Raw genomic sequence first — 132,424 nt, 5'->3', positions numbered from 1 at the left:
ACTTTCTTTGTTGCAATATTACTCACAGTCATGTCTAGGTGCTTGCTGTGGTACCTTAAGCCAGACTAAGGTGTGGTACCTAAAATGAGTCGGTTCAACAATAAAGACTCATGTACTGGTTAAAATTTTAATTGTGTTCTATCGTAGTAATGCAGCGTTCCATTCTTAGGGACGTGAGATTTGAAAGCTGTGTTTTCTGAGCTCTGTGCATCCATCTATCATGATCATTTTACGCGCATCTCCATCACCATCATTCGTTTCCACCACTCGTACATTTTTAATTAAAAAATGAATTTCATGAGATAAAGTTAATTGACAAGTAAAGTAAAATCTAAAAATATAGTATTTACTTTGAATAACATGATAATAATCTATAGAATTACTTAATGGAGTACCATACCCAACAAAAATTGAGGGTAACACAGAATTTACCTTCAAAAAATTATATAGTACTTACGGTCATGGTCATTGATAATGCACTATAGCTAATAAAAAGAACTCATTTGCATCAGTAAAAAAAATTATAAATTTATAATTTTATTCGTCCTTCGTGATAATACAATAAATCTCATTCATTTAAATTATGTATTCATATTTGTGTTGCAAAGAAAGACATTTGTATTTTCCGATGTAGAAAAAAAAAAAAAAAAGACATTTGTATGTCGAAGGCACCCAAATGTTGGGTTGGACCCGTGGCTCTATCCTAGTCGACTTTCAAAATCTTTTTGGAATGTCAATTACCATAATTTCGGAGGAGAATGAGGTTTGGATTTTGGCTAGTAATTCTCTATTTTTTCCTCTAAATTAACTGGAGACTTAGCTCGACTATACTCTAGTTCTTCTAGTCATGCACTCTTGTTGAGCTTGTCAAACAGGAGATTTGTTCGCATGCTGGTTGTGGATTGGGATTTGCGATATATTGTGAGATTTATTTTCAAAATATGTAGTTGGAAATATGTTTGTATTAATTGTTATAGTCATTTATGTTGGAGACTATATCAATGCATTGATATTGGTTTAGTGGGTGTGCCACAAGCCCTTTACATCCATGTGCAAGGTTCGAAACCTGCTGGCTCCGTTTTTCTTATTAATTTATTCGAACTCGCGACTTTCAACTCGCGTGGGCCATCAGATGTGATTGCCAGTTGAGCCATGGAATGGTCATGTCTCTTGTGGAACATTAATAATATATAACCGATTAAGACAGTTATTTTCCAAGAGACACATCCCTTCATCAAGGGATGTTACATCTCTATATAAAGAGATACTTGGGAAGGAAATTTAGACATAATACATATGTGAAATTGGCATCTTCCTTACCAATTTCTCTCCCATTTTCATTATTCTAAATCATCCTTCACTTCACTAATGCATGAGTGAAGTGTAGGAATCATATTTCTGTAAACTATTGTCAAAGATACGCTTGGTGTGTTAGTGCAAACCACATCAAGGAATTCAAAGTATCCTGAAGGGAATTCGCCGGTTTTCTCACTTGCATCCAATACACAGTAATTGGTGGGGGCGAATTGAACCTAAAGGTTAGTGCCTATGCACGCTTTGAATCTTCAAGTGCTTCCGTCGTCAACATCTTCATCAATCCAAGAGTTGCAGCATCTTCCCCAACACAGATTATTTCCCAACATATATGTATGGATTTCTTCAAATCGTGTATTCTTTTATTCATTCTTCGATGTGCATTTTTAGCATTGTCTGTTAGTGGTGCTTCAGTTGGTTCCTTCGGTGAAGGTACACCCTCACAGTGTTCCCATGGACAATTTGCTTTGACTGGCGACTCCTCATTGATTGCCATCTTCAAGTTTGAACCATGTTGATTTCCACAGGAGACGCCAAATGTTCTTCCCAAATTGATACTTGAGAGTTCTCTCGTTGTACTCAGTGTGTGGCGCTTAGCCTGAAAAGGCTTTGCTAACACAATGGAGCTATTTGGACACATCGCAATGTACCTAAAGAAGTCAGTCTAACACACAAGTCAGTGAGAGAGCTATGAGGGAACTCAGAGTATAGGAAGAACTCAAATATTTCTAAGAATGAATCGTGTATTAGGTAAATGAGCGACCACACTTGAATATATAGGCTCGAGATCTATCGTCATTATATCCGCAAGTTCATAGGATGCCTTTATAAAGAGCCTTCCAAACACAGAGTTTGCTAACTCACTTGTCGCACTATCAGTCGTTGCGTGAGCGCTCGGTCTCTAACTAAGACGTACAATGTGCTCATTTATTAAGCACTCATCATTCGCCTTATGGTACTTACTTAGTCACATGTCTTTTAAGTTGATTGAGATTCTATTAGGTTTTTTAACTTTGTGAGCCAGACGGAGCATTTTTTTTTAACATTTTACGCTTTGTGGGGTAAGAAACATAGGTCGATGTTGGTCGCAAATGGTGAGATTCAACATCATCAAGCGTCTACACTTGTTGGACTCAGCAAGGGTATATTAACTCTATTGGTGTCATTTTGTTTATATAGAGTTATTGTGATAATTTATTAATTATAATACAATTATGACAACATATATATACAATGTTTAAACATTTTTTTAGTTCTCATTTCTCATAACATCATATTATATATTATATACTCTCTCTGTTCTTTATTAACTGTGAACTTTGAAGAAATATTTTTGTTCTTATATATCTGTCCACTTAGAGTTTTAAGAGGGCATTAATTGATGTTTTTCAAAGAAATGCCCTTACAAAAACAATAAATGAAGAAAGATAAAATACATTATAAAAAGTGATATAGCATGATTAATTGATTTTCTTAATTTGTGTAAATCTTCTCTTCTTGGACAAATAAATAAGAACCAAGTAACTATTCATTACTTTTTCACCTTCATTCTCAATCTGAATGTCTACACACCTGGTGCATGGTCTAGCAACTTAACATTTTCCTTATAATAAAGAACGGAGAGGGTCCCACTTTTGCTTGCAGGTGCTTCAGGGTAACATTGATCCAGGTATTGTGAATCAAACCTTGCTTGTTTTAATTCCAAAAATTAAAATACCTGAGCATGCTAGCCAATTTAGGCCCATTAGCCTTTGTAATGTTATCTTTAAGATTATCACAAAGTGCATTGCAAATAGGTTGAAGATTATTTTGCCTGATTTAATTTGTGAGTCGCAAAGTGCTTTTGTCCCTGGTAGGCTTATCACGGATAATGCGTTAATTGCCTTTGAATGCTTTCACTTTATGAAAAAGAGAATTCAGAGCCGGAATGGCATTATGGCACTCAAACTGGATATGTCTAAAGCATACGACCGGGTTGAGTGGCCTTTTCTTCAGTCTGTTATGACTTCTATGGGCTTCCCACTTTGTTGGGTGAACCTAATTATGCGATGTGTATCCTCTGTGAGTTTCTCTATTGTGCTTAACGGGAATAGACAGGTACCTTTTGCTCCTCATCGAGGGTTGCGACAAGGTGACCCTCTATCGCCCTACCTTTTTATTTTGTGTGGGGAAGTATTTTCTGCTATGATTAATAAAGCTGTTTTAAATTCCTCTTTGCATGGGGTTAAAATTTCTAGATCAGCTCCTGTGATCTCACATTTATTATTTGCAGACGACAGTGTTATTTTTGCTAGAGCAGATGTGCAAGAGGCGGAGTGTATTCGTAATATTCTCTCTTCCTATGAGAGGGCTTCAGGCCAAGCTATTAATCTTGATAAATCAATGCTTTCAGTTAGCCGCAACGTGCCACAATTTTTTTTCCATGAGCTAAGACAGCTGTTAGGAGTAAAGGCAGTGGAAAGCTTTGATAAGTATTTGGGGCTACCGACTATCATTGGAAAGTCGAAGTCCCAGATATTTCATTTTGTTAAGGAAAGAGTTTGGAAGAAGCTCAAAGGGTGGAAAGAGAGGTCTTTGTCGAGAGCGGGTCGTGAGGTACTTGTGAAAGCGGTGGTTCAAGCTATTCCGGCGTATGTGATGTCCTGCTTTGTTCTGCCAGATGGGCTTTGTGATCAGATTGAGGGAATGATTAGTAAATTCTATTGGGGGGGAGATGTTTCTAAAAGGAGTCTCCATTGGGTTTCTTGGGACAAATTATGTCGCGCAAAAGATGAGGGTGGACTTGGCTTTCGGGATTTTAAATCTTTTAACTTGGCTCTTGTAGCAAAGAACTGGTGGAGGATCTATAATTTTCCAACTTCCTTGTTTAGCCGTGTTTTCAAGGCAGTATATTTTCCTAGTGGAGAGCTGAGAGGGGCTAAGAGAGGATATCGGCCCAGCTATGCTTGGTCTAGTATCTTGAAATCAAGTAGGATCTTTGAGAGGGGTGGAAGATGGAGACTTGGGAATGGACAGTCGGTGAATATTTTGCATGATGCATGGCTCCCAAACGGTGCACCTTTGGTCTATCGTCAGGATCTTTTTGCGGAATTACACTTAAAAATGGTGTCAGATTTGTTAGTGAATGGTCGATGGAATGTGAGTTTGATAGAGATGGTTTTTAACCCAGCCTCTGCAGCGGTTATTCTAGCGGTCCCTTTGCCTATTCAGAGCTGTGTTGATCGGCTTTTCTGGCCAGGTTCTCCTGATGGGTGGTATACCTCTAAAACTGGCTATGAGTTTCTCAGGTTGGAGAATAGATCATTGTTGGCATCGTCGTCTACAGCTGCTGTGGTGCCAGGTCCGTTTTGGACGCAGGTTTGGAAGGCTCACTCACTACCTCGTTGCAAAGAGGTGATGTGGAGAGCTTGTGCGGGTTATCTTCCTGTGAGGACAGCACTTCGTCGTCGGGGTCTGGACGTGGATCCGTCGTGTCCATGGTGTGGATTAGAGGAAGAAACTGAGGTACATGTTCTTCTCTCTTGTCTTGTGATTCAGCGTATCTGGTTTGCTATCATGGGGCTTGGGGTCACGGAGGATGCTCCACTCCATGTGGTGGTGGCCCGAATGTGGGATGGGGTGTGTGAGACGGTGGTGGACAAATTCATTACGGTGGTGTACGTGATTTGGGAGGCCCGGAATGCGTTGTTGTTTCAGAACCGTGAGTTATCCCTTGACCATGTCCTTGCTCGGGTTGCGTCTCTTGAGGCTTTGCCTCGGCCAGTAGCCTTGCAGCGCTCCCCTAGGGCGGAAGCGGCGGCATGGTCGCGCCCAGCAGTGGGGTGGATTAAGGTAAATGTTGATGCTTCTGTGCGGCGTGCTATGGCGGGATTTGGGATGGTGGCGAGGGATGAGGAAGGTGCTCTCCTGGCAGCTGCAACTTTAGCTCCGGTGATGATGCAATCAGCAGGACTAGCAGAGGCACTTTGCTTGCGGTGGGCGATGAGGCTTGCTCTTGATCTTGGCTTCTTCTCAGTTTGCTTCGAGATGGATTCCTTGCAGCTTTATCAGTGGTGGCGTCGTCGAACTAGAGGCTCTTCTTACCTTGATTTGATTATTTCTGATTGTCGTACTTTAGCTTTATCTTTTGCAAACATTGATGTTTTGTTTGTTCGTCGTTCCGGCAACCGAGCCGCTGACTTTTTAGCCCGGGGGCATCCTCTTTTTTGGTTTGGATAGAGGAGGGACTTCCTGGCCTTAATGCTTTTGTAACCTCTGATGCTATGGCCTCCATGCCTGTCTGATTTATGAGATCTATGTTTCTTTCAAAAAAAAAAAAAAAAAGAACAGAGAGGGTCATCACTATGTATATAGATGTTGGTTTTGAGTACCTTTTTTTGTCGTGACATGAGAACATCCACATCAGAAACGGGAAATACGGTGGTATGTGGCAGAGTTGATTAGATTAGATTAATGAAAGAATAGCTGGCACAATTAAAACTTAACTGGACCATGTCATATGCACACATACAAACACTCACAAAGATAGAGAGAAGGTGTTTAATTTGTTGTTTGTGCTTCAATTTTCTATGAATACCACCACATCACATGCACCACTTGCTGCAGCAAATTCCATCTTTATTACTAGCTTTAAGGTTTAGGCCCACCTGCTCAAAGCTCGACGCGTGGCTCTTCCCCCGCTTCTTTCGGGTCTCTATTCCTCTTCATCCTTGACTCCTTGGACTCTAGCGTTCTGCCTTTCACCTCATTTGCCAATCCTCTTTATCACTCGTACGTGTGGTTTTAACTTTCAAAGCCTTTGTTTTGATTCTACCGTCACTATAAATATGTGAAGCATATAGTAAAATAAATTGAAATTAAAATGCTATAGTTATATATATGTTATGTTATCTAATTAGTTAAGTTGATGAAAGTTGAAGTTGCACTTCATTTAATTTTCTACTAAGATAGTAATATATCACGAGCCAGAGCTAGAGCTAATAGACATTGTGGATGTGTATATATATCGGGAAGAGCGCTGCATGTTACTGTTGGAAAGGCGATGGTAAGAGAAGGTATGTGAACGGTTGGAAGTGTGGGTCGTTGCTCCGTGGGAAGGGGCACAGCACCCACATGCACCACACTTTCGGACAACCGGCGGCTTAATTAAGGGAACCAATCTCGATATATTTTACTTGAAATTCGAGATTAACAAGCTAGCTAGCTACACATCCATCAAGCATTGGGTGCAATGCCACTAACAACAAACAATGTTGTGCCTTACCAAAAGAAAGATAATGTAGATAATTTGGGTTGTTTAATTGTTAAGGATTTTATGATTGAGTACTCATGAACTATGTTTTTATATAATTATTGAGAAATTAAGTATGGGTTAGAGTCTACATTGGTTAAATAGAGGTGGGGTAAAGACTTTATTGAAAATGTGATTTGCATACTCAATGTTTTAAAGTTTTGAATAAATATGGAACGTGAAGTTCTCTTATGTGTGTATGTTCATGTATAACTATATCTTTCACTATGTGCTTTTATAAAGTGAGAATATTAACTAGGAACGGATGTGAGATTAGGTTAGGGAAAGTGCGTGGTTAGGTTGAAGGAAAGATGAAAAGGGGATATAAAATCGATGAAGCTAGGAAGGAAAAAAGAGTAGAGAGAATACAGGGTGTAAGGGTTGGTGGAGGGCACGGTTGACCGCATAATCCAGAGTGTTGGGGGAAGAGAGAGACGCGTGGTTGTCGCTGGCAGGCAGATATGAAAAGCGGCACATTACGGCACGAGCGCCGGAGAGTTTGCTGAAACTCAAACTGAAAGATATTAGATTCATATATTATATATTAATTCAAAGCAACAGAAGATGCCAGTTAACAGATGAGGTGAGATAGAGCTAGTTGATGCAAGCTAGATATATAGTTTCTCACAAATCACAATTCACTCACAACTACTAACAAACAACTAATCCCTCCCGTGCGTAAATAAAACCCATGCATCCGAAGATGCTCTTTGTCGGCCTCTAGCTCTTCTTTGAGTTCTGATACATCGATCCAATTTACCATTCTTTAACCAAATTCATGGTGGACCCCCCTTTCTTTCTCTCTATGTGTGTGTGTGTGTGTGAGTGTGTGTGTGAGTGTGTGACTGTGTGTCAGATTCTTACTTAGACGCATGCCCTCTTCAAATCGATCTAAGTAACTCTTATCCATAAACCTTATTTTCGATCTCAGCTGCCTAGGGACGGTGACAAACATGACAACCATCATGTGAACCTAGCTATTCCTTCCATCAACTGCATAATCTACTTCACTACTTCACTTAATCTTTATCAATAAAGAATCTCTCCATGTTTTATCCTTTGGCAATACCCACTAATTCTTGTCAGTACATATAATTAATTACCATGAAAGACATAATAACTAGCTCCTTTCTTGCTAATATGCAATTATATATATTTTACTCTAATTGGTTACTGGCCCTTTTGAAGTGTCATTCTTCTTAGTGACGTAATTAATAATTTTAGTTTTATTGTACAACTCTTAACTGCTCCTAACTTTTCTTGGCACCTTCACTTAAAATGATGGTTTCATGATTCATGAATTGAAGTAGCTAGTGATGAAGGAGGCGGAGTATAAAATTACTTTTTCCATTGATAATTTTCTTTAAAATATGGGGAAATACATATTGTCATCTTCTTTCTCCCTAGATATATTTCAAATTACTTAATCTTTTATGTAAGTCGTCTTTAAGCATTTCTCTTCAATTGTCTCAATTCTTAGAGTGAAAATACTATTACTTGACATAAAAGGCTTAACAGTCAAATAGAATGTTGATATTTTAGGCACAGTCCACAAATCTTTTTTTAGGTAAAATAAATTATATTAATGAATTATAAGGGGTACTTCAACCCTTAGATAGAGTATAAAAAAAGAAAGAAGAAGAAAATGAGAGAGCAAATGAAAAATAGGATACAGATAACACATATGATGAGAAACAAAGCCCTGGACCCAAGCAACATGGTGAGGAAAACGCCCCGCAGGGAAAACATAACCATTATATTTCGCTGATGTTCTAAAACCGCAGGGTAGCCAGAAGCAACGGCGGCGTTAATCAGCCAAGGAAGAAGCTCAATTATGATCAAAGTTCCAGAGGGTAGGAGGATCGGTTCAGTCCCACTTGCACAGCCAAGAACCCGAGTTTGTTAGTCCACAACTAACAATCTTTCATAAGAATTAACTTCACACCCCAACTCAACAAGTTGTCTCAAAGTAGTTCTTCCAATTAGTTTCTTTCATTTATTTTCATTTGTTGACACTTTAAATTATTACTTTATTTAAGAAAAATCAGATATGTCCCACTAAACTAATTGTATAATTTGTGTGTTTGTTATCCCTTTCCAGCTCTCTAGTTGCACCTTCATAACTAATATATAAAATCCCTTAACTACCAATTACTTGTATTGACTCCAATTTAAAATGACGATCTAAGGAGGCAATTAGATAGAGTATAAAAAAAACAGATGGAGAGACAAATGAGGATGTCATGTGGGGCACATCCATGTGAATATGATAATCGTTGGATTATTAATGATAAGAACAACGAACTACAATCATCCCACCTATCTCTATCCTACATGTAAGGGGCGCCAGACAAGCGTTCCCCACAGGGAACCTTTGACTATCTTTTTGTCCACTTTAGTACTTGTACTAATTTAAGATTGACCTTATAACCTACATTTCTCTGTCTCATCACTTGTCTCAAGGGATCCGATACTACTGTATTATTTTTCTTTTTCTTTTTTGCCAAAATATCACATAAATAATTGTGAGACTAATTCTTCGCTCCATATTTAACACACAACAAATAGTAATTAGAGGCTGACTAAAGTATATTTTTCATTAATAAAAGTTGAAAATTGAATCACCATCATTTATTTAAGTGATGACAAAAATATTACATTTCTACACCCTTATATCCGCGTGTTTAATATTATGATTGGACTTATTTTACTATTGACTTAAAAAATGTTACAATGATACATGATTTATAAGAAAAATGTGAATATCATTTAGCGTACACAAGAAAATCCTTGTGTAAGGTTGCACCACCCAAGATTTACCTGTTACAGTAGGTTACTTTTTAGGTAAATTTTTTTTTAATTTTTTAAGATTAATTATCTAAATCTGATTAATAAACTAATCCCTAAATTAAACCCTTCACTCATCTTCATCATCCACGTTCACCCATCTTCATAACCCAGCAAAATGCACCCACCATCTAACAAAAACTAAACCCATTTTTCAAAATACACCAACCAATCATTAATTACCCTTGAACTTAATGCTTCGTCTTTTTTTTCAAAATACTTACAAATCTCTTTAATCAGATCAACTTCTTTTACTCAAATTGAAATTTTGACATTTTTTTCTGGGTTCATGAACCTCTCTTTCTCTCACGGTTAGTGCTCCGACGACCTTCCACCGCTCAGACGTCGTGAAGGCAAATGCTTATCCTGCGTTGGCGACAGAATAGCGCGTACTCCTCCTCCGCCGTCAGCGGACTCCGATGACGACGGTGACGATGTGACATCGGTGGAGGCCATTCATAAGTTCGCGGTGGTGGCTCCAGATCCAGCAACAGGGCCACCAGTTCCATATCCCCAACTTCGTGTTCAACCAAAGGCAGCATCAGATCCAAAACCTCTTCTTCCTCTCCTTCCAGATCCGGTGAAGTCGCGCTTCTCCATCGCGAACTCATTGTCTTCCATGGCGAGAAAGATGACTTCGGTTGGGGGCGAGTTTGGTGGAGGGATGGTTTAAATCTGATTCAAGTGGCGATGGGTATGGAATTGAGGTCAGAGTTATTTAAGTGGTGCTTCTTGATCTCTCTGATTTGGAGGTTGTGTAGGAGTTAGGCTTCAAATTGTCCCCAACTAATTTTCTATTTTGTTTGCATCAACAGATTTCAAGTCTAAGATGCTCATTATTGTGAAACAATGAATAACTCTTTTCCTCTTTGTTTACTTTGATTTATTAAGATTATTGATATTGGGATGGTGATTTGAAGTTGTTTGATGAAATTTCTTTCCTTCTTACTAGTTTCAAAATGTTTTCTGAGATGAGGATGATGTGGGATTGATGGTGCTAGATTCTGGGTGAATGGGTCCGTTGGGTTTTAGGAAAGGATGACAAGTGTGGGTTTTTGGGTTGTTCTATTTTGTTGGATTGTTCATTGTTGTTCTGGATTTCTGGGTTGGTTTGGATTCTTGTTCTGATTCAGTTTAGGTTGGATGAACTGGGAAAATGAAGAAGATGGAGGGACGGGAGTGAAGAAGATGATAGTGGGTTAAACCAGGTTTAGATAGTTAATTAAAAAACATTTACCTTATAGTAACCTATTATTACAGGTAAATCTAGGGTGGTGCAACCTTACACACAAAGATTTTTTTGTGTACGCTAAATGAACCCAAAAATGTGACCATAAATAATGAAGAAATGATTAAAAAAAAAAACTTTTTAACTGAAATCAAATAATGACTAATAAAGTAAATTCTTATAATTACTGAACGTATAAGCCAAACAGTCAAATGCACATTAGGAAATGTACAAAATCTTTATGTTAATTTTTTATACATATATCATTTATAATTTTTTAATGTATGAGAGTTGGGCTGACATTTTTTTTGGACGGGCTTTCCTCCAAAGTACATGGGCTGGGCGAAAAATTATGTAAAAGAGAAGTAAGGATTCGGTTGGTCTCGGTTTTGTGGACCTCCAACCAAGCCTGACTATAGTGACTACCATAGACCGATCTTTTTCACTCGCCAGACCCGAGAACCGACCCAGTCTACCCGAGAGGAGGTTTTTGGTAGTGGGCCGGACGGACTGAAAAGAGTTTGGAAGCCCTAAATACAAGTTCCTATTATTTTGTCCTGTCCCTGTAAAAAAATCCTAAACACGCTCATGCTTTTGCTTGATATTATCATTTTTCGCCTTTGCTTGAAATTTGTATAATTGCTTTTATGAGCTCTGCTAGGGTTTAGCCCTTCTCTTATCCTGTAATCTAGGGTTTAGCCCTATTTCCTCTCCGTGCTTGTGGAGCTTAGTTCCCTAAACCTGGGTTTAGCCCTAAATCCTCTCCGTGTTTGTGGAGCTTAGTCCTCTCCTGGTGTTCTTCTTATCTCCCTGAGATTTCTGGGTCTCTTCTAAGGTGTTTGTCCTGTTTCCCTTGTGCTTTCTCAGGGCAAGGTGTTCTGTGATAGTGTTCCCTGAATATGGAAGTTGATGATGCTGATCCGGTGTATGAGTTTGAAGGGGCTACTCTGGATCTAGATGTAGATCAGTCAGAAGGTTTGCGAGTAGCTGAAAGGACTCTAGTGGGGAAAGTGCTGGCAAAGAAACCACTAAACAAGAGTGCTGTGAAGGAGATCCTACCCAAAGCTTGGGGATTGGATAATGAAGTGAAAGCTACAGATCTGGGACTAAACCTGTTCTTGTTTAACTTCAAAGACAGAGCTTCTGCTAAGAAGGTCTTTAAAGGAGGGCCCTGGAACGTTATGGGTCACTTGGTGATTTTACAGAACTGGATACCTGAGGCTTCTATCTTCGAGCTGGATTTCAACTCTTTCACTTGTTGGATTCAGCTCCATGGACTTCCACTTGGTTGCCTAACCACAGCAAATGCAGCGAAGATTGCAGGGAACATAGGTGAAGTTCTTGAAGTGGAAAACCCTTTTGTAGAAGGTCATCTGTTGCGTACCTTCTTCCGGGTTAGAGTTTCCCTAAGCATCAAGAAGCCCCTCACCACAGGGTTCTGGGTCCCAAGAAAAGTTTTACCAAAAACATGGATCTTTGTGAAATATGAGAAGGTCCATGATTTCTGTTTTAACTGTGGTCTCATAGGCCATGACCAGAAAGGGTGCTCTAGAACAAAAGCGATGGCTATCCTAGACCCCTCGAGACCAAGGTACGGGCCAATGCTTGGTGTCTCCCAACCTAAGTCACTTACTACTATATTCTCATAAGGAAGCCACAAGAAAACTCACGAGGGACAGAGAGAGGATGAAGAAGACATGACAATTCATAAGAGCTTTACAGGTCAGGCAGGGGTGAACAGGGTTCTCCACACCGTTAGGCCCAACTCTGTTATGAAGGAGAAAGAGAGTATGGGAACGTTAGTGACTGGCCCTCACCATACCTCTTTGGGGAACAGAGAAGAAGGGTGCTCTTCCCAGTTGAGAGAGAAGGCTGGTCCTTTGAATCCTCCTATCCCATCAGATGTTGTCCACTGTAACTCACAACTGTACAAGCAAGGGGTGAACCAAGCTCCAGGTTGGGCTATGAGGTCTCAGTCTTCCTCTAAGACTAGCCATTCAGTGAACAGTCTAGCCTCTCTGGAGGTTGTAGCTAACAAGGAGAGACAAATTCCTCAGTCACGTGTAGACAAGAATTATCTCAACTCCAAGTGGTCCCAGTTCTCGCCTACTAATTTCATGTGAGAGTTTGTCAATGTCAGTCCGAGTCTCGCAAAAGTTGACTTAAAAACTTTATCTTGCCAACCTGGGTTAGGCCCTGAGAATCTGGAAGAACTGGGTCTGATTCGTGAGGAGATTGGCCTTAAAGAACCAGTGATTATCACGGATTTCCCTAGCCCTATTAAAGATGGTTCTAGCTCCTACTCTGCAAATATCTCACAGAAACAAGTCTCTAAGTGCAAACTTGCTCTAGGAACTAAAATTGATCTAGTTGTAAGAAGGAAGAAGGAAAAAGCCCCAACTTTGTTCCTTACATCAGATGTGGCCCTCCCCAACACATCCCCCATCCTCATGTGTGGGAACCTAGAGGCCCTACTCCTAAAACACCCCTTTCCCAGCCTTATTTTGTGGAGTTCCCGGGGGAAGGGGAAGGAGATGAAGGTGATCCAGCGAGCTCCCAGGCAGCTTCTATCCTGTTTGATAATGCGGATTCTGTGCTAGAGAAGCTTTCTCTCAAAAGGACAAGAGAAACCCCAAGTAAGGAGAGGGGACAAGCTCCCTTGGGACAAAGGGCTGAGATGAAATGGCCTAGATTAGAGATTGGAAAAACTAAGTCCATTGCTAATGATGAGAGTTCCACAAAGCTACTAAAGGTTGAGGAGGCGGGCCAAAACCTGTCCCCAATAGTCCAATGATTATGATCAGTTGGAACTGCCGTGGGGTAGCTTTCCCCGCGACAGTCTGTGAACTGAAGCATCTTTGTAAATTCCACACCCCTTCTTTAATTTTTCTGATGGAGACTAAAGCTCAAACCCCGAGACTAGAAGCTCTTAAACAAACTCTTTGCTTTGATCACATGTTTGTTATCAATTCTGTGGGCCTTTCGGGGGGCCTTGCCCTGTTATGGAAAAAGAATATAGAAGTTGAGATTCCCTCCCACTGCCATAATTGGATTCACACCTCTGTTCATTCTAAGGAGGAAGGACATTCTTGGTTTAATACATTTTTCTATGGAAATCCTGATTTCTCTTTGAGAAGGCACTAATGGAATGAAATCAAAAGCTTGCAATCTGGGCATAGCAGACCTTGGTCTTGTGTGGGGGATTTTAATGAAATCCTTCACCCGTATGAGAAACACGGCCTCAGACCCCCTCATCCTAATAGAATGAATCTGTTCAGAGAATTTCTTAGTGAAACAGCCTTGATGGACATTGAGTTCAGTGGGTGTCAATTTACTTGGTTTGGAGGTACTAGAGAAAATGTATCTATAAAAGAGAAGATTGATAGAGCTTTAGCCAACTGGGAATGGAGGAGGCTTCACCCTCATGCAGAATTCCTTGCTGTCCCCCCTATCAGTTCTGACCACTGCCCTATTATTATCTCCACCCACCCCAAAGGCAGCTCCCCTGTTCCGTTTAAGTACGAGGCTTTTTGGGGGGACCATATTGAGTGCAAAAAAGTTGTTGAATCTGGCTGGTCTGAGTCTGATCAGGAGTCCTCTGTGTGGGAGAATCTTCAATCCAACATCAACAAGAGCAGTAGAGATTTGAAGAGATGGAGCCAAGTCACTTTCAAGAAAGCAGACAAGGAGATTAGATTACTGAAGAAAAGAATGGAAGTCATCACTAACTATCCTTGGCAGGCCCAGGACCCTAATGAACTGCATAACATTCAGGAACAGATCAAAACTCTTTGGAAACAGGAAGAGAAATTTTGGAGCAAGAGATCCCGTGTGAAATGGCTTAGGTGGGGTGATAAAAATTCAAAATTTTTTCACGCTACTACTGTGCAGAGGAGAGGGAGAAACAAGATTCTAAAGATTATGGATGAGCAAGGTAGATGGGCTGAAGGAACAAACAACATTCTCCAAGCTGTGGAGGGTTTCTACAGTGACTTATTCTCTTCGTCTGGTAACAGGAATATCATTGCTAGGTCGGAGGCCTTACCTGCCCGTGTTTTAGACGAATGCAATGAAGAGATACATGAGCTAGTTACTGAAGAAGTTATCAAGAGGACTATTGACTCCCTTGGAGACCTTAAAGCCCCGGGGCCGGATGGTTTAAATGGTTTGTTTTTTAAACAACACTGGAATACCATTAAAGCTGATGTATGCAAAGCTGTCCAATTGTTTTTCCAGGAAGGTTTTATCCCAGATTTCATGAATGAGACTCTTGTTGCGCTTGTCCCTAAGGTGGATAAACCAGAGAAGATTAGTCAGTTGAGGCCCATTAGCTGCTGCAATTTCCTCTACAAAGTTATTACAAAAATTATGGTGTCTAAACTCAAGCCTTATATGAATGGCCTAGTCTCTTCAGCTCAGAGTGCGTTTATTAGTGGAAGACAGATTCAGGATAATATCATAGTGGCTCATGAAGTCTTTCATTCCCTCAAGTCTGCTAAGCACTCAAAGAAGGAATTAATGGCTATTAAATTAGATATGAACAAAGCCTATGATAGGCTTGAGTGGGATTACATTAAAATCTGCCTAGAGAACTACGGTTTTAATGGTACTTGGGTGGATAGAATCCTAACCTGTGTTAAAGGAGCTACTTATTCTTTTAAGATTAATGGAGAAGTGAGCTCCAAGATCACCCCAGGGAGAGGCTTAAGGCAAGGAGACCCACTGCCTCCTTACCTTTTTGTTCTTATTGCTGAATCATTATCTTGTCTTCTCAACAAAGCTCACTCAGAGGGTCTCCTTAAAGGCCTTCGACTTTCTCCCCACTGTCCTCCTCTCACTCATTTGCTGTTTGCGGATGATGCCTTATTGTTTGCTGAAGCTACTAAGGAAGAGGCTTATCAGCTAGTGGTTATTCTGAATGCTTTTACCACTGCTTCGGGCCAGCGTATTAGTATTGAGAAGTCCGGCATCATTTTTAGCAAAGGCACGTCCCCTGGCACGAAGTCATAAGTTTCAGGTATCCTTCATATGGCAGCATGGGACTCCCCAGGGAAATATCTTGGCCTTCCCGCTGAGTGGGGGAGGTCAAAAAATAATACTCTCAATTGGCTGAAGATGAGGGTGTTGGACAAGATTGAAGGGTGGAAAGAGAAGCTTTTGAATCAAGCGGGCAAAGAGGTGTTGATCAAATCTGTCCTTCAAGCAATTCCATCTTATGCTATGGCAATTATTAGATTCCCAAAGAATTTATGTCATTCTATCTCAGCTAGCATAGCAAGGTTCTGGTGGAGAAGGCAAGGGAAGGAGAGAGGTATTCATTGGAAAAGCTGGAAAGTCATCTCTAAAGCTAAAGGCAGAGGTGGGTTGGGTTTCAAGGACTTCACCTCCATGAACACGGCACTTTTAGCTAAACAGGCTTGGAGAGCTATTCATAACCCTTCTGCTCTTTGGGTTCAGGTTCTACAAGGCCTTTATTTCCATGATACCGATTTTCTACAAGCAAAAAAGAAGAGAGGTTGTTCGTGGGGCTGGCTAAGTTTATTACAGGGTCGTGACCTCCTTACTTCTCAAGGAAAGTGGCTGGTGGGAGATGGCAAAAAGATTAAAGTCTGGAAGGACGTTTGGCTAGGTGATTCTGTTATCATTGCACCTGTTGGAGCTGATTCAGAACAGACCTTGGATTCTCTTATGATTTCGGGCCAAGTCCAATGGGATGCAAGGAAGCTAGCTATAACACTAGATAGACGGAGGGCAAATTTAGCACTACAGATTCCGCTGAGAGTTATGGAAGAAGAAGACATGATTTGTTGGCCTCATTCTAAGGATGGTGCCTACTCAGTTAAGACAGGCTATCAAAGAGTTCACTTAACAGAATTGAATGTAGATCATGACCAAGAGGAGAACCAGGATAAGAAGGAGCTATGGAAACTAATATGGAATTTAAAGATACCAGAGAAGGTCAAAGTTTTTCTTTGGAAGTGCTGCAATGAGGCTATCCCAGTTAGGAAAGCTCTCTACAACAGGAGGATAGTGAATTCCCCTATGTGTCCCTCCTGCAATCTTAGACATGAGTCCATTTCGCATGCCCTGTTATACTGTCCCTGGACTAGCCCCATTTGGTTTGGGTCCCAGCTCCAAATTCTTCCCTGAGAAGAAGATAACCAAGATTTTGATACCTGGTTCTTGGAACTTGCCAACAGGCTAAGGCCACAGAAAGAGTTCTTCCATGTGGGTCTTAGGATAATTGCTCTCACAGTTTGGGGTATTTGGAAGGAGAGAAACGACTGTTTTTTTCAGAATCGGTCCCCTAATCCTACATCTACTACTTTGAAGATCCATCTCCTGATTAATGAAGAGCTTCCTTCTCAGCCACTAAATGACAATTTTCACCAAGGGGAAAAAGATACTAACCTGCATATTTGGAAGCCTCCTCCGCCTGGTATTCTCAAGTTGAATGTAGATGCAGCTTTTGATCAAGTCTCTGGCAGAGGTGCGGTGGCAATGGTGATGCGAGATACTAGTGGTAAAAGACTGCTGACCCACTCTAGGAGGATCACTGCTAATTCTCCTCAGGTAGCTGAAGCTATTGCAGCAAGAGAAGCTCTGATCATAGCAATGAACTTTGATCTGGATAACTTTATTGTGGAATCTGACTGTCAAGGATTAGTGAAGTATATCAAAGAGAACCGTTCTGTGTGGTGTATAGCCCCTATCCTCCAAGATATCCAGAGAATTAAGAAGAATTTCAGGAGTTGCTCCTTCATGTGGACTACAAGAGAAGGAAATAGCCAAGCTCATGAGCTTGCCAAAGCTGCTCATTCTGGTTATGCAGAAGTTTGGCTGAGAAGATCTGAATAGAGAGCCTTGTTTATTGATGGCTAGAGTGTGTAGTGGTTGGGAACCAGCTTTTTGTTCTTGCTTGCTTTTATGACTTTTTTGGTTCCTAAGCAATTCCTGTATTCTAGTTTATTTTCCTTAGTGGCTATCTCTTGTCGTTTCTATCTGGGAGGCTCCTTGGCAAATACTGGTTTGTAGTATTTAATTGCCAGGATGCGAGTTCCCTTGGTTGGGCCCTGTGCCTTGTTTGTATTTGGACTTGGACCGTTCCTCTTTTTGAATCCAAGTTCCATTGACCAAAAAAAAAAAATTATCATTTTTAAACAAAAGACCTAATATTTTTAACAAAATTATAAAGAACATAATAGTTGGAAAGCGAATATTAAAGTGAATGTTACTAGCATTTTTCTATACAACTTTTTTTTTAGCTATTTACACACTCCAACCTTTTCAATTGATTGAGCTGTATGAATAGTAAAATAAGTGTGTAAAAAGCAGTCTTACAATAATGATTTTTGAAAGATTTTTTTGTCATCTGATATTCAGCATATATGAAATCAAACACTATTAAATTATGGGTTTTTCTTTTTGGATCATAGTTTATGGGCTTTTGTTTATAGGTTGTGTTCAAACCCATTTAGTCTACAGGTCGCTTATCTCTTTTGGGCTTCAAAAATGATTTCAACATTGACCAGAAAACAAAGAACCTACATATGTCAGTAAATATTTAATACGTCGTCCATAAAGTCGTTTATCTCTTTTGGTTTTGGGTTCTAAAATGATCTGTTTTGACTTTTGATGTCTTTATTTAAAAAAAAAAATTGTAGTGATAAAATAAGTTTAAACAAAACGCAATTTTTTTTTCTAAATGACCATGGAAATTCTTGGGTTAAATAACCCATGGTACTATGTGGACTAATTAAATTTAAGATAAGTGGAATAAAATTTTCATATTTTATTTATTAACTTATTTATAAATAATTCTATTAGTTCATTGAAGTAAGGGTTGGTAAACCTCGTAGGTCATTTAGCCAACATTTTTTTATTGAGTCTTATTTTTATTGTTTTTAATAAATTATATTGGCTACCACCGAAAAAATATCTCCTACATATACATATGTTACATAGCGATTATAATAAAATATTTTCAACAATTATGTAATCATACAATCTGAGTAGTTTGATAAATATCGATAGTCCACTCAACAATTATGAAATATAAGAATCAGCATATCTTAATCAAAGGGTTTAAATTACTTGAATGTGTGAAAACGTGATGTCCCTAAAAGAAGCTATGAGTAACCGAATCCAAGGAGGACCTAATTGACAGTATACCCAAAAGCTTTTGGCAGAAGAGAGATGATTGTTGTGTGGTACTGTGGTGAATCTAAATGAGGAAAGCCTTGAGATTGAATCATTGTAGCATCTTCATGATTGAAGCTATATAATTGTGGGAATCGCCATTGCTTTGCATATACCATCTCCTTTTTTCTTCTACTTTTTGAAATTGTGATGAATATGCAGCGATACAGGTTTACAAGACCTCTCCATCTTTTAATTAAAGCTAGCTTCATCACTTAAAATATCTCTTGCTGCCTCTTTATCATCTTTACAAAACAAAGAGGTACACCTCAATTTCCACTTGAACAATTTTATATCAATTAAAAGTACTCGCAGACAACAGCTCTTCTCTTTTTTCTCTCTCAATAATTTGAACTTTCTACACTAGCGTTTTCAGGTTTGGGGTGTTATTTGTCCCTTTTGTCAATGTCTTAATCATTACTATGCTAATTTCAAATCTTTTTTTTCTCTCGTCTTGTTATTCAATTGTCATTTGTGATTTTCGACCACATTCTCACGCAATAGCGTTTTTCCATACATTTGTTCTAATTGTTCTAACTTCTAATTATATAAACTAATTAACTAAATTAGTAATTGGTTGAACCCATTTGACCTTATCTCGATCCATGCATGCAGCTATTCATAGTGCAGGGTCTCAAAGTCGATGAAGTTTCATTACGATAAATCATTTATTAGTGGTGATTGGAGGAGTAAATGATATGAAGATAATTAGTAGTGATGGTCTGATAGAAAGGGACAGGTTTAAATGATTATCTTTGGCAATTAAGCTTTTGTTCTGCGTCTGGACCAACCTTTCATCCCACTAAACTACTTTAGAGAATCTTGTGAATATATCTGTAATTGAAAAAGATACTTGGGAATAAAGATATATTCCACCCTCAAGAATCTGAGTAATTATATCTTCACACCTAAAAAATGAGGTGTGGAGAGGTGGAGAAAGAGAGAGATAAGAAGAAAATGTGAGAGAAAGTAAAGATGTGATAGATCATTTGATTGATAGAAAAAAGAGAAATAGATAGAAATAAAGGTGGAAAAGAAGTGGAGAGGTGTGTATATATCATGTTAAGAAGAAAAGAAGACACAACTTGATTCAGACAGTACGATAGAGCGAGAAAGCACGAATAAACCACACAGAAACTTTGTTCACGCAGTTCGGCCAATTGAGCCTACCTCTGCGGCTATAGAGTAGTTATAGCTCCCTTTTATTGATTCTCAATAATCAATTGTGTTTACAATAGCAATTTCTCTCAACTGTCTAATTGTCTTACACATCTGCAATAACAGTTTCTCTCAACTGCCCAATTGCTGTATACCCACACACACCGCTGAATTGCGGCGCACTTGCACACCGCCCAATTGCGGCGCACTCCTCACACACCTGGCGCACACTAGCACACTTTTAGAGTTAGGGACCTTATCTATTTATAGGACACTACTAACTCTAGTATTACAAGATAAGATAATCTTAACCGATAAGATATAATCTTATCTAAACCCATAAGATAAGATGGAGTCTTATCTAAAACCATATGATAAGATAGAATCCCTCTACACCCATATCACAATCACCTTAAATCAAATTCAAATAACTGATAAGATAATTAGCCAATCTTAACAATCTCCACCTTGGCGAATTCTCGAACCCTCGTGAAGATCAACTGCTCAGCTCCTGAATCTTGATTTCCGGGATTGTGTTCCCCATTAAATCAAATCCTACTAAACTGAATATTGGCCTCAAAATAAAATCTGCGGCCCCAAGATTTTACTAATGAGCCAATTCTCAACATATCATAACTCGATTTTTTTTTGTATCAGTTTAAGCTGAGTTTAACCACTAGAGTCGTCATAAAAAAAAGTGAGTTATGCTAACCTAATTTAATTTTTGTGAGCTTTTAAAATTATGACTCGACTTAGCTCGCTTCAAACATGCGAATTAGATGAGCTGGCTTATTAACTCTCGTTAATTTGAAAAGTATATGACAAAAATTCATTCTTTGAAAATTGTGAAAGTTGCAAAAATAAAAAAAATATGAGGAAAAAAATTAAACATAGTAGAACGTGTAAAAAATGTTTGGCCAATAAAATATAACTAATATATTAAAAGTATCATTTTATTTTTTACTAAAAAATTTAAGTAAAAAAAATGAGCTGACACACAAGCTCTATAGCTCGGCTAATTTTGGTTCTAATTTGTTTAGCTCACGAGTTTGGTAGGTCGGGTCCAAAAAAACTCACAAAAATATGAATGTCTAGCTAGTAGTATTTGTGAAATGAATTAATGGTCAAATTAGTATTTAAGTTTGTAAGCGCATTCAATTTTAGTCTATATGAAGAAAAATGATATTTAGTGGCAGTCAAAAATTACCAATAATTGTAAAAATGACTTACTAAACGTAGTTTTTTCTCATAAGAACTAAGATCAGACTCAGTTACAAACTAGAAGACTAATTTAACCATTAACTCTTATAAAGCAAACCGCATTAAAGTGAATTGAGTCAAATAGACTCGTAAATCGGAGGCCATTTTTCACACACATAAATTAATAGTTGTTTTAGTTTGAGAAAACTTTTTCTATTTCATCTTCTATTTCTAATTTTTGAAAATAATTTTCATTTTCAAATTTTTAAAATCTAGAAAACATGTTTTGCATTTCATTTCGTGTTATCTAGCATAGCTCTTTTAGAAAACATTTTAAAAAAATAAATAATTAAACGTGCATTTTCAGTTTTTTTTATTAGTGAAAATAGGAAATGAGTCGCACTCCATGGGCCATGGCTTCATTATTTCCTAATTAAATCTCAAATCTTCGCTTGATTCCTTAAACTTAATTTTGAATTTATTCCCTCCATTTTTTATATGTAGTGTTACTACATTCCTGGCTAAAGTTTAGCTATCCTATCTAGTAGCAAAGAAATAGTATGAACTTTCATTTATTCCTGTCCATATAATATTTTGAAAATCGGAATTTACACCAGTAAAGTAATACGCATGAGCTCGCATATATAACTTTCAGCCTAACTGGGCATCAACGGACAGAATCAATGTGCACTGGTTTCAAACTGGTTTTGATTCTAATTCAGTGATATATATCAAGCTAAGATTGCATATGCATGTCACGATGTCTTAATTTGCATCAAAATCATGAATTGGACTTAATTTTGATCATAAACTCTCCAAAATAACATGAGATCACTGAGCCTTTTCTTTTTTTGGTACATCGAAAAAGATAAATTGCACCTTCAGGGATTGATTCCTGAACTTCCCCGCCCCAAATCATATGTCGCCTTTTCTTATAAAGCTAAATATTTTTTGAATATAATTCTTTTAATTACCCAATTTAAAACTTCATATGCAATGATGGGAATACTTGCTATAAAGAAAAAGTTTGATGCACCGACGGTGTAAAGTTTTTTTACACCGTCAACCAATCAGATTTCAAGGATGTGAGAAAATCTCTCTTTTCATTTAATTTCTTTAATTGACATGTCACATTCTTGAAATCTGATTGGTTGACGGTGTAAAAAAACTTTACATCGTCGGCGCATCAAAATTAAACTCTATTGTAAATAGATAATTAGAATTGTGAATATGACATTTTCTAAAGTATATATAGTAGACCTATTTTCACTGAATTGTGGAATTATATATGCTTAGTGGACATTTTATAAAGTGTATATATAGTAGACGTATTTTAATTGTTTGCAGTATCTAAGGAAAGTTCTCTTATCTTCAAATATCCAGTGGCATCCAAGTATCTAACTCATGACGGTGAAAGAATTTTCACTTTCTGTAAGAATTTGTCCCTCTGGGTTTGGGAAAAAATAAAATTTATCCTTTATTGCTTTCTTTTAGACTTAAGATTTGTTCATCTAGAAATCGAGAGAAAAGTATATATGCCAGAGTTGTGGCCGTACGTGCACGTCGATGAATGAGGCAGAGAGTGTAGTGTGCCAGTGTGAATCCACAGATACATGCAAATGACACTATTACGTTCAAGTTAGTTCAAGATTTGAAAGAATATTTTAAAGTCTTAAAATATCAATGTGTAAAAAAATTAACTTTGCTCTAGGTGTGTTTGGCTTTGTTGCAAAAAAATGTCCAACCACATCAAAAAGCATGATGCTGCTCTCTGAGACGATAAACGTGAAAGGGGCTTTGAGGTTGAATTAGCTTAAATAAACTTAAGTTAAAAGTGAACAAACACTCATTTCGCGTGCTTCCCCTCTTATAATGGCGTACCATCCGCAACCATTTAATAAGTGTCAAGTAATTTACTCTTTAGTCTCCATCGTGTCAATTTTGTTCATAATTTTATGGCTTTCATTAGTCGTTAAAGTAACAATACTTAGCGGAAATTTGGAAAGTTGGCTAGCCTTCGGAAAGGAAACGCTCCTTTCCTAACTGGGATCACGCAGAATGATCGGTCTCCTTACAAAAACAAAGTACAAAAATAGAGAAAATGCTAATTTCTTTTTAGGACCTTAAAAAACGTTAATAAGCTTACCTCATTTTGTTGTAGACAAAAAAAATTAAAATGATTTAAATTGCATTAACCATTTTTTTATGAAAGGCAAACAATTCATATAAGGAAACACAAGGGGTGCTAAACCCGAATACAAATTAGAAAAGCAGAACAAGCAACCAAGCTACTTAGCTAACTCAGCTAAGAGCAACAGTTGCAGAAAACAGGGGAAAAAAAAAAGAAGCAAAATATACATGACAGCTACATGGTTAAAGAAGGAAAAAAATTGCACTAACCATTTAAATGCATTTTAGTCAGTGTCTCCAACAAAACCCGTTTAATATAAAAATAAAATAAAATAGGCTTTTGGTTCCTCTAAGGGTTCTTTGGTTTACACTTAGAAAATAGTTATAGATAATAACTATTTAAAAATATTTTTCATATTTTTAAGTACTTGATTTTATTGTGTTTGTACACTAGTTATTCTTCTATAGCAAAATCTTGTACTCAACGCGTGGTTCTCTTGCAATAACCGAAGTGCGTTCTATAGTCTCTCACTAGTCTATGCCATGCCTCATCACGCACTATAAATGTTAAACCAACAACCGCTTCTTCTATTGGCAGCCAAAAAGCCTGGTTCTCTTCCTCCTTTCAATTAAAAAAACTACTACAATTCCCTCACGAAACTCCTGCATCCAACCTCAGCCACGAAGGGAAAGCAAACAAGAATACTTAAGTGAAGTGAATTCAATCCCACCAATCAATGTGACCAACCAAGACATTACCAGTTCAGCAAAAAAAAAATGCCACCAACATCTAAACTAGAAGAGAACCTTAGCTCAAACCAGAAAATTAGCCAACAACCATCTTCACCTTCTCTGCCTCTGCAAACTCAAACATGTCCTGCAAATTTACTGAACATGGTGATATTAGAGCTGAGAGTTCAACGAGGACTAGCCCTTCCAATGGTGGCCATGAACCTGGCTTGGTTTGCCAAGACCGCCATCACAACAGCCTTTTTGGGTCGATTGGGGGAGCTCAGCTTAGCCGGCGGTGCGCTCGGCTTCACTTTTGCTAATGTCACCGGCTTCTCTGTCTTAAATGGTCTCTGCGGCGCCATGGAACCCATCTGCGGACAGGCTCATGGTGCTAAAAACACCACCCTCCTTCACAAGACCCTTCTCATGACAATCATGTTGTTGCTATTGCTAACACTTCCCATTACTTTCCTGTGGCTCAATGTTGATAAAATCTTGATTCATTTTGGCCAGCAAGAAGAAATTGCAACTGTGGCAAAAACCTTTGTTTTCTCTCTCATACCTGACTTGTTTGTCACCTCACTCTTCTGTCCCTTAAAAGCATACCTCAGCTCTCAAAGCATAACTCTTCCCACCATGTTCAGTTCAGCTGTGGCACTAGTTTTCCACATACCTGTTAACATTCTGCTCTCCAAAACCATGGGTCTGAGGGGAATTTCCATGGCAGTGTGGATAACTGATCTTATTGTCATGGTTTTGCTGGCCATTTATGTTGTGATTCTTGAGCATAGAAAGGGTAGCATGTGGAAGGAAGGAGGGTGGTGGGAACAGAGCATTGCAGATTGGACTAGGCTGCTCAAGCTTTCTGGACCATGCTGCCTCAACACATGCCTGGAGTGGTGGTGCTATGAGATTCTTGTCCTGCTCACTGGCCACTTGGCAAACGCAAAGCAAGCAGTGGGGGTTTTGGCCATTGTGCTCAACTTCGATTATTTGCTTTTCTCAGTGATGCTGTCGCTAGCCACTTGTGTTTCCACCCGGGTCTCAAATGAGCTGGGCGCGAACCAAGCTGGACGCGCTTACCGATCAGCGTGTGTGTCTCTTGCATTGGGGCTTATCTTAGGTTGCATTGGCAGCTTGGTGATGGTGGCTGCCAGGGGAATTTGGGGGCCTCTGTTTAGCCATGACAGAGGGATTATCAATGGAGTGAAGAAGACAATGTTGTTGATGGCTCTGGTGGAAGTGTTCAATTTTCCATTGGCAGTCTGTGGAGGCATAGTTCGTGGGACCGCTCGGCCTTGGTTGGGAATGTATGCTAATCTAGGTGGATTTTACTTCCTGGCACTGCCTCTGGGCGTGGTTTTTGCCTTCAAACTCAATCTCGGGCTTTTTGGACTCTTCATTGGACTCATTACTGGTATTGTCACCTGTTTGTCTCTATTAGTGATATTCATTGCGAGAATAAACTGGGAGGAAGAAGCTTCCAAGGCACAAGCACTAGCCAGCAACGAGCATGTGAAGGAAGTTCCCAAATATGAACTAGAACAACAAATGGAGGCCCGTGAACATGAAGTATAAAAAGTGTGGTGAAAATGTATTTTTACCTACCCAAATTCATGCATATTGATAAACAGTAAGAACTTAAGACCAGGACGAGTACAACACGGCACAACTATGTACAACAATTCAAGACGTGAGGTCATACTCACAATGAACGTGCCCGTGCTCAGGGAAAATTCCTAAATATCACTAAAAAGCAACCTAGTGGTTCTCTGTCATTTTAGATCACTAGCTTGATGCTTTTGTTAGTTTGCTTGTTTCTTTTCTTTTTCTTTTTTGGTTAGGGGGCAGTGGGCAGGGGGCATTGCACATTTTGGAAATCAGATGTGTGTAGTTGAAACAACAGGCTGAACAGGACAGCCTGTTGATCTATCAATTGTACAAACAATTGCTCGAATAAATAATATGCACTCAAAGCAAAACTCTTGCTCATACATTTACAGCAAACATCAATCATCCTTAAATCCAGGTTTAGAAATTGAGGTCTCTAGCTCTTTAGCTTTTTCATCATTAAAGCCAAGGGTGGACAGTATCTTGTGACCAGGTGAATCCACTTCAGACCAAATGCCAAGAATGATGTGCACTGTAGTAATTTCCCCACCATCAACTGCAAGTCACATGGATTTACAGAAAGGATTAATCTTTTTAGCCTTGAACAAATAACATTTTGTAATAATATCAATTGCAGAAGAAAAGGTAATCATGCACCACTACATTCTCCGAATTAGTGAATGAGAAAATACTAGGAACTTAAAGGAAAGGGAAGTTATAGGATGGACCAATTTTGAAGTAGTCCACCGATGATCCACTAATAATAGTCGTTGATTCAGGATCGTCAAATAAAAAATTATTATATCAATGGTTGTTAATAGTGCGTTACAGGTGAACTGCTTCAATATTGGTCCACTCTCTAACTTCACATTAGGAAAATGTATAGATCAGCAATGGCTACCCCAAAGTGTCATTTCTAGTCATATTGAGAACAATTCTGCCCCACAAAAGAAAAATAAATCACTAGACAACTAATAATTATACGAACTATTATCACAAAAGACCATTCCAAGTAACAAAAACCATCTAATAGATGGTACAAGAAAAACTTCAGGACCAAAAGACAAGTCATTAATACTCATGAAATAAGCAAAGAAGATTATGGGCAGTAAAAAGTCGGTGACCAGGGTTTCAGATAAAATAGCACCTCTCATCCACAACTTTGACCACATGTATTTATTTTGGCAGGACTACATCTAGACAATAAAATTTCCCAACAAGATGTGCTATAATATAATTTTTCATATATAATTCAGCTTAAAATAATCTCTTCTTGGTCTGAAAGTCCTAGGGACAACACACACTCCACTTCAATCTGCATCAACTAAATCACTCTAAGAGTCTAGTCAGTGGAACCGATCAACTACGCCAATATTTATATGTTTTGGCCACATCTGTTTCTGCTTCGAATATGAAGTTTGGATCTAACAATCTGTACACTATTAAAAAATTATGGGACGTATCGTCCAAATAATTGGTCCGGTACTATATGTAGTTTTTCCCTCTAGCAGCAACATGTTGTAGGGTGGTGATTTCACTTATGCAGTCAAATCAAAAGTGTTCTAAGAAGAAATATTCAAATTAAGAAATGAATCCAGATCCTTCATCGCAGTTGTTCATTTTTTTTTTTGAGAATTAGTCAGTTTTCATTGACACTCTAGCGATGTAGCAAAAAAAAAAAACATAAAATGACTGATTCAGCAATTCTGGAATCCTATATATTTACTCACATTGTGTTTGGTAGAGGGTGAATTGAAGAGAGAGAGAGAGTTAGGGGAAAGATAGTTAGTCACCCTTGTTTGGTATGCATAAGAGAGATAGGTGGTGGGTTCCTTTTTGGGGTCTCGCCTAAGATGGAGAGAAATGAGTGAGTATAAAATTAAACCAACTTTCCCATTTTATCCCTCTATCATTATCATACTTATTTATAAATATTCATATATTTATGGTAATAATGTCATTTCACATAAAAGCAATCTTCTCAATTCTCACTTTCTATTCAACAAAATGAAAGGAGAGAGTGTTATATCATTCATCTCTTCTTTTTCTCCTCTTCTATCATACCATATAACCTATAAAATCTACTCTCTTTATCTCAACTCATCACTCTTCTCTTTTTCTCTCTTCTCTCCTAAACCAAACAACTTGTCAAGGAATAGATGTATCAGGTCTGGTACGGTACATCCCGAAAGCATGAAAAGCAACAACAGTAACTCATTTTTCAAGGAGGCTATTTCCTTTGAGTTTGATCATCCCGAGGGCGAATTATAAGAAAAGAACTAAAAAAAGATTGAACATATGGGAGGATTAGAAGAAATTTGGTTTTCATTTTCCCCATATTGAGCATATTTTTGCAAACTTTACTATCTTCAATACAAACTCGGGTTCCATGCATATTAACAATGGCTGGTGGCTTAGTTTAAGATAAAAACTACATCGTATCATTCAATATAAAAAAAGGTCAAATTTTGTGTATGTTAACGGCTTAACGCTACTTAAAAGAGCTGGAGAGAACAAGAGCAGAGTCGTAGAAAAAAATATCGAAGAGAATTTAGACCATTAGCATAAAGCCCTATAGATTATGCAAGAAGCTCTTTACCCTTCTGTAATTGGTGATAAAGAAAAGTAAAAGATAAGAGAAAAAGATAACAAACCAGATTGTAATTTTGTATCAACAGCCCAATCAAGGGCCTTCTGAGCTTCATCAGTGAGTCGAGGATGCTCAGGGCTGAAGAAAAACATATCAGCTTTTCCAAGTAACTTCACGGTTTCATCTCGCACCTTAAAAAGTGTAACTCCATTGGCACGCAAGAATTTAGCAGCTACATTAGTACCTAGAGCCAAAACATAGATTAGGCACACTGCTAAAACTTAGATATCCAAAAGTTTCAGTGCAAAGACATGGGATAACAACACATCACACATGGGACTTGTATCATTAAAACCATCCCAAACATAATAAAGGCATAACTTGAACCTCAAAGTAATTTTACTCTTAAATTGCAGCTTTTAGTATTAAGTTTTCCATCTTCCCCCAATGAGAAACAAATTTTTTGTTGCCTCGAATCATTGGTTAGGAGAAGGAATCAATTCCAAACGTGTGTTCTGGTCAAACTTAAGAAGTTCATGAGGAAAATATAAGTTCATGAGATTAAATGACTGAATTTAAGAATCAACATTAATGAAAATGGTAAAAGTACATTCATGGTCATTAGCTAAATACATCTAAAATCCACTATATCAATTATCAGGGAATGTTCCTATTGTGTTGAGCTAAGTTCCTATGCAAAGAACATTAAGATGAGAGAATTTTAAGGAGATTGCAATGAAGCAAATGAGTTACCCTCGATAAGAACCCCCATGAGAAGGGCTTCAGTGCCGGTAGTTGGATACTTGAGTTTCCTAGCCTCCAACTCCCCCATTGCAAACGATTTTATAGCCTTAGAAGACCATCTTCCTTTCACGAAACACTACAATCAGCAACGAAGCAATGACAACTGAAAACGAAAAGGGAAAGTAGATTTGCGCGATACTCACTTGGGAATTTCCGCACCTGGAGAATCAGCACGCGATGGATTCCTGCAGAGACAAAATCACATGAATTCCGAAACCCTAAAATCAACGTCCAATTTGGAAACAGAAGAAGAAGCTTACGCTGTGGGGAGACTGAAGGAGACGGTGGCAGCGAAGGGGCGGCGGTTGCAAACGGAAAGCTGAGGTTTCACGGTGAGAATTTTGGTTCCAAGCCATGAATTGTTAGGGCATTTTACCAACACAATCTTGGCCAAATGAGGTGAAGGCTCCGAGCGTCGTATGAGACTCAAGGAGGAAGCGCAATGGGATTGCGCAGAAGCCATTTTCAGTTTTTCACGGGACTTGGGATTGGGAGTTGGATAGTGTTTTAACCGGGAGAACAACGACGACGTATTGGAGTGGGCTTTTTGGGGTCATTTAGGAAATGGGCTTATTATATATAGCCTTTAAAATTTCTGGTGCTAGTTAGGTTGCAAAGTTTGATGATAAGCCTTCTCTCGTTTTCTTGACGAATAGGAAGGCAGGTTATTTGAACCGAAAAAATTAAAAAGAAGAAAGGAAGCATACTATATGCTTCTCTTTTTTTACAAGACGATAATAAAACGAAAAATAAAAGCACAAAACACACGACAACTATGCTGGAAAAACAAGTCTTTATAGCATCAGCCAAGAGAAGAGGAGTGAGATTAGTCGGAGGGCAAGCCAAGAATTAACTGCCTACCAAACAAGTCCCTAATATTAGCAATAAGAACTGCATACACGTGAAGATCTATAAAAGGTCCCAATCAAAGACACTCAAAGGGGATCCAAGTAGCAAACAAAAGCCCTGATCCCAAGCCACGCGTTGGCTATGAAAGATGGTCCAAAGCTCCATGTGAATAATGTAATCTCCACAACCAACTCTCATGAAACTAATTATACATTCCTCAAGACTGTTGCGAAGACAACCACCGAAGCCATCCTGCCGCGGGGAATCACCCTCACTCCCATCATAGTTTATACCAACCTCCGATGATGGAATTCAATAAATGAGCCTCTCTTTGAGCATCGCTGCTGCAGCTAGTCATGTTGACTCGCAACTCTACATCTAAGCGCAAATCGTCGTCATGACAGAATCGTCTAACAAAAGTCTCTGCTCAAGCTATTAATACTAGTAATGGTAGTAGGGGACTAGGAGGAGTGCTATCAATATCCCAAGACATTCTTTTTTTTATCACTCTTAAATTTATGTGAGTTCATTGAGAGTGAGTTACATATTTTTAGTATACTCATGGATTTCAACAAATAAATGATGTGCATTGTGAAAAGATGTTAATGTTTGGTTTCAATTTTAACATTGTAGATCTAACTTTCTAAAAACAACTATTTAATTTAATGATTCCACTAGATGTGGATTCATCTGAATTTTGCAAACACAAACTTAAAATAAGTGTTAATAATATTTTTCCAATAGTAGTTGCTTCAACAAACATCTTTATCCAAGGATGAGAGATTGCTCATTGATGAGTGAGGAGTGGCGTAAGTGATAAAACTCACAGCGAATGAGCACATTGTTTTATAGGCACGAAATCAAAACTGGCTTAATTCAGGGAAATGTATAGGGGAAAATAAAGCAAGCAAAGATTTGGAAGGAATTAAATATTGTGATTGGAGGGGTTGGATTAATTGTAAATTAATTTCGTGGGAACATGTCGATGCACGTTGGAGCAAGACATGCATGGAGTGTCCCAAGGAAAGACATGCGGCGCCGTTGTATCCCACAGCTCTCCCCCACCCACGTCTTACTCGACATGATTCCCGCCTCAAATGGTGGTGACTGACTGGTGAGTGGTGACCACTGGTTTTCGAATTTGGCGCCATTCCCTCACAACGGTCAAAAGTACCCGAAGACTGGATTTACATAAAATCAAAACAGCATCTGCTGAGTTGTCAACCACGTGGCACTACCAAAATCCCACCTCGTACATTGCCCCCTTCAAATGTGTAAAAGACATTGGTTTGAGTGGCCCACGCAACTTTTTAGGATCACAATATCGATGTGGACAGACAATATCACTTTGGCGGGAACTCCGTTTGTTCCCGCTATATCTTCAAACTCTCTTCATTCTTTAACTAACCACCGTTTAGTATCGTTAACTCTAGCAGGCCGTACAATCAATATTCAATGCTTCTGGTGGAGTGGTGATGACAGTGTTTTTTTTTTCTTTCCTTTTTTTATACAATCATGTTGGACAGATGGAGTTGGAGGCAATAACAACAATAGCAACCAGGGAACGTGTTTTCTGACAGGCCTGCATGTGGCATATGACCAACAAGGCCCATCTGGCAATGGGTCCCTTCTTAGCCTTTTCGGTATTATTAATTTATCACATTATCACAACATGCATAAGCATAACTATTGACTTTAGAAAAATATGGAAAAAATTTAGAACAGTTCATCCATTGTAGGACTAAGACACGTGTAGGAAAGATCATCGTTTTTCTTTTTTGATAGGAGAAAGTTTCATCTCTTCAAACAGAAAAATGCTCATATTTTATTTTAGATATTGAAAATATGGCCTGAAGAAAAATAATGTACATTGTCAATTTACAAATATTATATTATTATACATCAAGATGCTACTATATTTAATTAAAGCAACACATAATCCAATTACAAGATATTTTTCTTTTCATGTGATAGTTGGTACTGCATCAGAACTAGTATATAATTTAATCTGAAGGCGTGCATCCAAGCTTTGTTATGAACTTATGACTCATGCGCGCATATTGTATTTGTAAGAGTAAAATACACTCACCCCCTCAAGGTTTGTAAGAATGACACTCCACCCCATTGTTTTTTAAAATCTACACTCCACCTCATTTTTTATAAAGGCAAAATTTAGTGACGAAAACAAATTCGTCACTAATAAAAAATAATTACTAATTAGTTAAAATTTAAATAAATTAAATGCATATACACTATCATACATCAATTTATGAAAATAATTTTACTGAATTAAATTTAAAAAAAACCATCCACTCTGTCTGTTAAGTCCACGTCTCATCTATCTCCAAATTATATTTCTCACCACAAACGGTCACCATCAAACCTTTGCTCTCTTTAACCCCAGAACGTGAATCGCACATTCCAAAGCTACTTGTTCAACTACTTGTTGTGAACTTCACCCCTTTAAGTTGTGAGCGAACGCTTTGTTGGTTTAAGATGTTGTTGAATTTTGTTAAAAACGGTGCTCCAGCGCATCGTTGGGTTCTAATAACCTCTGATCCACTTCATATTTCTTAATTTTGTTTCTCTATTTTCTTCACCCATTTGTGTTGCTTTTTTGGTCTACAATCAAATTTTAAAAATTGGAGGTATAAATAGATTATTTTGATTAAAATTGAATTATTACCAAATATGAAAACACAAGCATATTTCACTATGTTCGAGATATGATTTGTCAACCAGTCATGTGTGCTATTGCAGAATTTGCATTGTGAATTTACGGAGGAAGAACACGATTGAGAGAATGAGGAGGACTGTGATGTTTTCATTTTTATATTTATTGGATTATATTGAAAATATTTTTTGAAATTATTGATTAAAAATTTAAATAATAACTAATTATTAATGAAGAATATTTTTCGCCACTAAATTTGCCTCTATATAAAATGGGGCGGGGTGTAGATTTTAGATAAGAATGGGGTGGAGTGTTATTCTAACAAAACTTGAGGGGAGTGTACTTTACTCTATTTGTAATATTTGTAATGAATCATAAATAATACCCTTTTCTTAATGGACCGTCAATACTCTATATAAAGCCACAAAGAATTAAAAATAAAATTCCTGAAATGATTAAAATTTGAAAATACAATGATTGTTCAATTACTCTCCTGCTAAGTGCTGAGATCATGCCCTTTCTGAAGTTAAGGGCGCGCGATAGATTTTATTTGCCAAAGGCGTAGTACTAGAAGGTAGAAATGTTTTTGGATGAATTTCTCTACTCAAAAAAATTGTTATTTTTTTGAATATTTTACGGCTTATACAATACATTGATAACATTGATAGTGGTCGGGACAATAATTAAATTGATGTCACCGTTAATGATTATGAAATACTTGAATTAACACAAAAACAAAATTCTAACATGAGCATTTCTTTGCCGTCGCTATTCCAGTGAGGAAGACGACATCGTTTCTTTCTTCTTTGCATTTCAGACATGCATTTCAGTAGTGTTTTTCTTCATTCATTATTTTCTACTTCTCTGCAATTAATACCACACTAGTATAATAACAAAATATCCTATTCATTAAATTTGAAAATTGACTTCTCAATTAATTATATAATTAATTGTTCTACCTTATAGAACGAGTGCTTCTTATTTTATTGCAATTATATTGTCTTACCCTACAAAATTAGCATGCTTACAATTTAATTTATGGATAAACGCGAGAATATTCTCTTTACTTCAACTCATCGGACGTAAGTAGTTGGAATGTCATGTTGTGTCGTGTGTTTTGGCTTATCTATATGTAATGTATACTATTGTATTTCATTAAAGTCCTAACAATAAGACATGCTTGTTCTTTTTTCGAGTGAATTAATTTAGATAGCTGGATTCTAGCAGAAGGATTAAGACAAGGAGCGTCAAGGATGGAAATAGAAAGGGGTTATTCATTATGGTGATAACTGATAAGCAAGAAAAAAAAAACAAAGATGAGTATCAATGAAAGAAACAAGGAGAAGTACAAGAAAAACGGCTAAAACGGTGAGTGAGTGAGTGAGAGACATAGGAAAAGCCGATACGAGCGGCGTTGTCCATAATTTGGGTCGGCAACAAATCTCACCTTAATTACGAAGTTTACTCAATGAGAACCACTACCAGGGGTGAGATGGCCCCACCAACCTGCCACCTGGGTGGACACGTCTGTTCACTCATCTCATATGCTCCCAGCTGTTAAGTACATAGCAAGCAAAGCAACAGCTGCAGATCTCACGTGTCGTCTGAGGTGGATTGTTTACCACGCCAAATCGGTGCACCAATGGACACGTGTTGATTGATCTGTCTGCCAAGTGCCAAGATTGAGGGGCAAAAAAGATATCATAATGAGAAGACTAGCTACAATACTAATATTAATCGGGGTGTGGTGTGAAAGAGGATAGGATGTTGGGTAGGTCAGCGCGGCAGGCTTTAGTCATGCCATGTGACAATGCTCCATGAAAACATTAATCCTGCTTTTCCCTCTTTTTCTCTTTGCGTAGAGGCATGGTCTCACATTATTTAAATTTCAAAAATAAAATACTATAAAAAACCACAAGGACAAAATATCTTTTTTTAATTTGGCAAATTGCTAAATATATATATTTGACGCGCTTCATTCAACTTGGAAACCACAAAGAGGCAAGAGTTCAGAACAAGGCGTGCTCTGTGAGAGAGAGTCTATGACTGTTACACGCTCAGAAACGCATAGCGAAGGTGAAAGAGTTTGAAGTTCGTTATGGCGATTTGATCAAGAGTTTGCGCAATTCAAAAGCCACGCCCCGTTTTGGATCATAACACACTCTGATTTGTTTTTCTGGTTATCATCACAACTCACAAGGACGTGCTAGCTGTGTTTTTTGGTAGCTGAGACGCGGTTTTGGCTTCGGAAAACTCGCCGACGTCGTTTTTGGACACTCTTATTAAAACCCTCTTCCCTGTAGAGAGAAGCTATCTCTACTTTCACACGATCTCTCATTTTCCTGCAAAAGCAAAGCGATGGAGATCATGGACTGGCCTGCTTGTACGGATGAATACGAAAAGCTTTTGATACGGATGAGCACCCCAAGGTTTGTCTTCCTCACTTGTTTCTTCATTTCTTGCCATTATTTCCTTTTCCTTTTCCCTGCTCTGTTCCCCTTTAGTTGGCTGATTTGGTTCAAGTCTAACCCAATTTAGTGGATCATTGTTGTTTTTACATGATCTTCCTCTGCCCTAATTTGAAACCATTTGCTAAAATGTTATAGTTAATTTTCTTCCAGAGAAAGTCCTTTTTGTTAGACAAAAATATTTCTGCTGATAGCAACTACCACCGACTAAAACTCGTTCATGCATTTGGTTGTAATAATTCAGTTTTCTAATCTCTTTAAACAGCATTAGATTAGAACGTGACGAGTTTTAGAAAACACTAATTTTTCTTTATAAAATTTGAATGTGATTTGTCCACTGCCATTATTTTAACAATTTTTTGACTTTTCTTTTTCTTATCACGACTAGCTCCTGTGCTTCCAGAACCTACTCCATGTTCCCATTTTGCGTGTTTCAATCCGACATTTCAAACGTGAATTGGGGAAAAGTAATCTCACTGACTTTGACTTTTACAGGGTTGTCATTGACAATGCTGTTTGCTCCACAGCGACAGTGGTCAAGGTTGATAGTGCTAGAAGACATGGTATTCTATTAGATGCTGTACAAATTCTCACTGATCTCAATCTTTCAATTAAGAAGGCCTATATTTCCTCTGATGGCAAATGGTTCATGGATGGTAAGCTAATCTTCATTTTCCCTTTTCACCAATCAACTTCATTCCCAGTGAAATGAGTAACAATTCCTTAAACACTAACCTTTGCCTATTCAATGGACAGTTTTTCATGTCACTGATCAAAACGGAAACATGCTAACTGATGAGAGCGTTTTAAAATACATTGAACAGGTATTCCATTGCTTCTTCACAGTTATAAATTATTTATTTTCCCTGTGGTTACAATTAATTACGAGTTCTGATTCTTAGTTTTCGGTTTTATGTTATAACAGTCACTTGGGACCATTCATTATGCGAGAACCAATTGCTCAAATGGTCTCACTGCCCTGGAATTAACTGGAACGGATAGAGTTGGTCTTCTATCTGAGGTTTTTGCTGTGCTGGCTGATCTTCAATGTGATGTTGTTGAGGCTAAGGTTTGGACGCACAATGGCCGCATTGCCTCTTTAATCTATGTAAAGGACTGTGATTCTGGTTCCACTATTGAGGATTCCCAGAGAATTAACAACATTGAAGTGCGTTTAAGAAGTGTTTTGAAGGGAGACAATGACATTAGAAGTGCAAAAACTTCTGTCTCTTTGTCTGTCATGCACACGGAAAGAAGGCTTCACCAGATGATGTTCGCAGACCGTGATTACGAGAGGACCCCCATTCTCAAGTTTACCTCTGATAATGCTGTAGTGAATGTCCAAAATTGGGCTGAGAGGGGTTACTCAGTTGTCAATGTTCAATGCAAGGATCGATCCAAGCTATTGTTTGATGTGTTATGCAATTTGACAGACATGGAGTATATTGTATTTCATGCTACTATAAACACCAATGATGGACGAGCATACTTGGTAATTATTCAACCTCCTTAGTCCTTCCATGAAATGTAGTAGTATTTTTCTTTTACTTGCTTGGTTTATGCTGTAAACTAACTTTCTTTTTTCAATTTCTGATCTCAGGAGTTTTATATAAGACACAAGGATGGCACACCAATAAGCTCAGAACCCGAGCGTCATCGTGTGATTCAATGCTTAAAAGCTTCTGTGGAGAGAAGGGCATCTCAGGTATAAGCTTCCTTCATAGCATGTTTGGATCAATTTGTTTTTTCTATGAATCAAGTTTGACACTGAGAAGCTACTTATGAAGTGACCGAGACTAATCAATTGTTAATTGTTTGGTTATAGGGTGTTCGATTAGAGTTATGCACAGAAGACAAGCAAGGGCTTCTAGCAGAAGTGATGAGAACTTTCCGAGAGAATGGGCTGAATGTGACTCGGGCTGAGATATCCACTGAAGGGAAAGTGGCTACTAATGAGTTCTATGTAACGGATGCGATTGGAAACATTGTTGACCAAAAAGTAATCGAATCTGTTAGGCAGAGAATTGGGTCAAGCAATTTGGAAGTGAAAGAGGTACCGTTGATGTATCATCACAAGGCGGAGAGAGAGGATGATACAGTTGGAGTTGGTGGGGCAGTGTTGTGGTCTATTGGGAGCCTTGTGAGAAGGAATCTGATCAATTTGGGGCTGATCAAATCATGTTCTTAAAGATGATAGAGGGTGTGGAATGTTCTACTTCTATGCAACTTTAGTAGCTCATAATATTCTTTGCTTGAGGATTGGGTTTGTGTACATAAAGTTAAGGGTGGAATTTGGTGATAGTAGTTGTTCTAGTTGGTTTGGTAGGTGAAAGCGGATAGGTATATTATGTACAGCTGGTTGGCATTGGTTGTGAGATGAAATACAGAATTGGATTCTTGGTAGCAGAGAGACAGGGTTAGGTAGAGACACAACAAATTGGGTTCATTGTTCAGTTAGCAATTATTAGGTCATGTGTACATACCGTCTTTTTTTCAATGTCTGTCTATTATCAATACTAATATTAGCGTTGACTCTATTATCTTTTTTTTAAGTAAGCGTTGACTCAATTATCAATCTCGCGTTTCAACTCTTTTTTGGGCTCCATGTTCTGTCACTGCTAGATGTTATTGGATCTATTTTATAAGCATGTTCTAGAAGCCTGCTCGAAGACTAACAAAATTAATGCTTTGTTTGGTTGGGTGGAAAGAAAATGGAAGGAAGGAAAACACGGAAATCAATGAATGAATTTGGACTAGCTAAGTAACGGGATTTTTAACTGTATATTATTAATTATTTAGAAAATATTTAAATAACTAATTAATTGAGAAGTATTTGTTCCCAAACTAGGTTCTAAGTATTAAAAGTTGATGGATATATGGGTTAGGAAAGGAAAAGTTAAGGCATCACTACTGAAGGGTTGTAGTTTATTTTTTCGATGTGAAAAAAAACTAGTAACTATTTTTTCATCTCATCAAATTAGCAGTTTCAATGTACAACTTTTATTACATAAGAATGATTAATAGCGATAATGTGATAGCATATCAACGGCACGGCTTAGTGTGTGTTTGGTTTCAAATCTGGAGAGGCCAAACGTGGATCCAGAAATTCAAAAGCAACTATTTCTTGCTTTTATAAACGTGGATCGGGGCCAAACGTGGATCCTGAATGGGTTTTCCAAACACACACTCAATCATCTTGGCATCCTGCGGGAAGAAGATCGAGATCATGTTTGGAGCACATATTCTACCCAACTACACAAACATAACAAACACATCAAATCTTCACATTATTCAATGAGTGACATGAATATTGTTCATATGTGGTTATAAATATATGTTTATAATTTTTTTTTTCATTTTCTATTATCAACCTCAAGTGGTAAAAGCTAGGGGACATAAGGGTGGTGGTAAGAGCTAGGAGACATAAGAGTGGGGAGGGGAAGGTCCAGGGTTCAAATCTTGGAAGGGAACTTTAAAGGGATTTTCTAACTTACTAACAACTAACCACTAACATTTGCCTATAAAAAAAATCAACCTCATGTCTTCCCTTCACTTTTTATCATTCAGAACAATCCGACTCTATTTCCAACATCTCAGTCTCTACTCGTCTCTTTCTCTTTATCTCTAACTCAAACACCATTTTATTTTCCTTTCTGGGTTATGAAGAGCTGGGACTGGGACATATATGATAGATTTCTTTTTTGAAAAGACATATATGATAGATAGATATGGATATGATGGAGGGTTAAAAGATTCAATTATGCTTTACTTCAGAATTACGGATTTATTATACTAATTAATAAAATAGCCAGCCGGCAGGAATAACATTGCTTACAAATAAATATTTGGCACCTTCGAATATATTTATTCAACTTTCTTCTATGCACCAAAAAGTAAAAGAAAAATGATGTATTGAACCTGCCAGACCATTTGATTTATTTGAATTAGTGGAAAATACATTAGGTAGAATTATTTGTCTTTTTTATCACATTGAAAAGTGAAATACTGATTAATAAATATATAGGTGATGAAAATGAAAAAAAAAAACAAATATATTCCATCGATGGGTAATGTGAGTTGTGAATACCCACTCTACCTAATAATCTGTCATATAATCAGATTCGGATATTGCTTAGATAGAGTCGTAGAGATAAGTTTTAAAGGAGTTGAAAGGATATAGTATTTAATAACGTCATTCCGACCATTATCTTCAAAAGTTTTAGAGTATGATTTTAAATGTTTATAAAAACTTTGGTCTATATATATATATATATATATATATATATATATATATATATATATATATATATATAACTACTAACACAGCTCGTTTGGATACAACAAAAAAAACATTTGTTGAAGATTAGGACGATTGATTATAGACTCTTCAGGTAAATGGATTCGTGGATTCATACCTAACTATAGGGAGGCAACCAGCAGTCCATTCCTTGCAAAAGCTTTGGCTTTGAGGATGGTCTTTTACTAACTTGGGAGCGAGGTGTCCGGAAACTAATCTGCAATTCAAACTGTCAAGAACTTATGCAGATAGCAAGGGATCCTGCACAAGCAGTTCACCATGCTCATGAGTGGGTTCTAACGGAGATCCAAAACTTGTTGTCAAGAAATTGGCGAGTGGAGTTGAATTGGTGTTGTCGCGACGTGAACGCAGCAGCAGACTTGTTGGCAAAACAAGGCTCGTTACTCCCCATGGCTGATTACAGGTTATTGAAGACGTCATTTCAGGAGCTTGAAGTTCTTCTTCTCAAGGACGTTATTTGGATTAGTTAATTTCTTATTTTGTAAAAAAGTATTTTTTAGTAATTAAGCTTCAATAAACTTTAAATTAATATCCAAACAACGTCAAGTTTATTTTCCATTTTTCTTTGGCGGCAAGTTAGCCGCCTTTGACACTTATGAAGAAAGCAATGTATAGCATAATTCTCTTCTTTAAACTAAAATATGAATCTAAGGAATTGGTATTTACAAACATTATTTTTTAAACATATGTCGTTTTCCCTTGTAATAACAATACACCAATTTGGGGTGATTTATCTTACTAACAATAATCAACACACACCAAATTGCAGAACTAAGACTTTGATGTGTTCAAGTTTTGAGCAAGCAACACTATTGCAAGAATCTGCCATGTTCTTTAAAGATTGTACAGTTGAAATCTATCAGGCTTCTAGGAGATGAACAACGCAGTTGACTTTCTTGCTCGTCAAGCTTATAAAGAGATTATCTACGCGAGGTTTAGAGGAGTCCGCCATCTAATGTTATGACGTCCCTTTGTTTAGACGCTTTTGGGTAGTTTTGCTAATTCTTTTATTTTTCCTCATATAACGCAAAAAGGAGGACTTTGTTTGGGAGCTTTTAGGCGATGACAAAAGGAGATGAGGGAAGTGGAGGTAAGTTATCACCTCGCATTCGAACATTGGAAAGTCGTTTGTTGGAAAAATTAACAGATTTTACTGAACGAGAAAATCGGTCAAAGACAAAAAGAAAATACACTAGTAAAAATATAATCATTCATATGTCTTTTATTCATCAATTTAAGCTTTTGAAATAATTAATTTATGACATGATATTAGAGTCTCTATGACCAAGTAGTATAAGTTCAATTATTACCGCTCTTACATAAAAATAAAAAGTTAGATTTCAACATATGATTGGTAAACATTTGCATTGTGTATTATTCACGCTTAAATCTAAGTGTGTTTTTGTGTGAGAATGCGTGTTAGATATATAATTATTCATATATATGTTATTTTACTCATTAGAACTTAGACTTTTGAAATGATTAGTTTGTGAGTGACAACACTGAAGTTTCCATTTTGTCTCTTGAATCTCTAGATGCTCACACCAGTACTTAAAAAAAGTGTGAAGGAATATTTAGATGCCAAATGTTGGCATCTTCTTCCTTTGTAATTTTGGTTTGGGGTTTCATTTGCTTCATTGGGTGGTGATATCTATGGGATTAGATCCTTGAAATGTGTTCTTTTGTCTATATGTATTGAACATCCCTAAAAAGTATATTTTAATTTCTTCTATTAAAGCTAAAGTTTGTCTATTCATAGTCACGTTAATTTACATTTGTCAGTTAACGTTATGTTTGGTTCTTTCACAAGTATAATACATTTTCAAATATACATGCTATAAAAAACTATATGTGCTTCCAACCTATCGTACAACAAGAATAAGGAAGTGTCAGCAACTACAGATTTTATTATTCATTAATCGGGTATCCAAGGAAAACTATGATATCATATTAACTTTGGAGTAAGAACAAATGAAATTCATCTATAGGTTCATTTTACTTCTACTCCAATTAAGCATCCACTTCATGAGTTTTTGTGGTGAAACTGGAGTGTTAAAACATGAAAGGTTAGGTGAAACCTATTTGGACTGGAGTGAATATTGGGCTTGGCCTAAATCGTATCTGAAATGAGCCCATACTAGGACCCAAAATAATTAGCTTCTTTGTGTACTTTCGGCTTAATGCGCTTATCAAGTATGTAGAATAAAGTCAAAATGCAAAACTCATATCTTCTTCAGCGCCACCGCCACCGCCACCGCCGGCGGTTATCGATTTCTCGGCGGAGGAGCGCCAAAAGTGCAGCCACCTGGCTCAGTCAGCAAAGCCAGATTCCATGCGGAGTATATCGGTAAGGAAGAAAACTTATTTCTCTTTCTTTGTTAGGTGCGTTTCTCAGTCAGTGTTGTTTTTCTGTCTCGTTAGAATTAGGTTTTACCTTAAATTATTTATTAGCCATTGAATTCTTAGAGTACATTTGAGGATGCTGAACCTATGTCTCGTCAGAATTAGGTTTTACCTTATTCATTCATGTCTTGAACTTGATATGTGTGGTAGTCCTGAAAAAGTAACTTAGTATATGTTTGGAAACTTGTTCGAAAACCACGACGAAGCTTAGAATCTCCCTTTGTTATTTGTTATTGCTATCATATGATGCAGTTATGTGGTCATTCCTTTTTTGAAAACAAGGCTGACATGGATTGTTAGGACACTCACTCATCATTATTGCAAGCGTATCATTCATTGCTTGATGAATGTTATACTGAGAATGAAATGGTTAACTGATTGGAGTGAATGGTGGACTATATTAGAAGGAAATCTAATTTTCAATCCTCTAGCTAAAAACAATTGAGTTATGAATGGAAATAGTTAAAGCTTCATCTCGTATTTGTTGTTTTATAATTTGATGTTAGATTGGTTTACACACTTGATCAATATCTGGAAACTTGCTGCAAAAGTAGTTTTGATAGCACATTAATTTTTTCAAATCTATTATTCCCCTTTTACCATACTTCTTTTGGTGGAGTTAATTTTCCTATTCATTTTCCTTGCTTTTCTGCTTTATTTTTACTTTTGGTAAGCTCTCAGTTTGGTTAAGTGATCAAGAAAAATTATATTCCATGAGTGCCTTTTGATTTATGCCTTGCATTGAGTTGGATTGCTTGTGGAAGAGATCCAAGTAAAAGTTACCAAAAGAACTATTCTATAAAGGTTTTTGTTTGTTTGTTTGTATTATCATTAGCAAAAGAAATAAAATTGATGTACTATGTTCCGGATGCAGAGTTTTAAAATAGTTATTTGCAGATGACGGTAAAGAATCCTATAATCCTTTTTGATTATCTTATTAATTAGAAGTATATTGGCGGCATGGTAGTCAAAATCCAGATTTTAATCACTTAATCCTACGATATGCGATTACAATCCACCTGGGCGATTAAAATCACATCATCCTTTTTTGGCTAAATTGAAGCTTATTGCGATTATAAGTGTGATTACATGATTAAGCTCGGCCCATGTAATGTGGGTTTCTATGTTTCCTAAACGCGGCTCGATTTGCAAAACCCTAATTCTTTTTAGCTGCTGAGCCCCCTCACTCATGTTCACAAACCGCTTCTCTCCCCACTGCACCAGTGACGGCGCTCTGACTCAGTTTGACAAGGCTCCTCCACCGGAGATGAACCACTCTTCTCAAAGTCTGTTTGTGAAGCTTCTTTGTTCCCTGACACTTTTATTTTTGTAATTTATATATACACATGTATATTGGAATTTTGCTAAATCTTGCAATTAATCTTACAAATTAACACCCCTTTCCCGATTAAAGGCATTATCCCAATTTTTACTACCTTGATTGGTACTACTTGCATGAATTTAGAACATAATTCTAGATGATGCTTCTACTTCTTTAGATGGTAGTGTCTGAGGTCTAAATGCTCACATTCTTTGAATGAGGACTCGTTTTTGACGGTGAACTTCTCCATGGTCAATTATGACTTATTGAAAATTCTCTTTTATTTTTCCAGGTGAACGGGCTGCAGGCTCATTTATGTTTACTCCCCATATCATCAACATCAATTCTGGAGAGGTAAGCGTCAGTTATATCAATTAATGTTCTGAAATTCTATTAAGTAATGCAATATTCATGGAAGTTTTTGGTGGTGGCACCTATGTCTGATACTTTGAATGGGTAGAAGTACAACTTTAACTGAATTTTCTTGCAAGAATTATATTTATTTTCTGTTACTGTGATGACTAATAAAAAAGTCTACATGACTGAGAGCTACTTGTCTTGTGGTTGTCTTAGGATGTTTTTAGGAAGATAATGTTATTCTGTCAGCAAAGTCCGCGAGCTATATGCATTCACTCCGCAGAGGGACGCATATCAACTGTCACCATTTCCCATGTTGATTCTTCTGCTACAGTAACATACGAGGTGAAGCATTTATGAAATCTGATAGTATCATTTTCGTTAATTCAATGAACTCATGTGGAATATAGTTGCAGTGTGTTATTCATATGTTGTCTTTCTGTGTTTCTTTCAACCATGAACATCAAATGTCAGGCTCAGGTTTAAATAGGCTTTTAACCCATTTTGTAAACTTAAGTATCTTTTTATGCTATGATTGTTGGCGACTTGCAATTTGTTCCTCATATTATCTCTAGAGCAGATAGTAAATTTACAATTAATAGACATGCTTACTTTTGGTTTCTTTCATCCGTTTGTGCTTTTCCTCTTTTTTTGTTCTTGTTCTTTTTTGAACTTAAGATTTGCCCAAATGGCATTTTGTGTAGCATTTTCTATGAGCCTGAAAGGCATCTGGTCATAAAAATGATGATTGTATAGCTTTAATAAATTGTGTATGTGTACTGATTCTAGAATTATTTTGAACACCATATTGGACAGGGGTTCTTAATTAATTATCTACAATCTAGAGAACACCAGTGTTTCAGTGAAAACTGATTTCAGAAACTGATGTACACTCCTGATAGTGAATGATGTGTCAATTTGCATGTTAATTTGTGTTAAAAAAACTGCCAGGATAAATGTTTATCTTTTCGTCGTAGTATGCCATTCATTATTCGTTGCTTTGGTTTTGGTTACATTGCTTCTGCACTATTTCTTGAGCATTACCATTTCTGTTCTAAAACCGCTATTGTCCTTCAAAAGTGGAATTTTCATCTTTCTCATTGTTGTTTATTCAGGGATCATTTGAAATTATGGCATTATCTGGCGGATTCTTTCCACAAGAAAGTGTTGGCGGAACACTCATCCGATCTGGTCGGATGAACATTTCTTGTGGAATTTCAAAAGGCTGAATCTTTAAATAACAATATATGAGGTAAACAAAGTAGATTCAAACCTAAGATTTAGCAAATAATTCATATATGTTGGACAAAACTTGGATTGGTCTGATCTCATTTTCACCTTTAATTGAAAACACATTATCATTTTGTCGCTTGAATCTTTTGATGCCTACACCAGTAACTAAAAAAGTGTGAAGGATCTTTAGATGCCAACCGTTGGCATCTTCTTCTTTGTAGTTTTGGGGTTTCATTTGCTTCATTGGGTGATGATATCTATGGGATTGGATCCTTGAAATGTGTTCTTTTGTCTGTATGTATAGAGCATCCAAAAAAAACTATTTTAATTTCTTCTATTAAAGCTAAAGTTTGTCTTTTCATACTCACGTTAATTTACATTTGTTAGTTAACGTTATGTTTGGTTCTTTTAGAAGTATAAAACATTTTCAAATATACATGCTATAAAAAATTATATGTGCTTTCAACCTATAGTACAACAAGAATAAGGAAGTGTCGGCAACTACAGATTTTATTTTTCATTAATCGGGTATCCAAGGAAAACTATGATATCATATTAACTTTGGAGTAAGAACAAATGAAATTCATCTATAGGTTCATTTTACTTCTACTCCAATTAAGTTTCTGAGTTTTATTTTTTTTGGTTAAAACATGAAGGGATCCTATTTGGACTGGAGTGAATATTGGGCTTGGCCTAAATCAGCCCATGCGAGGACCCAAAATAGTTAGCTTCTTTGTGTACTATTCGGCTTAATTTGTAGAATGAAGTAAAATTCCATTGACCAAAAAAAAACGTAAAAATGCAATACCCATATCTTCTTCAGCGCCACCGCCGGCGGTTATCGATTTCTCGGCGGAGAAGCGGCGCCCCAAAGTGCAGCCACCTGGCTCAGTCAGCAAAGCCAGATTCGATGTGGAGAATATCGGTAAGGAAGAAAACCTATTTCTCTTTCTTTGTTAGGTGCGTTTCTGAATTGGAGGAAAACAATGTCTGTTGTTTTTCTATGAATTAGGTTTTGCCTTGTACTATAGCCATTGAATTCTGAGATTACATTTGAGAATGTGGAACCTATGGTTACTAATTGGTTGGATTGTCCTTAGCCTCTTATTCATTCATGTCTTGAACTTGATATGTGTGGTTGTCCTGGAAAAGTAACTTAGTGTATGTTTGGAAACTCGTTCGAAAACCACGGTGAAACTTAGAATATCCCTTTGTTATGTGTTGGTTGTTAATGCTGTTATTTTGACTTCCCCTTCTCTTTACTACTCTTTTTTTTTTGAAATACCCTTCTCTTTACTACTCATGATGCAGTTATGTGGTCATTCCATTTTTGATACACTTAACTATATAACAATGTATTATTAGGACACTCGTTATTATTGCAAGCGTATCATTCATTGCTTGATGAGTGTTAGACTGAGATTAAATTATTAAAATGGTTAACTGCTTGGAGTAATGGTGCACTATATTAGAAGGAAATCTACTTTTCAATCCTCTAGCTTAAAACAATTGAGTTATGAATGGAAATAGTTAAAGCTTCATCCCGTGTTTATTGTTTTATAATTTGATGTTAGATGGGTTTACACACTTGATCAATATCTGGAAACTTGCTGCAAAAGTAGTTTTTTGATAGCACATTAATTTTTTCAAATCTATTAATACTTTTTTTTTGGGGAGTTAATTTTCCTATTCAATTTGCTTGCTTTTCTGCTTTAGTTTAAGTTTTGGTAAGCTTTCAGTTTGGTCGAGTGATCAAGAAAAATTATATTCCATGAGTGGCTTTTGATTTATCCCTTGCATTGAGTTGGATAGCTTGTGGAAGACATCCAAGAAAAAGTTACCAAAAGAACTATTCTCTAAAGGATTTTTTTGTTTGTATTTTCAATAACAAAAGATATAAAATTGATGTACTATTTTCCGGACGCAGAATTTTAGAATAGTTATTTGCAGATGACTGTAACATTTTGTTATGTGAAAGATTATTTTGTTTTGCTATGACTACCTGATATAAAATAAGTGGTATTAAGTTTAAACTCCTTAACTGACGAGTTGTCTGCTGTCCTATACCAGAACAAAACCTATGTAAAGAATCCTATAATCACATTTATGATTATCTAGTTAATTAGATGTATATTGGTGGCATGGTAGTCAAAATCCCGATTTTAATCGCTTAATCCTACGATATGCGATTACAATCCACCTAGGCGATTAATATCAAATCATCCTTTTTTGGCTAAATTGAAGCTTATTGCGATTATAAGTGTGATTACATGAAGCTCGGCCCATGTAATGTGGGTTTAATACGTTTCCTAAACGCGGCCCGATTTGCGAAACCCCAATTCTTTTTAGCTGCCAAGCCCCCTCACTCATGTTCACAAACCCCTTCTCTCCCTACTGCACCAGTGACGACGCTCTGGCGCTGTTTGACAAGGCTCCTCCACCAGAGATGAACCTCGCTACTCGACGTCTGTTTGTGAAGCTTCTTTGTTCCCTGACACTTTTTTTTTGTTATTTATATATACACATGTATTGGAATTTTGCTAAATCTTACAATTAGTCTTACAAATTAACACCCCCTTCCTGATTAAAAGCATAATCCCGATTTTTACTACCTTGATTGGTGCTACTTGCATGAATCTACAACATAATTTTCTAGATGATGCTTCTACTTCTTTAGATCGTGGTGTTTGAGGTCTAAATGCTCACATTCTTTGAATGAGGACTCGTTATCATAGAACTGATTCTGTTCACTATTTCCATTTTGACAGTGAACTTCTTCATGGTCAATTATGATTTATTGAAAATTCTCTTTTATTTTTCCAGGTGTACGGGCTGAAGACTCATCTATGCTTACTCCACATCTCATCACCATCAATTCTGGAGAGGTAAGCGTCAGTTATATCAATTAATGTTCTGAAATTCTATTAAGTAATGCAATATTCATGGCTAGATAATTACCAAGTTTTTGGTGGTGGCACCTATATCTGATATTTTGAATGGGTAGAAGCACAACTTTAACCGAATTTTCTTGCAAGAATTATATTTATTTTCTTCGTTACTGTGATGACTAATTAAAAAGTATATATGATTGAGAGCTACTTGTCTTGTGGTTGTCTTAGGATGTTTTTAGGGAGATAATGGTATTCTCTCAGCAAACTCCGCGAGATATATGCATTCTCTCTGCAGTGGGACACATATCAACTGTCACCCTTAACCAGCCTGGTTCTTCTGCTAGGACAGTAACCCATGAGGTGAAGCATTTATGTAATCTGATAGTATCATTTCTCGTTAATTCAATGAACTCATGTGGAATATAATTGCAGCGTGTTATTCATTTGTTCTTTTTTCTGTGTTTCTTTCAACCATGAGCATCAAATGTCAGCCTCAGGTTTAAATAGGCTCTAACCCATTTTTTAATCTTGAGTATCTTTTTATGCTGTTTTTGTTGGCGACTTGCAATTTGTTACTCATAACTCGTATTATCACTAGAGCAGATAGTAAATTTACTTGAATATATTCCTAGCATGAAGTTATTGTTAGTGTCTAAATGCTGATACGTGATGTAACTAATGAAAGGAATAATAGACATGCTTACGTTTGTTTTCTTTTATCCATTTGTGCTATTGTGCTTTTCCTCTCTTTTTGTTCTTATTCTTTTTTGAACTTAAGATTTGCCCAAATGGCATTTTGTGTAGCATTTACTATGAACCTGAAAGGCATCTAGCCATAAAAACAATGATTGTATACCTTCAATAAATTGTGTATGTGTACTGATTCTAGAATTATTTTTAACACCATATTGGACAGGGTTCTTTATTAATTATGTACAATCTAGAGGACACCAGTGTTTCAATAAAAACTAATTTCAGAAACTGATGTACATTCCTGATCGCTCTGCTCAAAACACTACATCAATTGAGTAGGATTGTATGTGGTCCGGTCAAATGCACTTTTATGAATGATGTGTCAATTTACATGTTAATTTGTGCTAAAAAAACTGCCAGGATAAATGTTTATCTTTTCGTACATAGTATTCACTTCATTATTTGTTGCTTTGGTTTTGGATTCATTGCTTCTGCTATGTGCTTTATATTTAAAAAAAAAATACCTGCTACCGAAGTCTGCACTATTTATTGAGCATTACCATTTCTGTTCTAAAACCACTTTTGTCCTTCAGAAGTGGAATTTTCATCTTTCTCATTGTCGTTTCTTCAGGGACAGTTTAGGATTCTATCATTATCAGGCCATTTCTGTCCACATGAAAGTGGTGGGGAAACACTTGGCCGTTCTGGCAACATGAGCATTGTTTTTGCAAGTCCAGATGGACGTGTTGCAGGTGGTACATTAGCTGGTATGTTGGTGGCTGCAACTCCCGTGCAGGTAGATACATTACAAATTTATTGCCTTTTCCTATTTTTCACGGGGCAGGGATTAGTTAGTCTATAATCTAACCTGTAAAGGGCTAATGTGCTTTTCGCATTCTAAAAATACCAATTAGAGGGATGCTTATGTAGTTATCCAGAATGAGTCAAGTTGATGATCCAGTTGTTATGAATCATTTAAGTGTATACAAGGTGAAAAACATAATGGTTTTGTATTATATTTCTAACATGCCATTTCACGCAAGAGTGCATTTGGCTTGAACCGTGAACAATACATAGATCCACCTCCATCGTGCTGAAATTTAACTTCATTACTTGAATAATTCGGTAACAAAGATGAAACTTTAGCCTACTTAATCATAGATGCTCTTATTCTTATATCATGCAATGAATGAACTAACTATCCCTAAAACTTAAGCTATCGGGTAAAGACATATGAATGATTTTATATTATGTCTCTAAAACCAGTGTGCAGTGACATGTATTAGCAATGATTAGTTAATTACTGTTTGGTGACAAGTTAATCACTCTTTTCCAATGGGTTGATATGTATCAGGTGATTGTAGGCAGTTTTGTGCCATATGAGATAAGATCAAGACCAACTGCAGCTGTTCCTGTGTCTGCTATTCCAATGTCTAATCTCCGTTGAGATAATTGGTCTGCAATGACAGCAATGGCGGATGCTTAATGGGTCGCTTCGAAACATTTGCACTTATAATGAAGACTTTTTCAAAAGATTATTTAGTTAAAAATAAAATGGATTATTTAAAATGTCTTGTTAGTTTATTTAAATAAATATAATTTATGTAACATTATTTTTATTATGATTGTTTATTATGATGTACTAAAATCATATTTCAAGGTTTAGGTTTACTGGGGTGTGAAAGCAGGCATGGCCCGCGGGTTCAACCCGCAAACCCTGCCCTGCCCCGCAAACATGGCGGGACTGGCCAGCACGCAGTTTTCTCATTTATTATATATTTTTGAAATATTGTAGCACGAATCATGGGATGGGTATTCATAGATATCATTATAAAAAGGTTTATAGTTTTCTCTTTCTTTAAAATCAATTTTTTTTTTGAAATATTGAATATTGGATTACCACGGTTAAATTATGGTTTGGATATCCAATATTTTGGCTCAAGTTAAACTTTAAGACATTTGATCTTATTTGATAAATGAACATTTGCAGGTGAAATTATTTGCTATATTGGCTTTTCAACAGATTAGTAAGGTTAGGTATATAATTAGTAGATAAATTTTGTAAAGAATTTTATTAATTAAATCTGTGAGTTGATTAGTGAAAATGATGACAAATTGATTTATTGTGTAAGTATGAGAATTGAGAAATAACCACGGAATTGTTAAAGCATGAAGGTGAGATCCTCTTTGGACCGGAGTGAGTATGGTGCTCGGCCTAAATGTAATAATATGCTTATGATTGTAAATGACAGGCCTTTTATTCAACATATATTTGGTACATCTGAAATCAGCCAAGGACCCAAAATAACTAGCTTCTCAGTGTACTCTTTGGCCTACATGTGATAGTATGTTTGTCAAGTTTGTAGATCATGCCAAAAATGGGATGATACCTAACATCTTCAACAGACTTCTCAAGAACAATTAAGGTCTAATCCTGTTTCTAATTCTACATGGATTACAACGACAGTACCAGTTCAATTTTCCTTAAAAAGACATTTTGTTCGTTGATCCCTCTTCTCTCTTTTATCTGAAAAAGATCAAATAAACATTGCTCAACTCGTTGATTTATCCTAGAGAGTACACAACTGATTCCAATGGCAATGGTTGTATTTTGTGGCATTGGAAAATAGACTTGTCAGAAAAATATGTATTCTACATGCTCTTCTAAACAATTTCAATATGTATGAATACATTGCTTGTACATTAGCAAAAAAAACAAATCCCTCATTAGTTACAAGTTCCTCCTCTATATGCTTTTAGTCATGCAGGAAGACGTGAGTTAAATAAGCACAAAAACTCCAGGATATGAAACTGCTTGCGGTACAATGATACATATATCTTACAGTCCAACATTCAAAACAAGCCTGAAACTCACCCCTAAAGTGCAGTTGAACATGTTAGTGCATGTTTGTTTTGGCGTTAGCGCAAACATGATTTCACATATCTAAAAGGCACCACCAATGGAGAAGTTAGATTTTGCCAAGTTGAGTTTAATGTAGACCGGAAAAGCAGGATTTTGACACATTGGCTTCAACGTGGATCCCACGTTGAGTTTAACGGAAATCCAAACACATTATTGTGTCATGTACGAGAAGTAATTAACTAGCTCTACCACAGCTGTTTGGGAATTTGCTGCACTGGTTACTTCCAGAAAAGGACTCCCCAAAAGAAGCAATCCATAATTAATCATCATGGTCATCCATTGATGTATAGATCATCCTACAGCAAAAAGAACTTTTTAAGAATGAAAACATCTATTATTTTATGAAATCCGTAAAAGTGACTGGACTATTCCTCATTTTAAAAAGAACGTACCAAATTACAGAGAGGAAAAGGGTGATAACAATATAGAAGAGCTTCACAAGCCGTTGCTTCTTCTCCCAAGAGAGCTGGTTAAATATCTCAGTAACATCAACCAAATGCTTTCTTTGTATATACCTGATCAAGATGTCAAGCATTATTATTATTAAGATCAATTAGCAGTACCGTATTAAGAAAAATCCAGCTCATTAAGATGTCAAGCATTATTATTGCAAAAGTAAAAAAAAAACGCATTCCCTTGAACTAGAAAACAGCATCTACCAAGCAAAGGATAACTAGTAATAAACAGAAATGCCTATAATAGGGGCTTCCACGAGTGAGAGAAACAAAAGCTATCAGACTATTCTGATGAGAAACTTCTCCTGAACTTTTCAATAGTTTCAGCTAGTAACAAGAAACACAATAACGAAAGTGTGTATAAGCGCATATGTATTGTTTGGTTTGACCTGAGGCTCCATCAAGTTAACCAAACCATATATTTTTGGCTTAAACAAACCAGGTCAAACCATACAGGGGCGAAAACTGCACAAAACTTCAATATTGTAAAAATAAAAAAATAATAATTTGGTTGGTTCTCTGGACATTCCTACACTAGAACTAAATTGCAGAAGAATTCAAAGACCCTATATTCAAACTCTCTTCTCCCACCCAAACTACAGCACAAGCAGGTTTTCTGGAAACAAAATATCTAATAATCAGCATACAAATTGTACCCTAATTAGAATCTCTCCATGAATAGAAAAACCAAAACATATGTTACTGCTATCAAATAGTAGAGACTTGTTACCATCAACAAATTACTCTTTTGCTAGCTAGGCAGTCACACTAAAGCTCTCTTGAAAAATGCAAAAGACTCTAAATTCAAAGTTGAAACTCAAGTAACCTCCTCACTCTCAAACTAGCCTGCAAAGCAAGCCACCTAGAGATTTCTTCTGAACAAAAGATATATAAGAATCCTAATCATTAAGAAGCAACAAACTTGCCTAACCTATTTAATAGATTAGATAGAAAACTTACATTCGAACGTTGTAGCAGAGATATGGAACACAGAACAATGACATGACCCAATGCCCAGTAATAAGGTAGAAGCAGCTGAGGAAACCTTGTATAATATATTCAGGCAAGACCACGGTATTTATTTGAGATGAGAAGTCATAAGGATTAATATAATCAAATTCCAGGTCTGCCAGGCACATTAGCTGCAACAAATGTTGAAACACAAGTAACTAGTTCATCAATCATCATAGCAATCCTTGAGAAATTCCAATAAGTAATACAACTCCTCAGGATATAAATTCAGAAAACCAGATAAAGCTAACTAGCAATGAATGATGGATCATGTTTTGAAAGAAACTCATCAAATTGAATTTGAATTCATCCACCCTGTTAAATCACATTCACACCACCAAACCCTAACTAGCAATAATGAATCATGAGAATTAGGGTGTGTGTACCTGGTAGGTGACGAGGACGAGTAAGGCAATGAGAAGGAAGAAGGAGATGAGCCAGATGAATAGATCAGCCATGCTCTGTCTCCCTCTCCCTTTCTCTTACCTTCCTACTTTGACTTTCCAAATTCACAATTACACAGAGAAAGAGAAGAACATAGTAGTCGCACGTGCGAAGCGCGCACCACACGCTTTAGTCCAGATATCAACGCAAGACCGCTAACAAGGACAGACCCGGATTCTCTGGAGTTGGACTTCAACTGCATGTCATGTCCCTGCAGTTAAATTTAATGGTCTAGATTTCATGCGATTCAAAAATTCACTGCACAGGATCTAAACAGTTGGATACGAACATGATTACATGAACCCCTACTTTTATTTAGTTAAAATTACAGTTGGAGTACTAGTTACTAAACTCGGAAAAATATTTTAAATGTAGTATATTATAATAATTTTAGTTTTTTTTCTTCATAGGCTCAAATGGCTACAAAACCCCCCACATAGTTATGGTCGAGCCATAAGATACATCACTAAATGAATGTTGTGTTAGTGAGGCATGAGACCCTAAGCAAAACTTAAACTCATCTAAACAGCTAGTCGAGCAAATGTAAAGCTCATGAAGTTGATGATTAAAAAACCGCTTAAATAAATTTTCATATCGTAAACTACTTACAATGAATGACAATACAAATGTTAAAACATTTACGTACACTCATGTTTGAATTTTAAATATAAGTTTGATTATTTTGTAACAAGTATTGTTCATTTGTTTACATATTATTCTTCTAAAACTTTAAAATATTTTTTATGATTCTTAGTTGAATTGAGAGTCGAAGTGACTTTTACAAGTATATTTCCTATCGTCAATGTATACAACCTTAAGACACTCTAAGCCTCAATTTGTATACGGCGATAGTAGAAGACTTCGAATCTAAATTTTTAAAAGAACAATTTTAATATAAATACAAATGTATATTATAATAATAATTTGGGAGATTCCTACCTACATAATGTATTTTTTAGCCTTGAGTGAATTAATCTAATGACTATCAGCTGTTGGAATACACTGATAAACAAAATTATTATAATTTATATTAGGTCTAGCTCAAAAAAAAAAAAAAAGTAGTTCAGGAGTGAAAATTGTTATACTTTGAACATAGGTGAGACTTACTATTAAATTTTAATTTGTTGCATACAAAATGTATTAGTTATAATTATTTTTTTAGGAAATAGTTATAAAGATTTATACACAACAAATAAAACAATAATTGTGTATACCAACCAAGCGGGTGGGTATTGAATATTGATAGTTGTTTAACATTTCATCCATATTAGAAGTGATTTTAGGGGACTCAATTTTCAATTTTGTGAATGAAAAAACCACTATATCACTTAATGAGTTGGTCGTAAAGCACAAGATTTGTCTCATGACCACCGGCCGTGAGAATAGCTCGACAAAAATAATTTTCCTTTATTCTTTCACATTCTTTATGAGTAATGATTCATTCACACCTCACTTTCTTTTCCATCTCATTTTTCTTCTTATCTCTCTGAGTTTCTTGTCACATCTCATATCATATCAATCATTTCTCTTCCTATTTACCCAAGGCGGAGGTGGATAACATTTGTAAACCAAACATTATTTCATTCCCTAATACCAAACAACATAAAAATCATTTCAATTATCAAACTACTTTCACAACCAAACACAAATTTAAGTTGTTATTGTGAGGGCCTAAAATTTTCTCATTGGGTGTGTTATTTTGCTTATTCAAACTGTGATAAAACCTGCTGAACCATAAAAACTGTAATGGGATTTTCCATGACAACTACACTATCAATGAAACTATTGTTTTTCCATTTCTTTGTCCTCCTCTGTTTTCAATCCATCAACAGAGGATGCATAAATATATCCTATTCATCTCAACAACAAATAATGTTCATACATCAAAATTCAAAATATATAGGAAACGATATTTCTTGGATACAACAAGGAGGCCGGGATTTGATCACGCACCACGACCCTGAATAGGTGGATATGGAAATGCAGAATCAACTGCGAGACACTTGGAGCAGAGAAAGAAATTCCTTGACCCCAGATTCTTCAACTTCTCACATTGCTTCAAACCTGCAACATTTCAATTCTTAATAGGCTAGGCATAATTGCAAAACCAGTAGCAGAAATTGTAACAAACAAGGTCAAAAGAAATGAAAAAAAAAAAAACAGAGAAACAGAGTAAAATATATATATATACCTTGGAGAGTGTAAGGGGAGTAGTGAAGGTCATAGCGATTTGGATCTGATTCCTTCAAGAGGGGCCTTCTTTTCTCCCTGTCATAAACTTCCAATGCCGCCTTTATCAAATCAGCGGCGGTGTTTTCCGGCGACATCAGGACCTGTATGGCGCCCAAGCTGTTCTCGACGGTCACGTTCACTAGAACCTTCGTTGGCTGAAGAGAGTCATTAGAAGTGGCTTTCATGGCTGGATTCCGAGAATTGGAAGCGGAACCACCCATTTCTCAGACTGTGGAGAAAGCATGTGGGTGGTGATGATGATAGGAGGGAGAATAGAGATACTGAAGAAGAAGAAGAAGAGTCCGTGAGGGAACGGGACGCATGACCAATCATTCATTCAGGGCTTGATTCTGCGTGGGCCGGGCTTAAATGGGCAAGGGAAGCTTCTTGGAAAGTGCTAGAGTTTTGTTTGGATTTAAGGAAAAATGAATGAATGAAATAAGACCCCATGTCTTCCTCAAGTGTGGCCTAACATTTATCTTGAGATGTTCCTTTGATTGCCTCCCGTATCCTTTCACAACAATTATTTTGTTTCTAAAGGTTTGTTTAAATCATTTACTTTAAATATGAGGTAAATTTATCCTTATTTTAAGTGGTGTAATAATAGTCTAACATGTGACTGAGTCGTAATTTACTAAAACAAATGTCAAAATATTATTGGACCACCTAAAATTATGATGATTTTACATCATAGTTATTTACACAAGCTTTCAGTTTTAGGTTTAGGACGAGGTGGGTTGGGTGACTCAACTCACTAACCCGCCCAAGCTACCAGACTTAAACTACCAACCATTCGGGTAAATGATAAATTTGGCCGGGCCAAACCACATATCATATTGTCTATGATTTTAAAGTGTTTGGACGTGTTTTGGTGAGTGGCCTCGTGAATCAACCCGAAAAGAATTGCTTCTTATTGTTTTCACATCATATTTATATGATTTTATAGTATTTTTACTTTAATATGATTTTATGTGATTTTTAAGTGTTTATACTTTAATATTATGGTCGGCCAAATCGGGGCGGTGTAGGCTGACTTTCTTGACACACTCATTAGCGAGTCAACCAATACTGATCCACTTATGGTGGGTTGCAATCAGGGCGTAGTGACTCGTTCCACTTTATCATCTATCAATTCGAATTAACCCATAGTTCTATACCAAACCAGTTGAAAGTAGTGTTTGTCTTTAAGAAAGAGAGTTGTTACAATTGAAAGGTGAGGTTCATGCGAGGAAAGACTTACAATGAACATACTAGTTACCTAGAGACAAGGGGGGTAATAAGCGACTAAGAGAGAGAATTGAAAATAAGTACAATCCCAAAGATTCTTGATAACTCAACATTTCAAACTAATGTTGAATCAAGAGGCAATTCATGGAATTTAAACATCTTAGTAACCGTGGGAAAGAAAGTAAAAGAATTCTCATAGTAGTGTCAAGTGAGACGAGAGCATCCTAATCCATAAAAATAGGGTTGTGAAAGAGTACAAGTTTCGTGCTACTAGACAAAGTGGTATAGTGTTGCACCCTAAATGGAGTAAAGTGCCACTAGCTCTTCCTTAAGTAATATTGGGTTGAATGACTATTAGTAAAGTAGCATTGTGATATAGAATGGTGAAAAGCACATAATAACGAAGTGAAATAAAACATGAAGTCATAAGCTCCCAATCAGTGATAGGAGCTCAGTCTGGGGGGCTCAGACCGCATGCCTATGGAAGAATGGACTGGCAAGTCAAAAGTAATTGCTTGATTGAGGGAAGCCAATATAATTAATACTCGCGAACAATAGTCTTCATAAGGTAATTGTCAATCCGAAATTAGGTGTTCATTCTCTCAAAAGCAAAGAATAACTTGCAATCTTTCGTGCCGGGTACGTGTTAATTGGTTACAAGTTAGAGTTTAAAAAGTTAGAAAAGAGTGCACATCTCAGGAATTACTAGACCAAACTTGAGTATCATAGTAATCATTTCCAAACAAAATAATATAGTATTCACACGAAAATTGAATAAACATTGTAGAGCAAATTGAAATTGAAAGAGTAAACATTATGAGTTGAAAAGCAACAGATAAAAACGGTTGCTGCTTTCACGTGTGAAGGAGGTTTTGGATCCTTTGTCATTGTTCACAAACGGAAATCTTCCATAGCCTGCGAGCTCTTCTGATAATTTTGCTAATCTTTCGGGCAATCAAAGACTGGAGTAACATTGGAGGAGTTGCAAAGGGCGGCGAAGCAGGGTTACGTGTGACTAATTCCGATTGAGAAGTTGATGCAGCAGCATTACTCTTCTGCAGATAAAAGCTTCTACTACTTACATCCCCAATTAATTCTGATTTATCTAAACCTGGCAAGTTAAAAAGATATGTGCTCAATCAATAATATTGAATTACCCCCGCCCCTAGCCGATCGCAGTAGTTAAAGTAGTTGTTTAAACCCCTTAGTAAAAAGTTTGATCTCGAAATTGCGAGATCAATTTAGTAAAAAAAGAAAATAATCTGTCAAATGTAAGACTAAAATTTTTTCACTTACTTTGAACACTGAAATAGGAGCAGTGCAATTGGAATGAAGATGCCACGTTAGGATCGATCTCGGGGCTTCTTCCTTCTTCTCTGTATTTATCCACCACACGCCTTATTGTGTCTTCCACTGTTGACCCCAACTTTACCAAGATTCGGACTGGTCCTGAACTTCCTTCAACTGTAACATTAACCACCACCTTAGCTTCCTTGTCGTACTCCTTTATCTGAACACAAAACATCACCAACAAGAACAGGCAATTTCTGAGTACAGAGAGCACAAAGCAATACAGAGCAGTCAATTGTAGCTAATGTTATTTTTTGCTGATCAAGTTTATTACTCTAGTAATTGGTTACAAGTTACAACTGATACATACTACGTATTTGTACCTAAAAATTAAATTACCAATTCTTTGTTACGTAACCTGGATGATAAAAAGACTCACATTCACATGCACATGGCATGACAAATTAATCAAACATCAAAATTAGGTTGTTTGTGATATTAAAGGATATAAAATGAAAATTATCTATGCTTGCTTGGTCTAGCTAACAAAATAGTAGTAACACCATTGAAAATATAGATATATATAAATTTGCACACACTACCGCCTATCAAATGTCAACCATAACTTAAAAAAATTATCTCATCCTGTCTGATTGTCCATCCCTTTTCTAACTTTCAGAATATTAAAAGTATAATTTATGGTCAAAGTTTTTAAGAATAATTTCAGTCTGTAAAGGCATGCATCATGACATAAAGAGGTCAATTATACCAAACTTCCACTCTTGGTTTACGGCATCTCTAATTTCCATTGCTTCAAAATTAAAGAAACCTAACATTAGTTTTAATTACAGTTTTCTATCCGTAGAAAGGAAGCAAGGAAACCGGTTTTATGCAGAATCGCAAGGCATCAAAAGAATTGAAAATTATCTTTAACAAAAACAATGAAATTAAAAAATCATCTCTGATCTTCTCTCAAAATTCAGGATATTGATTTCAAATTAATTGAGCCATCTATACTCTGGTGCCTTGAACAGTTGAACTTTACATATATATATAGCAGATTAAAGAGTTGCACATGTCGCGGTTGGGAAAAGTAATATACATAAAATTAGTTAACATAACTATAATAAAAAACATGTCTAAACTCAACTAACCTGGTTAGTGCAAATCTTTGGAGAGGAAGCAAAGAGAGAAGGGGAAGATAGAAAAGCATCTGAAAACGTTTGAGGACGGAAAAGCGTCTCTCCTCTCCTCATTGAAAGGTTACCCATATCATCAGCATCGAAATCAATATCATCCCCCTGTGGAAGCAGAGGCGCTGATGAGCAACGCTTCAAGATATTGACAGGCTTTGACTTACTCTTCGTCCTACGACGGGGTGACGGTGACGGATGCGGCGGTTTATTACTCCTCCGGGACGTGATCACCGGCGATCTTGGCCTTCGCGACATAGAAGTTTATGTGGTTGATGGATGGTGTGAAACTGTGAATATAATATAATAGGATGAGAAGTGAGAATGGTAGTTAATATTGTAGCAGCTCCATTGCACCTTTCATTTCAAAGTTCCTTTATTTTTAATTCACGTGTTAATGTATTGAGGTGATGTTTGTGCCATCTTTGAGAGAAAAAAAAAACAAGGCCACGTGTGGGGCCGCAGTCCATCCACTTGAAATATGGGGATTGCTATTCTTTTTTCCTTTCCCTCTTCTATATGCTTTCATAGATTCGGACAAGAAACGTCAGGAGCCGGCCACCCACACATATATTTTGTATATAGTTTTAATCAACAGAAAGTTTGTAAATATTCACTTTCTTTACTGTGCTATAAGGATTCAGTTTTTAGTTATGTTAATAGTTACACTTACATGTATGGACAAAAAAAGTTTTATTACGAATATGAATATGTGTGATATCTGTTATGTAAAATGATTTGTAGACATCTGCATAGTGCAGACATCCAACAAACATTCAAGATTAATAAGATTGAATTAGTTTTAGAATGGTATAATTATAATATTGCCATAACCCATACTCTTTCGGTGTTCACCTACGAGGAGTTGAGCTCCTCCACCAACCAATTAGACACCAAATACAAGATCGACAACGTCAGGTTCCACTCTGTATACTTGGGTCATCTCGTCGATGAAAGGCTTACGGTGGCAACGGCGTTCTCAACCAAATCATTCTACAAAGAGATTTTGATCCTCTCCTCCATCAACAATCCGAACCTCGCGAAGCTCCACAACTACACAACGACCTGAGATATGGCTTCCCCTGATCTACGCAACTATGTCCTAAATGACACCTTAACTGGATCACCTCCATGGTCAGATGTTTCTCTTGCATTTCGAAGAATCTATAACCTTGCTAGTGAGAATAGAAGGTAGGGATCGAAAGAGGAGGAGCGTGCGAGAGGGAGGGAGAAAGAGGACTAAGGAGGGTGGGAGGGAAAGAAAGAGTAATTATCGAGTAAAAAATATCATTTGATCCATGGTGGACTACAATATTAAGTAATGTTACTCGTTACGAACTAGTGTTGGACGAAATACGAGAATGTTAATCTATCATGTTTTAGGAAAAAGTCAAAACAAATTAAAATATAAGATATAATTTGTAAAAAAAAATTTACGGCTACTGTTAGCTCCTTGTGTTTCGTTGTAAAAAGTATTCAAATTAACAATCAGTACTCAAATATTAATGTTTTACCCTAGTCTCACCTGCTATAATATAGCATGTTAAGGATAAGTGTTTGTGGAAATGTAATCTCACTAGGTCTACTTATGGATTGAAACCTCATATATTATGCTTTATCAAATATAAATAAGTCATGATATCAACAAGCCCGTCTAGCTCAGTTGGTAGAGCGCAAGGCTCTTAACCTTGTGGTCGTGGGTTCGAGCCCCACGGTGGGCGATTTGTTTTTCATTTGAATTTTTTCAACCATTTTGACTTGTAAAGTTTTTTTTTTTTGGGTCGAATTTTAACTTGTAAAGTGAAACCATCCTTGAAGACATTGGGCTAGCCCAGTGTACTTTTAATGGGCTTCAATTTATTTTATGCTGAGCATAAATTGAATATTTCAGTTGTGACTTCGACCAAAAAAACATTTCAGTTGTGACAAAAATATTATGCCCACTTCGACAAAAAGAAATAAAACATAAATTGTAGATTCTTTTATAAAAAATATGCGTCTCAAAATCTTTTTTTATGTTGACAAAAAAATCTTTTTCACAAATTGCATGAATTCCCAGTTGAAGGCGTACAATTATATTTTAATCTATATACATATTTACTTTATTATATGTTTATCAATATCATGCTTAGTAGTTTCAAAAAAAAAAATCAATATCATGCTTAGTTATGGTTTCTAGCCATTTTTGTGATAAATTCAGGCTTTTATCTGTATTATTCATTGCTATTGTGATGCTAACAAATGGTAGAAGAGAAACACATTGTTGGGTTAAAAATTCCAAGGAAAATAGTGTTAAAATTGTTAAGAAAATAGTAAAAGGTTATAGATTCAAGAAATTAAATTACACATGCCTCTGTCTTGATCTGTAATTTCATTTTGTTCGTGCTGATAACGTGTTAAGAAAATAGTAAAAGGGAGAGGAGAGAAGAGTGAATGCATGAGTGAAACAAGTAAATTGTGGAATTGAAGATGTTTGATGCTTTATTCATCATCCTTTATTTATAGCATCAAGGTCTACAAGTGAGATAAAGAGATATGGGCTTGACCCATTTGCCCATGGTGATCATCTATTCACAACAAAAATTATATTATTGGATTATACACTGAGAATAATCTACTTATTATCCCACTCATCTTCTTACTTAGTATAAATTGGGCCCGTCAATTTTGTGTGTTTGTTCATCAGGCCAGCTATTTCTAATACCATAGCAGGTTGCATTTTTCCAAAGTTTTCAGGAATTTGTTGGCCCATTTTCTTGCTTTTTCACCTACCGCTTTTATAAAGTCGGTGAAATTGAAATTGAGTTTTCTCATACTTTATCTCTTTCTTTTGGAAGGCATAATTAGAAATATTTGCTTCTGAATATTTTGCCGTACCCGTGGTTTTGATTCTTTGGTAATAATGGGGACCCCAAGCTTCTTATGTATCCTCACCTTGTTGTCGAACATCATTTTCTTTGCTTATCCATTTTTGGTATTTTGGCTAATGAGGGTGAAAACTTACCTATATCATGTTGTGACTTATTCTATTCTTTTTAATGTGGATACGAGCTTGCTCAAACCTTGAATCATCTCCTTTTAGTGTGTATTTAGCTTGCTTGTATATCAAGTCATTAAAAAGAAGAAATCAAAATGGGTGAGAAGAAAGGGATGAAGCAATGTGCATAGTGGAGATTGTCACAAGTGAAATGTTCACTTGATGAAATGCAAGATGATTTCCTAAGAGAAACTAGAGTGATGTCCATTAGCTTACAAGTGTTTATATAAACTTAATATCATTCATATATGATCCAAATACGGAGAGCAAGCTCCTTATAAACATGGTGAAGGATTGTCACAAATGAAGTGTTTACTTATGAAATGCAAGATATTTTATAAGAGAAACTAATTATTCGCTTCAACGCCATCTTTTATTATAATCACTAATAGGACCTTTTCGAGCTCAAGCAAATACCATATATATTCGTTTTGAAAGACTTTCAATTCAAGTGGTTGGTCTTTCTCTTAAAGTTATGTTGAATTGTTTCATATATGGTTTACAATTGAGAATCATCAATTCTATGAACTTATTCAATTTCCAAGTCACTGAATTGACAAAATTAAATGAGTAAAAACCCAAACTATTGTAAACCTAGCTAGCTCTTACCCTTATACTCCCACACTTACTACAAGTACAACCACAAATACATTCACATTCTTCTCATAGTCATACCTATGGTTGACTAGAAAAGATCCTGATCGACATCCTCCACAACATTCTCTACAACCAGTGGAGTTTCTATGGTCGTCGTCTCTCCCCAAGACTCCCGTTTTATCTTTGTCTTTTTCATGCTCCAAATTAACTGATCGTTCATCTTATACATATAATGCAATACAATATTTTACAAAGACTTTCAGCATATTCTCCATAATAAACAACACAATTAAACATTTATCAAACAAGATAATACTTAAAAAAATACATCATACTTGACTTAGGTGTTTGTTCATTACATTATTGTTTATTTTTCATTATTTCCACATGAATAAGTTACAATATAAAAGCCCTGTCATGAAAAAATCCTTTATTTATCATGTAAATTTTAACAATAAGATAAAACTATGGATCATGTAAATTTTATTGTGTCTATTGAATTAAAATATATTTTCTAGAGTTGTTCAATTTCTAAGCTATTTTTCTATAACAGAATTTCTAGATTTAAAAATAATTTCTAACAAAATAAACAAATCAAAAGGAAAAGAGAAGGAACAAAGAAACAAAGTAAGACCCCAAGAGTAGACCCGAGAACTAAAGAAAAGGGAAATATGAATTAAATAATAATGCTACAGAACGTGAAACGGATGTCAAAACTCCAAACATGGCAAAGCCGTTAAAGTGCGCGTGATAACCACTCCCCAAGTAGAAGTAAGTGGGAATTGGTCTTTGTCTCCTACGTGTGACAGTAACAACTGTTGTACCAGCATTACCTCGTTGAACCAGTTGCTATCAAACATCCCTGAACAATGTCTCTCACGCGCAACTAGTCCCCGCGTGAACCTTTTTCACTTCTTCTTCTTCTTCTTCTTGTTTTCACTTTCAGTCTCATTTGCCTTGCCATTTCTAGTACCCTACCCCATTCCTCTTTCTCCTCCAACAAAATTCAAAAAGAAACCACTCATTTCTGAAATAAATTCAACTCTCAACAGATCGCTTCTTCTTCCCATGGAAATCCACCGGAAATTCAAATTCCGGCCGCCGCCGCCACCTGCTTTTCCGGGCTGAATGCACAGAACTCGATGCTTCTTCATTGGAGGCCAGACGGCAACGAAGAAGAACAAGAACATGTAATCAAACAAACACAAGAAGAGTTTCCAATTTCCATCACCAGTCACACTCATAACTCTGTTTCTGCTTCTTCTCTACTTGCAATGGCGGCTACTGCACCTTCTGCTGACTCAGCTTCAGCCGATGAACTCACTGTAAAAGCTGTACAGAAGCGCTACGATGGTTTGGTCACGGTTCGAACCAAAGCTGTGAAGGGTAAAGGGGCTTGGTACTGGGCGCACCTTGAACCCATGCTGGTTCACAACGCCGATACAGGGCTACCCAAAGCGGTGAAGCTCAAGTGCTCTCTCTGCGACGCCGTATTCTCCGCTTCCAACCCCTCTCGCACCGCCTCTGAGCATCTTAAGCGCGGAACCTGCCCCAATTTCCACTCCGCAGCCAAACCCATATCCTCTGTATCTCCTGGCGGCGCTACTGTCTCGTCGCCTCCTTCTCCGGCGAACCACAGTCAGCGGAAGAGAACCTGCTCTGCGGGCCCTACCTCATCGTACCACGTCCCGCCGCTGGTGGATCCGTGCTTGGAGCTCGCGTACGCGCCGGCGAGTTTGCTTCCTCCGCAGCAGCAACCGCATTTGATGCTGTCCGGTGGGAAGGACGATTTGGGAGCTCTGGCGATGTTGGAAGACAGTGTGAAGAAGCTGAAGAGTCCTAAAACTTCTCCGGGGACATCTCTGAGCAAAATCCAAGTCGACACCGCGTTTGATTATCTCGCTGACTGGGTTTACGAGTCTTACGGCTCGGTTTCTTTCTCCGGTTTGGAGCACCCTAAGTTCAGAGCATTCCTGAACCAGGTTGGTTTGCCGCCGGTGTCTCGCCGAGACTTCACCGGTTCCAGATTGGATACCAGGTTCGAGGAAGCCAAGGCAGATTCAGAAGCTCGAATCAGAGACGCCATGTTCTTCCAAATAGCCTCTGATGGCTGGAAACAGAGGAATCACGGTGAAGAAAAGCTGGTTAACATGACTGTGAATCTCCCTAATGGAACCATTTTGTACAGAAGAGCAGTGTTTGTTCCTGGTTCTGCTCCTTCCAATTATGCAGAAGATGTTTTGTGGGAGACAATCACTGGCATTTGCGGGAATGTCCTGCAACAATGTGTTGGGATAGTTGCAGACAAGTTCAATGCTAAGGCTTTGAGAAACTTGGAGAATCAGAATCATTGGATGGTTAATCTCTCTTGCCAGTACCAAGGCTTCATTAGTTTAATCAAGGACTTCACCAAAGAAATCCCCTTGTTCACCACCGTGTCTGAGAGTTGTTTTAAGCTCGCGAATTTCATCAATTACAAATCTCAACTAGTTCGGAATAGTTTTCACAAGTATCAAATGCAAGAGCACGGGCACGCGTGGCTAATCAGAATGCACTCTTTTGAGGACTTCAACTTTGGTTCTGTGTATACAATGATGGAGGACATTTTGAGCTCAGCTCGTGCTTTAGAGCATGTTCTGCTTGATGAACCGTTCAAGATTGCTTCGATTAAAGACGCGAGCGCGAGAGAAGTTGGGGATATAATTCGAGACGTGGGGTTCTGGAATGATCTTGAAGCAGCCCACTCGTTGATTAAACTGGTGAAGGACATGGTTTGTGAGATTGAGACAGAAAGGCCACTTGTTGGACAATGTCTTCCCTTGTGGGATGAATTGAGAGCAAAAGTGAAGATTTGGTGCTCCAAATTTCAATTTTCAGAAGCATTGTTGGAGAAAGTTATTGAGAAACGGTTCAGGAAAAACTACCACCCTGCATGGGCTGCTGCATACATTCTTGACCCACTTTATCTGGTGAGGGACACCAGCGGCAAGTACCTTCCGCCATACAAGTTTTTGGCGCCGGAGCAGGAGAAGGACGTGGACAAGCTCATAACGAGGCTTGTCTCACGAGATGAGGCGCACGTTGTGTTAATGGAGCTCATGAAATGGAGAACACAAGGGCTTGATCCTGTGTACGCGCGAGCCGTGCAGATGAAGGAGAGAGATCCTGTAACTGGAAAGATGAGGATTGTGAATCCACAAAGCAGTAGGCTTGTTTGGGAGACTTATTTAACAGAATTCAGGTCCTTAGGGAGGGTTGCAGTGAGGTTAATATTCCTACATGCAACCTCGCGTGGCTTCAAATGCAATTGGCCTTTGCGGTTAGGACACTCCAGGGTAGCACTGGAGAGGGCGCAGAAGTTGATATTTATCGCAGCTCATTCGAAATTGGAAAGGAGGGATTTTTCCAGTGACGAAGATAAGGATGCAGAGCTGTTTGCCTTGGTCAATGGTGAGGATGATGTGTTGAATGAGGTCTTTTTGGATACATCCTCAGTGTAATAACAAATTTTGTGTTATTTAATCGGTTAGGAATTTTCAATTTTTAGGATTTATTGAATTCTTTCCACAACCTTCTTCCTTTTCCTGTGTCTTCTTTAAGTGGTTCACCATAGCATGATTTGTTTCCCAGTTTTTAAATATGCAGGTAAAGGCTACCTTTATCTTGTTGTTTGTAAAGCAATGTGAAGCTAGAGAAAAGGGCATGACCAGTCAGAATGGGAAGTGTGTTGTAGAAATTGTACGTTCCTCTAGTGATTTTAGATTAATAATATTTGTAAAGGGGAAATTTTAAGCATTCCTCCTTTATCTCTGAGAAATCTTCATCTCAAACAGTCAAACTTCCTCACCAGTTTTGCTATGTAAAGTGAGGAACAATGCAGAGATACTATTGTTATTTTCAGCAGGAACTATCTTGGAAGGGATCTTATCTCTTTCAGTAAAAGCTGCAATTATTCTTTCAAAAACGGATAACCTTTGGCATGTGAAAGTGGCATTAGAATTTGTTTCTGCTTATATGGAATATTGACAGGCATGATGCCTTTGTAATATCAGGGCAGTTGCTTCACTTTCAATCACTGCAGAATTGATGAATTCTTTGGGCTCCAAAGGCAGTCAGCTTTCTGTCTAAAGTCAAGGCCATGCATAAATCATCTCAGTGTCCTCTTGAATTAACGTACTTCAACCATGTAACTTTACATATTTTATTTGCATGAAATCAGTTGCATATAATCTTTAGACGCTATGGTTTCTTCAAACTTCCCTCAGACCATTTCAATCTCAGTAGCTGAATTCTCAAAATAGGTAGCAAAACACAGTTTTGTACTAGTTGAGATCACATTATCTGCATTACTGTATAGTAATTATAGGTTGAAGGTACATCAATTATCATTACAACGTTGAATTCATGTTTTTTCGTGGCATTGTGGACATTGATATCATTGGTCTGGTAAGGAAACCATGAAATTGTTGGTTGTTAATGGAACATGTTAAGTGGTCTTCCTAGTACTACAAAAGTATTCCATGTGGAAAATTGGCTTGAATTTTGAGGCGTGGTTTAACATCAACCTCAGAACTCAATGCAGGTCAAGTGTCAAATATATTCTCAAACGAAAATATTACTTGGACATACAATTTTCAGCGACATTCAATCAATACACAGTTTAGCTTTTAACTGTCGCTCATGACTACTGCTCTTAAAAGCCACTGCTAACCATGTGTCGATTGGATGTCTGCTTAAAAGCGGATGTCCACATGTAATCACCCATTCTCAAACTGGGGACTTGATTAAAGGCTTTGATTCCCAAACAGCAACCTCTGAACCCCATAGTGAAACAAGTGGAAATCTTTTTCCAATTAGCATTGGTTGTTGGGGATAGGTCTTCATTAAAGTTTTGTTTAATAATGAAATTAAAATATGGGTAGCTTCTGTTTTAAACTTTCGATTCCAAAGCTTGTGATGTGTATAGAGGGAGGGTGATTGGATTGGGTGACTGGGAGAAAGGTGTTGAGAGGACCCAAAGCAAAGGAATACTGTCGGCATGAAGCAGCGCAGAAAATGGTGGAGAGCGATTCCTCAACAACGATTTTTAACCAGTTTCTTTCTTTCTTTCTTTTAGACTTTTCCCTACTTTACAACTGATTCTGCGAGTTGTTAAAAGAATATAAATAACATATACTAACTAATAGTAGTAAAAATATATATATTTATGAGTGAACCAGTTTTTAATGTTATGTAGAATTGCCCTTGAAATTAAGCTAAGCTAGATCGGAGTTGTCTGTTAAGTGATATTAGTGAGGATTAAATTTTGTTATTTTTATTTCTTTACTTGAATAATGTATTGGTTTCTTTGCCAGGAAATCAGATTTAAAATACAACCTTTTGACATAATTTCATTTAGTTGTAGTACTTTTTATTTTCCTCTTGAGATTAAAACAAAGGCCAAATTGACAGTGTGCTTATTATTCTCATATGAGGCAATTATGTTGGCACTGATAATGGGTAGTATGGACCCTCTTACTTCATAATCATCGCTTTTTGGGAGAGAGCATTGAGGTCATCTATACCACTTTTCTGGAAAGCATTAGAAAAATACTCAATAATTTTCTAAGGTCTATAAAGAAAGAAATAAATGGAAGCAGAAAACTAGACACACGTATTCCATGAGATTATCATCGAGTAATGATATATACACACCTCATTTTTTAAATACTTCATTTCCACCTCTTTTTATTTCTATCTCTCTCTTCTTATCATCTATCACATCTAATATTTTCTCTCTCTTACTTTTTCTTTTTTTTATATCTCTCTCTTCATTTCACCTCTCTCCACCTCAAAGAGAGGTGTGAAGATAACATTATTGGATTATGATCTAATCTAATGCCATCATATCATAGTCATAATGGTAATACTAATATACATACGAATCTCCCTCCTTATTGATGGTTTTCACTTTTATCATACACACCCACCACTTCAAACAGTAAAAATTAAAAAAAGTACAAAGATTAATTTTAAGTGGGGGTCTTTAACTTAGGTGAATAAAGTGATGATGAGTAGAAAAGTAGTGTGGAGAATAGAGTAGAGTATTATTATCCCCACTGGTTGGGTCTTGTAATTACTGATTTAGTGAGAGACAGAAATCATTGTCGGCAAGTGTTAACAAAAGTGACTGCTCACCAACTAAAAGCTCGTTCATTCTCTCACTTTCTCTGTATCTGTTTGTCTGTCTTACACTAAAATGCAAAGCTTTTTTCACCAGTATGGTATATGCTATGCTCCACTCTACAGTTGAAGGGTTAAAGGAAAAAGGAAAGAAAATAATACAATGATTAGTGTAGGACGACACAGTGACACACACACACATTGTACAAGAACAAGAATCTTCTTCTGTTCCGAGGCCTTTTTTTTTTATATGTTTCCTACTCCTTTATTTTATTAACTATTGTTGGTTTTCCTTAATGGCTGACTTTATTTGTATGTCCCTTTCTACCGGGAAGCGCACATCGATGCTTGACAGGAAGAATAACAATGTCGTTGAGACCTATGCTTCAACATGGTTACCCATCTCCGCACAAAAAGTTTTTGAATAGAAATGGAAATAGCGACGGATTTTTGAAAGGAACGTTTCCGTCGTAGATGTCATCACAGATTGAAAAGTGACGACCCCATCCGTTGCTATTGGTGACGGATTTTTTGGCTCGCTAACTGCTACATAACAACAAAATCAGTATTCACAACCAGCAAAATACGACTTAGCGGCGGAATTTGGGTAAGACAATAAGGCTAACTGAGACGGAATTTGCCACAAAAGTCCCCTCTCTAGTGCTAATTTCATCTCTTATTAAAGTACAGTTAAAGTCAAAAAATTGTGACGGATATAACTTTCCGTCGCAAAAAACCAGTTTCCCTCCCATATAATACCTATAAACTACCTCATGTTAGTAAATTGTTTTAAAACTATTTTTTGGTAAATAGATTTGTTTCTTTATATAATTTTAAACATTTTTCCTTTTTTAATTAATCTTCACTTTTGGCGGCCGTCTCAATTAAACACATTAGTCGATCAATAATCACGAGTACACGTAGTAAGACCATTGTTTCAAACTATTTTTTAGATGCAGAATAATGAAATTTCATCATCAACTACAAATGTCCTTTTAATTTAACTTTAGTTAAGACTAACACCTAGCTTTCCCAAACTAAAAACTGAATCATAACACTTTACTACTTTAGCAAATTTGTCACCATCATATTTATATTGGTTATTAATTAGTAATAATGATATTCTTTGGCATAAATATTGTCTGCAATATTCTTGTCTCAATTTTTTCTTTTCAAGAAATTGAAAATACTATTTCAATTGTTTGAAAAATGTAACTGTACCATTTCAAGACATGTCTTCACTCTTGTTTCATCAACTCTTGTCTGAAATAAAAGTTCTTTATATTTTTTTAACTTCGAATTATAGGAATTCTCATGTCTGTATTCGATAGTCACACACTATTTCAACTAATTAACGAAAATGTTAAAAAGAGAATGTTAAAAACAATATTACTAACACTCTTATTAATTAACGAAAGTGTTAAAAAGAGAATGTTAAAACTCTTGTTTGTTGTTGAGTCAGTAGCAGCCCATTTTCTTTTTCTAAATGAAGTGCTTATTACTAGTTATTACTCCATACAGATGCATACAGAATCTCTAAACCAAGATATGGCGGGTATACGTATTAATTATGGCCAATTTTGGGCTTCTTTGCTTACGGCAAAAGAAAAGAAGGAAAAAAGGGTTTGATTAGTTAGCAATTTTCGTGTGACATGATGACTAAGCACTTTAATCATTTTTCACTAATTGCTCCAATTACCCTTGGGGGAACATGACAAGTAGGAAAAATGTATATAAGCGAGCACGAGTAGTAGTGATGACAAATGGAGAGAATACATATATTTTAAATCAACTAAACCTGACAACGTGCATTTTCAGCAGTGGACCTTGTACTAATCTATCACTAGCTGCTGCAAAATGTATGTATTTGCAATTTGCAAAGACTAGCATAGAGTAGGCATTGATCTCTAGGGTGAAAATTAAATGAATTCCTTCTAATGGCTCCAAAAGGCTTATTATTATCTTATGGATTTATATCATCTATTTCTTTAGAGCTACTTGTCAACAAGCCCGTCCATCCCCATCCATGGTAGCTTAACCGAAAGTCATTGCATATACCTATGAATCGAAAACGATTTCTTGTTGCTTGTCCAGCACCATATCCATATACATATTCATATATATCCTTATACGCTCATGTCCATATCTAGGTATAGTTGAACTCAGTCATATGAGAATCTCCAACTGTTAAGCCTAAAATCCTTCTTCATTCACCTATTTCGCTAAACAAACTTCTATATCAAAATCTTTTTTATTTTGTTTGGGTGTTTAGGTTAGGAAGTTTCTACATTCGACTCGAGATAATTCTCCCAGCAGTAAATTTTTTTCATACACCATATACAAGGTGATTTTAGTTAATACGACACAGTCTCATTGATGAGATAGAAAATGAGACATCATTTGCAAGCACCAAATTTTGATTCTCCCATTGCTCACTAAAATCAAATTTAGAAAATACTTCAATAACAGAACTTTTACCAAAAACCCTAAACTTCCTTCACTTGTGGGCCTTGAGGATTGTTTAACCTTATTGTCTGCATGGGCTAGCGAGATCCAGCTTTAAATTGGGCCTTTAAATTCAGAAATGAGATCCAGTTACCCTTTCATTTCAGATTTATTTTATTAAAAATAATTTACGTTACACGTGTCAAACGATAACTGGAAGCGCGTATATTAGTTTGAAACCACACATCAAACTGTTGAAGTTCCCTCCAAACTCCAACGCGCCGGTTCGGCTTCTGCGTTTCCGATTCAATTCACGGCCATGGCTTCCGCACCGTCGCCAATGTCGGTCAATCCGGGTCGCATTCGGACCCTGAAAGAAGGGTCGCCCCGTTCCAACGGCGAATCGGGTCCCGTCGTGTACTGGATGTTCAGAGATCAACGGGTTCGAGACAACTGGGCTCTTATCCACGCCGTTCACCAAGCCAACAAAGCCAACGTTCCCGTCGCCGTCGTTTTCAATCTCTTCGATCACTTTCTGGGTGCAAAGTCTCGTCATCTAGGGTTCATGCTCAGGGGTTTACGCCAATTGTGTCACCAACTTCAACACACTCTTCAAATCCCCTTTTTCTTGTTCCGGGTATGTAAATTTTTTCATTCTCTCTTTGAAATTCCTCAACCCTTGAACCGTGTTGTTTGTAATTTGATTTAACCTAACTTCTGTATTTTAGGGTGAAGCAGAGGAGACTGTGTCGAAATTTGTTAGGGAATGCGGGGCTTCATTGTTGGTGACGGACATGTCACCCTTGCGTGAAGTTCGGAGGTGCAAATCGGAGATTTGTGAGAGGGTTGGTGATTCGGTGATGGTGCATGAAGTGGATGCTCACAATGTGGTGCCAATTTGGGTGGCTTCTGATAAATTGGAGTACAGTGCTAGGACCATAAGGGGGAAGATTAACAAAAAGCTTCCTGAGTATCTCACTGATTTCCCTGACATTGAACCACAATCTAGAAAATGGGTTGTCACCGAGGACCGCATCATCGACTGGGATGATCTCATTGCTGAGGTCTTGAGGTTAGAGTTATATTATTCTTTTATTAGAATAATGTGGTCAATAAGGACCGAACTCTAGGTTACTTGGCTATAAAGACTCTGTTAACATCCCATGTCGTGAAATAATTATCCCAAAAGCTTCATTTGTTGGTTGAAAAAAGATGAATGTTTTTGTATTATATTTCTAAGAATTCTGTTTATAGGCTTCTAAACTCAAATAAAATCATGTGGTTATGTTAACCTGAATTTGTTTTTTGTTTCTAAAACTAGAGGGGCTGAGGTTCCTGAAGTTGATTGGTGTGTGCCAGGGGAAATTGCAGCAATGGAAGTGTTGATGGGAAGTAAAAATGGATTCTTGACTAAAAGGTTGAAAAGTTACCTAGACCGCAATAACCCGTGTAAAACCACTGCCCTTTCTGGTTTATCGCCCTATTTGCATTTTGGACAGATATCTGCTCAAAGGTGTGCTTTGGAAGCACGTAAGCTGCGAACATCATGCCCTCAGGTTTGTTGTACTTGTCCTGCCGTTTGCAGCGTGTTCTTCACTTCTGTTGTTTGGTTTTATTCCCACCAATGGTGATGAATATCTTCCATTTACATGTTTTTTGAGTTTAACTTTCCTGTGATTGACTTGCTGTTGTTCTTAAGGCGGCCGATGCTTTCTTGGAGGAGTTAGTTGTGCGGAGAGAACTTGCTGATAACTTCTGTTACTATCAGCCTCAGTATGATTCATTACAAGGAGCATGGGATTGGGCTCGTAAGACCTTACTCGATCATGCTGCTGATAAGAGAGAACATATCTACTCGTGAGTCACATTGTTTTGCAACTCTATAATGTTTTTGTTTACTTGCTATGCAAGCAGGCTCATGTATTCTTTTGTGCTCACAGGAAGGAACAATTGGAGAAAGCACAGACTGCAGATCGTGTAAGCTAATCATTCATGGATAATAATAACTTTCCCAATTAAAACCACCTGACTCTTTCAAAGTCTCCTGCGCTTTCTTACATATAATAATTTACTGGCTCTCAAACTGACTTTTTTCATAGCCCCTATATTAATGCATCGTCACACTTCAGCTCCTTCTAACTCACTGGGTTTTCATTTGGAATTCGCCTTGATGAGCATTATATTGTTTTGTTACAAATATCAGCTATGGAATGCTTCTCAGCTGGAGATGGTTCATTTTGGGAAAATGCATGGTTTTATGCGGTAAAAAACTATTTTATGAATCATTGTCTCTTGTTTGCTGCTTTCCAAAGAATCTTAAGTTGCCCAGCCTAGGTTTATTACATATGTCATTATGAAGCAATGTGTATCCATATGTCATTATGAAGCAATGTGAGTCTACTGATACTATGGAAGCATCATTTATAAAATTTACTGCTGCAAAAAAAAGTGTTTAGAAAAGGATCTAAGATATAGAAGATGGTAACACAAGGAACATGTAAGTAGTTTAGTTCAGCAAATTGCCATGTCCATGGATCAGGAGAAATTCCATAAACCACATGACCTTAGGCAATACATCTTCTTTACCAAGTCTGCTCTTCTGTATTCATATATCATCGTTATCTGCATAGAAAAAACTAACTTCTCATTCTTCAAGGAATCTGTGATTTCCCAAGGCATCAGACTAACCAGCCCGTCATGAATATCCTGTTGACAAACTGATACTGTGCCACTAGCCTAGTTTTTTTTTGGCTGTGTGACTGTGTGGCCATGGGGAGAGGTAGAGAAATAGTATGAATGGTTCCTTATGTTGGTTAGAGAAGTCTACAAAATTTGCTGAATATCTCCCCAGATATGCTAAATCATGTTCTCTTTCTGGATTTCTGCTTCATTTTAGAAAATTTTACTTTTTTCCTACTATGCAGGACACTGTATAATAACATATTAGGAGAGACACACCGCATAAATATTTGTTTCCTCAAATAGAAATTTTCACGTGCAGAATGTATTGGGCAAAGAAGATACTAGAGTGGACAAGAGGACCTGAAGAAGCACTTGAGATATGTATTTATTTAAATGATAAGGTAATGTACGAATCCTTAACCAATCCAGTGAAGTAATGTAATCACAAATGCAGTTTTAATGAGGCGACTGTTATTACATTTGTCTAAATGACATCAATTTCACCTGATTGCAGTATGAAATAGATGGGAGGGATCCAAATGGTTATTGTGGCTGCATGTGGTCAATATGTGGGGTCCATGATCAGGTTCGCCTATATTGTTCTTATTTGCTACAACTTCATTTATAATTGAATGTTGAGGAAGAATGATGTTTTGGCCTTGTGCTTTTGGATCATAAAATGTAGTAGTTACTTTTTTTGCGAAACTGTCATAAAGAATTGTAAATTTTCAAGAATTTTGGCACTCATGTTGTAATGCGTTTCAGGGTTGGCGAGAGCGACCCATTTTTGGGAAAATTCGATACATGAACTATGAAGGCTGCAAAAGAAAATTTGATGTTGAGAGATACATTGCATATGTCAACAAAGTAGTTAGTGAGATGAAAAAGAGAAAGGCTGAAAACTTGATATCTCAAAAGGAGAAACTACTCCGCAGTTGCGATCCTGAAGATTGAAGAAGCATATATACTTACTAGATTTCTAGGCATATTTTGTGTTTGGGTAGAGCTAATTTGTAATGTAAAATTATTTCACTGATGATATTTGAAGCAAGAATAGTCTTCTGCGTCTTTAGTTTTGGACACTTTTTTTCATAGACACGCATCCTTATGGTCGATTGATGAAACTGAGATTGCTTTTGCTTAGTTGGTTGTATTGACATTAGAGTGAAAAGCTAGATGAACAACTCCAGCTAAACAGGTCCTTTTTTATATGACCGAAATGTGATCTTTTTTCCTTTTCCGAGTAACAGCAAAGTTTTCTAACTTCACTATTTGAAATAATGTCGCTTCTGTGAAAACTATACAAATAACTTTGCTTAGTACCTAGGTTGAATCACAAGGACTTGAATGTCAATGTCCAAGGAATCAGCAAAAATGAGACAATTAAACTATATGATTACAACAAATATATTTTACAAGTAAGCAGAAGCTCATCTTCGAGTTCCCCAATTTCATCATATCTGGAGATCATCTAATGAAAGTTCATGTGTAGTTAGCGTCTTCAATTTCTGCAAAAGAAGACAAATGTCAAGCAAGGATCGTTGTTGCATTTGACATATTTGCAATTCCTAGTTAAGGAACACATCTGGCAAGGAATAAGGTAGAAACTTCAATACCGTGATAAATTGTGCAGGATCATCAAGACTTGATGAACCCAGAATAATTTCCCTCCTCAGCTTTCCACTAAGCTTGTGGCAAGCCCTCAGCTGAAGATTAAAACAACGTTCAGTTCAGAAATTAGAACACAAGGATTAAATATTATAATCTCATTTCATCAAAGAAAGGATTCAAACCTCTGATCTGGTTGCTCCACCGACGATAAATACAAAAATTCGTCGCCCCATCTTCTTGAAATCACTTGATGCATGTCTAAGCACTGAATCGCTGTATGAGAGCAGGAACATATGAAAATCACATGAGAAAGTTGCGGCTTTATTAGCTATTTCAACATACGCATGGTGGTTTACTACAAACTAAAATATATTAATAATAATAATAATAATAACAAGCTAATGCAAGTCTACACAACTCATAAGCGAAGGGTGAATAATAAGCGAGCAAGTAGAGGGAAGAACAGTTAATGGACAAAGAAAGAGAAATATACTGATCTGATCAAAAGCAATAATTAAATTACTGACTAGCACTGAGGAATGAAGACAAGAAAACCTGGAATATCCATCATCAGAGCCTCGTGGTCGAGCCCAAGTCGGCGTGCGTCTAGATCTCATCGAATGATGATTTTCATTTAAAGACCCAGCAAGGGGGGAGCTGTGAAAACTTGGACTTGGATCATTCAAACATGGATAGTCTACCTTTGACAGTTCATTTTTTGTGAGTTTTTCAATGAGTTCCTGAGTAATCATCAACACATCACACGAGGCATTGAGGCTATAAATATGCAACCCATAACATAATCGAAAAGACATTATACGATAGAGTAGCAAAAACTATTTGCTTATTCAACATTTTTGCAGCGACTAATATTTGGAACCCTCAGACAACCAAACTACATCGTTAAACTCTTCCTTTATGCTGATGGCTGCTATCCTTGAAATTTTAAAGCGAATGCATATTTTATGCGAGAAAATCATATTGATATAATTTGCACCTCTATTATGGGATAAAAGCGCGATAGCTGCCATTTCTCTTCTTCACCAGGACGTTCTTTCCTTGCAGCACGCGTTTTCTGACAACTTAAAAGAACACATTTTAGGCATAATGTAACCTTGAAAACTCACAATTTTTAACTAGAAATTACCTTTTACCTTATTCATATCAAACTTCAGACCAAAAGTACGAGTCGAACTTTTTTTGGTATTTGGTTGTACCCCAAGCATTCTCAAATTTTCCACAGCACAGATATCCTCATCTGTCAATTTTGCTACCTGAAAAACTCATTTGAAAGATAAAAGTTGGATAACACCATTACAGCTGTTAGGAATAACATCATTAGCAGCATATTTATTCTTTAAAATATAAAATGATGGGCAAGCCAATAAGAAAGAAGCCATACCTTCATTAAATTCATACCCTTTTCTCCCTCAAATTTCTCAGGATAAATTGCAGCAAGAATCATTAACAAGCGCAATTTATTTTCACGGGATATGTCCTGAATTAAGCAGTTTAAATATGAAAGTTAGTGTAAAAGTTGCATGTCTAATTTCACAACTCTATCTTGCACTAAAAGCTATATAATTTTGACATGTACATTGATTAGGAGTTAAAAAAAACACCCTTTGATTCCTCATCTAGGATAATTCCTTACTTCATTCGTAGTAAAAAATTTGATCACATCTTTCATTGTTGCATCTCCAAAAACAAGATCTTGCTCCAGCTGGCCAAGTTCCCGCAGTCCTGACTCCCTAATGATTCTGTTGATTTTTCCTGCAATCTGGATGAAGAAGCCCATCATCTATCATTATTAATGATTAAATTAATCTTCAAGTCCCTTTATTTTACAGGATTTTTTTAAATAGGCCCCCTTCGTTTAAAAATATAAATGATTCCCCGTAGTTGCAAAAAAAAACATAGCCTCGAAAGATTAGATAGAAAATGTATTTGTGCAAATCACACCATATAATGAATATTAGGGGAAAGAAGTTGTATAATGATTTTATGACAAAAGAACTAACCTCTACATGGAGGGAGAGCTTGCCAATTTGTTCACTGTATTGTGGAAGTGCTTGAACCATCTTTTGTAAGTCCCTTGTTGACATTTCACCACTATTTCTATAAATACAATACAATTTGATAATTTAAGTGATGTTTATTACGGCAGGAACCAGATGAATAAATAAACATTTCCATCAAACCACAAAACTAGGCTTAATTTAAGAAAAAACACAAACTTCTACAACTTGCATTGTTTGACCCAAATTCATTTTGTCACATGGAAGAAAAATTTATACTTTGCTTTTTTTTTATCTACTTCTTTGTCCCTCAGTACAAACTAGAAGGGAATGTATTCGAAGTCTTCTCTCAGACAAGACAACTAGCTCTTGCAAAGGTGGCGAAGTATCAATTTTTATGTCACACTGGGTATGAATGCTAGTCGGACTATGGGGTGAGTCAAATAAATCATGCAGTTTTATAGAACATAAGATATTTATAAAAATAGCCAAATATTTAATTCCAAATAAAGACTATCACCATCAATGTCCTCTTATGTAACAATTTCATTGCTTAGAAATCTCGAGAAAATTAGCACTCACCTTGAACCGTGTTGGATTTGTGCAGCTTTGTTCTTTGAAACAAAGTTGGTCATCTTCTCATGCAGCCGTTCACTAGCCTGGCATCATGGTCATCAATATCAAAAGGTATTCATGTTGCTAAAGCCTAGGATAGTAAAAGAAGCACATACATCTGCAATATGTGCATGGCGAAGCTCAAGCCATACAGGATCATGATCCTCCAAAAGAACCTCTTTTCTCTCAGGTGGACCGCCGTCCTTGCCAGGAACCTTAAAAATATAGTATATTCATGTTTATACTTTATATAGAAGAAAGCAGACACAAAATTCACAGAGAAAGGGAAAATGTAGAAGTTACTTCATGAACGTATTTATTCCCTTCCAAATTCAGCAAATCGTGACACATGGCATCATAAGTCCATTCATGTATTACAGGGGCAATCTGCAAAATCAGAATAAGATCCTCATTGCAAACAACATGACACTCTGCCATAAGAATATAAGTCAATGGCCAACAAAATGAGCTATGAAACCTGATCAATAGATCTGTCAAGAATCAGCAACTCGCAAGTCTCTGTCTGAGGAAAATTTGGTATAGTTTTCTTATATTTCATAAGACAGTCCCAGACTCCAGCAGCAAGCTTCGTAGGAATAAGATCGCGGAAAGTAGTCATTGTGGTTGCATCTAGGGACTTGGCAGCACGAAAGCGAACAGAAGGAAATTCCTAAAAGATATTTACATGCTTCAAAAGACTTCTCAATCACGTGTTTTAACAATTATAAAGCATTGACTACAACTTTTTGTATCTTGTAATATACATACTCTTAATGAAGCAAACACTGTAGCAATTCGTCTTGCCATCAAATTCAAGCATGCAACACCTTTGTAATTATTCTCTTCATCCCCAAATAGCTCTTCTAAAGCTCTTTCATTATTTGTAATGAAACCCTGCATTAATATGACAATAAAACAAACCTGAAAAATGAAGGTACCAAATAATAGGATGATGATGAGATTAGAAACTATTAAAGAATCTCTAACCAGTGAAATTGAAATTTGACACATATTTCTTGAGGAAAGATCTCAATAACCAGGTGCCTAATAAGGTATTGTAAAAGATATACATAAATGACCAAAATTGCCAATTTGCATAGATGGACTTTCTAATCAGCAAATTTTCTGGTTGTTCACTTTTCACTTCTTGGAAAGTGCTTCAATTATTTCCATAAAAAGTTTGTTTGTGCAGTTTATCCAGTGTATTCAAGGTTCAAGCACAGCTCTGTTTGTATAGAGAAGGTTTTCTTCAACAATGAATAGATTATAATTAATTTATCTGAAGAAAATCCTGAATTCCTGATACATTACAAGACAAACTCATGGCTATGTGGAACTGAAACTAACACAAGGACGACTTCTACAAAATCATTTTCAAAGTTATTCAAAACCAAAAAGGAAGAAAAGTAATATTACTCATATTGAACAAAGGTGATCGATATGATAGTGAAAAGTATACAACCACATACCTGGCTGTCTATGGCAAAATACTCCAAGTTCATCTACACAATGTCATTCAAATGAGGGGGGAATCAGAATACGGAATCTAACTGTTACGGCCACAAGTATGAATTTAAGTACAGTCTAGTTTCTTAATCAAATATCATCACCTCTCTCAATGCACCTAATCGAGACAACGTCCTTGAATCTCTCTTGATATCCATAACCAATTCTCTGGAAATAATTGAACTGAAGAAAACAAATGCCCTACAACAGCACAATAGAACAGGCTTGAAAACAAATAAGTAGAAGCTAGGATGAATTGCACAAACAGGAGATATTATAATGATCATGGCATACTTCCTGTATAAGGGAGCCTTTCCAGACATGTCTGACAAAAACATAACTACACTGCAAGCAGAAATGGAGAGAGAATCACTAAATGTGGAACCAACCAAAAAAAACTTTGCAATTTAGATTAAATAAATTGTACATCAAAACTAAATGAAAATATCTTACAGCCAAAATAACACCGCAATATTATCATCAAATAATTTACAATGTAAATGAATAATTATAAGAAATGCATCATTATGTAATTTGAAGACAACGGACTTGAGAGGATTTATGGCAAGAAAAAGTAAGAAATAATTTATGGCATATTTGGAAGTAAACATAAGATGAGAATAAAAGGGAAGCTAATTAGCTGAGAATTTAAGAGAATAAAGAACAAGTAGGAAAAAACTATGCCTTTCAAACTTCTAAACCCAAGTATAAACTCAAATTTATTTCAATTCAACAACGAGATGGAAATATACTCTCCAAAATGCTTTGTAAATGACTTGTTTATTAAGACATTATTATCATACTACATATAATAGGAGCAGAAAAGAAGAGCAGGTATGTTACTTCTCTTTGGTTGGCTGGATGAAATATACAGCATCCATGGTTGGAAATGGCTGCCTTCGTTTGTATATGTCTTCGACCACTGCAAAAAGAGAATGAATATGTCACTCTATACAGGAAATAGAATTAAAAGTACGAGCTGTAACAATGAGTATGCAAAATAGATCAAAAAGTGTAAAATATCCTTAACAAAGCCACAAAAAAAATTATGACAACAGCAATCAAGTTAATTTGTGATAGAATCGCCGTTGATGGTATTGTGTTGGTTCTCTGTAAGTAATCAAACTCTGAAAAAAGCTATATTTACAGCCTCTTTTAATGAAACAATTAAAATATACTAAGTTACTAACAACAATGAATGGTTAAGCATAGTCACATGAATGGTTTTATATTATATTTCTAACAAGAACATGTAAATTTAATTCTAAAATGGCATGTCAGACTTATAAGAGCTGAAGATTGAATCTCATGATACTTACATGAAATACCTTCCTCATTGAGATCAGCCATCTTGCATGTGTGAGACATTATCTTTAAAGTAAGTTTGTCCATTATTAGTACCTGCAGGCAAGCAACCCATGAACCAATATAAAAATGGTAATTGACTCTGAAGTCTGAACCATAAATTTTATGGAAAACAGACATAAGGATGAGCCCTTGTATATCCAGAGTAAAGCTGAATGAATTGATGTAGAAGTAATTGAATCATAATATACCTTCCAAGTTGATTTGGAATCCCCTGTTTTTATTGACCTGAGCATTTCATGTAATAATCCTGGAAGGGCAATATCATCACACAGAAATCAAATAGTTTATCCCATCAATACCTCTTTAATTGCAAAGAGGAAACCCCAAAGCATGCAATGCTAGCAAAAAGTTGGCAAAACCAGCATGTTTTAAACAAAAAGTACTTGATAATTCAGTAATTCAAGACTTGTTTTAATCAATTTATCATTAATGCAAACAAAGCACTTGATCATTTCTCTTGAACCATAAACCATGTTGCAAACTCAAAAGTCTGAAATGACACATGAGGAAGTGCTTGCTAGTGCAGATATATTGAACTAATCAAAGCAAGTTACGAAGCAAATGAGGAATTTGATGAATCGATAGAGAAGAAAAGAGAGGGCTTACGGTCGCGGGTAATTTGCTTGAAATATTTGTAGTCGGCGGCGACATAAGAGGAGGAATCAGAATCTGACATAGACATGCTCTGCCCTATCACGATCGCTCTGGCTCTGGCTCTGGCTCTGGCTCTGGTATCGAGACGAGAGCACGAAGAAGGGAATGATACAGAACAATTTTGTTTCTTTCGTCAAGTTTAATTTAATTTGAATGTGAAAATCTAATGTATAAATAAATAATTTGACGAATTGAATTGAATTGAATTTGAATTTGAACAGAAAAAAAATAAAACGCATAAATCATGATTCATGACGTGTTGAATTGTCGAAAGTTCCAAGATAGGATTCATTGAATAATACCCAACTCCTAATGGGTAAGCGGACGGGTCGGGTCTCCTTCAGGATGTCGACGCATGGGCATCATCAACGATGCTAGCCCGGAAGTTTCCCAACCTCTTTTGGGCCCACCCCAAATACGTTTCTGCTTTATGATGCTTCTTGTCTTCAAAGTAAACAACAAAATGCGAAGAATATGATAAGATAGAGGAGTAAATTATGATAGCTCAAATGCATGAAATGAGTTGAGTCTAGATCGATTCCTAACGTCGTATGAAATTTATTTTTCTGATGTAATAGAAAAGAGAATCCCTACCAACTCCCTCAAATTTATCAAGTATAAAGCAGTGAGGCAATCAATTGACACTTTTCTCAATCTCCATGGATAACGTTTTCAAGGGCTTAGGGATGAATTTTCTTTTATATTTGTCCAACTTTTGGGACAAAGTAGCAAACCGACCCATAATATATGTTATTTAGCCAACGATGTTGTAGCATTAGAAGACTCAAACGGTGAGCTCACACTCACACATTCAAACTCACTTCCAATGGACAAGCTCATCAAATCTTGCCTCTCCTAACCATCATCCATTACATGGAAGAAGGAACGTAAGAGTTGATGAAGATGAGCAAAAAATATCTTCACACAATCAATATATAGTTAATTGGAAGTAAATTGTTAATATTTGTGGAATTGTGAGATACAATGTCAAAATTATGAAACACAAACAAATTACTAAGTAAGCAAGTCGAATTTCTTGAAAATTGAACTGATCTAGATCAAGAAAGACAACAAAAAAAACAACCCCAAGAAGTAAAGATCGAAAATTTGCAACGAACCTATCTAGCGGCAGTGGCCGCATAAGGGACTTGAAGAATTACAAACGTTCTATTCAAGGGTGTGAAACAGAGCCACATGGCTGGTCTTGCCGTGGATGAGAAGGGTGCCCCAAAGAGGGTTACCCCAAACGACGTAGTCTTCAAGTTCTCCAACTTCTTGCAGAAAGGATATGATCAAACCATTAATGTTGCATGCTCACACACACGCACGCACATGAACGCACGCGCACATAAGCACACACAAACTACAAAATAGAGTAAACATTCATTTTAGTCCCTGAATATGTTCACTTACTACAGTCCGGTCTCATATTTTGAAATTGGCCTTTAAATGTCCCTGAATTTATCACCGTCGATCAAGCCAGTCCTTAATTGAATTTTTCATCGGTGTGAGAATCAAAAAATCGATCTAAATATGTTGGTAATGTTGGTAAGGTGAGGTTTGTGTGGGATTGAAGGTGGATGACTATGCAGGTAGGAAATTTGATCCATGAACCCATATTTTGTAGAAAATTGCCCAGAAAAAATTGCCATTAAAAACAGCAAACATCTCGGACTGAATTGATGAATGATGTAGGTTTGAAGAATGCAACAATGGACGAAATAGATCCATGGGATGCATGAGTACAATAATGACAGCACTATTTGACAAGAAGCTAATTTATATCAAGAAAGAAATCTAAGAACCCTAAGAACTAAAACTAAGAAAATAAAGAGAAAGATAAAATGCTTCAATTTTCTATTAATTTCTCAATGAAAGGGGAATACAAATTTGTACTAACATCGACATTCTAGAGCTAAGTTTGGCCTAATTAGAATGAGCCTTACAGTTGACCTAATAATCCTAATAACGAGAACATTCTAGATTTCAGCCATTAAACTTTTTTTTAAAGGAATTAAAAATAAGTGTTCTAAATGTGCCTTTTGTATTAAATTGACATGCTACCAAGAAGCAATGAAGGTTTGAAGGTACATATATAAATACTGTAAGAAAATTGAAAAGTTATGTTGATCAGTTTGTTACTCCATTCAAATTAAACTGTCTCTATTTACAGAAGGGGTAAAAATTGGGTCTGCTAGGAAGTGATCTAGACAAAAAACAAAAATGAATTCATCTTCTAATAAAGTGCACGTCCCCTGATCGTTGATCAACATGCTTAATCCATTTATGTCCACGACCACCCTTAACCTTTGCCTCCGATCTGTCCCCACCGCTGGCTGACACGTGCGCCATGTGAAGCCCCTTCCCCACTGGAAGAAACACCGACCGGACAAGGCGGCGCGATCCTTCAGCCACCACGCTCCGCCATATGAAACTCGAACCAGTCCTGGAGATACAGTTGGCGTTCTTACAGATCAACACAGCACCCTTGCCGCTCAACTTGGCGACCCTCAAAACTCTAGCAAAATCCTTCCGCCGTGAATCCACCACCAAGAAGTCTATTCCGACCAAACCACCCATCACCTCCTCCGGCTCCCCCACCAGAATCTCCGGCGACATGCCCGCCTTAGCCATGTTTTTTTCATACTCTGTTCTCGACCGTTCATCAGGGACTATGCACACGTGCCGTCCACCCGTGTGGCGCCTCGCCACGGCTAAACCCACGCTGGTGGGGATAACTCCGCCGTGTGACCATGTCTCGACAATCAGCTGCGCGTTCCACCCCGCCGCCATGGCGGAAATCAGCTCCGCCACACCTGATTCCCGGAAAATCTGACACTGCACAAAAAAGGAAAATAAAAACATCAGAACAGAGTATTAGATTAATAGTAAAGAAAACTGAAAATGGTTGAATATTCAATAATCACTATCACTATTCACTAGTACTTACAGATTGAACTGTGTCGATGTAAGCGTTGGATGCTCTCTCTTTAGACCAAACTAGCTTCATTTCTTTCTGAGTGTGTTTTGATGCTGGGTGTTTCTGTTGTTGGTTGAAGTGTGGTTGCGAAATTGTCAAATAGGGGCTTATTTATAAAGGAACATGGAGTGGTGAACAAGAGTAGGAGCAATGGACCATTGACTTTTCGTGGTTGTGATGTGAATCCTACGTGTGAGATTACGATAACGGTGCGGGTAGTGTTGTGTTGTTGACATTTGAGACTCGAATTGGCAATTAAGTTTGAAATTTTCTCGGTGCTTTCTGCGTAAGGCGACCGAAATAATGAATGCTATGGGGAAAGGAGCATTAACTGCTTAACTTTTTCATACAGACTCTGTTGCTGGTTTTGGATTTCAGCGGTGGGTCTTGTTCATACCTGCGTAACCGCTTCCGCTTTTCACAACTTTTTGACATCATCCTTTTTGACTATTTGGTCGCATTCAATGTTGCCTTGTGGACCAAGGCGGTTCTGATAATTGGTTTATACCTAAAAAAATATCCATAAATAAATGTCTACCTAAGAAAATATCCAAATGTCCAAAAAGTTTAGACCCATAAAATATCCAAAATGTCTCTACCTGAGAAAATATCCAAATATCCAAAAAGTTTAGATCCATAAAATATCCAAAATTTCTACCTAAAACATTTTTATGCAAGTGGATGACAACGATCGAGCTAGGTTTTGTCTTTCTAAACCCAAACCTGAACCCTTTGGGTTTTCTCAATTCGATTCTAAATTCATTTTAACCTTTAGAAAATGATTAAGAGATAACTATTTGATAGAAGTATATCATGTTGGTCAATGTATTAAAATTACTATTCTAACAATAGGTTTTAACATATTCATAACAATATCTAAGAAAGAGTAACATTTGCTTATAAAAAATTAAATCTAATAATAAATTCGGTTAAAGAAAATCTACTTAACCATGTAAATGCATTAGCACAAAAAATTATAGAAACAAAATCACTAGTAAATTAGTAATATACCAACAAATTGCCCAAATGAACAAGTCAAATTGAGAGCCCTAACATGAACATAAACGGTAAAGGCGTCAAGGGCACTAAAATTTTAAGAAAAAATGTAAGCATATTTTAATCATTTATCATCAATGAAAATCCATCATGATTTAAGTATATTGGGCGTGTTTGAGTGTAAGTATCACTAACACCAAACTGAACCCAAAATTCGATTTTAAATAAGACAAAACGTGAATCCACATCCCGTCAATGTGTTTTCACTTGTCAAATTGGGTCGGGTTTAGCCATGTACTGCATGTATGGATGAAAGTGTCACACTTATACATGTGGTTGTATTCCATACACACATGTCAAATGATCAAGCTCAAACTCCAACAATGACTAAGTGTTCGATTAATTTTCAGTTTGAAAATATTTTTACCTAACAAATGTTCATAGTCTCTTTTATTTTTGGGGCTCACAGATGTGTGGTATCGAATTTTAATGCCCCAAATCAACTACCAAATGAAAAACTAAACTAAACATAACCTAAGAATGGAGTGTTTGCTATGAGTTAACAACTTGAAGAAAAAAATTTGACACAATTTGAAAAGGCCCAAGTGGTCCAAACTCCAAATGCAGGTGAGGTGGATTTCCTCACAGGACTTTGATCGAACACCTATCAATCACTAACCAAACGTGCCAACCCAACCACTCACCACGTGGCCTCACCTCCCGAGTTCTGGCTTCTCAATTCAGCTGATCATCACTTCTTCTTCATCTTCATCTTCATCTTCTTCACTCCCCAAATCAATCAATCAAACAGTGACTAACTATGAATCGATTAGCATTTCCCAAATCCTTTACGCAACGATGCAGAGCCATACACCAAACAACTTCCAAACACAGTCCACAAACCCAGCTCCATAGTGCTGGACCCGTCGCCTCTCTCCTCAAGTCCCGCTCCGTTATACGATTCCGAGGACCTGACACCATCAAGTTCCTTCAGGGCCTCTTGACCAACGATGTACGGAGGTTTGCTGAACCCGTTGGTGAGAAAACCGCCAATATGCCTACACCCAACGTGCCTGCTGCGTCGGTTCCTCCTTTGTATGCTGCGTTGTTGACCCCTCAAGGGAGGTTCCTCTACGACCTCTTTCTCTATAACCCGCCCAAAGTCACCGCCAAGCTTGATAGAACCGGGTCTGGGCCTGGCTCCGACGCCGCCGATGAACCCTTTGATTTGTATGCCGATGTAGATTCTTCTGTGTTGGATGAGTGTTTGGAAACCTTCATAAAGTGAGTTTCCTTCTCTTTCGGGGATTACTGAATTTTTTATTTTATTTTATGGCGTTTGATTCTTACTTGTTCTTGTTCTGTATCATTGACTCTTGCTATTGTATTAATTTGATTGTTAATTTTACAATACTGTCAGTCAGGGTTGGAGTTTATTTCTACTCAATTGCCAATTAGATAGAGAATTAGAGATACATGACATGATATCACTGACGTAAGCGATGTTCCATTGCTTCCATTTATCCACTTTTTGGAACAATGTGAGAATTGAGAAATTCCTAGGTGCCATGTTCACAGGAGAAAACTCGTACTATATACTATTTGGTGTAGAAATTTTTGGTTAGTATTCTAGTACTCAATGCAACAGTTGTTTTCTATTTTTTAACTTTCAAAGAGCAAACTTCTAAGGAAAAAACTAGGGTGTTATATTATGATGGAAGCAGTGCACTCTTATTAGAGTTTGGGTTAGGCCTAACTCTACCCTCAAAGCTAGCTAGGTGAGGGCGGAAAATGTATTTCAATGGTACAGAGACCTTAAGATTTTAGTGTTGCAGATACCGGTTGAGGTCAAAGGTTGAGATTGATGATGTCACAAACGATTTCTCATGCTGGCAGCGTTATGGTTCTGGCCCTACTGAGAAGTCCTCACACGTAGAAGAACCAGAGGCAGCTTCTGTTGGCTGGGGTGCTGGTGTGGATGATGCTGCAATGTCATCATCACGTGGGGGTAATCTTGGGTGGCAATGGTTTAAGGATCCCAGATTGGCCTGTCTTGGTTTCAGAGGGATATTCCCATCAAATATAATTCGTTAGTATCTATTCCTCTGCTGCTAATAAGATTTGCATCTATTTATGGCTGGAATATTTTATATTACTGTCACAAGTCTCTAGATATGTAGTCTAAAAGGTTTCCCTCTACGTGTTGCAGCACCTCTAATTGAGGCTGACAAAGAGACTGATGAAGAGAATTACCTTTTATGGAGAATAGAGAAGGGAGTAGCAGAAGGATCAACTGAGATTCCAAAAGGTGCATAGTTGTTTCATTGTAAGAATTCCTCAGAATTCTTTTTGCGAGCTGTGTCTAACTATCTTGATTAATTGATCATGCCCAGGTGAGGCAGTGCCGCTTGAGTGTAATCTTGTAGGCCTTAATGCAATCAGCTTTGACAAAGGTTGCTATGTGGGCCAGGAACTCGTTGCTCGTACACACCACAGAGGAGTGATTCGGAAGCGTATAGTTCCTCTAAGGTTTCTTGACAGTGATGGGAAAGGTAATTCTCCAAGGAGTACTTATAGGTGCCCACTAGGGTGGACTACCGTACTTATATTCTATATTATCATCGACAATACAATACACTCTGAACCATTCTATTTCTGCATCTCCAGAATTATTAGACAAAGTCGCTCCAGGCTCAGAAGTAATAAACACAGCATCTAGCAAAAAAGCTGGTACAGTGACTACTGCCCTAGGAGGTTGTGGGTTGGGGCTCTTGCGGCTGGAGGAAGCTTTCAAGGGGTCCAGTGCCTTGTCCATTCAAGGACAAGAGGATGTGAAGGTTGTTGCTAGTAAACCAGATTGGTGGCCTTCTGATTGGCTTCAAGATCATCAACAGCACACTGCTTTTGCCTAGGATGTTCAATGTCTTCAAAAGGTCAGTATTGTAAATGTGGAGTTAATGTAATCATTATGCTTCCACCGGGTGAAAATACCCGGTGAAAAGGAAACTGGAAGATGGCAGTTTTGGATTTTCTTGCGGAATAAGTTTCATTGTGATAGAATAGCAGTTTGTCATTTTTCCTTAGGAACCTTCTTGTAAACCAATTTTGCGTTTGGCAACTTAGAAAGGAATAAGATATTACAATATCTTTGTACCTGTGCAAAACTATCATTTTGTCAACTGTTTCAGCATATGTAGTTGGAAGTTGTAACTAGTAGTACATTTGTGGCATTATGTGACTTTAATTCTGTAGCACCTTTCATGCAAATATATTAACTTTCAGCAGTACAAGTTTGTTCCAAAATTGCTCGAAAAAATTATCATTTGCATGATTTTGGGTGCCTTTTATTACTGTAATTTTTGTCTTCCATCGCCAGTATTCCTCCTGGTCTTGTGCATCTTTCCTTAAAAAGCATCGAGAAGAGAGTTGAACGGATTTCCTTCCCATGAAACAAGTTTCTCCAAAACCACTTTGTCTTCTATCACTTGTTGTTTCCTTATTGCAGGCTATGTTATATAATATAATCTATTGTATTTAATAGTATCACCAGCCCAAACTTCATCCCACTATGACTTGTCCTCCTCATTCCCAACTACCCTTATTAAGCACTTAGCGTACAACCAATGCTATTTTCACCCTCTACCCTTTTCCAAAGATGCAGTATCTAACTACCCTCTAAACACTTTTGAATCCCCTGCACCCTCCCTTAACCCCTTGTCCCATATTTTGACTCGAGTTTTCCACCATTTTCTGCTACCTCCTCTTTCCTAATAAAGCCAAGGTAAAAAAAGATCATAAACTCTTAATTCCATGATCTCCCTCATCTTTCTTTTTACATACTCCCTCTGCACAAAAGATTTGAATGAAGATTCAAGTGAAGAACTGATACATTTTCAGATGGGAATGAATTGCAATACTGATTTTATTAGGTGATGTATCTAGTGAGAAATGTTTTTATACGAGAACAAGAGGAAGAAATCTTGACCGTACAACCATACATGGATAGTCAGTTAAAATTTATTTCATAATTACATGACCACTGAAACATGTCATGGGATTTTTTTTTAACTTCATGTTTTAATATTGATCCTTCATGATTAGATTTAATGGTTAAAACCTAATGATCTCTAACACATAAGAAAATTTCTCTGATATGATACATTTCACAAGTCTGCCTAAACAAGGCTCACAGTGAGTTCCGCACAATATAAATAAAAAATTCAAGCCATTCAACAATGCTGAAATCATCACCTTAGCCTTTTAATTTACAGTAAAAGAATATCCTTCAGCAATCCCGGCTGTTCATGATAATAGTATACAATTATTGGCATAAGTTAATTTAGCAGACTATATATGCTCATGACAGTGATAGTCATGGAATGAACTTAACTATTAGAAAATGTTTCAACCCCTCTTGATGCCAATAGAAAGTAGTAGGTCATTATGAGTGAGTAGGCAACACGCTCAGCTCCTGAATCACATCCACCATGGTTGGTCTTTGGTCAGGGACCTCATGGATACATTGCACTCCAAGCTTTGAAAGCGCCGCTGCTTCAGATTTTGAATACCTTTCCCTAAGATTTGTGTCAATAGAATCATCAAATCTTGAGGACTCAAACGCTATGCGTATTGAACCACCTATTGCCGTCTTGCCAGATAGAACTTGAAGAACAATAACACCAAATGCATATATGTCACTCTTCTCAGTAAAGCGTCCAGTAGTGATGTATTCCGGAGCGAGGTATCCCATGGCAGCGCTTACTTTCAAAGCTGAGAAAACAACATCATCTGCAAGAAGCTTAGGCAGTCCAGCATCCATGATCAATGGGGTAAATTGATGGTCAAGGTGAACATTTTCCACTGAAATATTTTGGTGTACTATTGTAGGTTTGCTCGCTTCATTACTGTGCAGATATCCAATACCTGGTCATAAACCAATAGCAAGTGTCAATTATTAAGTTATCTAAAGTGATGCAGCATGAAATTGACAATTGTGAAGTTCTCCTGAACTTAAAAATCATAAAACAGTCTTATTATCTAAATGATTGCATGTCTCCATCAACGTATAATTCCTAGTCTCCTTCAATGTCCTTTCTGAAAATGATAATTGCTGGAAGTTTTGGTCTGTTGTAAAACTTGTAATACATTTGCATAAAGGACATTGCAGGAATTATTGATTTTTTGACAAATATAATTGAAACTTTTCTGTTGTGCCATGTGTTAGGAACAACTAGGAGAATATCAGGAATAATGAACAACTAACCCTTTGCAATGCCTTTGATGATAGAAACCCTCTGCGACCAGTCAAGAAGATGGCCACTTCCATCTTCTATGTCAAGATATTGAGACAAGTTACCCATGGTGGCAAAGTCATAGATAAGGAAACATTCACCTCTACCCTTTGAGCAACAGAAACCTCTGAGCCTGACAAGGTTTTCATGCCTCAGTGAGGTTACTAAGCTCAACCCCTTCACAAATTCAGCCTCCTCTGTTTTGCAGCATGTCACATTAATGCTTCTAATAGCCACAAGAGAACCATCTCTCATAACTCCTTTATAAACTGCTGAGAATTTGCTTTTACTCAACAAATTGGCTTCAGAAAGGTACTGTGTCGCAGATTCAACCTCATCAACATTAAACCTATATTCATTAAGATATTCATTGGATTCTCCACCAGCATCTTGGCCATCAGGCATTGGATACCATCCATTGCAATACTCAAGATTAACAAGTGCAGATGGACTTTTTTTGTATAACTCTTTAGGCTGCTCAGGACTAAGTTTCCCTTCAGAAGAATTTGAAGCAATCCTTTGCTTTTGGCGGCGGTATCTAACATATGTATAAATTCCAGCACCTATGATTGTAAGAATGATAGCTATGGCACTCGCTGTGAAGACAGTTTGAGAAAACCTTCTTGATTTTGAGCAATGGGTCTGGTTACAGTGCAACTTAATATGTGCAGGCTCTGGAAGAGTCTTTGTAGGATTACTGTTTTTGGCTTGGTCTTGGCCTGATGCATCAATATGGTTAACGTTCAAATCCTGATCTTTGTTGCAAGCTCCCAAAGTAGAAAACCCATCTCCACATAAACCTGGGTTGTTTACTCCTTGGAATCCTTCTCCAAGTCTCTTCAATGCTTCCCATTCATTTTCAAAACGTTAATAAGATTTAGACTAAAATACAAAGAGAAATGCCAGTAAAATTTGTGGATGGGGAAAAGCAGAAGGTAAAAACTTCACAAGAACTATAGGATAATGGAGGCATACCAGAAGGAACAATTCCTGAGAGAGAATTGTTTTGAATATCTAGAACTTCTAAGTGTGCAACATGGGCTAGTGTTGCGGGAATCGCTCCACTGAAGTTGTTGAAGCTCAAATTTAGCCTGCTTAGCTTCTCCAAGTTCCCCAAGCCAAGAGGAATTTGACCACTCAACTTGTTATATTGCAAAGCAAGTGTACTGAGCTGCTTCAAGGAACCCATCTGTGTAGGTATATTCCCCACCAACTGGTTATCACCCAACTGGAGTACTGAAAAAAAAAAGGTAAACATGATTAACTAACATAAAGGACTCAAACCAATTTGGCTCATTGGAAAATGAAATTCCCTAAACCCAATTCAAAACCAATATGGATCCACAGCTATTCTCTCATGGCCATTGATTCTTTAGATGAAATTCTTCACTGATTAGTAAAAAATTGAATTGGTCAAAATAGTTTTAAACATTTATCATTTGCTTGCTGCATAGGCTGCGGGGGCAGCAGAAGATCCAAATTCAATTCAAAACCTGATTACAATTATGAAGCTTATGCTGTAATTTTAAACCACTGTGAAATATGAATACCAAAAGACTATCTTGTAAGTTTACTCACCTTGGAGACTAACCATGTTACCGACTTCAGTAGGAATGGTTCCAGATAGACTATTGACATCAAGATAGAGATCAACCAGATCAGTGAGATTTGAAATGTGTGGAGGTATCTCCCCAGAAAGATTGTTGTAGTGCAAGTATAACCCTGTCAAGCATCTAAGCTCAGCCACAGCTGGAGAGAGCCAACCTGAAAGACCCTTTCCCTGCAAGGAGATGTTGGCCACTTTCCGGTGCTCGTTGCACGCAATCCCTTCAAACAAGCCACCGCACGGATCACCATCACTGATCCACGAGCTAAGGATCTTGCCTTCAGGATCCATAGAGGATTTCAAGTCCATCAGAGCTCTGAGCTCTGCATTTCCAAGAACTGTCTGAGGACTGACAAATGCAAAAAATAGAAACAGAAAAAGGAGGAGATGGAGAGAATTCATGGTGATTTTGGGGTAGGGATTCTCAAACAGAAGCTGAAAGAGAGAGACACCCATGTGAGTGTTTATCTTAAATAACCAAACTTTGGTGTAAAATGTTGTTGGTCACGTTGTTTTGATCTTTCTTTGAAGACTTGTTAGTCTAGGACTTTGTTAGTTTGTGGAAAGATAGATAGCATTATGAAAGGGGGGACATAATTAAGTGACTTAACTTTATGAGTTGCTGACAGGAAGAAGCAGGTTGGTTCACATTGAATGTCTCTCGAGTCTTTGAGCAGGTTTTGGGGGGAAAATTTATGATTCTATGATCACGACAACATTGGTGTTCATGTTCGGCGGGGATGGCTCCTGCTGCTACTCCATGTGAAAACAATTTCTATTGTGGAATTAAAAGCTTAGATAATGATTTGGACCCACCTATCTTTGACTTTTTGTCATAATCATGTATGGAGTATCTAGGTATTTACTTTTTGTCTGCTTCCCCTGAAATTAAGTATACAACATTTATTTATGGTGCATGAATAAGAATACAACATTAATACTCCCTCCGGTCCTATTTATAAGCAACAAAAAAAAAATTCACATAGTTTAAGAAATGTAGTTAAACTAGATAAAATGCATTAAATTTGTCTTAAATCAAAATAAACTTCCAAAATTACCCTTTGTTATTAGTGTTGGAAAGGGGGAAAGAGAGAGAATAATTAATGAGACACATTTTACAAGTTAGAATTAATAAGGGCATCATTGGAAAAAATTAATTAATATAGCTCAAACATTCATTTGGTTCTTATAAAAAGGACCAAATTTTTTCTTCTCTTTCATGCTTATAAATAGGACCGGAGGGAGTAACACTTTAGGCTGAGTATTACTAGTGCATTAATAAGAATAAAAGACTTATTTATTGTTTTTTTGTACACATAATTTATTTATTGTTACTTTGACATATTTCTAAAATGAAATATAAAATAACCTTCCGGTTCGGGAATGAATAATCTATGGAATTTGATTAATTTGAACTGTGAAGAGTGTAGAGGTCAAAGGAAAGGAACCTACCATTGAACCTAACTTTGGCATTATAACCAGAACTTTACAGCTAACGATGAAGGAAATGTAAATAGGCCAACTGTGAACTAATGAGAAAATTGAATAATAATAATAATAACAGGAATACTTAATATTACGAACACTTAGATCAGACGAGTTGCAAGACTAGTTATTTGGCTTTGCAATTTCAAAATATCACTCCTCCTGCATGATGATTGTCTCACTACTCGCTAGAGGATGAATGTAGTTTGAAGCAAAAGAAAAAACAATTTCATAAATAGACTTTTGAATTTTGATTTGGTTTCCAACTTTGGGGTTTCAATTTTCAACTACATTCCAACCTTTTCAAAATGCACTTTGACAAAGATCCGCAAAGGGACAAAAAGATAACTGTTTCTTGCCCTTGAATTCTTTTTAAAATATGTTAACACGAGCCATAAAAAAAGTTCTTTTTGGCACAAGTCATAAAAAAAATTAGAACAGAACAAAACTGTTACCCTCTCTCTTTTGGGGGAGGGGAAGCATTTTGAGAATATGAGAAGGTTTTTTTTTTTGAAACTGAGAATATGAGAAGGTTGTGAAAAGATATTGTGCGGCTATACAAAGCTGAAAATATATATTTTTAATTGTTTTTTCAATTTCGACTTTAGTGTGATGGATATTAAGTGTCTCACTAACAGTATTACTCATAAGGATCAAACTTTTAATAAAGGTGTTTTTATTTTGTCAATGGTTATGGTGTTTCGATTGATAGCAAATGCCTAGTAACACTTGCATTAGTAAAACTAAAATCCCAAAAAATGATACAATACTGCAACTCAGATACATCATTTAACGACAAGACGTGCTCACTCGTTCATATGCTAATACAATAACTACCATACTAAACAAAGTCCCTAAGTCTAAAATCCTACCACTAGTGAATCTGGCTGACAAAGCTGTATTTTTTTCCAATTTAACCAATAGCTCCAACTTTTGCAAGTGATCAGACTCTAGTGGATTTGCGAACAAATGTCCCATCACCTCCTTTTTTTTTTAAAAAAAAAATGTGTAGAATAAAATTCAAAAGATTGTCAAATGACACTTACAACATGTGAGAACAAATTTCTAATAGTGCTACAATAATGCACAAAAACATAAAACATGAGGAATAAGCATGTACACTCAGACTGAAAACCAACCGAAAACATGATGCAAAACCCTAAAGTCCAATCAGAAAACCCCTAAAAACCAGAGAAGTTAAAACAGGCTAATACTCCAACATTTTTGAATGATTATCATTTCTTAATTTGACTAGTGTCCCTTCCTCTGAATTTACTATTGTAATACCAAAAGAAAAAAGAAAATGGTGGAAGGATTGATGAAAATCCAAGTCCCGTTCTGGATGGGCCGGTCCGACATTTCCCTCGAATTACTACAGAAAAAAATTTGATGATCAATCTTGATGGGCTTACGGCCCAAATGGGAATGAAATTGCGTATTGCCAACACAAAAAAATTCTAAACGACGTCGTAATGCTGAATAATTAAAAATGGAAAAAAGAAGCACGCACGCGAGTTTCTGCAAAGCGACCATCCATTATCATCGATTCGAGTTTGATTAGAGAGAGAGTGAAGAGCATTTTCAATTTCTTCATCATCTTCGTTGCACTTTCACAACACAAGAGAATCATCGAAACAAAAATGGGTAAGGATCTGAGCGATGACCAAGTTTCTTCTATGAAGGAAGCCTTCACACTCTTCGACACCGACGGCGACGGCAAGATCGCCCCCTCTGAGCTCGGAATCCTCATGCGTTCCCTCGGAGGAAACCCTACCCAAGCCCAGCTCAAATCCATCGTCGCCGAGGAGAATCTCACCTCCCCCTTCGATTTCCCTCGATTTCTGGATCTCATGGCCAAACACATGAAACCCGAGCCCTTCGATCGCCAGCTTCGTGACGCCTTCAAGGTCATCGACAAGGACTCCACCGGATTCGTCTCCGTCACCGAGCTCCGACACATCCTCACCAGCATCGGCGAGAAGCTTGAGCCTGCTGAGTTTGATGAGTGGATCAGGGAGGTAGATGTTGGTTCTGATGGCAAGATCCGTTACGAGGATTTCATCGCCAGAATGGTCGCTAAGTAACTGCTGTTATTCCAATCCCTTTGCATTTTCGTTTCTGTTTTGCTTAATTTCCTGCGTTTGCTTTTCTTTTCGTTCAAGTGAACCAATCAATTAAGCTTGCTCTTTTGTTTTTGCCTTATCGTATGTAATGTAGCTAACCTTTGGTGTGGTTTTAGGAAACATTTGCTATTCAATTTGCTCTATTTCTTTAGGTTTTGGTTTGAATGGTGATATATATGCTGTAATTGAATTAAGAACATGTCATGTTTGAGCAGATATGTGTATCTAATCCTTCGTTGTTCCTTTTCGCGTCCAACTTGTCTTTCTAATTTTGAGCAAAATTAGATGATGGTGCAATGACTGCAATCTAACTGGAAAAAGTAAACCGTGGGAAATTTATGTAATATGTAAATGCCTGCATAACTGTGGGATTTCTCTCATGCTGCATGCTTTTCTGGACTATTCTTTTAAGTTTATGTTAGGAAGGAAGAAGCCATTCTGACTTTCTAATATGTTTTAAAGAGGTGATCTCTGAATGGTTGGTTGAATGTGAAGAAATTATTCCCATATTTATATTGCTGGTTGCAATCCCTGTTACCTAGTGCTAAAGGGGCATGCACAATATCAATGGTGTAAAGAATAATAGTGGAAGATGCTAACAGATAGAGTGCCAGACCTAGAGCTGAAGAAGAATTATATAACTGACTAACTGAGGGAGTGGCTTCTTAGCAGTAATTAAGACATTTTAACAATGTCAATGTGAGATGATATATGATTATATTCCATCAGAAGGCTTGATTGGATTGGAATGCGATTTTTGTTAAAAACTTAAAACGGTATTTGCATGTGCAATTGTGTAGTATGATCTCAATGCCAGTGGCTATTTGGGAATAGAATATATTGGGTGATGCAGAAGAAAACTCATTTGTAAAAGCCTGGCTGATAAGAGGTAGATCCTCTACTGAATGTAGGAGTTGTGTCTTAGACAGTCATGTATAACCAACACTGGACTTGTTCTCCTGCATCATTATTCACTAGGTCTGACTCTCTAAGCTGAAGTCGTGTCTGAGAATTGTGGACATGTACCCTATGTTTTGTTGTGGTAATTACATAAATACTCCTGAAACTTTGAACTTCAAGATAATAATAGTATTGAACTATTGTCCACGTCAAAATAAATTTCAATTTGATGCTTTTAGATATGGAATGCCGGAGTATATTGATTGTCAATAATTAGTAGACACTCGAACCCATCCTAGACACTGCCCAAATATTTGTTGACGACATAATTAGTCATTGAACAGGAGTGAAGATGGACTGATTCCTTAATTGATTTTTCTTCCTTGCGTCTGTGTTTCTGCTTGAGTGCTTTTTTTTACCGAAATTTCTCATTAGGTGTTTTATCTTGTGGTTATGGCCTTGCATTCCTGGTATTGCAGCGTCATGTTATGTTACGAGCTGTGTTTCTTGTCTGTCTGCACTCTGCTGTCACAGCCCTTTATAACTATTTGTTACTTCAGTACAAATCGGCTCTAGTAAATGGCCATGTTATTGTTATGAACTTATGATGATTTCAAATCATTTTGTTGGAAACCTTATGTTCTGTTCTATGATCATCTGTAGGAATTAGTAAACCTTCATGACTTGCATTGTATATTAACTGTCAAAAATTAGGGATACATGGAATTGTTATTTTCAGATTTTTGTCTTTTGTTCATAAGCAATGGGAGAACTCCACTATTATGCGAATCTTTTGATGTGTATATCTGGATAGGTGCATTTTAGTTATTCCAAAAGCTAAAATATTACTTTTTTGATTACGTCCATTGGTACTCGGTTGAAACATTTAGTGCAGTCTCTTAGCTTTTGCTTTCATTTTCTTTTGATGGTATCCCTCCGTCCATTGTAAAGTTTATATCCATTCACAATGATAAGTGATAATAGAGATTCATGTTTTTTTCACCTAATATCAGTCATTTTGGTAATCAGAATTACTTTTTCTCTTTGCGACTTGCGAGTTCTTGATTGTACTTATCCAATTCAAGTGTTTCGTGGATCTACAGTTTTTCTTGGGCTGAGTAATTTTATTATAAACAGGCTTTGGCATGTTTAAGACTTGAGAGCATTCAGTGTCATCTTTGCCTGAACCTGACAATTATTAGCATGTCATGTTTTGCAATTAGCAGTGTTTCCATGATGTATATGATTTTCTCATCGTGTATTTAACATAACGTGTGGCTTGAGTGTGTGTCCAATTTGTTAAGTAAAAATGTCCAATTTGTTCAAAGTTTATTTCCACCTGGAGTGTATGTTGGCTGCCTGCGTTACCATTTTAACTGTTTCTCTAGTTTTGTCTAAGGCGAAACACCCAAAATTGATGGTGTGTGTATGAACCAACAGAATTAAACACCTATAATTATAAGTTATTCAGCAAACAGAATTTGCTGCCAACAAACAGAATTGATATGCGAAGCTGCACTTATACCAAGTGATAGACTATTAACAGCATTGCCACTGATATATGCCACATTGCACTAATTTCACTGGTCGTAAACACAGAATCGGATAGGATATATAGCTGCATAGCAGATAAGACCCTCAAATTTGAACCTATTTGAATAATGAAAAGATAAGTTAGGGTATACCTGCCATTCATATAATTTCAAGTATCATAATTTTAAGGTTTAAATACTCTGGAGGTCTCTGAAATTGTCTGTCGTACGAAAATAAGTCCCTGGATTTTTTTTTTCCGATTCCGAATCCCTAGAATCGGATTGTTTAAATTTAAAATTAAAATCTTATTAACATAATTAACCCTAAATCTAATTAACCCTAAATCCCTAAATCTAATTAACTCCATAATAACTAAAGGTGTTTGTTTGAACCATTGAAGTCGAGAGTTCGATCCTTAGGAGAAACACTCTTGGGAGACCTTTGACTTTTACCACATTGGATCAAACAGAGTTGCCTCAAAGAGAGAATACGTGTGGTTAAAAAAAAGGTGGAGACCCCCTAATGTTTTGCACATTATTTTTTTTTGACCTTTTTCCTTCACTACCAATGCAGAGCACTCAAGCATTCTCTCAAGTCAACTAACATGAGAATTGTGTATCAAAACATATCCATGTCAATGTGGATTCACAAGAGTGATCTCCGAGGGGAAAGATCCTGTACTCTTATTAAAACTACTTGCACTACATGCTTGATAATAAACTAATTTTAACCTGCAATATAGCATAAAAAGTTTGTAGTTTAAGGCTTTAAGCATTAAAGTAAGTTCATAACCGCAATGTCTGAGCAATGGAATAAATATACACTGACTTTAGCCAAAAAGTTAAGCGCCTGTTGAATGCAAATGGAGTCAATGGAAAACTCAAATAGATAAAAGAGAGAATGAACAACACAACTAAGGAATATGAACTTAGTCACTAAATTCAATTACAAACTGTACCAAGACTTCCCACTAAGCTCAGCTAGCAACACAAGCGTGTGCAAGAAGAGCTCTCGCGTTTGAATCTAGCACGATACTCTGTGGAGCAAAACAAACATTAATTGTGACTAAATCCCGAACACGAATAGTCGGGATCCAAATGGTGACCGGATCCCGGGTGTGCGCCAAAAACTGTACAAAGACTACGATAAAAAGGCATAAATAGGAAGATCAAAGTCAACAAGTTTAAAAGTAAAGAGACCATGATTCTATCCTTGTTCTTCCCTTCCCTCCCTTCCCTATTATATTATGCCTAGAGGGAGGGAGATTACATTCCACAGTGTTATGCAGCATAGCAGAACAAAAGCAAACACATATGAAATCACCAAGGACCCTTGTAATTACTAGGAGAGTAAAAGTCAATGTACCACCTCACAAACTTCTTCAGTCCAGTAGCCAAATCAGTAGTGGGCATGTAACCAAGCTCCCCCTGTGCTCTGCTAATATTGGCATGAGTAAACCTCACATCTCCATTTCTAGGCATTGGCATCACCTTCCTCTTCGCCTTCACCTTCAGAAGCTTCTCCAATATGCTCACAAGCTCACTCACCGGCACCGGCGAAGTGTTCCCCAAATTGAAAATCCTATACTGTGCAGGCCCCTTCTTCTTACCTCCACTACCAGTACTCTTCTTCGCCGTATCCAGAGCCCCTAAACACCCCTTCACAATGTCATCAATGTAGGTGAAGTCTCTAGCAACGCTTCCACCATCAGGGGCTTCAAAGACAGTAATCTGCTTCCCCTTCAGAATATCCTTGGTGAAGAAGAAATACGCCATGTCAGGTCGACCCCAAGGACCATACACCGTGAAGAACCGCAAACCAGTGGTGGATAAGCCATAAATGTTATTGTAAGTGTGCGCAATTGCTTCACCGGCCTTCTTCGTCGCCGCGTAGAGACTCGCCGGCTGGTCCGTTCTGTCCTTCTCGGAGAACGGAACCTTGGAATTCAACCCGTAAACAGAGCTAGAAGAGGCGTAAACAATGGCGGGTTGCGGGTTGGCTGATTTGGCAGCTTCAAGAAGATTGACGAAGCCGGCGATGTTGCTGTGGACATACGAATAAGGGTTGTTCATGGCGTAGCGAACCCCAGCCTGAGCGGCGAGGTGCATGACATGGGTGAAAGGCACCACATCGAAGAGCTTGTGGAGTAGCGGTGAATCGTTGATGTCTCCCTCGACGACGAAGACGCCGGCGCGTGAGAGAAGCTTCTGGCGAGCGCGTTTGAGGTTAGGGTCGTAGTAGCGGTTGAAATTGTCGAGGCCGAGGACACCGTCGCCGCGGCGCTTTAAGGCGAGGGAGACATGGCTGCCGACGAAGCCGGCGGCGCCGGTGACGAGGACGGTGAGGGAGGAGGAGGAACTGCGGCGGGCGGATTTGGTGACGCGTTTTTCCCAGTCGGAGCCGCCCCAGGAGCGGGTTTGGTTGGGGGAGGTGGGGGAAGGGGATGGGGAAGGGGAGAGGATGAAGAAGAAGAGGATGAAAGCGAGGAAAATGGTGGAGAAGAGTGTGAGTTTGGATAACCTGAAACGGTGGTGGTGAAGGGAGGACGGTGGGTGATACTTTTCCGGCTTCAATTTTCCCGGCGTCGGTGGTAAACCAATGTTATCCATTGAAATTCACACTGGAATTCAAATAATAAAACCCTAATTTTAATTTGAGAAACAAAACAACCCAGTGAGAGTGAGGTGGCTACTGAGGAGAGTGTTTGGAATGTATGATTGAGAAGAGAAAAGGGCAAGTCAATTTCTGATTCTCTTCTTTGCTTTCATTCCATTCCACCGCTAACCAAGGTGAGGTGAGATATTCATTACTCAAAGTTGACTTCTCTTTTGCCTTTATCTATATCTATATACTTTATAAAACAAAATCACTAGGAGAGAGACTTTGCTGATGTGTCACTCCCACAAAAATTCTGCTCTAAGAATGACTCTCAATGCCTTCTCTCTTACGTGTCGGCTTCTCATGCATTTGAGCTTCATGGGCTCCACTTGCCTTCTTTTTACCCAATAAGCGTTCAAGTTCTCCACTACTCCCTTCCTTTCCTTCATGATTTTCAAAATTTGCATCTGTTCATTTTAATCCTTGACTGCTGCATTTACTACTCTCCCGTTTCCAAGTCTCCCTTCCTCGAGATTTTCTTCTCCATTCACGCTTCTCCCATTCCAACGACTGCCCACCTCAACTGTGTCCAATCAATTTTCTTCCCCTCCACTTCCTTGGCTCCTAGACCTTTCTTTTTCTCAATGTTTTCTCATTTCCCTTGATATACTGTTCTCTCCCCTCATCTCCATATTCAGATTCTTTCTCTTCAGGAGAATGAAGAATTTGAAAGAAAAATTCTTTCCCACCCATCATCATCCTCTTCCCGTCCATCCGTTCTCTGTCTCTCTGTCGCGTTCGCACTCCCCCCACCAGCGCCGCCACGAGTTACGCATCCCGAAGATCTGTTTTCTTGATGCGGTTCCATATCTGGTGAGGGAATCAAGGTCGATGACTCAATTGGAGAGGTACCGGAAATCTTTCCTTACGCGGTCTCAATCTTTCTTCCACAAGCTTCTCAAGCCAGAAGCATTCCTTTGCCTAGCATCAATCCTCACGTCTTCCTTCTCCGACCTCCTCCCCCGATCTATACTTGGAGCTCATCTTCCTTGAAAACCCATCCCTTTGCGCCGGACCCTTCCATCCCCTCTCACAAAGGTACTAACTTTCGGTTTTCCCCTTGCTGAGTTGCAATTGGAGTAAGTTACATGTCTCTCCATCTTTATATGATGATTTTTTGATATATAATGTTAACGTTTTTTTTTGTTGTTGCTTAAGGATGCTTGCAGCTTGAATTAGATGAAAAACTGCAAAGGTTCTAACTTTTGGTTTTCTTATTGATCTGCAGCATATTCTTTGATCATGATGTCTTAACTTCTAGGGCACAGAGGCTGAGGCGGTTGAAAATCTTTAGCAGCTTGAGTTCAACTCAAATCCAAAGCATAACTCTGTCTTGGGGAAGACAATTATGGATGCTTCTTATGCTAACCCCTTTTTGGTATTTCTCTTATTATCATGTTCATGCAGGTTCTCTATTTTTTTTACTTTAAGGAGATGCAGTATTTGAGATGCTTTAGGTGCCTTTGTTGAATGTTAAATTCTTGACATGCCTTAGTGATGCCATTTCCCCCATTTTAGTGTTTACTGTTTAGACCCTTAGTGAGAAAGTGTACTTTCATGTTCAGGTTGTGCTATCAACTGCAACTTTGACTTCAAATCTTACTGTACTTTGGAAAAACTTATGCTTTTGTAGAGACTGGCCTCAAATAAAGGACATATTTAAATGTCATCCTCTTGATTCATTTTCTTTTATTGTTTAATGACAGAATTTTTAGTTTTTGATTTCTTATCTCAAGCCACTTGCTAAACTTGACCAGGACATGTGGCTGAAGGATTTTGTGCTTGATTTGTATCCAGATACTAAAGGTTGTTCTCCAGCTCTGGTAAGATCAAGTATAGTAAAAAAATCTAAAATTTTCACTTTAATTCTGACAAAATGTTATTTACATAGGAGATTTTGATAAATTCCATTATCTGGTAAGATCAAGTTTCTGTTTTTTTTTTCTTTCATAGAAAGTTCCTTTTTTATGCCCAATAATGATAATCACTCACAGTGTGATATGAAATGTGTTTTGTTCAGTGATTCCAGGATCTGGTTGTAGCCTCCTTATGTTAATTCTCTTCAATGGTCTAAGTAGTGCATGTTGTGCTTGGATGAGAAGATCGTGCCTAAGACTACTAACTACAAGCTTGATTTTAATGGATTTCTCTCCAAGGTTGTGTTATGTTTGTTGTCTTTCATTTAGTCATATCATAAACTTATTTAGCTTGAACTCTTTTCCAATTTTTGAAATCTGAGATTTTATTTTTGGTTCATTTTGTGTTGTGGCCAAAAGTTCAAGGTTAAATCCTCTAAATTAATTGACTAACAGTCTCTGATATGTAAAATTAGCAGGGAAGGAAAAGACGCAACAAGTGTCCTTAAATGTTCCTACAAGATGCAAAATTTGACTTGGATAGCAACCCTTGATTCTCAGGTTTGTCTTATTTAATTTTGTTTTACCTGTAATTTTGTGATCTTTGTGTTAAAAGAAACTATTATGTCTTTGAACAGGTGTTAGTAGTAGAGGTGCGACACAGGGACGATGAGAGGTTTTGGAAGCTTTGATCTCCACAGGTTCAAACACTAATCTCAGTTCTCAGAAGCAGCGGTATTCCTTTTGTTTCGTTCACATTTCTTTTGTTATTTATTTTGTGGTCATGTTGTGTTTGGTCATTGAAAAGAAGTCAGAACTTTTATTTCTGTTAATTTGGCTTTGCTGAAACTACATCATACCAATAACTATATTAGTTTAATTTTTCTCTTTTAGAATGTTAACCTGACATGCCTTATTACTTGATTGGTTTATATAGTTAGAGGAGATATATAATAAAAAAGGTTAAAGAAAGTATAAGGTTAATTAATTTATGCTCTTATGTTCTTGATACTACGCCTCTTAGACTGCAGTTTATATGTGGTACGTGTTTTTCTTCTAAATAATGTCAATTATGTAAACTGGAGTTTAGTTTCTCTTTGTTTTGCCATTATAGACTACATTTTTGTTTCTTTTTTTCTGCTGTGTTTTAGTTTAAGATCTCTTTATACTGATTTGGCTGCGATTTTTGTGAGGATTTCCATGATAGTAGTGAGTTTATTCTTATTGGTTTTTTTCTTTTATATTCCTGGTGAATTGGTTATTGATACTTACATCAATCAACAGTTTTTGATGCATTCTAAGTCATGTGCATCAACCCAATAGACAATAACCATGATTGTGCTGGCTGCTGCGAGAATTATATGCTATAGGGTTCTCCACTTAAATTGCAAATTGTCCTGTACCCTAAACTCCATTTTCATAATAACAATTTTTGATGTTGATAATTGGTTGCAGGGCTTCAGGATTGATAAATCATTATTGGAACGTGTTGTTGCTTCATTAATCACTCCATTTTGATTGGGTTGTTGCTCCCTGTTGTTGTCTAGCATCCAGATTTTCTTTGTTTTTTTTATACTGATATATATATATTCGGGTTTACTTTATTTAAATTAAATGCTTCCATATTTACTTGGAAGATATTGATAAATACCTTTACCTGTAGTCTTGGTTCTCAATGTTATAATTGATTCTCTTACCTTTCATATTGTAGGTTGTTTTGGCTGTTTGAAATAGGACCAAAAGCAAGTTCTTTTGCTATTTAAATTTTAACATGAGACTGAGAATGACAAAGGTCAATGGATTTATGTGCAGACTGCAGAATAGTTGTGAAGGAAACCTATGAACCCAGGCAATTATATGTTATAATGTTTTGACTTTGATGATTGCAATATTTATAGGAGTTACTTCTGGGTATTCTATGTACTTCTTTGGCAATTACAGTAAGACTCATTTTCCTAACAAAATTACTATACAGATTAGGAGTGCCCTTGAAAATTGATTTGCTCCCAATTAATCTTAAGGTTCCTATAAAGAGATATGTATGTGTAGTATAACATAGAAGATTATAGCCTGTATTTTTCACTCATGAATATTATTCTAAGGATTCTCATCATAATGTGGTGAATTTTAGACCAATGAGACTGTTTTAAAATGAGTTTCTTATTTTGGATGACTATTGTCTCTGTATCTTGCATCATCAAGTTATGTGATTAGAGTTGATTGGATTTTGAAAGTGCTTTTGTATAGTTACCATCAACAATAGCTTGATGAATTTAATTGTGGTGTTATTTTGTTACTTTTATAGTTTAGCAAAGATTTTTCTACAAGTGCTTTTTTTGGGGTTTTTGTTTATAAAAGTGGTTTTGATGGATATCCTATCTACTTGAGAGGGATGTCCTCAATCTTAAGCAAACCTTAACAATTGATTTATGATGAGAAAGACAACAAAATCTTATGGTCCTGTTAGCTTATTTGGTTCATGATATCCTATCTGCAATGCTTACTATTCTTTATGCAACTTTCTTAGGGTCCTGTTAGCTTATTTGGTTCATGATGTCCTATCTGCAATGCTTACTATTCTTAATGAAACTATTTTTAAATCCCTAACCACCATTGGTGAAAAGAATTAAATTGTTTTGTGCTTTTAACTGTTATGTTCTCATCAATCCCTAATTTCATTTCAAGCATCTCATCTTATCTGTTTAACTTCCTTGCAGAATCGCAGTGATAGTCTTTCACTCTGTTTGTTCCATTACGAGCATATGTCTAATGTTGATGATTTGTTTGCAGGAAATTTATCGTATTTATTATGAGTATGTACACCGAAGAGAATGGGGCTGCCGCAAGAGGACACCATCATGTTGCAGAGAACTTAACATGGTAAGTTCTTATACTACATGGTTTAATTTTTTTCATAACCATTATCAAGGCAGCGCTGTCTTCAGCCCAGTTGGATAAGGCATGGATATGAACTAGATGTCTATCATATAAGTGAAGAAGACTTTTTATCTTTCCTCATGTCCCTTTTAAGTTATTTACTTTTTTTTCTACAAGATGGGTATCAAGAACATAACTTGAACAGTCATGACTTATTTGCTTTTTTCTATCAAGGCATTTTGTAGTTTTTCCTATATGTGTTTTTAAAACGGATTCTTATTGGCTCTTTACCGGTTGGAAACTTAACCAGGATTTCCTGATGGGTCCCTGCGTCCAATACTAGAATGATGATTGTGCTGATTTGGTGTGCAGTTTTCTGTAGTTTACTGGAGCGTTAATGGGGCACTTCCTGCGAGGGACTGGCAAATATGGGATGGAGAATGAGGCATGTATAAGAGAATGTTTGATGTGTTTCAAGTTATAGGTTTTAAGTTATTTTTTATGGTATTAATTAACATATTAACTTTTAATATTTTGTTTAAGTTTTAATCCTTTTAGAAACAACAATTTGATTGTGAGGTTTCCATATTTGGATAGGTAAATAGAATGTATGATAGGAGTGTACAAATCATCTCCACTAACTTGAGTTATGAAGTTCAGTAAACCCTCAACCACTTTTGTGATTTTGTTTTCCATTCACATTGGAAGATTGTGTCTTGACATTGCAAGTTCGCAACTTTGATTCTTTTGGATGCTCTAATCTTCTTCCAAATCCAAACCTATTGATTTCACATCATTTTTCTTTTGAAAACATTCTAAGGATCTTTTGATTTTTGGGCAGCAAATATAATGTTAGAATCTGATTTACTGATTTTCTTTTAAAATTATATGATTTAAAAAAAATCGGAATTGTGGAAATATCTTTAGTACTATATTTAATAGATCCTAGAATGTTAAAAAGCTCTCACAGGGTGATATTTTACATGAAAATATAATGTTAAAATTAATAATATAAATAATTTATACTATTAATTAACATATATTTTCGCAATTTTATAAATAATTTTAGGAGTAGATACTCCCCCGTTTCTTATTATAAATCACTTTTTATGAAAAAAAATTATTTCTAAACATTAGTCCCTTTTTAGTATTTAGAAAGCATTAAAAATATTTTTTCCAATTTTACCCTCATATTTCATATGAAAGAGATAATGAACTTTTAGAATATTAACTTGGAGAGAAAAATTCATAGAAAATTAAATAAGGGTAATCTAGGACAATTAACCATTTCATTTACAAATTTATTACTAATAACTACTTTTCTTAATTTAAGAGACTTAGGTATTTGTGCTTATATATAGAAACAGAGAGAATATATGAAAACCTATAAATATTTGACAATGAAAATGTGTAGTATGAGAATTAGAAAACATAAAAAAAATTAATAATATTTTATTTATTTACAATATAGTTTTATGGTACTTTTTTTGTTCTAATTTGTTTTTTTTTTCAGACGAGTCATTAATGTGGTGGATGATTGTGTCATCATCATAATAATGGAAAATATTGGTAAAAAGCTCTTACGGTGATTAACGTTTTACATGAAAAAAATAATTATTGTGAAACTAATAGAAAAATAAATATTATTATATTCATATAATTTTAATATATTTCTTACTCTTAGAGTAAATATTAATGTGATAACATGTCATAAGAGAATATTTCAAATTTAAAGGTAAAAGCTCCAACAAGAAGGAGTATTTTATATGAAAATATTTAAATGTTAAACTTATAGTTTTGTTTCATTTTGTTGGTCCGCAACATAATAGAGTCAAATATTTGTATTTTCATCTTGGTAAGCAATTTTTTTTGTACCTCAATGTGAATAAATAAATATTTTTACCAATTAAATCCTTTATTATTTGGAACTTAATATTTGTAAAATGGGGTGTATGAGTATAAAACACTATAATTAAATTTCACAATTTATATTTTAAAAATATCTTATTTCTTATTATAATTGTTTTCAGTATCTCAACTTTTTCATAATCAAAGTATTGATTAATATCTCAAATAAAATAACAAATTTCGCCGTGCAACGCACGGGTAAAAAACTCTAGTGATTCAGATAAGAGTAAACAAAATTTCTGTTATGAATTTGGATGATTGTGATTTCATGTTAATTCAAATACTTCATCACTCCTCTATTATTAGTCATTTTTACATAATTTTTTAATTAAGAAAAATAGTTAAATTTATTTAGTAGTAATAAATTTATCAAAATAAAAAAAGTAGTAATAAATTAATAGTTAATTTTAATAATTTTGTTAAATAACCCTCATTTTTTTTTGGTTAAATAACCCTCATGGAAAATATTATCTTTATTAATGTTCCACTATTTTTAGATGATAGTGATCTTGGACATAAAATAAAATTTTGAAAAGCGGAAAAGTTCTTTGAATGTTAAGTATTATGGAGGTGGACACTGAGAAGAGCTCTCCCCCCGTTGGAGATACTGGACAAACTAACAACGGCAGTTGGCCGCCGCCGGACGGGGTTAATGCCAAAGCAACACCCTCCTTTCGTGATACGCTCATGGGGGGGATCGAGAAACCGACACAGATGGTGCATGAAGACCTCTGGAGTACGGGGAAGATGAGGGTTGATTATGTGAACGGGAACCCACAACTGCCTAGGCTCTTTGTGGATAAATCGGTTACTGATAGCATGTGCTCTCCGTGGCAGGATGCCCTGGTGGTGAGCCTGCTGGGGAAAAAGATTGGGTACCGCCTGATGAAGACCAAACTTAGCAACGTTTGGAAATTGACAGGGGACTTTGAACTCCTGGATGTTGACAATGGTTTCTTTCTAGTGAGATTTGATTTGGAAGCGGACAAGAGGAAGGTGATGGACGGGGGACCCTGGATGGTGTTTGACCACTACTTGGCTGTCGCCACTTGGAATAGGAGCTTCATCTGCCCTGTGGCAAAGGTGACCTCGACGTTGGTTTGGATTCACATACCCGGCCTAAATGTTACCTTTTATGACGCCACGTTCCTTATGTCTATGGCTCGGATCATAGGAAGGCCTGTGAAGGTGGATCCCAAATCGTTGAATGCGGAAAGGGGAAGGTTTGCACGGATTTGTGTGGAGATTGATCTCACAAAGCCAGTTGTGGGCAAGTTTTGGTTTGAGGATTTTTGGTATAAGGTTGAGTATGAGGGGTTGCATATTATTTGTGCTAGGTGTGGGTGTTATGGACACCGGAGTAGGGATTGTGCCAAGGAGCCTCAGGTGGTAGTGCAGGAATCAGCGGCGGTGCCGGAGCCGGAGCAAGGAGGGCAACCGCATGACGACTCACAGGCTAAGGAGCCGCCACGGGATAACGCAGAAACCCTAGGAGTGGCAACTCCCACGATGACAGGAACGGAAAGTGCGAATTTCCAGGGCATGATGGCGGAATCCTCTGTGGTGGGACCGGAAATCAAGGGGACCCATAATGATGCACTTACTGTCGTTGACCCCACTATCTTGGAGGTGGCTGGGGATTGGTTAGTGGTCAAACATAAAAAGAAGAAAAAGAATATTCCTGGATTTCAGCGCCAGAACGTGGCTGAAGGAGGTGGGGCCCAAGATCCGTGGAAGCCGCATGTGGGTTTGGGCTTTGCGGCTGGGTCTGGGGGACCGTCTGCAAAACCAGCGAATGCAAATAAGAAAAAAAGAAAGGTTGAATTTCCCACTAAAGACAGAAGTGGGGTAGCAGCGCTATCAAATGAAGTTGAGCCACCTAAGCTTTCTATTAGGGGCCCAGCCCATGATGCTCCTGCCAAGGTAACAGGTTTGTCTAGCTCCCGGCTGAGGACGCAACAGCGTACGCACACCCAGGGAAAGATAACAGTGGAAGAAGCCTCGAAGCAGTCACCTCTGGTGCGGCAACATGTTCAGGGCAGTGGCCAGGCGCCGGCGCCGCTGGCGGCGGCCATTGGAACACCGGACTTCATGAAGCTCCATGATAAGTTTGGGAAGCCTGTCACTACAGGGGGAGTGTTCCATGCGAAGCCTCCCGACATGAACTGAGGCGGGATCTCCTCGTCTATATCTTAGCTGTTTTTTATGTTAGACACAAATAAGATTAATGTCCTAGCGTGGAATGTGCGGGGAGCGGCGAATGCATCCTGCAAGAGAAACCTCAAGGAGGTGGTTCGGAAATATAAACCTGATGTTTGTTTTCTGTTTGAGACGCATATCCAGTTCCGGCGGGTGGAGTCTTACTGGGCTCGTCTGGGATACAGACCTTTGGCGATTGAGGAAGCGCGCGGCCAGGCTGGGGGAGTGTGGGCTCTAGGGCTCATTGGCCTCCCCCTCACGGTTGATCAGGTCTCCTTACATCCCCAAGCGATCAGCCTTCGTTTTAGGTCTCCGTCAGCGAGCTGGGTCTGCACCGGGGTGTATGCAAGTCCAATCCCGACTCAGAGGCATCACTTGTGGGAGCACTTGCGCCAGGTGGAGCCGCTTGTTCAGGGTCCGTGGGCGATGATTGGTGACTTCAACGATATTGCAGTAGCCTCAGAGCAGAGGGGCGGTACCTTCTCTCCTTCAAGGGCTACTGCCTTTGTAGAGGGTTATGAATCATGCGGAATGATGGACCTGGGCTCGTTTGGTTTGACTTATACTTGGTATCGCCATGCACAGGGCAGGCCACCTCTCCACCGCCGTCTAGACCGGGCCCTAGCTAATGTTGATTGGCGTTTGGGTTTCCCGAATGGATCGGTTGAGGTGCTCCCGAGGATGCACTCCGATCATAGCCCTCTTTTGCTGCGGTGCTGTCCTCCACCGCCAGGGATTGCTAACAAGCCTTTCCGGTTTGAAGCCGCGTGGATGGATCATCCCCAGTACGCGACGGTTGTGAGTGGAGCGTGGGAGAAGGGAGGACCGAATTTTGTTTCATCCATGGACTGTGTGCGTCAAGACTCCCTGCTCTTCAACCATGAAGTATTTGGAAATATCTTTAGGAGGAAACGGAGGATTGCGGATCAGATTCGACGGGTTCAGGAGCGGTTGGAGACAGTGGACTCCGCCTATCTCCATCGGCGGTTGGGGGAACTACGGAAGGACCAAGAGGAGGTGCTAACTCAGGAGGAGATGCTCTGGTTCCAGAAATCTCGAGAAAAATGGGTCAGGTATGGTGACCGCAACACATCCTTCTTTCATGCTCAAACAATCATCCGCCGGCGTCGTAATCATATCCAGGGGCTGGAGTTGCCGGATGGGTCTTGGTGCACGGACGGGGAAGTGCTTAGGGAGGAAGTGAGGAGGTTCTACTTAGATCTCTTTGCTACCCATGAGGAGGTGGATATCGCGTGTGCGCATACTCCCTCGGTTACTATGCTACCTCCAAGGGCTTGTGCAACATTGTCAGCGACGGTGGGGAGGGAGGAGGTCACCACAGCCATTTACCAGATGGGCTCCTTTAAAGCTCCGGGCCCAGATGGGTTTCAAGCTTGTTTTTATAAGCGGTATTGGGAGGTAGTTGGGGATTCAGTGTTTGAATTTGTCGCTGATGCTTTTCGGAATGGGAACTTTGATCCTCACATTGCAGAGACCCTTATTGTGCTCATTCCCAAAGTGGATAATCCGAGGAGTTGCAAGGAACTTCGACCAGTGAGTCTTTGAAATGTCAGTCACAAGCTGATTACTAAGATTTTGGTTAATCGAATCCGACCTTACTTGAGTAATTTGATTAGTCCTTTCCAGAGTAGTTTTATCCCTGGGAGAGGCACTACGGATAATGCGATTGTTCTTCAGGAGGTGGTCCACTCGATGATGAAGACACGCCGCCGGGTGGGGGACTTAATCTTTAAACTGGACCTGGAGAAGGCCTATGACCGTGTGGACTGGCGGTTCCTAGAGGACACCCTTCGAGTTTTTGGTTTTCCGGAGGATTGCATTCGGCTAATTATGTTCTGTGTGACTTCGGTTCAGCTTTCTGTTCTTTGGAATGGGGATAGGTTGCCTACCTTTAACCCTCGCCGGGGTCTTAGGCAAGGCGACCCGCTCTCTCCCTATTTATTTGTGTTATGTATGGAGCGCCTGAGTGCTATGATCTCTGCGGCGGTTAGTGATGGAAGGTGGCTTCCGGTGACAGTGGCGGGGACTAATTTTCAGCTATCTCATCTGATGTTTGCAGATGATCTTCTGTTATTCACGAGAGCTTCGGAGGAGCAAGTGGGAGTGATGCGTGATGTTCTCTACAATTTTTGCAAAGCTTCAGGGATGAGGGTGAGTGTGGCTAAATCTCGAGTAATGGGACACCGTAGCATTCAGAGCGGGTTTAAGGATCAGGTGACCGCTATTACTGGAATCAGTTTTACCCCTGATATTGGTAAGTATTTAGGCTTCCCAATCTTCAGTAAGAGAGCGACCAGGCTGGACTTTCAATTTATGGTTGATAAGATCAAGCAACGTGTCTCATCCTGGAAAAATAGGCTGCTCAACCGGGCTGGGAGACTTACGCTTGCACAATCGGTATTGTCTTCGATGCCGACGTATTGCATGCAGAATTTGTGGGTGCCGCAGGGTGTGTGCGATTGTATCGATGCGGCAGTGCGGAGATTTGTGTGGAAGGGGATTGCTGAACGTGGTCTCCATCTTGTGAAGTGGGACACGATTGCTCAACCTCGAGCGGCGGGGGGCCTTGGCCTGCGGAAGGCGCGGGATCATAATACAGCTTTGCTTGGGAAGAATGTGTGGCAGCTTTGCAAGGGAGAACCCAAGCCCTGGGTTAACCTGATCCGCGAGAAGTATGGTGTGCGGGATGACATTTTGAATGCTACACCTTCCGCTGGGTCTCTGGTCTGGAAGGCAATCACAAAAACGGTGGGGGAAGTTAGGGATGGTTTTCAGTTTAAGTTGGGTAATGGGCATGCTTCTTTCTGGTTCACGAATTGGATGGGTACTGCCAAGCTCTGTGACAGGGTCATAGCTATGGATGTGCACGACTTGGAGGCTCGAGTTTGTGATGTGGTTGATGAGGAGAGCAAGTGGGACTTCGCGCGGTTGTACACTGCGCTGCCTACTCAAGTTCAAGAGGAGATTAGTAGGACGACGGTGATGCTTAATGAAGAGGTCCCAGAATGTGTGGTGTGGACGGGGGATGTCTCGGGGGAATTTACAGCTCGATCGTGTTACTACTGGCTGCTTGAGAGACGTCGAGCTGCTACGGCTGCAGTTAATGATTTGGCCCATCAGCAGGACTGGTCCTGGATATGGAAGCTGAGAGCACCCTTCAAAGTTTCCTTCCTCATCTGGCTGATGGCGCGCAATGCGTTGCCAACGAATATGTTGCGGTTCCATAGACAACTTGCAGCTAATCCGTTGTGTGGAAGGTGCCACTTGTACCCCGAAACGACAATTCATTGCCTTCGAGACTGCTATTATGCCAATCGGGTTTGGACGAGCTTGGGGTTGCGCGTTTCGGTTGCTCACATGGCTGTGGAGGACCCTATGGCCTGGCTGCGTCAGTGTCTTCTCCGTGCGGAGTTTACGACGTTGGCTGCAGTCTGGGGAATTTGGGTGGCAAGGAACAAGGCTGTCATTGAGCAACATGTGATGACGGAGTGGGAGCTTGTGGCCTGGATCATGCAGTTGAAGACGACGTTTGAACGAGCGTGGGGTAAGCCTGCTTCGACAAGGCCAGCGAGAGAGGTGGCATGGATACCGCCAGGGGAGGATGAGGTTGCTGTGAACTGTGATGGCAGTCGCGGGGCGGCGCGGAACAGTAGCGGCTATGGTGGGTGCTTGAGAGATGCCTCTGGGAGGTGGCTTGGTGGCTTTATGGGCTTCGGGAAGGATGCTTCAGTGCTTGCAATGGAGCTCCTGGCGATTTTCCGAGGATTGAGGTTGGCATGGGATCGTGGCTTTCGTCGCGTAGTCTGCTACTCTGATTCGTTGCTCGCGGTCTCCTTGATTCTCCGTCCGCCTTCGATGTTCCATGAGCATGCCGGGCTGATTAGTTCTATCTGTGGCCTCCTGCGGCGAGAGTGGAGTGTCCGGGTTTTACATACGTTGCGCGAGGGGAATGCGTGTGCCGATTGCTTGGCGAAAGCTGGTGCGGGGCAACTTCTCGAGTTTCTGGTCGTGGTTGACCCTCCTGCGGAGCTTCAGCAGCTTCTTTTGGCGGACGCTCTTGGGATCTCGTTCCTAAGGCCTTAGGAGCCTTCTGTTTTTTGTTTTCTTTTGTTTTGTGCTTTGATTCTTGTATCAAAAAAAAAAAGCATTACGGTAAACATCACAAAAAATAATAATTAATGTTTCATAAACATTGTACAGAGGGGTTGTGCGTATGCCCCGTGCAATACTGTAACTAAAGCGTTAAGTAATTGATAGGGTCCACACAAGCCGCGGAGCATGTGTTTAATTTGATGCAAAGCGAATAACTTTACTAGAGCTTGACATGCCGCGAATCCTCTTGAAAGATAGGGGTACCTCAGGAACACGGACACTTGGTAAAGAAAAAACTCATAAAAAGTTTTTTTATAGGAAAATGTCAGTTGTTAATTGTTAATAAATTAATTTCTTCGGCAGGGTTTGAACTCTGACTCTTCATTCACCCTGCAAATCCTTCTATTTCCCTTAAGGCTATGTTTGGCATGCCATTTCAGGTAGCTTATAGCTTATTTGACTAGCTTCTTATTTGACTAGCTTAAAAGCTTTATAAAAATGTTTGGTGAATGAGCTTATTTCAGTAGCTTAAATCTTTAAGCTATAAGCTATCTCAGGTAGCTTAAAGCTTAAAGCTTATAGCTTATTAAATATATTCTCATTTTTATCCTTATTATTTTATCAAAATTTCACCTTTAGCCTTATATGTTTTTACTAAACCTATTTACCTACTCATTTTCCGATGTACCAAGAAAAAAACTTATTTATTTATCAGTTATCACACTTGTCTCATATGTACATCGTTCCCGCACAGAAATAATTACTACTTCAGAATAAAATAAATAATTTTATATTACAAATTACAAATTATTTTTTTATTCTATTTAATTTAATAAAAATATAGAAAATTAAATAAGTAAAAATTAATATTATATTTTTAAGATGATAAATAATTTGAGTGAAATTAAAATATTTATAATAATTTTAATATTAATATCATATAGGTATTAATGTGAAAATAAAGTAATGTTAAATATAAAAAAAATTATACAAGTATGTCTTTTTATGTCATTTTACAATTTCAGCTTGTTCAACAACTAGTTTTACCAAACACTTTTGTTCAAATTACGTAGCTTTTCAGCTATCAGCTTTTAACTAGCTTCTCAGCTTTCAGCTTTCAACAAGCTTTTCAGTTATCAACTAGCTTTTCAGCTTTCAGCTAACTTATCAGCTAAACGTGCCAAACATAGCCTAAATCACCAGGTGAGCTACCCTCCCCCAACTCATAAAAAGTTAGTTATAGTACGAGATGGAGTGATACCTAAACACACATTTAGTTGGATTTATCACATAATTCTATTGATTTATTTATTTTCTTCTATTTCCTGTACACTCAATTTTGAAAAAGAAGAAAAATTTTATATACGAAGAAAACATGTATAAAATAGGTGGATCGACTCTTCAATGTTATCAAAGGGTTCGAACATTTATTTGAGTATCAATACTTTACTAATCTAGTATAATTAAATTTATGTAGCAATCAAATTTGGTTATGTAGTTGTTTCCAAGAAAAGTTGGTTATGTAGTTAAATAAGACACTTTTTTTTAACTTTATAATTTCTTTTAAAACATTGAATGCTGAAAAATAAATCTAATTAATCAATATCACAGTAGTAGTTGTCTTTTAAAAAGCATTAAATTACTTTAATTTCTCATAAGGTGATCTCATATGTCCTTATTTGTTTGTACTTTGTACTCTGGCTATGTTTGGCATGTCATTTCAGCTAGCTTATAGCTTATTTGACTAGCTTAAAGCTTATTTGACTAGCTTAAAAGCTCTATAAAAGTGTTTGGTGAAAGAGCTTATTTCAGTAGCTTTAAGCTTTAAGCTATAAGCTAAAGCTAAAGCTTATAGCTTATTGAATTTATTGTCATTTTTATCCTTATTATTTTATTAAAATTTCACCTATAGGTATTAATGTTAAAATAAAATAAGTAAAAATTAATATTATATTTTTAAGATGATTTTTTTGTTCCTTCAAAAAACCTATTTTTAAGATGATAAATAAATTGAGTCAAATTAAAATATTTAAAGGTATAATAATTTTAATATTAATATCCTATAGATATTAATGTGAAAATAAAGTAATGTTAAATATAAAAATAATTATACAAGTATGTCCTTTTATGTCATTTTACAATTTCAGCTTGTTCAACAGCTAATTTTACCAAACACATTTGTTACAATTACGTAGCTTTTCAGCTTTCAGCTATCAGCTTTCAGCTAGCTTATCAACTTTCAGCTATGAGCTAGCTTTTCAGCTATCAGCTAGCTTTTCAGCTAAACGTGCCAAAGATAGCCTCTGTATAAAGAATTAAAGAGTGACTAGCATATGCGATCCTGCATGAGTTCGACCACAAGAGATGGATTCAAGTTACTCTGGCTGCTAATTTCCCTCCTATACCTTGTTTTTGCAGATGATGTCCTTGTTTAAGCAAAAGCGAAAGCATCACAGATTTGCATTACCTAATAGATATGTTGCAGTGTTTTTGTCAGGCGTCTGGGCTTACGGTTAATTACATTATATTATTGATTAAGTGGCTAGCTAGTAATCTTGCAGCTTGAAAGGGGAAGCTACTAGTAAGTTTGGTCCGATTACTTTGGTCAATTTTGTTTTGTCATCTTTGCATGTCATCAAGCGATTTATATTGTCGATCGGGTTTATGCAGTAGTGCCATGTTCTTCCCTAATTGGTTAGCAGCAGCTGTCTTTCTTATTCTGAGCCAGTCTTGCATCACCTTAGAGATTGTATTGTGTGATGATGGTCTTTGCCTCTTCAAGGACTGTCTTACCCAATCTTGTCTACCAATATCCTCTAACGTCTTACCAATACAATAAGCAGTCAAGGAGATCAAAACAAAGAACTACATGATCATCCTGATAGTACATGGATTTAGCTGCACTAAAAGGAATAGAATTGTGGGAAGAAAAATATGGCAAGTTTTCTGTCTGCATCATCCTGCTTTTGTTTTTGGGCTTCACCCACTAATTGTTGGGCACTTGGTGAAGGACGTGGAAATTGTAGAGATGGGCAAACACTCTCTTTCTCACACTTGATCCATGGTTAAGATGCACATTTAGTCAGAAAGATTCTTATAAAAGTTTTTATTTAAAATGTGAAGGGGGGAAAACTAAATGATTACTGAAGATTAGTCAACAATAAGGATTGCAAGAAAATGGTTTTAATTAAGACATTGTGCATTCTTAATTAAACATGTAAAACAAAATCAAAATACAATCTAACATAGGCAAAGCAATTTTGGACATACCACAGTTCACAAAACAGAATCATACAACAACCATAACATTTGTCAACCAGGCAATTAATTTTCATATTGGCCAACAATAATGAACGACAATTTTTAAGAGTGGTGCGAAATCAGTTCATCTACTATGAAACCAAATTACAACAGTTAAACCAAACAAGCAGAGGAAACATCAAACAAGCTTGGATTTGCTTTCTCATTCAACAAAAAATGACCAAGACTAGAGGAAGAGAGCGACGCGTGGAGAAGATTTGTTGATAGAAAGCAGATAGTAAGAAGACCAAAAAGTGTCTAATAGCTTGGATTTTCTTTCACAAAGCCAACTGCATGCATACTATAAAGATTGGCTCAAATTAGTGGATTACAAGCCATAAATTCTAAAACAAGCACCACATATTAATTGTGTTCTTATTTAGGGAAAAATGTGTTTGAAGTGGCCAACCAAATGATTAAGCTATATCTAATAGTATCTGATTTCAGTTCCAGGTCCCAACTTGCTCTATCAGCAAAACCTGTCTGATAGTTTTGATTCACATTCTCCATTATTTCCATTTGACCTTCCTGAAAATAATTATTCCCCACTTTTTAGTAGTTATCAAAATACTTGCTGTCTTGTGATCAACAATTGAAGGAATGTTTCCTGAGACAGTCCAAAGCTCCAATTCCTTGTAATCTGATTGTTATTACTGTATGCAATAGTATCATATTCTTTGCATGGTGGGGCAGAATAGATAATTAGATATAACTGGAGTAAATGATCATGTTACTCTGATGAACCTATAATTGATTGTAATATTTTCTTTTTCAATTAAGTTATAAATGGCCTGATACTCTGATTCGTTTAGAAACACTATCATTCTTATTAACCAGGAAACACTCTCACTATAACATGTCTTTAAGTAAAAAATGATAAATACAAATATGTAACACACTACTCAATGCAAGCAAATACATTCAATAATGAAAAAGGATTATTAACTCCAACTTTTTTTTTGTCAGGGGGGTTTATGAAATGTAAACACGGCCCTTTCTAATTAAACCACGCAAGGGCCCAAAAGAGCAGTAAGAAGGATAGCCCAGTGAATGTGATCCTGCCTGCACCTCCTTCGTCACCTCCAGGAGTTGCTGTAAAAAGGTACAAAAGTAATATTATATGGGATGCAAAAGTAAAATTTAAATAATTAAGTCTTTTTTTTTTGAATTTTAAGTCTTTATATTCAATTTAATTAAAACTCTTCAATTTTCATTTTTCTTTGTAGAATCTTCAAAAGTTAATTTGATTAAATCATCTTAAATATGAGAGGCTTCTTACCTGGGGGTTGCACCGACGACGGAGGCAGACCTACAGGGGACGATGCTGCAATTTTGAACAATTAAACAAATCAGGATCTAAGAAATTGAAAAAAAAAATGTTTTAAATAATAAATTAGTCTAAATACATGACTACAAATTAAAATTATAAATGACATTATATGCATGTATTAATTAATTGATGTAAAATATCTTTTGAATCGACCAGCGCATCAATATTATTCTCATGCACATTATTTCTTGATTTGGTTTAAGGCTCAAGAAAAAAATGTCAATAACCATGGTGTCCTTAAGCATGTAGCAAAAGGCACTTGTCCAATGCACCTGTTTTTGTTCTTTTACAGTCTTCATACAGTGCTTGAGATTAAAAAATACAATATAAAAATGGGAGAATTTAGTTAGAAATTAAGTTAAATGTAAGAGTTGGAAATGCTCGCATGTAAGCTAGGTGAGAACAATTTACAAATTTGAAGAGTTGGATAACTCATAAAGATCAGTTAATTTCAGCAAAATATAATTTGGAAAAAAGTTTGTTCTCATTAGCGAGCTCATACCTGATACCACTTAGTTTGCCGATTGTGTGATGAAAGATCAGTCTCACATCTACCGATTCTAGTACAACTTAATTAAGATAAAAAAAAATTATGAGAAAGAAGTCAATTAGGTAAGTACCTTCGCAGGAGGTGAGATCGAAGTTGACACCACATAATTGGACAAGTTGGAGAGCCTGAGCTGTATTGATACCAAAACCTTGAAGAATAGAAGGAGATAAGGCAAGTTCACAGAAACAGCTTTTCTCGGTTGAGTCTATGATTTTGATGGGATTGCAGCAAATGTTGGGTGGTGGGCTTGTGGAGTTCAAGTAGGCTGCGCATGGAGATAGCTGATTAGCGCAAGGGGGAAGATCTTGCGCCTCTGCTATCACCACCATCAAGGCCCAACCCATCACCAACAACACCACCTTAGAAGTAGAACCCTCCATTTTGATAATGATGTAGAATTGAAGATCCTCTGGATTTTGCAATTATGTTACGTTCTGGCTGGCTTTAGTATATATATAGTTCTTGTTGCTTCACTGCAGATGTTGATTTCAAAATACAAGGACTACGAGATGGCCACCTCCTCACACAATTAATTAAGATCATATTATTGGTTGGCTAGCTCTATTATTACTAGATTAAATATGTAATTTTATTTCTTTAAAATGTCTTTCTTTATAGTTTATCTCTTGAGAACTAATTATTTGTATGCACGTGTGAGTTAGTTTATGAATATACTAATTAATTGTGAATAACTCAGTTGATGTGCATCTTAAGCATTCAAGATCTTTGGTTTGATGTGTGTGGCGAAAATTTTATTGAAAGATACATACTCATTTAGTGCATGAAAAAAAAATCTCAGTTAATCAAAATATACTTATTAATTATTAAAGTATTTCTTTATACAACTCATTAAGGTAATTAACTTTGATAGCATGATTGATCCAAAACAAAAATGATGTGGTATACTGTTGAACACACATTTTTGTAGCGGTTTTAATTAACCTTGTGTACATTTGACTTTCTTAAGAAAAAACATATAACTGTATGTTTTTATACATGGAATTTGTGGCCGTTTTATAATATCATAATCACATTTTGTGCTTTTTTATTTTATTTTACACATTTGTGGTGGTAAAAAATTGTAATAAAAGATCAACATGTGGTTGGTTTAAGTGATACATGTTTAATTGTTCTTAAATAAAGTCTTAGATTCAAGTTTTGTAGATAGAAAAAATATCATTAAGAGAGTTAACCCTACTATAATGTAAATATCCCGACATGATCAAGATTGCATATGAGAATAATACAGTAAAAAAAATGCAACAAAAGTATCTATCATATCATATATATCATATGTGCCAACACACTACTCTGTTGTTTAGGATTCAAGGCTAAACACAAAATGTCAATTGTGTCTGTCAGATATGCAACAACATGAAATTCAGGCAATAGGGGATTCAATTAAAAATGAATATCAATCCTTATTGTACTAAGTTACAAAGTAAGTATACATAGTTATTGTTTGGTTCACAAGGCAGCTTCTTCTATATAATAAGTAGATAGTGCAATATATAAGTCGTGAGCCTCCTCATATGTAATAGTATCAGACATTTGTTTTGATTCAAAGGTGTACAACCAAGATGTGCTCACATTTGATCAGAAAAACCACTATATATAGGTTTTAATGCAATATAAGCTGTTCAGCCAACTCATCTGCTCTCCAATTGTTCTTTTAGATTTTAAGCTTCAAAATTTGATATTAGCTAGGTTGATTTGATCGTTTTTTTTTTTCTTTCGATAAGCTAAATATATTATAATATAAGTACTAAGGGTACTTCAAACCATAATAAAGAGAACAAAGTGAATGGGGAAGAAAACTAAAATAAAAGAATATGTACAAAGGGAACATGGCAGAGAAGCCAATCCCAAAATGCCACCGTCAAGTGAAGACAAGGTGCTAATAGGCAAACCAACAAATACCGTGAAAGTTTCTTTTTACATGCACATGCTAGTTACCTCAAATAGAGAGATCAATTTTGGTCAGATTTTGCTTAAATAGTATGCATCTACTTATCTTGAATGTGATTGAATCACTTATGACTAAACTAATTAAACTCTTCTTACGTATATAAAACAACTAATTTAACTTAAATTACCTATCATCATTTGAACAAATCTCAATAATAAATATATGTAAAATTAGCTGTACATTAGGATGGCTGATGCAATGAATTTTCAGCAATGTAATGTTGTGTTGCGCATGCTAAGTTACATTTGAATAAGATCTTGAGCGCATACGTATTTTGTATTTGGTTTATGCAAAAAAACTAATTAATAATTTGTGAAAGTGACACATAAGCTTTTTTTGGTACAGTAAGTGACACATAAGCTAATGGTACATAAATTATATAACAATTATTTGATAAATAAAGGAAAATAATTGATTAGCAATTGTTCCACTTCCACCCAGTGTTATCAGACTCGGACCGGTGATCGACTCGATCGAGGCACTGGGTCAATGAGTCAATGGTTCAACCACTGGGTCACTGGTTGAACCGTTTGACTCGGTGTACATTACAAAATATTCAAAATGTATAATATAATAAGATAATATTATTGAATAAATTCATACTCTATAAAATTGAATATTTTATCCAAATAACAATCGAATTTATTAGTATAAAAAATATATTTTTTATAATTTATGAATAAAGTATTATGATTTTTTATTATATATTTGTATTATATATTATTGGTTTCTACGTATATGTTGCTGGTCCAAGATTTCTTTTTTAAACAATCCTAATAGCATGAAGATGGTAACAGGCCCAAGTCTCATTTTGTATACTTTGGCCCAATTAGTATGTGTTGTTGACATAACTGGTCCTTTGTTTGTTAGTGATATTATATTCAATGAAAACTTGAACTTGAACCGGCCATTATAGCTGTAAAGCATAATCTCCACATATTACTGCCACATTTTGGAAAACGTGCATCTCCCTCTCTCTCTTCACAATCTCAGAAAAATAGATCTAAAAATATGTTTCTCTACAACTCTTTCCTTGATCTGTTGTTCCAGATTCAGATCTCACTTTTTCCTTCTTCTTCATTACATACAGTACAGAGAGAGAATAATTCCTACAAAGTTTGAACTGAGAAACGATGTGAATGAGGAGAAAAAAATCCAATTTCTTCATTTTTTCTTCTCATCTGATGTGAATGGGGATAAAGAATCAAGCTTTTCATCTTCTTCTTTTCAACTTTCAAAAAAATCCTCTTCTTTTCCTCATTAAATGACTCACCGGTTCATTCAAATCCGGCCGAGTCACCGGTTTCTCGTAAAACCGGCCGGTTCACTCCGGTTCGTAACGGTTCAATTGCATGCCCGATCTGAACAGTGACTCGAACCGACCATGCTACCGGTTCACGGTTGGACCGATTCAACCGGCCGGTCCGGTCCGAGTCTGATAACACTGCTTCCACCCAATCAAGAGACATAAGGTATCTTTAGATACCTATTAGCATGAATGTAAACTAATTAGTGCTCATATCCAAATAAGAAAATTAACGTCCATTTCAAAAAAAAAAAATAATAAGAAAATTAACGTAACTCCTATGAATTGAGATGATGAATTTATTTATATCATATTTAAATTCAATTTTTCTTCAAAGTTTTTAAACACGCGTATAAAAATATTAGAAATTGAATGATGAGTATTTTAATAAATAAATAAATAACTAAAAAGAAAAAATGCATAAAAATATGATTGATGTGAAAGTAACTATGAATAGAGAAGGAAAACTCCGAGATTAATTGTGTAATATAATTAGGAATGTTTGTTAAACATATGAATAATATATGTCAAATACTCGAAACTTTTAGTTCATGACTGTTAAAAACTTTATATGACAGTTTTTACACGCCACAAATCAAAGTGTTGAATATCTTAATTCTATTTATATGTTGACCAATCTTGCGCTGTTGTTTAATTTGACACAAATTGAATGATCCGCTAGCTCCAAAAGTCCAGACTCAATGATTCTCTGTTGTTTGATTCCGACCAATCCACCACCCATGCCACTTGTGCCAAACAAGTCTAATCAAACTATAGAAAATGAAAGTTGACCTTTGATCAGTTGTTAAAGCTATCATTATCAAAACAATGCTGGCGATAAGGAAGCACAGATGGTTGGAATGAAAAATAATGAGGGACTTATTTTGACGTGCGTACCAAACAAGAAATTTCTTATATGTTTATGCTATCCCAAAATAGACCAACCGAACCATGTTCATGAACATGCATATATATCGTCCTTGGCTAATGTTGGACAATTTCAGAGGTCAGAGTACTGGTGAGTGGTGAGTTCAATTTGAAGATAATAATATATATCTTGGCATCCTAAGATAATAATTTATATATCAAACTGTAGCTACTAGCTAGCATGTTGAATTTATTATTTTTAGTCTGGTTAAAAAATCGACCGAATCTTAATCACAAATTAACTAATGAGAACAGATTGAAAGGAGGAAGCCGAAAGTAGGTAGCAAGAGCCAGAAAAAAGGAACAAAATGGAAAACATCCCGTTGATGATAGGACACACAAAAAGTTATTACAGGACTGTGGTGGTGTCATACAACGGTCTAATTACAAGGATGAAGGAGCTATCAAATGCACCTTGACGTGAACCCATATTATGTGCCATAATTTTTTTTATTAAATTAGCAAAAACTTTTTCAGTTTTTAATTTCGAAAAGGAATAATTTATTATTTTTACACTAACATCCAATTATCTAATGTTACATATTTTAATTATATGAAAAAAATATTTTCTAATGTGGTAACTAATAATTAGAACATATTAAATCCATTTGTTAAACTTTTTTAAAGTGTTTTTTCTTTTGATATTTGACATGTATTGCAATATGTTCCTGAAACCGTAACTATTCCTTTTAATAGATGACTCAGGAGTTGAGCTTGCTTATCATCACTAGACCAAAACTTTGCTAATAAACTCTTTTTTTTTTGTCTTTGTTAATAAACCTTTTTAAAATGTTTGAAAGTTGATTTACTTTATAGAAATTAATTTCATGGTGATTTGTAAATTTGTTTGAGTTTATCTAATGATAATAATTAAAAATGTGAATATATTTTTCCTAAACCTGATTAAAATAGATTTTTCTATTAAAGGTGGTGTCTGAATTGAGTTACCGTAAATTTGAGTTTAATTTCCATGCTTATTTTTTAAAAAATATATTTGACATTTCATTGTATAATACACGTTATAAGTTATAATTGAATTCATGTAAACATATAAGATGTAATATTTTCATCCTCAATTTCAAAAAAAAAATTGACATCCTCGTCAGTTCTTGACTTCTTGTTATGATTACTCAGAATTTTGATTAGTCTACTTGCTGCTTTGAATTAAAAATAAAATCTGTCCAGCTATTTTGCGTTGTAATTTGAGATGCCAACTAGCTAGACTTTTCTTCGAACAAACAGTTCTGTTCGTGGTTTGAATTATAATAATATTCTTTTAATTGGCAATGCAATTTCAAGCATTCTCATCCTTACGATGTCCACTACGCTCTTAACCTCGACGCCTACGCGGGCGGGCTGTAACTAATGGTGATTAGTTCAGGGCGAACACTAGAATGTCGTCACCACTCACGACCCCACCATTCATTTGTTGTTGAGAGGCATGATGGAAGATTCTGATATCAACTGATAAAAACACTAAAAAAACCACAGTACAAAAGTTAGTTGTTATAGTTGGAGAAACTAAGACTTTATAAACCTCACATTAAAATGTCATAGTTCCAATGTGAAACTAAATCTCATACTTGCAATTGGATCCTAAGACCAACTCTTTGTTGGTTTTTTTTTATCCATTAAAAACAAGTTGTTTGTTTTAGTTGGCTACGGAAAAGTATAAAACCTCTTTAAAAGAAAAGTATAAAACTAAAAATAAATATGATAAAAAATAATTGAAACACAGAAAAAAAAAATCACATGTTAGAAGTAAATTTGTACAACTAAATATAATTGTTCATTTATGTTAGCTGTTTTAAAAGAACTTATGTAATGAAATGACCAGCATTTTAAAGTCATAGGCCGTGTAGGCTTTTGTCATGTTTTATCTTATATTTTTTTTCATATTATATTTAAAAATTTGTTGATTAAAATTTAGTTGTGTAAAAACATACAGAAGTTACCCAATAAAGAATAACATAAGACATAACAATAAAATTTAAAGTGATCCTAAATTGATAAACTTAATTATGAAAAATGAAAAATAATGACGTGGATATGGGCTTAGACAGCAAGTCAGCTAGCTTCCTTTCCTTTTGTAGGGCCACTAGCTCGAAGCAGAGGTTCTTGCGAAAAGCAAACCTTCCATTCTTATAGAGGCCACACTTTACTAAAGCAAAGGAGAGGGCTCGACCCCCGATAGAGAAACCTATCTTCAAAAAGAAGCTTAGGCCAAAGATAAGCCAAGTGATATACCATATCAGAGAGAAGGTAAGAAAGATTAGAAAGGGGGTCGTAATATTCCTATCACCTGATTCATTTTTTTCAGAACCGTAATTACTATATGATATAGACGAATATGAAGATTTGATGGGCCTGGTTATAGCCGTACCCCGCTATCCCTAATCCTAAATGGAATGCAACAACGCAGGGATCTATATGTAAACATAGTATCTATTTAGATACGCTATGCTTTTGGACAAAAGGAACAAATTGATTAGGCCTCGGTAGGGTCTTAATGGGCTTAGCCAAACAAAGCAGCTAGCAGTAGATAGTTTTATTCTGAAGTTATCAAAAAGGCTTTTTTAAACAAACTAAAGGTTAAAAAACTTTTTGTCCTTTTGTTTAACCTTTTTGTCTATTTTAAACAAACAAAAGGCCTTTTTTATTTTTTTTAACAAACCAAAGGTTTGATAAAAACAAACAAAAGGTTTGATAAAAACAAACAAAAGGTTACTCTAGAATACGAACGGAAATTATCAAGCCTAAAAAAGTGCTTTTTACTTTTTTTCTCTCCAAATTATAGTGTATTACTAAAATTGCTACGTATAAATTAGTTAAATTTTTTTAATCAATGCACAAAACCACCTTCTCCCACCACAGCCATTGCCACCTTCACCACTGCAACATTGTTATTAACATCACCACTATCACCACTTTTTGTCATTGCCACCACTATAACCATCACCGCCATTATCGTTATCAGCACCTGTAAATACCACCCTCCACTAGGGATGGCACCCGCGCGGGGCGGGGCGGGGCGGGGAGTGGCCCCCCATCCCCGTCCCCGCATCTCTCTTTTGTCCCCGTCCCCATCCCCATTCCCCACGGCGGGGTAAATTTTCACCCCATCCCCAATCCCCACCTCCCCACGGGTCCCCATGGGGACAATTAACACATCATTAAAAATATAATAAAACTAAATTAAATATAAAAAATACACAAATTTCTTCATGGACCACAAATGTATAGAAACCACGGATGAAAATAGAACATGTCAAATTCCATGAAAATGTATATTGAAGTTCAAATAACATTTATCAAAATTCATAACATTAAGTCTACAAATAAGAAAATTGACATATAAAATTCAACATTCAATCAAAAAAAATGTGAAGTCTATCATCCAAAATATCTCAAAAGTCAACGCCGAAAAAAGTCTAAACTCTGTAAAAATACAAATCATCCCGCAGTCAAGTCATCGCCAAAATGTTAAGTCTTCAAGTAACCATTAATCAAAGTTTCTACAAAAAAAAAAACAAGCATAAATACATATAAACTTTCAAATATGAAATAATCTATAATCTCATAACAATAAATTTCTTTACCTCAATCAACATTTTTATCTTCATTGAATATGTGTTGTTCAAACTGAAATTTTGAAGTACCTAATCATATTAATTAGCTTTGCATTCTAGGGTTATACTTATAGTGGTAAGAAATCTAGGGTTTTATAATTGACTGTTTGTATTCTTTTTTTTACAACCGACTGATTGTATTCTTATTTTTAAACTTTTATATATAATTGGCTATTTATTTTTTTGAACTCTATATAATTGGTTATGATACTTTATATTTTTTATTACCTACTTGACTTTAATTACTAAAGGTATTATTAATTTTTTACATATATATACGGGGCGGAGTCCCCGCGGGGCGGGGAGGGTGATCCCCATCCCCATCCCCATCCCCAAATTTGTTTCGGGGGGATTTTCGTCCCCATCCCCACCCCCACAGGGAAAAATTCCCCAGGATCGGGGCCCCAAACGGGGCAGTTGTAACACCCCAATTTCTCAACTGAGGAGTCACATTAGTAACCTAACAAAGTCTAAGGACCAATCTGCAATCCCTAAAAACCAAGGGAATTTTTTTTTCTGTAAAACAACTAAACACTTCGGCTAAAAGGTTGGAAACATACCATAACTTTATTTAGATAACTTGTTTCCCGATATACAGTAATAATAGTTTACAATACCATAAGTAAGGTTCAGAATAAACATGCGCACTTTAACAGTGGCGGAAGCAAGACTTTAATAACAGAGTTCTCATAAAGTAAAAGAGACTCCAACATAATCCACAAGAAGAGAAGCAAAGCTGCTTCTCATACCTCTACTCCACCGCTTACAACTCGATCTCCAACTCGAGTAGCTATGCATCGGCGGAAGGATCTCCATCGCCTAATAGCGTTAAGCGCCCAAACAACAAGTAGCAAATAGAAAGGGTTAACTTCATGCAATTACCATGTATAAAAGAGAAAAATCATGCTGTTCGAATTTAATTACCTGGCATGGTAAATAACTAGCAACATAACTCAACTCATATATCAACAACTTAAACATAAATCGGACTCAGATAATAATAACCTCAACAATGTAACATCAAATCAGATATCAATAAACCAATACGAAAATCCAACAACATAGGGTCAGGTGTTAGTTCCCTATAATGCAACTATATGCTGCTAACAAAATGGATCGATCAATATCGTCTCTCAAGACGGGACAATGATAGGACACACCTCCTCATCGCCACTTATAACGTCATACATGACGGGACAATCATAGGACACACCTCCTGATCGCCACTTAGCATCTCGCAAGATGGGACAATGATAGGACACACCTCCTCATCGCCACTTAACGTCACACAAGACGGGACAATCATAGGACACACCTCCTGATCGCCACTTAGCATCTCGCAAGATGGGACAATGATAGGACACACCTCCTCATCGCCACTTGACTCAAGCCCTATATGCCAAGTCAGACAATAACAAAGCCCACCCAAGGACCAATCCAAAGTAACCACATGTTCCATCCACTAGGAAGCAGTAACGACAGAAACCAGTAAACGGCCGAAGCCTCTCAGAAAACATTTTCCAAATTCAGCATAATAATCATAATCATCTGCCAATCAATATAAACATCTTCATCTCAAACACAGGCAGTGCGATAAAAGCATGCAAGACTCAAAGACGCTCTAAAACCGAGTTACCCTTACCTTCGTGAGTAGAAGTTGGGCATGGAAATTGCGAACCTAGAACAAAGAAAACACAATCATCAACACAAGCTTCACTAGGAGCAACACGATCTACTAATACTAATCGAAATCGTAAAGAAAGCCTCTAAAGCTTCAGAGTTCCTATTTAGGCACAAATTGACAACGGAGACTTCGTTCGCTAAAACGAGCATAACTCGAGCTACAGAACTCAGAATGACACGAAACCGGCGCCAAAATTTCGACAATTGAAAGAGCTACGCAATGGCTCAGGTCATAGAGACCCAAAAATTGTTTTTGGACACGGTACCCAAGCAATTAGGTTTCGGCCACTATGGAAAATAGGGTTTTCGAACTTTTTCTTCGATCTAAATCAATTCACAAGGTAGTTTTAGGGTAAAACTAAGGCAAAGAAATTGTCGGAACAATTTTCGGACAATCGGGTCGAAATACGACTATCCAGGGGCATTTTGGTCCAAAATAAAGGCTCAAAACTTCAAAGTTATCAGTTCGGAAAACAAATTTGACAGCATTGATCCTCATGACATCCGTGACAACAAATCCTAAAGGCACGAAGTCAGATTAAGTCTTTTCGACAATAAAGTTTCGAAATGTGAGACAAAAAGAGTTTTGAGTCAATTTTTCAGATCCTGGACAACTGAATCGCAATCAGAGTTTACTGACAGAGGTTTTAGACTCAGGGGAACATAAGGAACATAACCCAAGCGAGAAATCAGAGAAATCGGACAATTTTAGAAAAAGCTCAAAACTTAGAGCACAGAAACGACTTCAGAAACTCAGCAGAAACAGAAATCAGAGGCAGGATTCATGATAGTTACCTCGATACCTAGAAGTAGGGACGAACTGCACGAAGATTGGTCAAGTTTTCGCGGAAATCTCCTCCCCCCTTGCTCCCCACGAAATCAGCCACAAATGGAAAGAAAATGAGAGGATTTTGCTTTTTCGCGCTATTTATAGGCGGGTGAAATCGCGGGAAAATGAAAATTTCGCGATTCCGATTTTTGCAGCACGATCACCGAGAAATTCTAAGAGAGATTCTGGCGTCAGAATTCCAGAACTCAAAACAAATATCTAGGATTTGGGAAAAACGATATCGAAAAACTCAAAAGCGGTGTAAGTTAATCTGTCCCGTTAAACTACTTTTTGCTATGATGCTCAGACGACAAAACTTCCTTCTGAAGAAAGATTGGAAACGTCGAAACAAGTCTGGCAACATGGACGGAATCTTCGTTAGAAGTCCCGAATAGAAAAAGTCTTCATCCATTGCTCGAAAATAGGGTTTCGAAGCAAAGAAATTAGCGTCGGCGGACATCCGAAAAGTGAAACCTATCGTGCGTACAGTCCAGAGTTCCGAAATGAAACGCTGGTCGAAGGAAAAATAAAGAAAATCTTTAAATTTTCCAAGGATTCGAAATCTCACTTAAAACGTTGCTCTAAAGCGAAATTAGCCTATTCTGGACACGCTTGCCATAAGGCGGGTGTGCAGACGACTCGCTCTAATTCCTAAAATGACTACGCAACATTCCTCAAGCAATTCCTGAACTTTCTTCTTCATTAATCTTTCTCAAATATCAAACTCCTGTCACGCTTACACTGATTCTACGCGTGAGTCGGAAATTAGCTTGTTCTGAAAATCCAGGTCTTACAATACTACCCCCCAAAAAGAAAGTTTCGTCCTCGAAACTTAAGGCTCAGTGAAGAGTTCCGGATACTGTTCCTTCATCCTCTCTTCTAGTTCCCAAGTAGCATCGCCCGTGACTTGGTTCCAAATCACTTTTACCAGAGGAACCTGCTTGTTCCTCAACTGCTTGATCCTACGTTCCTCAATCCTCATTGGTTCCACTTCAAAAGATAAGTTGTCTCTAAGCTGAATATCATCTTCCTTGATGATCTGAGAGGGATCAGGAATATACTTCCTCAATTGTGACACGTGTAGCACATCATGAATCTTAGAAAGAAAAGGTGGCAACGCAATCCGATAAGCTACTTTACCGACTCGCTCGATAATCTGATACGGTCCAATGAACTTCGGTGTCAGCTTCCTCGACTTTATCGCTCTTCCCACTCCGGTAGTTGGTGTCACGCGAAGAAACACATGGTCTCCCGCCTCAAACTCTAACTCTCTCCGTCGTGTGTCAGCATAACTCTTCTGTCGACTCTGTGACGTCCTCATCTTCTCTTGTATTTGCTTCACTTTCTCAGTAGTTTGTTGTACTAATTCAGGTCCAACGAGAAGATGTTCGCCATCTTGAAACCAACATAAAGGAGTTCTACATCTCCTCCCATACAAAGCCTCATAAGGTGCCATTCCAGTACTAGCATGAAAACTGTTGTTATAAGTAAACTCGATCAACGGCAACAGCTCATCCCAGCTTTCTTGACTATCCAGAACACAGGCTCGCAGCAAGTCTTCCAATGACTGTATTGTCCTCTCTGTCTATCCATCCGTCTGAGGGTGATAGGCAGAGCTCAACCTCAACTTCGTCCCAAGCGCCTCGTGCAACGCCTTCCAGAAATGCGAAGTAAACTTCGGATCTCTGTCAGAAACAATACTCGATGGTACTCCATGAAGTCGTACAATCTCAGCGACATACACTTTTGCAAGTGCCTCCACATTGAACGTGGTCTTCACCGGTATGAAATGTGCTGACTTCGTCAAACGGTCCACAATGACCCAAATGGAATCAAATCTCTTCCTCGTAGCTGGCAAAGCTACCACGAAATCCATAGAGATACTGTCCCACTTCCACTCCGGCACATCTAGTGACTGCAACATGCCCGCAGGCTTTTGATGTTCTATCTTCGCCTTCTGACATATCAGACATGCCGCCACAAACTCTGCTACATTCTTCTTCATTCCTGGCCACCAAAAATTCAACTTTAGATCTTGATACATCTTTGTCGATCCCGGATGAATACTCAATCTGCTCTTGTGACCTTCGTCAAGAATCATCCTTCTCAACTCCATGTCCAATGGTACGCAGACACGTCCTTTGCAACGCAGAATGTTGTCGGTTCCTACCTCAAAATCCGGCGCTTTTCCCAAAATGATCAAATTCCGTTTCTCGATCAGCTCCTCATCTAACAGTTGTTTCACCTTGATCTCGTTCAGAAAATCACTAGTGATCGTCACCATCCCAAAGCTCAATTTTCCAGGTGTCACTTGCATACCCAAACTGAGGTCGCGAAAAGTCTCGATAAGTTCCAATTCCTTAATCATCAACGATGAAACATGAATTGTCTGGCGACTCAGTGCGTCTGCTACAACATTTGCTTTTCCTGGGTGGTACAACAAAGTGAAATCATAGTCCTTGATGAATTCCACCCAACGCCTTTGTCTCATATTCAGATCCTTCTGATCGAACAGGTACTTCAAGCTCTTATGATCACTAAAAACAGTGAAAGTGCTCCCATAAAGATAGTGCCTCCAAATCTTGAGCGCAAATAC

The 132,424-nt window shown here is 37.2% G+C and overlaps 16 protein-coding genes, 2 long non-coding RNA genes and 1 other non-coding gene across 25 annotated transcripts; 9 read left to right on the top strand and 10 right to left on the bottom strand.

Annotated features, from left to right (window-relative positions):
- The first annotated feature begins 23,862 nt into the window (after nt 1–23,862).
- LOC130741102 (protein DETOXIFICATION 56) lies at nt 23,863–26,092 on the top strand. Its single transcript, XM_057593899.1, has one exon. The coding sequence runs from the start codon at nt 24,144–24,146 to the stop codon at nt 25,674–25,676; it is 1,533 nt and encodes a 510-aa protein (XP_057449882.1). The 5' UTR covers nt 23,863–24,143; the 3' UTR covers nt 25,677–26,092.
- Nucleotides 25,970–29,601, bottom strand: LOC130741103 (ATP-dependent Clp protease ATP-binding subunit CLPT2, chloroplastic-like). Its single transcript, XM_057593900.1, has 5 exons — nt 29,364–29,601; nt 29,247–29,288; nt 29,053–29,162; nt 28,364–28,543; nt 25,970–26,265 (listed from the first exon to the last, which is right to left on the bottom strand). The coding sequence occupies exons 1-5, from the start codon at nt 29,564–29,566 to the stop codon at nt 26,108–26,110; spliced, it is 693 nt and encodes a 230-aa protein (XP_057449883.1). The 5' UTR covers nt 29,567–29,601; the 3' UTR covers nt 25,970–26,107.
- Nucleotides 29,602–34,603: 5,002 nt separating this feature from the next.
- On the top strand, nt 34,604–37,631 carry LOC130741100 (ACT domain-containing protein ACR8-like). Its single transcript, XM_057593898.1, has 6 exons — nt 34,604–35,055; nt 35,590–35,750; nt 35,851–35,918; nt 36,020–36,586; nt 36,695–36,799; nt 36,920–37,631. Exons 1-6 carry the CDS (start codon nt 34,985–34,987, stop codon nt 37,280–37,282), a joined length of 1,335 nt encoding a protein of 444 aa, XP_057449881.1. The 5' UTR covers nt 34,604–34,984; the 3' UTR covers nt 37,283–37,631.
- Nucleotides 37,632–41,435: 3,804 nt separating this feature from the next.
- Nucleotides 41,436–49,958, top strand: LOC130741098 (AT-hook motif nuclear-localized protein 1). 6 transcript variants are annotated; one of them, XM_057593892.1, is made up of 9 exons: nt 41,439–41,759; nt 43,429–43,490; nt 43,710–43,838; nt 44,609–44,745; nt 45,550–45,651; nt 47,550–47,611; nt 47,846–47,977; nt 48,942–49,106; nt 49,665–49,958. In XM_057593892.1, exons 6-9 carry the CDS (start codon nt 47,573–47,575, stop codon nt 49,755–49,757), a joined length of 429 nt encoding a protein of 142 aa, XP_057449875.1. In that variant the 5' UTR covers nt 41,439–41,759; nt 43,429–43,490; nt 43,710–43,838; nt 44,609–44,745; nt 45,550–45,651; nt 47,550–47,572; the 3' UTR covers nt 49,758–49,958. The 6 variants fall into 6 exon arrangements, with proteins under 6 accessions (XP_057449876.1, XP_057449875.1, XP_057449874.1 ...); XM_057593891.1 differs by having other exon boundaries at nt 41,440–41,759; nt 45,383–45,651; XM_057593893.1 differs by lacking the exon at nt 45,550–45,651 and having other exon boundaries at nt 41,436–41,759.
- Nucleotides 49,959–50,990: 1,032 nt separating this feature from the next.
- LOC130741099 (protein cornichon homolog 4-like) lies at nt 50,991–53,265 on the bottom strand. Its single transcript, XM_057593897.1, has 4 exons — nt 53,086–53,265; nt 52,649–52,830; nt 51,626–51,748; nt 50,991–51,529 (listed from the first exon to the last, which is right to left on the bottom strand). Exons 1-4 carry the CDS (start codon nt 53,155–53,157, stop codon nt 51,493–51,495), a joined length of 414 nt encoding a protein of 137 aa, XP_057449880.1. The 5' UTR covers nt 53,158–53,265; the 3' UTR covers nt 50,991–51,492.
- A 1,606-nt stretch (nt 53,266–54,871) lies between these two features.
- Nucleotides 54,872–55,751, bottom strand: LOC130735877 (uncharacterized). Its single transcript, XM_057587750.1, has 2 exons — nt 55,335–55,751; nt 54,872–55,207 (listed from the first exon to the last, which is right to left on the bottom strand). Exons 1-2 carry the CDS (start codon nt 55,594–55,596, stop codon nt 55,089–55,091), a joined length of 381 nt encoding a protein of 126 aa, XP_057443733.1. The 5' UTR covers nt 55,597–55,751; the 3' UTR covers nt 54,872–55,088.
- A 1,553-nt stretch (nt 55,752–57,304) lies between these two features.
- Nucleotides 57,305–59,512, bottom strand: LOC130741097 (uncharacterized protein At4g22758). 2 transcript variants are annotated; one of them, XM_057593888.1, is made up of 3 exons: nt 59,047–59,512; nt 57,899–58,112; nt 57,305–57,713 (listed from the first exon to the last, which is right to left on the bottom strand). In XM_057593888.1, the coding sequence occupies exons 1-3, from the start codon at nt 59,341–59,343 to the stop codon at nt 57,487–57,489; spliced, it is 738 nt and encodes a 245-aa protein (XP_057449871.1). In that variant the 5' UTR covers nt 59,344–59,512; the 3' UTR covers nt 57,305–57,486. The 2 variants fall into 2 exon arrangements, with proteins under 2 accessions (XP_057449871.1, XP_057449873.1); XM_057593890.1 differs by having other exon boundaries at nt 57,517–57,657.
- A 1,221-nt stretch (nt 59,513–60,733) lies between these two features.
- TRNAK-CUU (transfer RNA lysine (anticodon CUU)) lies at nt 60,734–60,806 on the top strand. The gene has a single exon. It is a non-coding gene; the product is annotated as a tRNA-Lys (tRNA).
- Nucleotides 60,807–63,610: 2,804 nt separating this feature from the next.
- Nucleotides 63,611–66,536, top strand: LOC130741096 (uncharacterized). Its single transcript, XM_057593887.1, has one exon. It carries the CDS (start codon nt 63,862–63,864, stop codon nt 66,217–66,219), a length of 2,358 nt encoding a protein of 785 aa, XP_057449870.1. The 5' UTR covers nt 63,611–63,861; the 3' UTR covers nt 66,220–66,536.
- A 5,041-nt stretch (nt 66,537–71,577) lies between these two features.
- Nucleotides 71,578–75,088, top strand: LOC130741095 (deoxyribodipyrimidine photo-lyase). Its single transcript, XM_057593886.1, has 9 exons — nt 71,578–71,963; nt 72,055–72,398; nt 72,648–72,882; nt 73,026–73,183; nt 73,267–73,303; nt 73,530–73,588; nt 74,328–74,409; nt 74,523–74,594; nt 74,774–75,088. The coding sequence occupies exons 1-9, from the start codon at nt 71,646–71,648 to the stop codon at nt 74,960–74,962; spliced, it is 1,494 nt and encodes a 497-aa protein (XP_057449869.1). The 5' UTR covers nt 71,578–71,645; the 3' UTR covers nt 74,963–75,088.
- Nucleotides 75,089–75,252: 164 nt separating this feature from the next.
- LOC130741093 (SNARE-interacting protein KEULE-like) lies at nt 75,253–81,936 on the bottom strand. The gene is made up of 21 exons (XM_057593885.1): nt 81,733–81,936; nt 81,315–81,373; nt 81,078–81,159; nt 80,602–80,680; nt 80,053–80,103; nt 79,863–79,959; nt 79,722–79,754; nt 79,021–79,146; nt 78,731–78,922; nt 78,556–78,639; nt 78,369–78,467; nt 78,220–78,296; nt 77,641–77,737; nt 77,274–77,399; nt 77,022–77,117; nt 76,774–76,893; nt 76,617–76,694; nt 76,175–76,359; nt 75,802–75,892; nt 75,625–75,714; nt 75,253–75,516 (listed from the first exon to the last, which is right to left on the bottom strand). Exons 1-21 carry the CDS (start codon nt 81,806–81,808, stop codon nt 75,463–75,465), a joined length of 1,992 nt encoding a protein of 663 aa, XP_057449868.1. The 5' UTR covers nt 81,809–81,936; the 3' UTR covers nt 75,253–75,462.
- Nucleotides 81,937–83,893: 1,957 nt separating this feature from the next.
- LOC130741092 (uncharacterized) lies at nt 83,894–84,962 on the bottom strand. Its single transcript, XM_057593884.1, has 2 exons — nt 84,731–84,962; nt 83,894–84,618 (listed from the first exon to the last, which is right to left on the bottom strand). The coding sequence occupies exons 1-2, from the start codon at nt 84,788–84,790 to the stop codon at nt 84,010–84,012; spliced, it is 669 nt and encodes a 222-aa protein (XP_057449867.1). The 5' UTR covers nt 84,791–84,962; the 3' UTR covers nt 83,894–84,009.
- A 1,393-nt stretch (nt 84,963–86,355) lies between these two features.
- LOC130741091 (putative transferase At4g12130, mitochondrial) lies at nt 86,356–89,043 on the top strand. Its single transcript, XM_057593883.1, has 5 exons — nt 86,356–87,040; nt 87,592–87,845; nt 87,966–88,064; nt 88,150–88,308; nt 88,424–89,043. The coding sequence occupies exons 1-5, from the start codon at nt 86,577–86,579 to the stop codon at nt 88,666–88,668; spliced, it is 1,221 nt and encodes a 406-aa protein (XP_057449866.1). The 5' UTR covers nt 86,356–86,576; the 3' UTR covers nt 88,669–89,043.
- A 909-nt stretch (nt 89,044–89,952) lies between these two features.
- LOC130741090 (LRR receptor-like serine/threonine-protein kinase GSO1) lies at nt 89,953–93,471 on the bottom strand. The gene is made up of 4 exons (XM_057593882.1): nt 92,626–93,471; nt 92,023–92,283; nt 91,020–91,892; nt 89,953–90,679 (listed from the first exon to the last, which is right to left on the bottom strand). Exons 1-4 carry the CDS (start codon nt 93,107–93,109, stop codon nt 90,198–90,200), a joined length of 2,100 nt encoding a protein of 699 aa, XP_057449865.1. The 5' UTR covers nt 93,110–93,471; the 3' UTR covers nt 89,953–90,197.
- A 2,176-nt stretch (nt 93,472–95,647) lies between these two features.
- LOC130741088 (probable calcium-binding protein CML13) lies at nt 95,648–96,504 on the top strand. Its single transcript, XM_057593881.1, has one exon. The coding sequence runs from the start codon at nt 95,779–95,781 to the stop codon at nt 96,220–96,222; it is 444 nt and encodes a 147-aa protein (XP_057449864.1). The 5' UTR covers nt 95,648–95,778; the 3' UTR covers nt 96,223–96,504.
- A 3,104-nt stretch (nt 96,505–99,608) lies between these two features.
- On the bottom strand, nt 99,609–101,498 carry LOC130741087 (UDP-glucuronate 4-epimerase 5-like). Its single transcript, XM_057593880.1, has one exon. It carries the CDS (start codon nt 101,301–101,303, stop codon nt 100,014–100,016), a length of 1,290 nt encoding a protein of 429 aa, XP_057449863.1. The 5' UTR covers nt 101,304–101,498; the 3' UTR covers nt 99,609–100,013.
- A 1,793-nt stretch (nt 101,499–103,291) lies between these two features.
- On the top strand, nt 103,292–105,283 carry LOC130741089 (uncharacterized). Its single transcript, XR_009020309.1, has 3 exons — nt 103,292–103,508; nt 103,688–103,769; nt 103,847–105,283. It is a non-coding gene; the product is annotated as an uncharacterized LOC130741089 (long non-coding RNA).
- Nucleotides 105,284–118,412: 13,129 nt separating this feature from the next.
- On the bottom strand, nt 118,413–119,925 carry LOC130741086 (non-specific lipid transfer protein GPI-anchored 8-like). Its single transcript, XM_057593879.1, has 3 exons — nt 119,556–119,925; nt 118,885–118,929; nt 118,413–118,697 (listed from the first exon to the last, which is right to left on the bottom strand). Exons 1-3 carry the CDS (start codon nt 119,863–119,865, stop codon nt 118,603–118,605), a joined length of 450 nt encoding a protein of 149 aa, XP_057449862.1. The 5' UTR covers nt 119,866–119,925; the 3' UTR covers nt 118,413–118,602.
- Nucleotides 119,926–127,741: 7,816 nt separating this feature from the next.
- Nucleotides 127,742–129,884, bottom strand: LOC130735876 (uncharacterized). Its single transcript, XR_009018590.1, has 3 exons — nt 129,795–129,884; nt 128,959–128,994; nt 127,742–128,135 (listed from the first exon to the last, which is right to left on the bottom strand). It is a non-coding gene; the product is annotated as an uncharacterized LOC130735876 (long non-coding RNA).
- Between the last annotated feature and the right edge of the window lie 2,540 nt (nt 129,885–132,424).

The sequence above is a fragment of the Lotus japonicus genome, chromosome 2, assembly GCF_012489685.1.
Source record: "Lotus japonicus ecotype B-129 chromosome 2, LjGifu_v1.2".
Classification (NCBI taxonomy): Eukaryota; Viridiplantae; Streptophyta; class Magnoliopsida; order Fabales; family Fabaceae; genus Lotus; species Lotus japonicus.
Note: the sequence above shows the minus strand (reverse complement) of the source record. Positions and strands in the feature narration are given on the sequence as shown.

Bases quoted from the DNA above. Each gene is read 5' to 3' on its own strand.
- LOC130741102 (XM_057593899.1), top strand. From the start codon at position 24,144: ATGCCACCAACATCTAAACTAGAAGAGAACCTTAGCTCAAACCAGAAA.
- LOC130741103 (XM_057593900.1), bottom strand. From the start codon at position 29,566: ATGGCTTCTGCGCAATCCCATTGCGCTTCCTCCTTGAGTCTCATACGA. The intron at 29,163-29,246 runs GTGAGTATCGCG...CGTGAAAGGAAG, and splicing joins CCAGGTGCGGAAATTCCCAA to ATGGTCTTCTAAGGCTATAA. The intron at 26,266-28,363 runs GTTTGTTATCTT...TGTGACTTGCAG, and splicing joins TGATACAAAATTACAATCTG to TTGATGGTGGGGAAATTACT.
- LOC130741100 (XM_057593898.1), top strand. From the start codon at position 34,985: ATGGAGATCATGGACTGGCCTGCTTGTACGGATGAATACGAAAAGCTT. The intron at 35,056-35,589 runs GTTTGTCTTCCT...TGACTTTTACAG, and splicing joins ATACGGATGAGCACCCCAAG to GGTTGTCATTGACAATGCTG. The intron at 36,800-36,919 runs GTATAAGCTTCC...GTTTGGTTATAG, and splicing joins TGGAGAGAAGGGCATCTCAG to GGTGTTCGATTAGAGTTATG.
- LOC130741098 (XM_057593893.1), top strand. From the start codon at position 47,573: ATGCTTACTCCACATCTCATCACCATCAATTCTGGAGAG. The intron at 47,612-47,845 runs GTAAGCGTCAGT...TGGTTGTCTTAG, and splicing joins TCACCATCAATTCTGGAGAG to GATGTTTTTAGGGAGATAAT. The intron at 47,978-48,941 runs GTGAAGCATTTA...TCGTTTCTTCAG, and splicing joins CTAGGACAGTAACCCATGAG to GGACAGTTTAGGATTCTATC.
- LOC130741099 (XM_057593897.1), bottom strand. From the start codon at position 53,157: ATGGCTGATCTATTCATCTGGCTCATCTCCTTCTTCCTTCTCATTGCC. The intron at 52,831-53,085 runs GTACACACACCC...CATTTGTTGCAG, and splicing joins TCGTCCTCGTCACCTACCAG to CTAATGTGCCTGGCAGACCT. The intron at 51,530-51,625 runs GTACGTTCTTTT...TTTTTGCTGTAG, and splicing joins CTTTTCCTCTCTGTAATTTG to GATGATCTATACATCAATGG.
- LOC130735877 (XM_057587750.1), bottom strand. From the start codon at position 55,596: ATGGGTGGTTCCGCTTCCAATTCTCGGAATCCAGCCATGAAAGCCACT. The intron at 55,208-55,334 runs GTATATATATAT...GAAATGTTGCAG, and splicing joins CTCCCCTTACACTCTCCAAG to GTTTGAAGCAATGTGAGAAG.
- LOC130741097 (XM_057593888.1), bottom strand. From the start codon at position 59,343: ATGTCGCGAAGGCCAAGATCGCCGGTGATCACGTCCCGGAGGAGTAAT. The intron at 58,113-59,046 runs GTTAGTTGAGTT...TTTTGTGTTCAG, and splicing joins CAAAGATTTGCACTAACCAG to ATAAAGGAGTACGACAAGGA. The intron at 57,714-57,898 runs GTAAGTGAAAAA...TTAACTTGCCAG, and splicing joins CTCCTATTTCAGTGTTCAAA to GTTTAGATAAATCAGAATTA.
- LOC130741096 (XM_057593887.1), top strand. From the start codon at position 63,862: ATGCTTCTTCATTGGAGGCCAGACGGCAACGAAGAAGAACAAGAACAT.
- LOC130741095 (XM_057593886.1), top strand. From the start codon at position 71,646: ATGGCTTCCGCACCGTCGCCAATGTCGGTCAATCCGGGTCGCATTCGG. The intron at 71,964-72,054 runs GTATGTAAATTT...TCTGTATTTTAG, and splicing joins TCCCCTTTTTCTTGTTCCGG to GGTGAAGCAGAGGAGACTGT. The intron at 74,595-74,773 runs GTTCGCCTATAT...AATGCGTTTCAG, and splicing joins TATGTGGGGTCCATGATCAG to GGTTGGCGAGAGCGACCCAT.
- LOC130741093 (XM_057593885.1), bottom strand. From the start codon at position 81,808: ATGTCTATGTCAGATTCTGATTCCTCCTCTTATGTCGCCGCCGACTAC. The intron at 81,160-81,314 runs GTATATTATGAT...GCTTGCCTGCAG, and splicing joins ATTCCAAATCAACTTGGAAG to GTACTAATAATGGACAAACT. The intron at 76,360-76,616 runs GTGCAAATTATA...ATGATTACTCAG, and splicing joins GCTTTTATCCCATAATAGAG to GAACTCATTGAAAAACTCAC.
- LOC130741092 (XM_057593884.1), bottom strand. From the start codon at position 84,790: ATGAAGCTAGTTTGGTCTAAAGAGAGAGCATCCAACGCTTACATCGAC. The intron at 84,619-84,730 runs GTAAGTACTAGT...TTTTTTGTGCAG, and splicing joins ACATCGACACAGTTCAATCT to TGTCAGATTTTCCGGGAATC.
- LOC130741091 (XM_057593883.1), top strand. From the start codon at position 86,577: ATGAATCGATTAGCATTTCCCAAATCCTTTACGCAACGATGCAGAGCC. The intron at 87,041-87,591 runs GTGAGTTTCCTT...TTAGTGTTGCAG, and splicing joins TGTTTGGAAACCTTCATAAA to ATACCGGTTGAGGTCAAAGG. The intron at 88,065-88,149 runs GTGCATAGTTGT...GATCATGCCCAG, and splicing joins ATCAACTGAGATTCCAAAAG to GTGAGGCAGTGCCGCTTGAG.
- LOC130741090 (XM_057593882.1), bottom strand. From the start codon at position 93,109: ATGGGTGTCTCTCTCTTTCAGCTTCTGTTTGAGAATCCCTACCCCAAA. The intron at 92,284-92,625 runs GTGAGTAAACTT...TTTTTTTTTCAG, and splicing joins TAACATGGTTAGTCTCCAAG to TACTCCAGTTGGGTGATAAC. The intron at 91,893-92,022 runs GTATGCCTCCAT...ATGAATGGGAAG, and splicing joins CTCAGGAATTGTTCCTTCTG to CATTGAAGAGACTTGGAGAA.
- LOC130741088 (XM_057593881.1), top strand. From the start codon at position 95,779: ATGGGTAAGGATCTGAGCGATGACCAAGTTTCTTCTATGAAGGAAGCC.
- LOC130741087 (XM_057593880.1), bottom strand. From the start codon at position 101,303: ATGGATAACATTGGTTTACCACCGACGCCGGGAAAATTGAAGCCGGAA.
- LOC130741086 (XM_057593879.1), bottom strand. From the start codon at position 119,865: ATGGAGGGTTCTACTTCTAAGGTGGTGTTGTTGGTGATGGGTTGGGCC. The intron at 118,930-119,555 runs GTACTTACCTAA...TCAAAATTGCAG, and splicing joins CGATCTCACCTCCTGCGAAG to CATCGTCCCCTGTAGGTCTG. The intron at 118,698-118,884 runs GTAAGAAGCCTC...ACCTTTTTACAG, and splicing joins GTCGTCGGTGCAACCCCCAG to CAACTCCTGGAGGTGACGAA.